The sequence below is a fragment of the Echiichthys vipera genome (assembly GCF_963691815.1).
Source record: "Echiichthys vipera genome assembly, chromosome: 23".
NCBI classification, from domain to species: Eukaryota; Metazoa; Chordata; class Actinopteri; order Perciformes; family Trachinidae; genus Echiichthys; species Echiichthys vipera.
The window spans coordinates 12,539,455-12,683,633 of NC_139848.1; the positions used below are offsets into that span (position 1 = coordinate 12,539,455).

At 41.2% G+C, this 144,179-nt stretch overlaps 6 protein-coding genes across 8 annotated transcripts in view; 3 read left to right on the top strand and 3 right to left on the bottom strand.

Moving 5' to 3' along the window:
• The window catches only part of ical1 (islet cell autoantigen 1-like), a 14,934-nt gene extending 14,232 nt beyond the window's left edge, over nucleotides 1–702 (bottom strand). For both annotated transcript variants that reach the window (XM_083937745.1, XM_083937744.1), the window contains exon 1: nucleotides 634–702. The gene's annotated coding sequence lies outside the window, so the exon portion shown is untranslated. The remainder of the gene's footprint in view (nucleotides 1–633) is intronic.
• Nucleotides 703–3,134: 2,432 nt separating this feature from the next.
• Nucleotides 3,135–13,476, bottom strand: wdr12 (WD repeat domain 12). Its single transcript, XM_083937666.1, has 13 exons — nucleotides 13,337–13,476; nucleotides 11,460–11,554; nucleotides 10,295–10,389; nucleotides 10,057–10,163; nucleotides 8,350–8,465; nucleotides 8,108–8,262; nucleotides 6,924–6,969; nucleotides 6,742–6,827; nucleotides 6,507–6,647; nucleotides 5,379–5,484; nucleotides 5,133–5,265; nucleotides 3,585–3,657; nucleotides 3,135–3,465 (listed from the first exon to the last, which is right to left on the bottom strand). The coding sequence occupies exons 1-13, from the start codon at nucleotides 13,375–13,377 to the stop codon at nucleotides 3,388–3,390; spliced, it is 1,272 nt and encodes a 423-aa protein (XP_083793792.1). The 5' UTR covers nucleotides 13,378–13,476; the 3' UTR covers nucleotides 3,135–3,387.
• A 2,923-nt stretch (nucleotides 13,477–16,399) lies between these two features.
• On the bottom strand, nucleotides 16,400–21,958 carry nop58 (NOP58 ribonucleoprotein homolog (yeast)). Of its 2 annotated transcripts, XM_083938281.1 has the most exons (17): nucleotides 21,804–21,958; nucleotides 20,501–20,577; nucleotides 20,346–20,398; nucleotides 19,932–20,056; nucleotides 19,700–19,836; nucleotides 19,443–19,507; nucleotides 19,116–19,250; nucleotides 18,851–18,996; nucleotides 18,484–18,610; nucleotides 18,129–18,292; nucleotides 17,898–18,032; nucleotides 17,722–17,783; nucleotides 17,476–17,630; nucleotides 17,268–17,386; nucleotides 17,079–17,165; nucleotides 16,876–16,962; nucleotides 16,400–16,770 (listed from the first exon to the last, which is right to left on the bottom strand). In XM_083938281.1, the coding sequence occupies exons 1-17, from the start codon at nucleotides 21,846–21,848 to the stop codon at nucleotides 16,705–16,707; spliced, it is 1,785 nt and encodes a 594-aa protein (XP_083794407.1). In that variant the 5' UTR covers nucleotides 21,849–21,958; the 3' UTR covers nucleotides 16,400–16,704. The 2 variants fall into 2 exon arrangements, with proteins under 2 accessions (XP_083794407.1, XP_083794408.1); XM_083938282.1 differs by lacking the exons at nucleotides 16,400–16,770; nucleotides 16,876–16,962; nucleotides 17,079–17,165 and having other exon boundaries at nucleotides 17,274–17,380; nucleotides 17,467–17,630.
• Nucleotides 21,959–26,934: 4,976 nt separating this feature from the next.
• nufip1 (nuclear FMR1 interacting protein 1) lies at nucleotides 26,935–31,484 on the top strand (the record flags this gene model as incomplete). The annotated part of the gene is made up of 10 exons (XM_083938028.1): nucleotides 26,935–27,187; nucleotides 27,987–28,060; nucleotides 28,182–28,286; nucleotides 28,390–28,452; nucleotides 28,545–28,621; nucleotides 29,037–29,129; nucleotides 29,293–29,480; nucleotides 29,699–29,833; nucleotides 30,667–30,914; nucleotides 31,035–31,484. 10 exons carry the CDS (start codon nucleotides 26,935–26,937, stop codon nucleotides 31,482–31,484), a joined length of 1,686 nt encoding a protein of 561 aa, XP_083794154.1.
• A 1,317-nt stretch (nucleotides 31,485–32,801) lies between these two features.
• LOC310964771 (cilia and flagella-associated protein 47-like) lies at nucleotides 32,802–95,814 on the top strand (the record flags this gene model as incomplete). The annotated part of the gene is made up of 66 exons (XM_083938029.1): nucleotides 32,802–32,945; nucleotides 34,090–34,247; nucleotides 34,331–34,446; nucleotides 34,995–35,133; nucleotides 36,341–36,425; nucleotides 36,512–36,652; nucleotides 36,872–37,041; nucleotides 37,859–37,965; nucleotides 38,129–38,358; nucleotides 38,451–38,661; nucleotides 39,042–39,270; nucleotides 39,734–39,886; nucleotides 39,998–40,205; nucleotides 40,314–40,401; nucleotides 40,533–40,749; nucleotides 40,843–41,087; nucleotides 41,527–41,657; nucleotides 43,142–43,264; nucleotides 44,032–44,163; nucleotides 44,258–44,335; nucleotides 47,541–47,724; nucleotides 47,853–47,932; nucleotides 49,682–49,880; nucleotides 51,152–51,237; nucleotides 51,508–51,724; nucleotides 52,574–52,799; nucleotides 53,456–53,573; nucleotides 54,851–54,963; nucleotides 55,325–55,425; nucleotides 56,386–56,505; nucleotides 56,645–56,870; nucleotides 56,956–57,027; nucleotides 57,457–57,594; nucleotides 58,169–58,250; nucleotides 58,394–58,489; nucleotides 58,996–59,182; nucleotides 61,277–61,382; nucleotides 61,851–61,959; nucleotides 63,428–63,562; nucleotides 64,102–64,214; nucleotides 66,066–66,216; nucleotides 67,109–67,197; nucleotides 67,388–67,474; nucleotides 69,192–69,253; nucleotides 70,818–70,954; nucleotides 73,107–73,212; nucleotides 73,575–73,801; nucleotides 73,933–74,074; nucleotides 75,470–75,597; nucleotides 75,722–75,787; nucleotides 76,057–76,200; nucleotides 77,561–77,734; nucleotides 78,300–78,411; nucleotides 78,843–78,896; nucleotides 78,988–79,085; nucleotides 80,978–81,153; nucleotides 81,378–81,485; nucleotides 82,417–82,528; nucleotides 83,365–83,469; nucleotides 84,472–84,628; nucleotides 86,634–86,781; nucleotides 87,097–87,281; nucleotides 90,237–90,411; nucleotides 94,050–94,211; nucleotides 94,363–94,528; nucleotides 95,623–95,814. The coding sequence occupies 66 exons, from the start codon at nucleotides 32,802–32,804 to the stop codon at nucleotides 95,812–95,814; spliced, it is 9,276 nt and encodes a 3,091-aa protein (XP_083794155.1).
• Nucleotides 95,815–124,105: 28,291 nt separating this feature from the next.
• LOC310964971 (transmembrane protein 47-like) overlaps nucleotides 124,106–144,179 on the top strand; it is a gene marked incomplete at both ends in the record, with an annotated part of 22,266 nt that continues 2,192 nt past the window's right edge. Inside the window, 2 exons of the mRNA XM_083938312.1 lie at nucleotides 124,106–124,334; nucleotides 139,153–139,293. Of these exons, the coding sequence (XP_083794438.1) occupies nucleotides 124,106–124,334; nucleotides 139,153–139,293 (370 nt within the window). The remainder of the gene's footprint in view (nucleotides 124,335–139,152; nucleotides 139,294–144,179) is intronic.

A 144,179-nucleotide genomic window follows, 5' to 3' on the forward strand; every position in this document is an offset into this window, starting at 1 on the left:
TGATAAAAACATGACCCCACCCATCCATAAACTAAGTCAAATATCATATATAATACATAACACTCTAGCCATGAATACAAATGAGAGAAAAACGAAATGCTGCTGGTTTGCCTGTTGAATGGAGACATAGAAGGCTGACAGCTGTTTCCCCCACTGGATTATACTCGGGTTATAAGCAGTAAACGTGTTTCTGTGGCTGTGGGACAACAGCATCGGTGCTAAAGGCTAAAAAAAAGAAGCTAATCTAATGTGGTTCTTGGACACCTGCGACCAAAGGAGTGAAGGTAACTCAGGGCAGCTGGCTGTGGAGCAGGTGTTCAGTTACAAGGAAGGCTTCCTGGGTGACACGGAAAATAAAACTAAGAATTAAATGTGTCTTTCTGGTATTTATAGGTACTGTAAATACACCTATGCCGATGAGTAAAAGTCGAAATAACGGTAAATTATTGAAGAAAACCTGCCGGGAAACGCTAGAGAAGGAGCTCGTGAGCTAGCAGCAGTTTAGCTCGTAGCAAGTGTCGTGGCAAAAACAGGGATGTCGTGAAAACATTTAGCTAAAGAGACGAGACACTTCAACGAGTCGGTGTTTTTCTGTCACGGTCAGGTAATTTAATAAGGTGAGTGTACCTTTACCTTGTTTTTTAGGTTTGTCCGAGCATCTTAGCAGCGCAGCTCGGGCTAGCCTCCTCCGGTGATAGCAGCAGTCATCTCTGAGTCAGAGGAACAGGATATGCAAAGTGTCGTTAGCGCCGCTCACACACAGGGGGCGCTGCTGCTGCTGCTCCGGCCGCACCGGGGGTCCGCTGCTGGACACATCACTCACAAGACCACTGGCTGCAACAGTGATGAACCCCGCTGATGTGCTGAACCAACTATAACTAAACAGGGAGGATATTCTGATGACCCCCCCAGGTGCTGAATGTGTGAAAAAAGATGGAACGAAATAATGAAATAAAAAGTCATAATTATAAAAGGTCTAAACAATGAGATTAAAGTCATAATTATGAGATAAAAAGGTCAAAATAATGAGATTAAAACGTCATAATTATGAAATAAAAAGCCATAATTTTGAGGTAAAAAGGCAAAATAATGAGATTAAAAACTCATACTTTTGAGATAAAAGGTCATAATGAGATAAAAAGTCAGAATTTTGAGATAAAAAGGCAAAATAACGAGACTAAAAAGTCATAATTATGAGATTAAAAGGTCAAAATAATGAGATCAAAAGGCATAATGAGATAAAAAGTCATGAAATAAAAAAGCCATAATAATGAGATAAAAGGTCGAAATTATGAGATAGTCATAATTATGAGATAAAAAGGTTAAAATAATGAGATAAAAAGGCATAATAACATAAAAAAAGCATAATAATGAGATAAAAGGTCAAAATAATGAGATAAAAAGGCAAAATAACGAGACTAAAAAGTCATGATTATGAGATAAAAAGTCATGAAATAAAAAAGCCATAATTATGAGATAAAAAGGTCGAAATAATTAGATAAAAAAAGCACAATAACGAGATAAAAGTCATGATTATGAGATAAACACTCAAAATAATGAGATAAAAAGGCATAATAATGAGATAAGCAAAATAATGAGATAAAAGGTCATAATGAGATTAAAAGGGCAAAAAAATGAGATATAAAAGCATAACAATGACGTTAATAATTATAAGATAAAAGGTCAAAATTAAGAGATAAATTCATAATTATGAGATAAAAAGGTCAAAATAATGAGATAAAAAGTTGAAATGAAGAGATAAAAAAAATAATGAGTCATAACCATGGCAATATTTCTTCGGTCAGTGGCGATAGTGGGCTTCCATATGAACGTGTATGAAATGAGTGCACTTTGCATTTACCATATTCTGACCAGAGGCGCCTTTGCCAGTAGGCATGTTTTTGTTCTGGTTTGATTGTTTTTCGTTTTTTTATTATTAATATGTTTGAATCGCAAGTTTTTTATAATCATATTTTGAAAATGACTGACTTTGAAAATAACTCAAATGTGCTCTTTTGAAATATATTTTTACACTTATATATTACACTCAGTGTCAGATTATAAAACAATGGCGATGGACACGGGTTTGAGGGGCTCCCTGGAAATTTAAACGAGGGTTGCCTCATACCGACATCCTCCTCCGTCCTGACTCCAAAGCCTGGTTATTGAATCCCTCTGGAGTTCAGAGTTGCAGTCGATGAGAACAACAAACAAAATGTCAAAATTTGAAGCAGAGTGAGACCTCTGTTGCAGCTCTCCCTCCTCTGTCCTGAGTCAATAGACCTTTTTAATGGAATTCCATTGCTAGGCAACAGCCCCGGTCCTTGTTAACTTCCTGTCAGCTGATGTTATTCACATTCACTGGAACAGGAAAGAAACTAGGACTGTCTGGGAATGTTTAGGTTAGGTTTCTTAAGCCTGAAAACAGCCAAGGTGAGGTGCAGGCGTCTAGTTTTCTCCGTTAACACTTGAATTATGATGAAATATTAGAATAGTATTTTTACCCAACAACAAGCACCAGACAGATTTGTGGGTTTTCAGTGCAGACTTTGGTCATCTGATATCTAATTCTCTCCTTATGGGTTAATCATTGTGACACTTCTTTGTTTTACCCAACAATCAGGCCTCGTTATCCACAATCATGTTTTTGTTTCCAGCTGGGAGGAGGTCACGGGGAAGACCCAGGACCAGGTGGAGAGATTATATCTCCACACTGGCCTGGGAACGCCTCAGGATCCCCCAGTTAGAGCTGGTTAATGTGACCCGGGAAAGGGAAGTTTGGGGTCCCCTGCTAAAGCTGCTGCCCCCGCGACCTGACCCCGGATAAGAGGTTTAAGATGAGATGAGATGTTTTTCTTTTCTTAATATCAATGGTTACTGAAACCCAATATAGTGGTATAACTACTGAACTCAATTAATCTGGAGTTAAAGGAATGACATCCAATAAAAATCTAATTCAGTACTTTAATACGATTGGAACATTTTATCATATTTTCATTGTCACTGTTGTGCTTTTTGAATCCTCATATTGCCTTCCACTTCCACTAATTGCCGTCCTCAAAATATTAAAAATATTAATTAAAATCTACCATAAAGCACTGATGCAAAACACAGAAGAGGCCGTTTTAGGAGACAAAATTAATTTATACTTTTCTTGGGTTACAGGAAAACAAAGACAATCCATAAGAAAATATGTGTAAAAATCGAGAGGGTGGCGTAAAAATTAACCTGGACAGCAAAAGAACAAAAGCGAGCAAAGTTTTGTTTTGTACAAAAAAATGTCAAAGCTGCTGCTTTTTTCCGTCTGCCTGTCACGACGCTGACACTGTCCGTCATTCCGTCCTCATTGTCGGGGGTGGATCTTTGGAGTCCGTGCCGGCGGGGAGCCTAAGCCCCTGCGTCCGTCTGACACGCTGAGTCTCTATACGTGTACAGCTTGTTATCCGCACCTCCACTCAACATCAGCTGAAGAGGAAAAGAAGAAGGAGAAGGACGGTTAACCCATTGGTTATACGCATGACCTTTGTGTAGAATTGCAATATTTAAAGACGCTGCATCTTCAATATATGGCAGAAAAGTCTTACCCCGCTTTCTGTCCAGTCCACACAAAATACTTTGTCTTCATGAGCTGCTAGGTCATACAGAGGAGCCTTACAGCTGGGGAGACATGACAGAAACATTTATGTGTTAACTTTATTTATGCCTTTAACGCAGAGGGTTCATTACACAAACCGTACCAAAAAGGCAGAGTCCAGCTGAGAGTTGAGATGTAATGGTATAGGTTGAAGAAACATTTTATAAACTGACCCAGTGTTTTTATTCTGACGGGATTAGTTTAATATGGGGACGTGGGGTAAGGTCAAGGTTTTAGTCCTGTCCGAATGTGCCATGTCGGTAAATTTTCCGGAGAATGTTGGTAAAAAAACAGTCCAGGAAAAATACCTTAGGTAAAACTAATCCCGTCCGAATACATCCCTCTGTAAAACCTTTTTTTTTTTCCACATTTTTTGTACAGAATTATGCAGACGCACAAGTGCACAAGAAAGAGTGCAACAGTTTTACAGCGTGTCTGCTTTAAGGTAGAAAAATAAATAAATACAGAAAACCCCAACATGAATGTTGCTATCCCTCCCAAAAACCCACGTCAGACACGGTGTAAAGCATATTTTGATATTTCGTCATATCCTGTTAATACATAGTGTTTTTTTTAATTATTATTTGGCGGTTTATCAAGTTTTTTATTATATACAGATAGACAGGAAATGGGGTGAGAGAGAGAGGGGGAGACATGCAGCAAAGTGCCGCAGGTCGGACTCGAAACCGCGGCCGCTGCCTCCAGGGACATTCAGCCTCTTTACATGGGGCGGCTGCTCTAACCAGCCTGTGTCCACATGTTTTTGAGCATGGAGGCGCTTGAAGAAGCACTCTTATCCCTTTTTCAGGTGATCGATTCTGTCCTTTAGCTTCGTGTTTAGTTAGTTTTGTGACATGAGGGAGCAACGTAGCACGCACACACGGCGTCAGGGAGATGACGTAGTGGATAAATCGAGTAACACAGGGATTTCTTAATCCCGTGCGAATTGGCCGTTTATATTACAGACGTCCTGAGGTAAAATTATTTTACCCCACGTCCCCACACTAAACTAATCCAGTCCCAATAGAGCTTTAGACAGGAAGCTTGTTTCAGACAGAAATGACCTCAGATATGTGGTATTAACAGGACGACCGGCAAAGTCAAGGTTTTTTTTTAACCTTTTCATGTAGTAAAAAAAACCCAGCCCTGTTTTCAGCTTTGTGATTTCTATGATTCAGTCTTTAAATGGTTCATTTAACTTGAGAAGACAGAAGAAAACACTTCATCGCAAATCAGATTTTTTTTAATGTTCTGTGCAGAGAGAAAGGTAGAACCAAATAACATGGTAACCATCGGTGCCATACCATTTCATTAATATCATATAATTAGGGTGATTACCGATTGATTTGTCAGCGGAGTCAAACTGTATCGAAAGATGGACTAACACAATGTTTTTGACGATAACAAAACTACAGAACATCCTTTAAGTCCTGACAGGAATCTGTTACGCGCTTCTGACTGGAACACATTTCCACAAACTATTCTGCGCTTCACTGACCTTCTGGTGTCCCACAGTTTGACCAGGTTGTCAAGGGAACCTGAGACCAGCTGGTGCTCGTTTGACGGCGCCCACTTTACGGCGGTGACCCAGCCGGTGTGGGAGGTCAGAGACAGCAGCACCAGCGACCCGTCTGGAGAGGAAAGGAGAGGAGGGGTTTGAAGGTATGCGAGGAAAGAGAGGATAACTGATAATAGAAACCATGCTGATTATGAGATGTCTGTGGTATCCAGAACTCAGGGGTACCTTTGGTGCGAGGGTCCCACAGTCTGATGTGTCTGTCGGTGCTGCCTGAGGCCAGCCGTCGACACAGAGGTGAGTAGGAAATGGAGTTAAACACTTTACTGCCCGTCTGTGGAAATGACAAAAACCTCAGTCAGTCAAATAAATACCGTCAAAAACAGTTTTACTTGGCATCAACCATCACGATGTGTTGTTTACATATGAGCATTATAAAACAACACTGGGGCTCTGTAATCCGCTACCAAGATGGCAAACTTTACGGCAGCGCACACCACTTTTTCCATTCTTACCCTTCACAATACTGTTTATCTGCCAGTAGCACTATTCTCAGATCGAGCGTTATTCGTCATGTCCCCGGTGTGTAATCTCATCTCATCTTCAGCCTCTTATTCGGGGTCGGGTCGCGGGGGCAGCAGCTTTAGCAGGGGACCCCAAACTTCCCTTTCCCGGGCCACATTAACCAGCTCTAACTGGGGGATCCCGAGGCATTCCCAGGCCAGTGTGGAGATAAAATCTCTCCGTCTGGTCCTTGGTCTTCCCTGAGGCCTCCTCCCAGCTGGACGTGCCTGGAACACCTCCCTAGGGAGGCGCCCAGGGTTCATCCTTACTAGATGATCCTGAACCACCTCAACTGGCTCCTTTCAACGCAAAGGAGCAGCAGCTCTACTCCGAGTTCCTCACGGATGGCTGAACTTCTCACCCTATCTCTAAGGGAGACTCCAGCCCCCCTCCCTAGGAAACACCTTCGGCCGCTTGTACCCGCGACCTCGTTCTTTCGGTCATGACCCAGCTTTCATGACCATAGGGGAGGGTAGGAACGAAGATTGACCGGTAGATCGAGAGCTTTGCCTTCCGGCTCAGCTCTCTTTTCGTCACAACGGTGCAGTAGAGCGACTGCAACACCGCCCCCCCCTGCTCCATTTCTCCCGCCAAACTCACGCTCCATCGTCCCCTCACTCGTGAACATGATCCCGGGGTACTTGAACTCCTTCACTTGGGGTAAGGACTTGTTCCCTACCTGGAGTAAGCAATCCACCGGTTTCCTGCTGAGAGCCCGGTGTAAATAAAGTACTAAACTCAACCGGTTTGACGTTTTGACCCAGTTTCTGCTCGTCAGTGTGCTTCTCTCACCAGCGTCGTCTTCATTCCTCCCGTCTCCACGTCCCAAACGCGGATGGTGTGGTCCCACGACGCGCTGCAAACTTCCTCGCTGTCGCACCACAGGACAGAAGACACCGCCTCGTTGTGTCCGGACAACGTCATCAGGGGAGTCTGTGTCCGGGCGACAAACACTGGAAGCTCATTCCTTCACATTCAGCGTGTTGACTAATACAACATACACATATAGCTCTCTTGGACCACTCACCCTGGTGAGGCCTAGCTGTTGGGTCTTCTGTTTCTTCCTCGGTCTGTCGGCGGGTTCTTCAACCTCGTCCGCCTCGTCCGTGGGCACTGACAGGAAGAAGAAAAAAAAAGGATGTAGCTTGTTGGGAGATTTGCTTTTGGTTCGGTAATGTTTTATAAGGAATCATGATTGTGTCAACCTACCTGCTGACCAAATCTTTAACATTTTGTCCCAGGAGCCACTGCAGAACTGTATGGGAGCGACGCAAATGCTTTACTGACAAACAACAAGTGTGAAACCCATTCAATTTGTCCACTGACATCCTCCGTCCTCTGCTTTTATTTAACCCATAAGAACCCAGAGCTATTTCCCCCTTAGAGATCTACAATGTGACACATATGTTGGGCATTTACTGTAATTCAGACCCAAAAAATATTATGTATTATTGTTTGATTCAATTTTTATTTCTAATATGTAAATAAAGTTAAAGCAGAAAACAAAAACAATACTAATAAAGCAAAAATTGTTTGATTGCTGGCAGATAAAAAAAAGTAAAAAAATAAAACTAAAAAGACATAAAAAAAATAATTTAAGCATTAAAAAAAATTAAATGCATGTATTCAAAAAGGAGTAGAAAGAAATAGGACTTATTTAATCCCATCCCTTCTCCATAATAAGTAGTATCTAATTATTTATATTATATATATAAAAATATAAGAATTTATAATATTAATCACCACTTATCTTTACTTTAAAAAAACGTATATTCATTTCAGCATAGTAATTTAAATTGTATATCATCCATAATATATTAATCATTAAATTATCAATTCATTTGACATGATGTTTTGTTTACATTTGGTTCAATATGCTTTAAATTGAATAATATAAAAAAAGATTAAACATAGAATCAGCTAAATTAACATCATTATCATTGTGATTTTTTTTATTGTGACACTACTATAAGGTATAAAACTACCTTATATGCATATAAGGAATTTGTTTTATATATGTTTTATAGGAATTTGTTCAGCAAATATGATCAGAACAGGTTAAACAGAATAAAGGACGTGTTATGTGAGCGTGATAATTGTTAATGACTTGAATCTCATCTTAAAAACAAAACATTTGCTTTTAAATATGAGCTTGTTCTGTCCCGTGTGTTGACCAGGCACACAGCCATCTTGAAGATGTTGTCATGGAAACACAAACTCAAAAATTGTCACCTTCTGCGCCCGGGATGTTCCGGCAGTGTCACTTAGGGACTTTGTGAGTTCAAAATCAAGGATAAAGCCAAATGAGGAACTTTCCAGAACATTTAAAAAAAGGGTTCTTATGGGTTAAAGTCATTTCTCCTCCTCTTTAACCACCATCCATCCCTCTTTACCTTTGAGCCGGTGGGGTCTGTTGCGACGCAGTCGACGCTCCCCGTGTGCCCCCGACAGCAGTGTTTGGCTTTCACCTTGTTCCTCTCAGAGTTCCACTCCCAAAGCAGCAGGGTTTGGTCCAGAGAGGCCGTGAGAAGCAGAGAGGTCAACCCATCTGCGCAGAAACGTCAACACGGATGTTTTTAAGAAAGGCTGCCGTTGTTACTAGCAGAGCGAATGTCTGCCACTCTGTCCCGCTCACCTCTTTTGACCCAGGCTACATCTTTGACCACGTCTGTGTGTCCGGCCACCGTCATCACCGCCTTGCCCTCCACGGACCAGATCCTGGCTGTCTTGTCGTAGGACCCGGTCAGGATCCTGCGAAAGAAATAGAAGTAAGCAACAACGAAAACATACATTACAAATGAAGACATATATTGTTAGCTCTTGTTGTAAATATACAAAAACGACACCAAAGATAAATTTTGGGGTCATTCGGAATCATAATTTATCCACCAGAGAGCATGGGCAGGGTTCTTTTAAGATGCGGGATGCGTTAGTTCTGTATGATGATTTGGCAATACAGAGAAAATCAAACGTCACAATATTTTTGACCAAATACCTCAATACTGCTGCGATATGGTAGGGTTGACTACTGGTTCAATTCAATTCAATTTTATTTATAGTGCCAAATCATAACAAAAGTTATCTCAGGACACTTTACAAACTAGGTAAAGACCGTGGTTGGTCTTGGTCTTGCTGGTGCTTTCACAAAGTATTTACACTGAGATTTTTCCCAAATAATGATCAGTGATGAGGATGAAACGACTAAGAACGGCTAGAACAGTAAGCAAGAATAAATAAATAAAACTAAAATCACACCACTAAACCGTTATGCAGGTTTGAAATCTAGAAAAGACAAGTATCTATGGTTACGACCTCTAGAATCTAAGACGAAATCTATTCTCATACCCAAATATTGATAAACCATATTTCCCGGACTATAAGTCGCATTTTTTCATGGTCTGGCTGGTCCTGCTACTTAAACTCAGGTGCGACTTATATATTAAAATACATATATTTATTTTCACACTGACAGCCGCGAGAGGGCGCTCTAGGCTTGCGTACCAGTATCTGCACCTCCTATTACTCCTGCACCACTGAAGATGAAAGCGGTAATCGAGCAGCAGAAAGAAAGTTTGGAGTGGTGAGAAACTTGTGAGGGACTGGCGAAAAGCGGACGATACTCAAAAAAGAACAAAAGAAGGGAGAAGGGAGCGCGTGCGTGTGATCGTGTGAGAGAGAAAGAACAAAAGAACATAATCGTGGGCTACAAGCTCGATGGCCACAGCTAGAGGAACAAGTTCACAAATGGATGCTTGGACGACGTGCTGCCGGGAGAGGCTTCTTAACGGTGCAGTTACGTCTCAACGCCCAGGTAGTTGCCAAGGCGATGAATATAAATGACTTTCTCCTTTGATGAAATGTCGGTTCTTGGTCTCTGATTTTATAAAACAAATTTCCCCACAAACATGCGACTTGTATATGTTTTTTTTTCCTTCATTATGCATTTTTTAGCTGGTGCGACTTATAGTCCGGACAATACGGTAATATAGATATATTTCCCCTCCCTATGTGTACCTGAGTGTCCTGAGAATCCTAATTAATTAAGAGCTACAATATGCTTTTCGCAAATATTTTGTGAGCTTTACTTGTTTTTCTTTGCCATCTTTTTTTATTCATAAACTATTTAGTTTCATTACCATCTTATTCATCTATTGTAATTATTTAAGACAGCAAATTAAAATTATTTACCCAGAAATCTTGCTTTGGAAGTCAAAATTGCATAATGTCTGCTAAAAAACGCAATTTCTTGAATGTTTGCTTTGAGGCCACCAGTTACAAAATGTAATGCTGTGACCACAGAGTACATGAGAAAATGTAAACGCGTCTGTGTCTATCATCTTACCATTCAGCATCTGCCTCTACGGCGCTAATCCAGTCATCGTGCATCATGCACTCCTCAGGCTCTGGGGCTGTGATCCGCTCTACATACTCTATCTCCACCACTTCTTCCTGCAACACGTGAGCAACAAGGCGTAAACATCAGAAAGGAGGTGTCCCACATTCGTTGCATTCATCTGCTGGTTTAGGCTCATTTCAAAGTCTAAGTCCACTTAATTGTCAGCGGCGAGGCTGGTTCGTACCGTTGATATGCCTTCTGTGTCCATGTGGGCGGCCAGCGACGTTCGCAGGAACTGACCCCTGACCAGGAAGTCAAAATCCACTTTACTGTGAGATGCTGTGGAAACAAAAACAAGAAGGGCTTTATAGCAAGTGCTGGGGGGTTTGTCTCATCTCTCATCTCATCTTCAACTGCTTATCCGGGGTCGGGTCGCGGGGGCAGCAGCTTTAGCAGGGGACCCCAAACTTCCCTTTCCCGGGCCACATTAACCAGCTCTAACTGGGGGATCCCGAGGCGTTCCCAGGCCAGTGTGGAGATATAATCTCTCCACCTGGTCCTGGGTCTTCCCCGAGGCCTCCTCCCAGCTGGACGTGCCGGGAACACCTCCCTAGGGAGGCGCCCAGGGTTCATCCTTACTAGATGATCCTGAACCACCTCAACTGGCTCCTTTCAAGACAAAGGAGCAGCGGCTCTACTCCGAGTAAAAACAAAATAAGCATCATGTTCAGTACCAGTCAACTGCTGACCATTTAAATAAATAAACGAAATAGCAGCATTACTAATTCACCGCGAGCATCCTTTTCTGCATTATATGTTCTGTAAAAATAATTAAATATCAGCGCATATCGAAAAACATATACGCCAATATCGACCAATAATATCGGCTGACTGATCTATCGGTCTGACTCTACCAGTGAGAGCTTCAGTTGTTAACAGTGGTAGAAAGTAACTAAGTACATTTACTCAAGTGCAATTTCGTGGCACTTGTACTTTACTTGAGTATTTTATGGTACTTTGTACTTCTGTTCCACTACATTTAGGAGGAAATATTGTACTTTTACGCCACTTCATTTATTTGGTAACTTCAGTTACTTCATAGATTCAGATAATTAATACTAAATAAACAAATGAAATTAAGCTACACAACAGTATATAAAGCAAATACAATTAGTCCCACCTTTTTTCAGCTGCAATATTAAAGTTAGATTTCCATTAATGTACCAATTGATATTATCTGATATTGCGAAATCATGAAATGTCCCACTCTGCATAATCAGCACGTACATTTTGATGCGATTACTTTTGTACTTTTACTTAAGTAACATTGTGAATGTATGACTTTTACTTTCTACAGTGTGGTATTAGTACTTTTTCCACCACTGTTTAGAGTAAAGTGAGGTTTTTACCATTTTTAGCCTCCAGCAGCTTGTTGATGACGTTGCTGAGGTCCTGCACGTCAGAGCCAGCAGGGATGGAGAATGGGACGTCATCTACGACATACCTGTAAAGAAATGTATGTTCTTAGTTCATACAAATGAAAAAACATATATTTAACATTAAATGTATTCGTTTTTCATACAAAATACTTTACTAATATGCAAATTAGTAAAGTAATCTAAAAGATGTTATTGCCAAGTGCAAAATACAATACAAATAAGCATATTCAAATGCAATTACAAAAGTTGTTGCTTTCAGAACTGAGCGTAGCATTTCTTACATTCAGAAGAATAAGATATGAACAGAACAATAACAGAAAGTAAAGCAATAGAAAAGAAGTATGGAAAAAAATATTCATAAGTTTATTTCATAAGTTTGAATGAATCTAAGTAAAGGTGCAGTTTTTTTTTTAAATGTTGAAACATGGGATAGTTTTTGAGAGTTTGTGTAGAAAGTATTTGGCGAGTATAATCAAGTTATTTATGTTATATTCTAGTTTTCTGTCCTCCATTATGAAACCAAATCTCACATTATTGTAAGTCGGGGGTGGCACATCCACATTATCATAAGTTATCCAATTTTTTGAAATCCTTCAAAAGCAATAGGATTGACTGCAAGAGACAATTGAATCTCAGCTCTTCGCTGCCCCACAAGCACTAATGTTGGAAAAACACATGTAGATGAAAGACTAGCAGGCCTTCTTATTGTATTTTTAAAGAACATTTGTACAACACGTAGACCCACCAGCCTGTTCTGGCATCTATTACCTACCAGTGTTCAACATGGTCATGATACCAGACTGGCCTTAGGTCATGGCTTTACCCTCCCTGCCTCTGCCCAGAAATAAAGCACTTAAAAAAATGGTAATGCATCGTGGAGATCAACCGTTTTGGCCGAGGCCGATACCAATTGGCCTTAGCCGATGACCGATATGGACTGCTGATTTTCTGGAGACGATATTTGGAGCTGATTCTACTTCTTTCCCCTCAACTTACATCATACAATTGACACAATGATGATAACAAACATTACGAGTCTCTGTTTTTAAACAAAGGAACATTTACTGAATTTACGTCTCCAGCAACATGGAGCCGCCTGTCTGTTAATGATGCTGGAAACAAAATATCGCCCAAAACACAAATATATATACTGTATCTCACTACGGCATAGAGCTGTAACATATTGGAACAGCCCCCACCAACATTTAATCCTAATAATAGGAAATATTTTAAGCTTCTGTTATTGTTTTGTGTTGTTTTCTTTTTGTTTTGTAGCATGATGAGTATGTCTCTGTGCCTTTAGTTATGTAGTGGCTAATATGCATTCATTATTCAGATATAACTATATTTGGTGCTTCATGATATTTGTTTGTATATGTTTTGTGTATGTCTTGTGTTGGACCCCAGGAAGAATAGTCCTCACTATGGTGATGATTAATGGGGATCCTTTATAAAACTTATACATGTTTCTACTTCTGTATAAACACTTAAACATATATTTATTTACAAAAGGCATATTCATTACAGTCCAAACTAAACTGAAGTCTAAGGATACATGTCATTTGTTGTTGTGAAAGTACCTCTTTTGCTTTAGGGGAGACAGGAAAGCTAGGAAATGTACATCTAATACTCTTGGCATCCAAGATGGAGTAGCTAGCTAACAACCAAAAACAAGCTAAAAGCAGCTACGAACCGTTAAAAGGCTAATAGTGCATTTACTGTACTGTACACATGCATAGGTAAACGTTATAATGTCGTACTGTCTGCTTCAGTTGCAGCATGTTAGCAGCCCGCTAGCCTGTGCTGTTTTCTAATGTTTGGTTAAAGGCAGTAAGAGCTCGGCTCACCTTTTGTCCTCTGTGAAGAACCTCGCCTGTAACTGCGACATCTTTACGTATGTGTGTGTCTCACAGGCCGCTTATTCGATCTAAGATATGGTTGAAAAGTTAATAAAGTGGTCCTTCACAACACATCTGAGTCCCATGCAGTCGGGCCATGTGGTACGGAAGCGAGGCATCTCAGCCGAGCACAGATGGCGCCGATCGATTATGCGGATCTGTGCTCCTCCAGTAATGCCTGCCTAGGTTACTCAATAAGAGAACAAGACTTTTTTTTAATCAACTTTATTATTGATTTACAAAATACACTAACAGTGCATCACATAAATAATAATTGGATAACACATAGGCGTAACAACAAAATACATACACACATAAATAGAGATAAAAAATAATGATCATTTTTAAATAAGGGAAAAAAGTAAAATAGACCAGGGGACATGAGCAATGGAAATTAAATGGAATCAAGAAGAAGAAGAAGAAGAAGAATTCCTTTATTAGTCCCGCGAATGGGGAAATTCAATTTTTTTCACTATTATTTTTTCATGTTACACACACAGGCCCGAAATACACACACATGCACAGACAGGACTTATATACATGCAACCAATGCAGAGATGTTAGAGCTAGGGGGCTGCCAGTGACCGGCGCCCTGAGCAGTTGGGGGTTCGGTGCCTTGCTCAACAGCACCTCAGCCCAGGAGATGAACTGGCACCTCTCCAGCCACCAGTCCACGCTCCATTCATGGTCCACACAAGGACTCGAACCAGCAACCCTCCGGTTCCCAGCCAAGTCACCTATGTTTGTTTGTTTTTTGTTTTCCTCCTCCTTGAATGACTTTATTTATTTTTCCTATATTTAATATATCCTATATATTATTTTTGTTTGTTTTTGTCTTCACCTTACCCATTTACTTATACGTGTATATATATATATATATATATATATACACATACATATATGTGTTATACATATGTTCTTTGGCTGCTTGGTTGGTTATTGTGACCGTGTCTGACATTCATGTTGGGTTTTTTTGTTTGTTTTTGTCACTGTTGTTTTTCACTTTAAAGCAGACATACTGTACGGCTGTCATGCTTTTTCTTGCAAAATGTTATAAAAAAAATTTGATTTGAAAGATATTAAAGTGGGAGCACAGATTTATAGTTTTGATAGCTTTCTAGGATATTGACTTGAAAGACAGCTCTATTTCTTTCATGAAAACACTTGTGGATGTAAAACTTTGCAAGAATTAAAACAAGATTAATTCAAAAGATATTCTTATTCAGCACAAAACTCCTCTTTTTTTACAAAGCCAAAAAGAGGAGCTCAAAATCACAGCAGATATGATTTAAAATTAATCTACAAATATCTTGCCACAGTCTACGGGTAAAGGTATATTCACATTTCCAAAACATGTGAATAACAGTCTCAGTCTGGGAGTCACAAAAGGCACACTTCAGATCTCAATCCACATATTTGAATTTGATAAAGGATTTAACCAGGTAACAGCCATGAATAGTTTTAAATGACACTTCTTTCACCTCATTAACCACAAAAAAGATTTGAGAGAGAGATCAGATTTTTCCCTACATAATTATTTACACGACTATTCCAGTAAAATGTTACAGGAGGAATGTCACACTGGAAAAGGGCACAGGTTTGACGATTGTTCTTCCAACCAGATGGGCTGAAGCAAACTTCAAACTACCAGCTGGAGAGTCAGTTACATCAGTAAAGGGAGCATCAAGCACAGAAACAGACCGAGTACTTGTGAATAACAGGAGGACACCAGATGGATTAGCATCAACAACTACGGCACACTGTTAAGGAGTTATAGGTATTCCATAATCTTGCAAAAAGTCCTCCTAACAAACTAAAACACCATTGCTGTTGAATAACTGTCTCACCCAAATACAAGAACAAGACTCACCCATGCTAAGTGATCAAAAATTAGTCTATTTGTGTACGTTTATGTATTTGTCTTGTAAATTTCCTTATCCGTCTTTTCTTGTTTGAACATGTTTGTATTGTCTTCAGTGTATTAACCTACTCTCCATGGGTTTTTTGGTTCCTACTGTGTTTTATCTAAGTATTCACCATAAAGAGATGCAGAAGAATGGACCCGATTGTTATGCTATTGTACAATATTGATAATACTATTAGGCTATATATCAAGTAGCATTGAATAGAGATACTCCGGTAAAGTACAAGTATCTTACATTGGTAGTAAAAGTAGTAAAATTCTTCACCCATTGGTCATCAAATGAAGATATGTTGCAGATAAGATTATGGTTATCCTTCATAATCATTTATTTTTCAAAACCAAAAGTACCCCCCCCCCCCTTTAAAGGTTTTAACAGGTATAATTATTTATGAGTGATCGAGCCTCATATTCCTATTTTTAGTTAACACTCGCCATTACAGACTGTAAATGCATTTCTATTTGCTCATTAAAATACCATTAGTAGAAAGGCTGAGGCGGCACAATGCCAAGTGTTTGAATTAAGGGAGGGCGCAAGGATGCTTACTATGGAGGACTGAACATGACTTTAGCCTCAATAAATGCATAATTAACAGTATAAATGAATGCATGAAACAGGAGCTCCAGCCTCAACATATGGACACAGAAACATATGTGAACAGAAATGTAAAAATAAATGTAAATCATTTATTTATTTCATAGATACATCCATGTGTCCTGCGATAGACTGGCGTCCTGTCCAGGGTGTACCCCGCCTCACACCCGATGTCAGCTGGGATCAACTCCAGCCGCCCGCGACCCCGACAGGGACAAGAGGTTGAAGATGAATGATTTCCGCGAGACTTAAGTCATGTTTAGTCCTCCGTAGATTACATTTTTGATCTTCAATTTTTAAGAGGAAGACTATTATCTCCAATTTTCCCATGATTTAATTTTCTTATACAGTGAAACAAAAGCAACTACCAGTGGTGACTAATTACTGATAGAAAGCAAAATTATCAGCCATTGCAGTTTGAGTCTTGCATTCAATAATCAACTCAATGACTATTTGTGATTCACACTGATGCAATGTGTACAACAAACAAAAACAATGACGGAAAGAAAGGTTTATTTCACCAGGGCAGCGTTCACAGTCTCAGACAACAAAAAGTTTGTCACAAGAGAACGGGGGAATGTGTCCTCAACTCATTGCTCTGCGCTGAATTGTCTGATACAGATGTGTTTACAAATAAAACTCATGGTTATAAAAGCAGATGCTGTGATGATTCTGTTCTTTAACGTGAACTCTTTTCCAAAAACAGGCGCTCAAGATTTGCCCTTTAGATATAAATGTATGACACAAAACTAAAAACGACATAAAAAATTAAAACAGAAAATATATACACGCGCCGCTGTTTCACTCATCGTCGTCTTCCTCCTGCTTGGCCTTCTTTTTTCTCTTCTTTTTCTTCTTTTCTGTCGACTGAAGAGAGAGCAGAAGTGAGCACGACAAATACAAACGATGGAACAAATGTCAAAGTCTTATTAGTCTGTGGACTTGGGTTCGAGTCTCCGAACAGATTCCTACCTCTGTTACGGCTACATCTTCCTCCTCCTCCATCGCTTCCTCGGGCACCTCTGCTTTCTTGTCCTTCTTTTTCTTCTTTCCCGATGACTGGGGAGAAAACAGCACAGCGTGTATTCAACCATGAACCAAACACTGGATAACTTTTACCATCTACTTATGAACATTCTGTAGACTTGGGTTCAAGTCTCTGAACCGATTCCTACCGGTGTTACAGCTACAGCTTCCTCCTCCTCCATCGCTTCCTCGGGCACCTCTGCTTTCTTGTCCTTCTTTTTCTTCTTTCCCGATGACTGGAGAGGAAACAGCACAATGTGTATTCAACGACAAACCAAACGCTGGATAGCTTTTTACAATCTACTTATGAACAGTCTTTAAACCAAGCAGATTCCTACCTCTGTTGATACCACTACTACTTCTTCCTCCTCCTTCGCTTCTTCAGGTTCCTCCGCTTTCTTGTCTTTTTTCTTCTTCTTTTTCTTGGGAGTTTCCTCTGCTGCTGCGGCTTCTTCTTCTACAAAACAGGCAGGAAAAAAACCCATCTTGAGCATCATCGTCACTTTATTGCTGGCACAAGATAAGGTTAATTCCCACTCTACCCACCTTCCGCTACTGGTTCCTTTTTGGCCTTTTTGGATTTGACCGCCGGTGTTTGGGGCTCTTCGGCTTCGTCTGCCTCCTCTACCTCCTCAAACTTCCTTTTCTTCGAGGTGGATGGAATAGTGGAATCGCCGGATGGATCGTACATTCTCACTTCACTGTGAAGAAACAAGTAGGCATTTAGCAACTTTCATATTTACATTTTGAAACATAGAATCTTTGGAAAGGCGCCATCTTGGGAGTATTTACCTCTTGTGCTGGTATTTGTCTGCCTTTGCCATTGCTTTGCCTGTTCCACTGATTCTTCGGATCTGAGAAGGGGGGGAAAAGATGAAGACAAGATCAGATGACCAGCAGAATTATACAATTTATGTGCATTTGAGTGGTGCCTATGATACCGTCCAAAAATGTCCCTTTGCACTTACTCCTTTCTCCTCCAGCTGGCGCAGCCTGGCCTCCAGTTTGGCACGGTTCTCTGCTCCCATTTCTGCATTTGTGTCCTCTCCCAGGGCGTCATAGCGAATGGCCAGGGATGCTTTAGCGGCAAGCATTCTGGAGATCTGGACAGATATCACAACAGAGCCCATGGATATTTTCGAAACCACAAGACTGGGATGATCATTACCTAGTCCTGTTACGGATCATTCTGGACGTACCTTGCCCTTATTCTTCGCCGTGGTCTGGCCCACTAATGAGGCGTGGTAGATGAGACCATACTTGGGTGTGTCTTTGCGAGTCTTCAGGGCCCGAAACAGAGCCTTCTCTGCTCCGAGGATCTGCACCGTGGAGGCCGGATGCTTTGCCAGATTCAGAAGGGATCCTTAATGACACGGCAGCAAGAAAGAGACGAGTAAATGTGATGTTCGTACCGCTATGCGCTCATTTGGCCTCTTATCACAAGCTCAGATGAGGTAGTGACTTAAAAGCATCAGTCTTTTTCAGGAAAGCGACAGAATGTCGTCATCATCACTGCTTGGCTTGTGTTCACGCGGCCCCTTCTCGGTGACTTACCCGCGTGTGAGATGAGACGGGCACCGACCAGCTCCCCCACCATTACTGTCAGGTTGGGGGCGATTGCCATCATACGGTTCTTCAGGTAGTCATAGAGCTGAGCACGGTATTCTGAAATCTCAATCACCTGTGGAAAAGAAGGAGATGTGATTTGAATTCCAGCTGCCAGTAGACAATAAAATAAAATAGAAGGGCAAAGCAGTTCTGTAGTTAAGAGCAGGAGCCATAGACTGTGACTGTTCAGATGAGGTAGTGACTGAAAACCCACATGTTTGTTTCAGGGTAAAGACAACTGTCGTCATCATCACGACTGTCACTTGAGCTCTTCGATGTACGCGACACATGTGGAGCAGAAAGAAAGACTAACCTGATCGCAAAGGTGCCAAATGTTGGTGATGTCGTGTTCCGACACTTCTGTTCCCATGGAGATCTCGGCGGCCAGTTTGACCTCGGCCTCAATTTCTTCGGGGAGGATGTCTGACAAATCTGAGCCGGCCACGTTTGTGCGATCACCTGCAGACACAGAGATACATTCGGCCACTTGAGAATCCATCCAACATCTCGCAAGCCTCCTAACTTTGCAGATATAAAATCACCAGTGTAACCCTTTAAATATATATATATATTTTTACCAATATGGCGGGCAGCTTTGCAGTAAGCCAAGTTGTCGGTGATGATCTTTCCCAGTTCAGGAAAGTGCCAGCCATACCACTCTCTGCAGCGCATGATGTAGTTGTTAAGCTCCTTATCTAGGTCATCCAAAAGAGCTGAAGAGACAGAGAAAAAACAAAACACTCAAAGTCAGACTGCATATTCAAATGCACGACAGTCGTCACTAAAGCGGATTGTAAAAGTAATTCTGAGGTGAGCTGACAATGAAAATACGTAGTTGCAGCCCTTTGCAGCCCAAACTATCCTTTAATGCTTTGCTTACATAATTAAAAACAAATACAACTTACAGATGGCCTGCACAATCATGGTGTCCACTTTGTCCGGGCTGAACTTCAGCTTGTAGCGGGATAAACTGGCGAGCACAGGCAAAAAGACGAGTTATATTACACAGCAAACTGTTTTGGACCTCTCTTTGCCTAGGGAGAGACTGCTGCCTCAGCGGTAGTGACGATTGCTGAGGAAAATCTACAGGAAGTTTCAGACAGCAAGGGTAATCATAGGCAGCGGCCGCGTTTATGCAACGCCGTATCTGTGCGCAATCTACCTGTGAGCTAAGCCGAGCGACATGGCGCTGATCTCCTTGGGAGGAAGTCCGGTGATGAGGCTCTCCATCTGGCTCCTGATGCATCTCATCAGTTCAGCCACAGCGGGGCTGTGGACACAGCTCAGATCCAGCTTTTCCTAAAGCAACAAAAACAAAAGAAACAGCCTGTTAGAGCCATAACAACACTAAGCTACTGAATAATAATGATGTACATGAATATTAGGCCACGTACTTTAATAACCCCGCCGAGTTTCGCGTCGCTGATAGCCAGCTGCTCGTGAGCTTCCTTGGCGACAACTTTCTTCAGCACTTTCTTCAAACTCTTGCCAATTTTTCCCTCTGTAAGGGCAGTCGCAGCTGGGTGGCAGAGGTTAAGAACACTGCGTTAAATCATAAACTGATGCATTAAACCAGAAAACAATCACTAATATGAGTGATGGGGAATCCAGTGGAAAATCTAATTCTGATCAATCCTTTACAAGCTTAGGAAAAAAAAGGGTCCAACTACCTTCCCTTACAATTGAAACTACCTGTTGAAAAAACTACGTGGTCTCATTGGTAGTGACGAAGACGGTGGAATACCTCATGTTTTAATCAGACAAACACATCACAGTGTGTATTAGTGTTTAAAGAAGTACGCCATTACCTGCCAAGGCCTCTGTTGTGTCCTGAAACTTCTCAAAGTGCTTCAGCTTCACACTGGCAGAGGGAAAAACAAAACGGTTTAGACATGTGTCTAATTCACATGATAACAACTAGCTGATTCCACGCTTTCATGGTTGGAAAACCCTAAATACTTACACTTTGTTTGCCTTTTCAGGAGTGTCAAACTCCTTATACAGGCTGTCGACCTGCTGCAGTTTGGATTCATCGAGTACCTGAAATACGACAGAAGCGCTCACTTTAATTGTCATGCATTGATAAAGGTCTGGGCAGCACACTCGAAGTATCTGAAACCACTAACATCATGATTTCTGCACAATTATGGGCCTGAAAGTATGGAGGGTAGAATTGAGTTGGATAAAAATGATTAAATGACAAACTAGTAATTGATAATCCATCATCAATGTGCCAAATATTAATTTGCTGGGACAGAAAACACACTTTAAAGCCATTTATTTTTTCCGTAGTTACTGCACTTAGGCTTCGTAGGGCAGTATAATAAACGCTAGTATGTAAATATCTTTAGATTAGTCAGCATTAACATTATATTCTCCTGTAATATGCATTCAAGATTTGGTCAGCAGCATGGATATGTACTTAAGATTCAATATGCAAGTTTATTTGTTGACGGCTTTATGTAAAATAAGCTCATATAGATACAAATAGTATACAGGGAACAGTGTACAGGGAGAATACAGAGAGTGCTAGGGGGGTGTTCATTATACAATAAGGTAACACATATTACATAATCAATGCTTTTAATAGAGTTTTTATTTTGTTGATTGTTGGATTAGTTTAAGGTAAAGTTGCATTTTTTTTAAACATCATGGAGATTTCTTAGAATAGATACTTTTGCAATAACTAAAAGCACACGTATTAAAAAGTACCATTTTCCTTCTTGCTTCGGGTGATCATGGAAACCAAAAACAACATTTTCCCAAAGTAAAATCAAATCTATAGTGAAAGAATCAGTAGTAAAGGTCTGCCCATAGTTTTTATGGTGTAAGAGCAAAGCCAAAGCAAATGAACAACTGTCTCTGGGTGTAAATTACAGAAAGAGCAGTTAATATTAATGTCTTTATATTATTTTGCATATGATGCCTGAATATGCAAGTGAACATTGTTGAGAAGTAAGTTAGAGACAGCCACGTGAGCCTCGCCAGGCACACGTGGTTACGGGGCCTTCTCTGCAAACTTGCGTTAGCTCTCGCGTTAACAAAATAAACCCGTGTAACCTTACAAACAAAACATTAAACTACCTCGTTCACATACACGAGCTCGAATTAAAACATAACTATGTCATGTTGCTCGCTATCAGTCACGTTGCATGCGCTGAAGCAACACGGGCTGTGGGTTACTAGCTGTGAGGCTAACCTAAGCTAACACACGTAGCTATAAATCCTCAATTCTTGAATTTTAAAGGGGGAAAACGTATACGTACTTTAAATATTGCATATCCAGCGGCGGTCTCAAATAACACGAGCATTTTGGCGACGGCTCAGTTACTTTGCAGAGTGTGTGCTCTCTGAGTTGAGAGCCTTCAGGGTTTTCCGGTCACCACGTTGCTGCTCACACTGAGTGAAACACGCGGCGAGAGGAGGCGAGAGGAGGCGACGGGAGGGGAGGGGAGGGAGCACCAGGAAGCGGCTGGGTTGCCAGGTCCGCTCATTCGATATCACCCGATATCAGAAATGGTTCTTCTTCTTCTTCTTTGTGGTTTTACGGCAGCCGGCAACCAAAAGTTGCATTGCTGCCACCTATGGGACTAGTATCTTAGTGCTCTATATTCTACTATACAGCCCAGTGTCTTTTAAGAATCTGAAAAAACTGCTTTTTCCCCTCCTGCTTGATCCCACTTCCAAAATACTTTTAAGAGAAACTTCATTTAATCCAATTTCTTGCAATTCTCTAAGAAGGTCTTGTCTCTGGCGATCATGTTTTCTGCAAGACATCAAAACATGTTGTACTGTTTCAGGTTCCAGACAGGAACACAAGCCACTCTGGTGTTTCCCTAAAATAAACAAGGTGCTGTTCAGATATGTGTGCCCAATTCTCAATCTAGAAATAGTAACCTGTTCCTTACGTCTTAACCCCCCTCTTTTGCAGATGTTAACTGAATCAGTTACCCTACTAGATAATGAGAACAGGTGCCTGCCTTTGTGTTCTTGCTCCCAGAGCTGCTGCCATTTTAAAATGGTTTCTTGCCAAACTATACTTTTACCCTCTGCCTTTGATAAATGTATGTTGATATCTACAGTTTCCTTAAGAGCAGCTTCCTTGGCCAACTTATCAACCTTTTCATTTGTCGCAATACCGACATGAGCTGGGACCCATAGAAACGATATTTCTACCCCTCTCCTTTTCACATCTCTTATGGCCAGAAGAATGTCATATACTAGGTCTTGCCGACTCTTTGACGATCCTCTCCCAACACTATTGATCGCTGACACAGAGTCACTGCATATCAACACCTTATGGTTCTGGATCTGCTCTGTCCATTGCACTGCCATCAGGATTGCGTATAATTCCACAGTGAACACGCTTAGGAAATTTGAGGTTCTCTTCAAAGCTTGAGCATTCCATCCCTGCACAATAAATGCTGCTCCTGTAACAATCAGAAATGGTTTATTACTGTATCGTTATTTCAGCTGATTTTGAAGCTGGTCTATATGTTTTGTTTTGTATAAATATAGAATATCACTTTAATGTAGTTTACGCTACCAATGCAAATATATATATGTTTAATCGGTGGTGTAGTTCAATTCAATTCAATTCAATTTTATTCATAGAGCCAAATCGTAACAAAAGTTATCTCAGGACACTTTACAAACTAGGAAAAAGACCACACTCTATGACTTATTTATGACACACTTCCAGTAGTTATAATAATATCTATATTAATGTGAATATGACTTATATGTTATGGCAGTTAATACAGCAGAATAGTAGAAACAAGCACAGCTAAGGTGATAGATTATAATAGCAGCAGGAAGCGTCATGCAGGACCCCGGCAGCAGACACCACCACGATCAGCAGAGACCTGCGAGACGACAAAACACAAACAACTCTGGGGAAGAAGTTGAATTAGTAACATGCTTCGATGAGACATAGATGATACAGACAGAGAGAAGAGAAGCTCAGAGTATCTGGAAAAGTATTATCCCCGGCAGACTAGGCCTATAGCAGCATCATTAAGCAGAGCAAACTTAGATAAAAAAACAACATTGCTAAGGGCTCGTAAGTCCTAGCTGTAAGCTTTATCAAAAAGGAAAGTTTTAAGTTTACTCTTAAATATATACACCCATAGTTGAGGGAATATATATAGTATACACCATACAGTTCATACACCTTTTTCAAGGTCAAATTCAAGCACTTTTCAAGCACTTTTAAGGTCTATTTTCAAGCTTTTCCAGTACCTTACAGTTGTGGTAAATTACAAATTTCTACGAATACATTGAAAATTATTATTTCACTTTTTTCCATTAAAATCACGTTAAAATATATGGTGTTATGTTATTAACAACTAAATTGTTTCATAACACCAGAAGGATAAGAGATTAAATTATATTTTTATTCTATAGCTATTTGTTGTGGAAGAAATGTGGATACAATTTCAAACATTTGCCCAAAATTCAAGCACTATTCAAACCTTGGAAATACACCATTAAAATTCAAGCATTTTCAAGGATCAAGCACCGGTACGAACCCTGAGTAAACCCACCTATCACCAAAAACACATTGGAATATATAGTGTCTTTAAAAAAAAAAATTGTCAGTAGTCGTGCTGGACATATTATTTTTGCATGACATAGTAATTAAGAAAAAAAGTAAGTTTACCCCCTCTTCATGGTTACATACTCAACTACCTAGCAGTACCCCCACCTCATAAACTACCACTTCACCACTTTGTTTAATGTAATAGTTAAGATAAAAGCATCACTGAGCTGGCTCATGAAAAGACTGAAATCCACCCATAGGTGCCGCCTAACTTGACACTACGTAGAAGTCTGTATTTAAAATTTTATTTATTTTATTTTATTTTATTTTTATTTATTTATTATTTAATTTAAATTATAAATTTTGGACACGCATCCCCGTCTATGGTACAAACATAAAACCGTGGTGGGATAATACTCGCTCTTTATTCCAGAGAGATGTCTCCAGTATCCCCAAAGTTATTCCCTATTGGTCTTCTTTTATTGATAACCTGAACTGGGGAAATATCAGGAATCTTCCTTATAAATACCTCCTCACGAACAAAGTACGAGAAGTCTCTTACAAAATCATACATAGGTATTACCCTGTTAAGCAATATCTCCTGAGGTTTAAGCCTGACATATGTGTAAAGTTATCCTCGAAGCAATTTCAGTCAAAAGCAACTGGACTTGGTTATTTGTCTAGGAAGACGTTTCACCTCTCATCCAAGAGGCTTCATCAGTTCATGTATGCATCTGACCAGGCTGGGACTGGACCAGGACCAGGACCAGGACCAGGACCAGGACCAGGACCAGGACCAGGACCAGGACCAGGCTGGGACTGGTCCAACTAACTGGTGTGAGATCCAGGTATTTAACCTCTCACAAGGCTTATGTGTGAAGTGTTCTTTCTGTGGAATATGTCCAGAAACCATGGTGCATCTGTTCTGGCAATGTCCCGACACCACCACTTTTTTGTAAAGATCTGTCCCAATACATTACTTATAAACTTGTCTCTCATTTTTTTTTTTTTTTTGGAAACATGGGCTGTTTGGTTTCCATGACAATAAAAGTAAAACAACAGAAAGAAATATACCTAATTATTGATATTATTATATAGATATACTATTGATCATTTTAGGAAAATATCACATTCACAAAGCCAAATTTAGAAATCCTAAACCCTCTGTTATTCCTTTTGGTAAGGAAACTGAACAGTACATCAAAACCATCTATGGCTCAGAAACAAGAAAGCTGCTAAAACCCTTCAGATGTGCTCTATGTTTGATATATTTATAGGAAGCCCATTTCAGAATCAGAATCAGAATCAGAAAACCTTTAATGTCCCGCAGACGGGGAAATTCTTTTGTCACAGCAGAAACAGAATATTACAAAATAAGGTAAAAAAATAGCAAAAATAAGCAATAAAGTTAAATTTAAAAAGGGAAGAAATAGAAATAGACATCTATACATATTCACATGATTTAGTGCAGTTGTTCTTGTTTGGTTTGTTTTGTAATAATATAGTATTGAATAAATTAATATGAGTAAATATGACCAAATAGTGCAAAAACAGAAGTGACCATAGTACAGGCATATGCCATGACAGTTCTGTCCCGGGACGCCCCCTCGACTCTGTGAAGGTGGTGGGAGAGAGCAGGAGGATGGCAAAGCTTTCATCCATGATGGAGAATGACTCCCACCCCCTGCAGGAAACTCTAACAGCACCGGAGAGCTCCTTCAGCGACAGGCTGCTTCACCCAAAGTGTGTGACGGAGCGTTAGCGCAGGTCTTTCCTTCCTGCACCTGTCAGACTGTACAACCAGCAAGGCTCCAGTTAGACCACACACACACACACACACACCAAAAACAATAATTATAAATAATGATAATTTCAATCATAATGTGCAATACTTTTATTTTTCTTCTGTGCCTTAGTGTACATTTCTAAAATTAAAATACTTAAAAATTCTGTTGTATATATTGTTCCTGTTATTCTTATATTTTTACATTTCCCTGTGTTTTTGTTGTTCATATTTTTTCTATATTTTTTCTTCAATTAATTGTTTCTTATTGATGCTTCCTCTAGGTGTGCTATCCACTTTGCTGCTGTGAATAAAAATGTTCCCTTTGTGGGACTAATAAAGGAATATCTTCTCTTATCTTTATTTGAAACTCTCCCTGGCTCTGCCCTTGAATATTATATTTATAAGTATTAATGAATATGTTTGTTGTTATTGTTTTGTATCAAAAGAAGTCAATAAATATTGAAAAATAAAATAATTAAATAAAACGTGTGGGGAAAATAAACTCCAACAGAACATTCTTTTTTTTTTAAATTTAATTTTTTCAGAAAGTGTCAAACACTTGAATATAAAACAACACGAGAAGTTTTCCACAGAAAAAACAATAAATAAACACAGCAAGGCTCTCATATTAAATCATAAATAATAAAAAAAATAATAATAAACAAACATTGTCATCTCAATACATAATTGACAAAACAAAACAGTCTTCTCAACCTGGCAACCCCATGAGATTACGTTTGTGCTAAATCTGGCGAGACGTTTTCGCAAATATACCGGCTTTCGGAAATAACACTTTTATTAAAAACATAGAAAACACACCGTTGCAGGGGAGCACGTGCATTTGCAACCACACTATCACAGCTACGGCTTTATGGCTCGTTAATATTTTTAATTTAGTTGGGTTTATGTTTTATGTACTTCCTGTTTTAGCGGAAGTGACGAAGTAAACTAGAGGAAAACCTCAGCTATCGGCAAAACATGCACACGTGAGAGCTGCGTGGTGAGAAACCCACATTTTCTTCAAAGATACTTCACTGTCAACGTGAAGAAAGACTTCGTGGTGGCGAGTATGACTGAACCGGGACACTACCCTCCGCCGGACTTCGGCTGTCCCCCTCCAAACTCCACCCAGCAGCAGCCCCACTCCAGCAGCTTCCACCCCAGCATGTGGAGCTGGGGCGAGACGTCCACCGAGCCCACCTGGGACTACAGCGGCCAGGCGGGGTGGTATAACGGGGCAGCGGCGGGGTGGTATAACGGGGCAGCGGCGGGGTTTGGTGACCCGCCAGCCCGTGGACACTATGGAGCTAAACGCCCACGCGGTGAGCAGCCTTACGGTATCTGTTAATTGGGACCAAACCACCAACAAACAATCACAATCGGCTTAAAAATGCTACTTTCATCCACAGCCTGAAAAAGAGTTATTTTTATAGCCACCAAATATGAAAAAAACAACAAATGTACATGTAAATAGCACATTTACCTCCCCATGTCTACCTTGAATTTACTTTATAATAATATTTGCCTATGGTGCATGCATTCCTGAAGTAACCCAACTAATACACTTTCCCCCAGTGTTTTTAAATGATTGGTTTCATCGGGACCAATATTGGCAGCTAATGATTTTTCTAAGACAAACCAATCATTGTGGAAAGTATTAAAGGGATACCTATACTAATAATTTAGTGTAAATAAATGCAGTCTCCAAGCGTGCGCTGGGATGACCCAGATGAAATCATCAGGGTTATTTCTCAGACTTGACAAAGTTCCTTCAGAGACACAAAAGACATTCATTCAACTGTGCTCACATGCTGAGGAGTAATACACTGAACTGGGTGTCCCTTTTTACTAGTAATAAAGAAAAGATGTTCACTTTTGGCAGGTTTTCAAGCCTTTTATTATGTAGGACAGACAGGAAATGGGGGATAGAGGGGGGGAGACATGCAGCAAAGGGCCACAGGTCAAACAAGCAACTGCTGCTTTGAGGACCTTCAGCCTCTTTACATGGGGCGACTGCTCTAACCACTCAGCCACCTGCCGCCCCGATTTTCACATTTTGATGATTGAGGTATTGACCTGTGCCTTGTTGTGTCAGTCCTCTAACTTCTGTCTCGCCTTCAGGTCAAAACTTTGATCGTGAATGGCATCGAGGTGGAAGACAGAGCTATGGAGCCCCCAACAATCATGGGAAAAAGGTACCTGTCTGTTGGACAACTTAAATCGTGACCTTAAGAGTGTTTGTCTCACAGCAGCAGCTCACTCCACACTGAGAATAAGCCCGGCTTCATGGTGAACTGATTTGTCTTTAATCCACAGCAAAAAATTAAGAAAGAACCGGAGTATCCCCACTTTTGTGACACCTGTGACCGGGGCTTCAAAAACCAGGAGAAGTACGATGAACATGTTTCACAACACGTCAAGGTAATTTGATGCATCTTTCAAGCACATTTTGCTTTATTTCACGTCTTTTATGGAACTCTGTGTTCAAGTGTCACTGACCGCATCCATCAAATCTTTTTCATAGTGTTCGGTGCCTGACTGCAGCTTCATGGCTCATGAAAAAATAGTCAGCATCCACTGGAAAAATGTAGGTGAAACAACTCTCTGTGTGTCTGAAACTTGTGTTCTCACTATTTTACTTTTGTTAATATCAGTTTTTTTTTTGCATGCCGACTGCAGAACCATGCACCGGGCGCTAAAAGAATCAAGCTGGACACGCCGGACGAGATTGCAAAATGGAGAGAGGAGAGGCGCAAGTCAGTATTCTCGTTCTGTGGGTGGGCCGGGGTTAGCTTACCAATTAGCAGGCCTCTGGTAACTCAGAGGGTTAATGCCTCGCTGGAGAAGTCACAGCAGTCACTGATCTTAAATCGCGTGATGGGCCAAGTCCGTTGTCTTACTTCAGTTTAGGTTTTTGTCGGATGGATCCTCAAAAACAATAACGTACGTGTCCGTGGGTTGAAGCTGTGGTGTGGTCGAATGTCATCTTCATCAGCGGGCCTCTGTGTGAGGCGTTCAAGTATTCATTTGAAACCGTCTCAGCCGTCTAATTTACCTTCAAACCATTAATGACATTCTACCATAAAGTATTTTCTATGGTGTATATACAGAGATTTCATCAGCAAAACATGATTGTTGTTGTTTAATTTGAGACTTAATTTGTTGGTCCAGAAACTACCCAACACTTCGGAATATTGACAAGAAGCAAAAAATGATGGAGGTGCGGGAAGAGACGGGAGCCGTTTTGGAGACAGCTCAGTTTGGGTAAATGTACAACATGCTACTTATTTTCTCTTTTATTGCAAACAGAAACAGAACTGTTTGTCTGTAACTTTGTTTTTTGACATGAGGTCGCAGCTACTCTTATCTAATTCTGAACTTTAATATTTTAATTGCTTAATTCTTAACTTTAACATTTTAATTGCAGACGAATGAGAGGCAGAGGACGAGGGCGGGGGCGGGGTCAAGGTCGTGGCCGGGGAAACAGGGGGTTCCATGGGCAACACCCTGGAGGCCCTCACCCATCAGGCAACGGTGCTGCACACAGACCTCCCCCCCTCACCCGGCCCTGCAGGGATGAGGATCCACTGGGAGCGCTGGTCAGCAGTGATCATGGTGAGTGACTCATCTGACACGGATGGGGCGCAGTATTTAAACAAGCCTGTAAACTATCACCTAAAATATGTCACTGTCACATCTGTGTTGTTTTTTAGTTTTAACTGGTTGTTTGTCAGGCGGTTTATGTCGTCTGTATTGTAGAAAGAATTGTAAAAAACCTACTGTTATGGTAACTGATATATTTTTATTTCAAAGTGTTTCTTACGTGCTTCCAGATTCTGACCGAGAGGACCCAGCCCCTGAGTCCAGGAATGGTGGCGTGGTTGTGGCCCCAAAACAGATGAGCTCAGCTCTGGGCTCCCTGATGGCTAACTATGGCTCCATGAGTGAAAGTGATGAGGAACCCGAGGGTGAGTTAGCCACCACCTTTAACATCTTCCGTAGCAGACTGGAAACTCTGTTCAGACTAGGGATGTCTGGATTAACATTTTTGCCTAGAACTGTAGAAGCTACGATATCTACAGTGTCTTGATTCCTGCATCGTTCCCCGCGTGAAAACGAATCTCACGTGTCACGTAATGCGTGCATGCTATTGGTGTAAGAGAGTCGTCGTGCCACTCACCTGAAGCCTAGTCTAGAAGAGCCGTGACAATGTCAGAGGGAACTGATATTCCAGCTTGATATACACCCAAAAGGCGCCTTAAATAGGCAGCATGGGAGCATTTTGGATATCCTACAAAATGACCAAGAAGTTGTTGTAGAAGATGGATATCCAATTTGCGATCCTTTTCATCTAAAAGTGACGTTCCGACAACTACAAGATAATTATAAAGTGTAAAAGCAAAAAAGTGTAGCTAGCAAATGCAGCATTACTAAGCTGTACCAGATGTGTTGCTGTTGACATTCTCAGTCTTGTGGAGATGTGTAGTATTTACCTGGATGTAACTCCAGTTCTATGAGTACATGCTGAGCCCTCGCTTGTCAATATAAAGTAGGCTGGCATGTTTTATGTGCAGGGCCAAAAGGATGCTTGTATGTCTTTTCCTTCCATCTTTGGTCATTATTATTTGTCTAAGCCTCAGATAATTAAGTAATTCAATTTGATCCACAAAAGGCTTTACTATAGGTAGGTAGGTTTTATTATGTTGACAGATTAGGGTTATACTGTATACTTTACATTGATAGACAAAATGCACATTGGGCTATGGCATCTCACTTCAAATGTGTTATTATTCTGTTTCAGCCGTCCCTATTAAGCGAGCCGAAGACCTTGTGCGAGAAAACCAGGCTCTTCTAAACACAACACCACTGAACTCTCAGGCCAGAGGAACCTCTAGAAGCCTGGAGACCTCTTCACAGGTTGCAGACCCTAACTGCGCCCTTCACACGCCGCACAACAGAAGAGGAAAAGGGGGCAGAAGAAGAGGAAGGGGTGGCAGAGGAGGAAACAAAGATACACCGCAGACACGTCGCGCTACTCTACTTGAGATGGTAAGCGTATACAAGTATTTATCACAGGATATTAAAGCAATAAAATAACATTTCAGTTTGTATTATCTATATAACGCATATTCAAAGCCCTCATGAGCATGACTTTTTTCACTCTTTTAGTTACTGGCCCCGGATATCCGCCATGAGAGGAATGTCCTCCTGCAGTGCGTGCGCTATGTCGTCCGAAACAACTTCTTCGGCCTAGAGAGCAGACCTCAGAACCAGGGGATAAAGGATAAAGTCACACCACCTATCCCAGCTAGAGAGTGCGAAAGGAGGCAGGAAAAGCCACCAGAGGAGGCCAGGGCTGGGTCGCGGTCTACTTCTCCGGTTGGTGGAGAGAGAAGTTCAGCAGACTCTAGTAACCAGGAGGATTCAGAACCATGTAAAGCTCCACATGTGGACTCAAGTGCTGGGGAGGTATCGGGGGTTTCCAACCAAAATGCTGAAGAGACAGCTGTAACGGACTGCCACAGCCTCTATGTGACAGGCACAGATGCAATCAGAGCTACCTCTAATATTTATGATGATGAAATATGGGAGAGTCCTGGTGCTGTTATGTCTCAGTAAATTACTAACATTGATTTTTCTTACTTTTTTCTTAATTTTTTTGTTTCAAAGACTCTTATTTTTTAAAATTTGATGTTAGTTGGACTAATCAGTTATTTTTTGTAACATGCTATTTACTGAAGAAAATTATGTTTTTGTCTTGTGAAATAAATCACAACTATAAATCATCTTACATTTGTATAAATGTTTATTTTTATTTTAAGCGTGAATCATGTGTGTATATACTGTATATACGCAAGGAAAGTAAATCCATGTTAATGATGTGTATTTGCAGCTCTTTATATCATATTTGTAGTAAAACAAATATAAGGATTGATTGAATATTAGATTGATTTAAGTATCCATGGAAAAACGCAGAGAAAGGACGGGGGATAAACTAAGAAAATACGTTTTTAGCCAGAAGACTTTTTGCATAATAATCTTTATTGAGATTGTCAAAAGCTGCCCCGTCCACCTGTAGTGCCCAAGGTGGTAACTCTGTTTGACATATTTAACATTCATTTGATATTCAGAATAAAAAACTCTTATGCATTTAAACCATTTCATTAAATTACGTCCAACCACTTGTGCAACATAAAGCCTAATATTCCTCTACTATTCCCCTTCCTAATATTGCTTTTCAATAATATATATATATATATATTTGCTAAACTTAAATCTATTTTTCTTATCAATACAATACAAATATTATAATGAAATACTGTAAATGGAAAAAAATTCAAATAAACATTTTTCTACCAACAGGAACCAAGACAAGAAATGAAGAAAGATCATGAGGTCATACTAAGAAAATGCATTTCCAAACATCAAAGGAATTGCAAAACAATGCTAAAAATAAAGAAGATATACATCAAAAACAAGCCTTGTGATATATAAGGACTACCAGTCTTTACGTTGCACAAGTCGTTTGACAGCTCCTGGTCAAAAGATAAGGGAGCATGATAGATTTTAGTTTAGCAAAAGAAATCATAGTGGTTTGACATAATTCATTGAAATGGTTTACATTCATAATAGTTTTTTATTCTGAATATCCAATGAACATCAAACTGACTTGATACTGGTCAAAACGAGCGCAGCTACATAATATTGTCCATTAAAGCTTCCATACATGAGTCGGATTCGTCGAGTCGTTGCCTAGAAACCACCTGAGGTAACCTCTGTTTAGTGTCTGGGTAGAAACAGGAAAGTTGACTGTCGGTATGCGACAAAGTTATAGCGAATAACTATTTTCCGTGTGACGTTAAATTGCGTTAATGAGAAGAACAATATATGTGTGGCTAATTAAATAGGTAGTGACGTTAACTACAAAGTCATATCATGGCTGGAAGGTGTGTTCGAGTTGACCCGCCGTTTGTCGAGTTCAGGGACGTCAACGTCGGACAGGTTTACAAGACCACAGTCACGGCAACAAATATTGGGAAGGCGTCGAAGAAAGTAACAATTGAAAAACCAGCGTCAAAGGTAAAAGAAACTTTAAGGTGTTTTGTATCAACTAATAAGCAGACAGTCTATCTACCTATCTAACGTTACCTATCTGTAACGTTATGTCTGTCTGTCGTCATCCATCCACGGGCACGTCCTAGATGGTACCATTTTGTGAAACATAAAGCGCTAATATGAATTTAATAATTATTTTAGTACATTTTTCTTTAAAAAAATATTTTAAGACAGCCTCAGTGTGTTAAAGTTACCCCTGCATTAACCCTCCGCCTTATCTACAGAGGCGATTCTAGAGTCTTTTAGGGCCCTGGGCAAATTATCACAGGGGGCCCCTCGAACCAGCCTTCATCACCATTATGTTATGAATAATCTGACACCATCAAAAAAATTGCATTTGCAAGTTATCTCATCTCATCTCATCTCATCTTCATCCGCTTATCCGGGGTTGGGTCGTGGGGGCAGCAGCTTTAGCAGGGGACCCCAAACTTCCCTTTCCCGGACCACATTAACCAGCTCTAACTGGGGGATCCCGAGGCGTTCCCAGACCAGTGTGGAGATATAATCCCTCCACCTAGTCCTGGGTCTTCCCCGAGGCAAGTTAGTTATTTTCAAATAAACTTGTAACTTGTAAAAACTGGCAAAAAAAAACCCAAACCAAAACAATAAAATTCCGCTTTTCAACAACTCCTCTGAATCAGTGAACAGCCTAAAAGCGGTTATAGCTGTTAACAGTGGAGTTTTAGTGAAAATCCCATGTATAACTTTACTTACATTCATAAAGAGAATGGCTGTTTACACTAAACAGCGATGTTGTAGTTGATGTTGCTTTATTGACTAACATTTTCCAGTTTGAATTAAGTCTCGCCTCTTCCGCTACGTAGACAAAATGGCAGCGATTGAGGGTGTTGAGTGTCCATCGATCCACCCTCAACGTTTCGGCCGTTTTTTAGGGCGTGACTGGATAAACGCAGTATATGGCATTGTATCAACTTTCAGTGTGAACGCACTTCCACTCTCATAAAAGTCAGCTTGAGGGTGGAAGTGCGCGATTTGAGACACAGCATATGTCTCTAAATGTTTGCTACTGTATCCAAATGTACCACCAAAGTGGTTCCTATGCGTTTAATGGATTCTTTTTTTTCTCTTGTTTCTTTTGTCGGTGTAGTTGTTCAAATTTACAGCGTCGAGCTCAGTAAAGGTGGTGGCTCCAGGTCTCTCTGTAAGCGGCTTGCTGGAGTTTACTCCAGAGGAGGAGGTTGAGGTCAGAGACAGCCTTCTGATTCACGTAGATGATGCAGAGACCATCAAAATCTCACTGATGGGGTAAGCAGGCTTAACATACGCATACATCTCGGCAAATGTTTTAATTGTATTTTAACTCTGTCTTTCTTTATGTGCTGCTCTAGGTTGCCCAGGGCTTGTTCCTTCCTAACGGACTCAGTACTAGACTTTGGGTGTATTGCGGCAAGCAGTCAGGTGATCAGCAAACATCACCAAATAACCAATCAGGGATCAGCATCAGGTAGATCCAGCGCGTATTTCTTGGCTCTGAGATACTGAATCTTAGTTGCTAACGTGGGTATATGTTAGGAGTTAGGTTATTTATCGTGCCAAATCATAACAAAAGTTATCTCAAGACACTTTACATATAGAGAAGGTCAAGACCACAGTCTACTCTCACACTGTGACTAATACATGATTTACAGAGACACAACAATTCCCCCATGAGCAGCAACGCGGCGCACGAGTCCTCTGTGATGATCTTTCTTTTCCATACTATTTGTCTTGTGGGGTGTCTCGTTGAGTGAGGAAACACTGTTGTGTGCAACTGATGTGCTGTTAATGTAAACTAGTGCTTACATTTTCTTAAATGCAGTAAGCTTTTTTATACTAGATGCCTTGCCCGTTGTTTGAGGAAGTAGGTTTTTCTACCACTGAACTGTCTCAAGGGAAGGTAGATGCCTCTGTTTGAAACCTTTACTGTTACTCTTATAGTATAATATAATATTTAGCAGTAAGGACTATGTACTAAATTAACTCCATGTGTATTTGTGTGTTTGTGCATTGAAGGTGTGTTCCAGGTGCAGTACAATGGAGACCCCTCAGTCAGAATCTCACCCTGCAGTGGAGTCATAGCAGCTGGCGCCACCCAGTGGCTGAAAGTGGAGCTGTGCACAGACAGACCTGGGCGAATTGATGAGAAGGCGCTGTAAGAAAGAAACTTCACAACACCAAAACAACTGAAAACAGACTGCATTGGTAGATAGCAGTATTGAAGGGATTGGAGTTTAAATGTTGGGGGCAGGGGAGTCAAACATATGGCCCGTGGGCTGGAACTGGCCCGCCAAAGGGTCCAATCTGGCCGGCGGGATGACTTTGCAAAGTGTAAAAATAAGGGAAGACATGGATTGCAATTTTTCAGCAAAAGTAACTATTTCAAATTTGTCTGCTGGGGGTCGCAAAAACCCTGTCAAGCAATGCTGTCAGGTCGACTTTAATTTATGAGGATCGACACACTAAACCAAACCACAGACTTTTTCTAATCCTAACCAAGTGGTTTTCATGTCTAACCCTAACCGTCACCTTTTGTAGGCTAACATCGGTCATGTAACAGTGCTTTTTGCTTGGTTTTGACTTTAAGCGGCCGACCTCTGGTCGTCACCAGTCTTTCGTCCGAGTTTTGTTCACCGATTATGATATTTTTGCATAGAAAACGTGCATCATCAAAACACAAACACTGTTATGAATAGCTCATGAATCTATTTAATATTAGGGGCCACAGTAAGCATTTAATTGAAGTAATAATATAGATGTTTAATTTGGGATGAAAAAAAAAGACAGGGACAATATACTAGCCTTGCAATAAACACCACCCATATGAGGCTTATATTGTTTACTTTATTGAGACGATCAAGTGTTAAGTCAAACTGAGACTATCTGGCCTTGTTTCACTTCCAGGAAGTTGTCAAATAAACTCAATAATAAGCATGAAAAAACAGTTTTTACATCTGATGCAAAAATCAGGTCTGACCATGTAGGAACCTGCATAGTTTTCTGTCCTAACGCAACTAAATGCCATATTAGAGACATTTAGGATTATGCTAGGTTCATAATTTTTGTTAAAAAGATAGTTAACTAAATGTGAATTTTCAGAATGTACTGTTCTACTTTTTTGCACTAAAACAAAAAGAAAAATCTGGGGTTGTCGTTATTTGTGGTTATTATGCTATGACTTTACTGGTCTGGCCCATTTGAGATCAAATTAGGCTGTAAGTGGCCCCTGAACTGAAAGAGGTTTGACACCCCGGGTTTAAGGGTTTCAGACTTTTATAAAATTTCCAAATAGCTATTAAATGATATTGACCAACAGCGGTGTACTTCCACTCTATCTTCACCTCACGCTCCTTTTGTCCCAGGTTGAAACTCCAGAATCGCTCAGCTGTAGTTCTCAGTATAAGGGCTGAGGTTGCGGACCAGCGCCTTGAGGTTTTTGACCTGCAGGTAATTCAGATGTCCAAGTGGAATTCATATAGTACTTAACGGTGATGCTCCGTTTATAAATAAAACATAACTGTGCTGTTTTACAGGGAGCTCCACTGTCCTGTCTATGGTTTGGACCTGTATACTTCGGGACATCCCGCATGGAGAATGTGGTTCTGAGAAACAATGCACCTAAGGCATGTGACTGGGTCTGCCTGCTCCAGGATACTGCTGCTGGGACTGAGGTGGTGAGTGATGCCCTGAGGGAAAGTAGGCTTAGCTACCAATCTGCATAGCTGCTATGCATGGTTGTGTTTAAGCAAGGTAATGTTAACGTTTAGATGGTACAGACAAAAAACATAGCTATTCAAGTTATTCATTTGCTTAGCTAGGTTGGTAGTTTGGTTGGAGGGCCAGTTGCACCGAACTGAAAATGAAACAAGGCTTTGACTGTGATGGCTGTGTAGGGAACAGACCTCCAGAAGAGCACAGACGCCGCCCTGCTGGAAAGAATGGAGAGGCGCAGCCAAGCAACCCAAGATGTCTCTCGGGTCTTAGTGTGTGTCCCCAAACAGGGTCGACTGGGACCGTATGACAAAACCACGGTGTCATTGTACTTTAGCCCCATCTGCAAGAGGTAAATGTGCCTGAAAACAAAACAAAAGAAAACGTTTCTGAATTTAACGCCAAAGAGTATAACATACAGCCTGGAAATCCAGACCCTCATCTATCCAGACGGAGGGTCTGGCGACGAGCAACAGACACCAACGCATGCAGGTCAAAATACCACTGCACGCAATCGGATAGCACTAAGACCAATCAGAACAATGAATAAGGTGAGGTATAGTTTCACTAAGCCCCAATTATTTAGCAACCAGTGGGGCTAACTGGTAAATTAAACTTTTGCCGTATCCGGTCAGCAAAACAGTAAATACATCTTCCTTGGAAAGTAAAGATTCTTTTTTTAAAGTCTTTTAAAGTTTTAAAGTCCAAGTCGTTTAGAGTCGAGGCCAAAGCCGTTTCCAACAACCCCTGTTCATCATCCGCAGCCATCTTTGTTGTTTACTATCAAGACTTCGATGTCTCATCGCTGTCATCATCAGTTATGTCCGCCCACAACAGATTTGCCATTGGATTGGTGAGTTAGGATGTTCTGAAATAATTAATGAATAGTTAATGAGCTCCAATGGAGAGTGCCCAGATCTAATGGCAGAGGAAATTTAAATTTGCTGGCGGAGGGTCTGGATTTCCAGATATCTAACATACCCAATGGCCTAAACATCAATATTAAACTTGGAAATTGAAATGCACTAATGTTTTATGAAAAAAGTGTACTGTAAAATGTCCTCAAGAAGCAATGTAAAGAGATAGGTGGTTGGGAAGAAAAGATGTTTCTCCCCGTCGGGGATACTTACCGCTAAACTAATGAGGAGCTGGCACCTTGTTCTTTTCAGCAATAGAGAAAAGAAGAAACGTGGTTACTCAGCCGGTCGGCAAGACTACTGTCTTTTCCTACAGTTTGAGTCAGTGGGAAGCAGATATGGCTTCACTCACCATAATGGTACACACAACACACACTGTTTTGAGCCAGCAGTTCAGTTCATATACCTCGATGAGTAGATTATTCATTGATTCATTCATTGATAATTATAAAATAAAGGTAGATCACACTGATTACAATCACTTTGATTAAAACAGTTTTTTTTTTTCCTTTTCTCTGTTAGGTAACAGCTGTGTGGAGCTGGCAGTGACAGGCTCTGGACTGCCTGTGTCACTGGTGCCTAGTCCCTCTCAAAGATTTGATTTCCTCACCTGTGTGACAGGCCAACGCGTGAACCTGCTGTGTGTGCTGCAGAACCTCTGCCCTCAACTTCCCGTCAACTTCCGCTTCCGCAAGTTAGCGCATTTCACCACCGAGCCCTCCACTGGCACAATCGACCCCGGGCAATGCCAGGTAAGGATGGTGGTTGACTCACTTATTGATTCATAAATCCGAGCAGGGCAGCAAATGCGGGAACTTTTTTCTTTTTCTGTTGCGTTCCTCAGGATGTAGTTTTGTCTTTTACCTCACGGCAGCAAGGGAGCTTCCAAGTGTGTCAGAAACTAGATGTCTTAGGTTATGCTGTTCAGAGGGGCGGCATCACTGAAGCTGAAGATGTTACTGGACTTGAGCTTCACAGCTTCCACACCATCACGCTGCACCTGTCTGCTGTCTGCCGCAGTGAGAGCACACACCCCGTGCTTAAACTAAATCCTGGTGAATACTGAATACTGATAAATCCCATGAAAAGACTGATTCCATACAACAGTGTTGATCATTGATAGTTGCCCTCTTTACATTGTGGCCCCTTTTGGGTATTGCAACACGGATCTCAAGTCCATAGATTTATATCTATGTGTGTCTCTTAAACTTTTTCTCGGATGATAATATCTTATATTGTATTGTATTGTTTTTCTTAAAGGAATATCGTCAATAGGGGAATTTCAATATAGCCCAACCCTTGGATACATTTATTATTGTTTTTTGTCTTCTCATGGGATTTGTTGTCAATAAGAAAAATGTGCCTATGAAAAGTCATCAGACTTAAGAAAGTTTTGATACAGGCACCTGTTCTGCTCTGATTGGCTGCTTCGCAGGCATCACTCCAACAGTGACCAATCCAACCGGATCACGGCCTCACGTTCGCTCCAGTGAACTGGCTCACTGTCGCGGGATGGCGCGTGCTGCTGTCCTCAGCGCAGGCAAAACACGACTCCACGAACATAGCAGGGAGCGGAGTCAAAACGCAGAGCGGGAGGAGTTCCTGGCTTTCCCTAATGACCGAGCCACGAGCATCAGGCCTGCTTCTGCAAACAGACAGTACAGGTAGATGTCAGAGAAACACACTCTTTCACAGGATCAGTGCAGACTTACAGCCAATTCGCAAAGACAACTAGGGTTGTAAAATTGAAAGTTTCTATGGGAATTACTACTCCCAATTTCCAGTTAATTCCCATAATAACCATGGAAAGTTTCCAATTTGGAAATTTCCAAAATTCCCCAGCTCAACGTCTCATGGAAAGTTTATGGAAAGTTTCCGGAAATTTGCAGGCAATTGTCTGCCCCTTTGCAACTCTAAAGACAACAAATCAAAATGTTCCCAAAAGTATGAAATAGACATAAGTGTGAATTTATTGTTGAAAACACTTAAAAACACAATATTATTTATCATTTTGCAACAGAAGAATATGTTTATAAGTTGAGTCAGTGGTTTGTAATACTAGATTTTAAATGTGCTAATTAATACAACAACAAATTGTCATTTTGTTCCTGCCTTTGTCATGATCAGGACCATTTTCACTGGTGTACAACGCTATCACTATGTGGACACCAACTATTCTTTCACGGAGGAAGAGGAGGAGCAGAGACGGCTGCATCGACAGATTTACACAGACTTCATTGAACGGCTCAGACAAACGCGCCTGCATAAGATCAAGGAGAGGTAGGCTTTCTTATAAATTTTCTGATCACTGACCTAAAGGCCCATCTCAACCCGTTTTCATCACACAGTAAGTGATATCGTGCAGTTTGACCTTTGTTTTTTGGTTGTTAGACAGCAGGAAAAAGTAGAGGACGATGTGGATATCGGGATTATTCCTTCTCAAGGGCTTGTTCCACCTACACTCAGCATCAGCGACCTGAAGAGTAGTAAGATCTCAGAGACCAAGCTAAACTACAGATCTGCTTCACTGGCAGCCAAACATAGCTCCCTCCATCAGACATCCATCACCCAGCAGGTATACAGTCAGGTCAGGTCGAAGGTGGTCAAAATTATGGTGATTATTACAGTTGAATTGTAAAATTGTGTAAAATTCAGGGGCAATTATGCTTTTTTAGCTGCCACTATCGATCTCTTGCATTCTCTCTAGGTAATGAGTGCAGTTCCCTCTACCAACCAGGAGGTGGCAGACTGCAACAGGACTCTGACAGCTCAGGAACTCTACCAAGTTGTCATAGGTTAGAGATTCAATTCAGAAGTGCAACAGGGACTGTTTCTAATAATAGCATGTGTGCAATCTGTTTAATAAGTAGTTGAGAAACTGTTTTTATTGTTGAAAAGAGTAAAAATCTCCCTATTTCCTCATTAGGTCCATCGTCAGTGGACTTTGGCGAGGTGTGTGTGCAGTCAGTGTGTGTTCAAAAGCTGGAGCTGATCAATCATCTGTCAGAGTTCGTCTGGGTGCAGCTGGAGGTGGACTGCCCTGAGCTGCAGGGCTCCTCACCCCTCTCCCACGTCTTGCCACCCCACTCCCTAAACACCCTACCGCTGATATTTCAAAGCAACAAGCTGGGTCACTTCTACAGGTTGGCGTAGGAAACAGCTCAACACACTTTTGTTCCATGTAAATTATTATTTCAGTTCAATGCGTGCAATGTAAATATACGTCTTTCCTCCAGAACTGTAACCTACTCTGTGAACCAGCAACACCCAGGTCAGATATTGGTCCAGGCCCAGGTCGTCCCCTTGGCTCTGGAGCTGTCCACCACCCTGCTGGTGCTCCGGCCCACCTCCACTCTGCTTGCCCAATCCGGGTACAGGAGCTCAGTTACCCTTCGAAACCAGCGAAACCACACCGCAGAATTCACGTGGAGACCAGTGGTCACAGAGAGTGGCATCCTGTTCTCCGTTCGACCAGCTACAGGTGTTAACATTCATTCATCCTGAACTGCTTGTCCCTGTCGGGGTCGCAGGGAGGGGGGAGGGGAGGTGGTGGGGGACTTCGGGCGTGGGGCTGGGTACACCCTCGACAGGACACCAGTCCATCACAGGGCACATAGAGACGAACAGAGACAGACAACCATTCACACCTACGGGCAATTTAGGGTCATCAATTAACCTAACACAAGCAAGTCTTTGGATGATGGGAGGAAACCGGGGAACTGTTAACAGTGCAGTTTTAATTTTAGTGTCCTCAGGGGATAATCACTTGGGTTAGCATTTTCAAGGCCTTAATATCGAGAATGTCACTTAGCATCTCCACCCCCCTGTTGTACTTGTTCCTTAATTGTTAATAAGCACGATTACCTATTTGAATCAGGGCTAATACAACAAATCTACCCCCCTAACCCCCTTCTCCCTAGGTACAGTCGAGCCATACAGGGAGTTGGACTGTGAGGTTGTGTGGCATCCCTCCTTCTCCTCCCCTTCAGAAGGAGACTTTGACCTGTGTGTGCATGAGGGCAACACACAGCGCCTGCACTGTGTTGCTAAGGTGCGGATGAGTGTGTTGTATGTGGGATTTGGGTCACATCCAGTGTTTGTGTATTCCATTTTTTCAAACATAAATTCTGTTTAAGTGTCAAAAAGTAAAATGTAAGATAGTAAATAAGTAAACATATAATATCACATATTAAGCTCATTGCTCGGTCAGCTCAGTTTTTATTGGGTAGATACATGTACCATAATAAACTGTGGATAATATCAGGAGAGAGGCAGAGGGAGAGGAAGCATGCAGGGTAGAACTGAATTGTTTTTGGAAATAATGTTATATAATTAAGAGACCTTATCTTTGCTGACTCTAAATATTATACTACAAGAGGAAAACAAATACAGAAATTACACGTTCCACTTAATGTGAAATGTGCGCCTGCTTCTTTAAAGCTAATTTGTCATAGCATGGAATAATTGATGGCAGCAACAGACGGAGGATTGTCTTTATTATCTGGTTCTTCTTATAGCCAGTCACTTCCCTACTTTAGTTGTTGTGGTTGCCAGAAAGAAAAGATTTCAATGTTGACAGTGAATGCAAATTGAAATGCTCCGTCATTCCTAATCATTCCAATTCCCAAGTATTCCAAATTCTGACTTTCGAGCTTAGTAGTTCAGGCTTGGCAAGTTCGACTCGGAAGTCCACCCTCCGGAGGACATGAGGACGGAGCGCAGCCGTTAATGTGAAACGCATTCTGGCTGTCTGAAGTCCACACAAGTCACCTCCGATGCATCGGCGACAAAATGAGCAGGGCTATTCACATCCGGGCATTTTGACCGTACTTGGCGAGATGCAGACTATTGAATTGGAAATGTACTTGGGCTGCGATTGATGGCTGTGTGTCGTCAGCTTGGATTCATGGAGGCTACAATGGATTCCAACTGTTGAAAAGTTTTCACAGCAGTTGTTTCAATTCATTTGTGCAACATTGTTGAAAATCAGGGATGTGATGTCACCTTGAGACGGCTGAAGAAGAAAAGATTTTCAACAATCTTAAACATCAGTTATTAATGAAATAAAATGAATGATAGATAAATAGAAATAGCCTTTTTGTTGGTTCGTTCAGTTTGTTTTGTTTTTGTTTTTTTACCAACAGTATTACAGAGCCCAAATCCATGAAAGAGGCAGATATTGATTTCTCCTCTGACAGCCTCAGTAGACCAGAACACAATTCCGCAACAAGAAATGTTGTGTTTTAAGTAAGGCTTGTGACTTTCATGCTTTTCTTCAATGGAAACACTCCCCCACTCATTTAGTTCTGCCATCACCATCATTGCTATTGCTCTCTTCAGTTCAGAGTCGTACACATGCTCCAAATACATTTGCTCTGGGGGCTGTCAAAAGTCTTTTTGTAAAATGTGGGAAATCACTTAGTAGAAAAGATTAGACAAGGCAGGTTGAGGGAGGTTGAGGGAGAGTGGGTAAACAACAAATGTAGAATATCGCCGATCAATGTATTATTTTTTTTCTTTCTGTCTGCCTCTCAGGTTGGGTCCACCAGTGTCCAGCTGGCAGAGAAACACGTCATATTTGGATCAGTGCCTCTCAACATGCCTTCTGTCAGAACTGCAGTCTTACACAACATTGGAAAGAACCATGCCTACTACCAGGTGCCCCTGAAATACACCAAAAATCATTACATTAAGCGACTTTTCAGATCTTCTTAGCAGCTTTATTTAGAAAAAGCGACTAACGACATATTTAGCAACTTATTCAGACCTTCAGGGGAGAAGAAATATATGGGAATTCATTGTCATTCAGCCTGCTCAGGGTAATCAAACTCCAAGGCTGCTGAGTCCCGTCTCTCCCACTCTCTTTTCTTGCGCAGCAGCACTGCGCAGCCGGGGGGCTTTCTTCTCTTAACAGAGAAGAAAGCAGTGTGACTCCATGTATCTGTATCTGTATCTGTTCAGACGACAACTCAAGGGTGGCATTCTGAGATTTATCCACTCTGGCTCCCGGTTTCATAACGTTTTCAGGCTCCCATAACATTGCATCCGTCTGGATGACCGGCCAAAACAATACAAAACCTTTGTGGTTACAGCAAAGCATGTCTCTGTGTGGATGGCCCCTTACATTAATTACTTGGAGACTTTCTCAAACCACAACAACTTCTTGCCTTAGCCTTACACAATCCGTAACCTATCATCTGACACAAAAATCTGTTTTCGGGGACACAGCTTTTGTCCTCAATTGGGCAAGCAGTCTCCAATTAACTGGTCTTTAGCTTTTATCCCTTAAAGTTAAGAACACACACACACACACACACACACACACACACACACACACACACACATACATATACATTTTTTTCACAGATACTTGGCAAACAAGAAAGATAGCCAGAATCTCTGCTCTCTGTGTTTTTTTGTCACAGGTGCAAGATGTGTGCCCTCTGCCAGGCTTGGTGGTGAGTCCATATGAGGGTGTTGTGCCAAGTGGGGGACAGGCTGTTCTCAAGATCCACTTCAACCCCAACTCCGTCATCAAGTACGACACCACAGTTGAGGTGAGAGAGAGATAAAAAAAAGAAGAGGAAAGCACTCTTTATTTATTATTGGGGAGAGGAATTGATGTTAACCAAGCATGTGTGTGTATTACAGATAGCTCTAAGGAACATGAAGTCCATTGAGCTTAGAGTGAGTGGATCAGTGGAGCCTCCAAATGTAAACATCAGTGTGGTGAGTTTCTATGTGTGTGTTTTGAGCAAAAGACTTAGTTAAAACATGAAAAATCAGCTGATAAAAATGATTGGAAGATCAACTACAATGATGCTTATATAATAGAAGGGTCTTATTTTCCAAAGCATGCTGTGCTTCTCAGCATGTGTAGGTGTAACATATTTCAGAATGAATTAATGTGTGTAAAGCAGCCATACAACTGGAAATATTCCAACTCTCTGAATAATGGTTTTCTGGCAATGTCGTGTATAGGTTTTTGGTCCAATTAATTGAACAAAGACTGAAAAAATGTGCCAGTAAATTTGAACAAGTGTTCAAGGAGTGTTAAGATTCGGGAGTTCCTAAAAAAGGTTTTATCCTCTTAGTATTGCGCCCTTTTTTAGGGCTTAGCTTGGGGATGCTCAGAGGTAGATAAAAGGTAACAGTCAATGCCACATATATTAAAACAGCAAGACCTGGAGGAACAATATAGGAAAATCCATGCTGTGACTTGGTATCAACTCTTTTGATATTTGCAAGAATTTCCTTTTTTAGCGATTGGATGGCCAACACTCCTGTTTGTGGAAACTGTTAAGAAACCCCCTTGTTGTCAATATACCTAGGAAAGCTACCCATCATCTGAATGCCCATGGTTTCTAGTTTGTGGTTGTAAAGTTGCATGAGGCTGTGATTAACCTAGAGGTCACTACAACTCATTTTATACAGTGAGGTGTAAGTTTCAAAAAAGGGTCCCCCTTCTCGCTAGCAAGTCCTGGTTTGTACCAATGGATTCCTTAGATAGTCTAGTTTCATATGATACCAACATCTTCACTCTACACCCACTAACAGCCTCTGAAAGATAAAAAGTCCAAAAATGATCAGCAGATTTGGTCTTGCGTACATAACTATGAGCTCTGTTTTGTTAGTGTTAAGTTAGAGCAAGTTTGATGTCATCCATTTTTAATTTTTTTATTGGCATGAAGGCAGTTGTTTTTATTCACCAGATGTCTTCTGCACCGTCGTCCAGAAGGCATTAACTGAAATTCAGGACATTTTTATTGTCATTACTAACAGCAGTATTACACAAAGCAGCCAAGTTTTTGTTGGTTGGTTTTGTTTCTATAAGGCTGCCACATTTTTTTCAAAATATGACTGCAAACAGTGTATGTTTTAGTAAAAACAAAAAAGTCACTGACTTGCTTTCTGACTCATGGTGTCAAAAATGTCTTTGTTTCAAAGGAGACACCTATATGATATGAATATCAACATTTCAACAAGGAGTAAGACCACACTTAAATGATAAACGCCCCCCTCCCCTGTAGAGCTTTCATGTATATCCTGAGCCATGTGTAGGTGGTCCATTTCTCTAAGAAGGAAAATGTATTCCTTTGATATATGAAGGACGTGGGAAACCTTCACACATACTGCGCTGCAGAACAACTTACCCCAACATTTATTTTACAGCTCAGGAATCCTGTTGTTGCACTTTGCACCACACTGGGTGTCTATGTGTATTGGCCTTTGCAGACAGGCATTTAGCTGTAAATACCAGCATCATGTAGGCCACAACTTAAATTGTTGTTGGGGCTGCCATAGAGGTCCAGTTTCTGTGCTCTTTTCTGAAGCCACGTTGTTGCAGGTTGATCTCAGTATGCATCTTCTTTGTAAAGCCCTTTGTCATGATTTTTCCAGGTTTTTGTGATCAATGCATTAGCGGTAGTATTTTTTCCCCATCTTGTCCCATGTTGCTTTTAAAGCAATGCCAAATATGTCATGGTTAAGGTACTTATCTTCATTCATCATTCATTCATCTTCAACGGCTTGTCCCGGTCGGGGTCGCGGGGGGCTTCAGCCGATCCCAGCTGACATCGGGCGTGAGTCGGGGTAGACCCTGGACAGGATGCCAGTCTATCGCAGGGCACATAGAGACGAACAGAGACAACCATTCACACCTACAGGTGATTTAGAGTCATCAATTAACCTAACACGTGCATGTCTGTGGACTGTGGGAGGAAACCGGAGAACCCGGAGAAAACCCACGCAGACACGGGGAGAACATGCAAACTTCCGCAAACTGGGAACCTTCTCACTGTGAGGCGACAGTGCTAACCACTACACCAACCAGCTTAATTTTTGTCACCAACATTTTGTTACTATTTCACACCAATGTCACAAAACGACACAGGCATATATTATTATCAATTGACTGACACAAAGATGAGAATAAAGTATAATAAAGAGAGAATGATATAGAAAAAGAGAAGAAACGATTATCTATAATAGCTGAAAGGTAATATATCCTTCAGGTTTGCCCTTGACAAAAACAGATGGTTTGATTTGTGATACACAACAATTATTATTATGAAAATGTAGCTTCCATATACACTGCCAGTAGTCTTATTAGTCATATTCATGTAATCATAATATGTTTTCATTGTTGGAGTGTAATGCATCTGTCTCTTGACTTTGATAAAAATCTTGTTCACACATTCAAGAGGGTATTGCACCTCAACATGCACAGTTTTGAATTTGTCGTGATGGATCCTGGGGTGCTCCAGTTTTAAGATCGACTCATTTCCATGGCTTTTATAATAACTAATCTCCATAGAGGTAATAATACCCTGGCTCATAGATGTGGAGAATAAAAGAAGATGGGGAAAGTCATTTTGTAAGGAGGAAGAAAAGACATCAGACTTTAAAGTGAGTAAAAGTGAGCGTGTATGTGTCTTTCTTTGGTAGACAGCAGGGGTTGCACCTTTGAAAGAAATGAATTGGAAGATATTCTGCTTTTGTGCGACGGGTGATGATGAAAGCACCTCTTTCATTCTCATATGCTGTAGATGTGCTTGAAATTCTTTGGCAGTGCGTCATTCTTAGGTTGCTCATTGAAACTTCAAGGATGGAGTTTGTAGATAACTTCTTTCGCTCATACTTGAAGGATAAAAGCAACTTTTTTAATCAACTTGAGTTTCTCAAAGCACAAGGAATGTCATACCTTTTATATATGTTATGTGTATCGTCTATTCTCTGCTGAAATGGTGAAATAATTGAATAGTAAAATCTCTTACCAATCCAGCGGCATTAGTTGATTTCATTCATCCTAAAATGCTGACAGTGCTGGTTTCAGGCCTCATAAGCAATTTGTCCAGGTTTTGAGATATCCAACTTTTGAGATGACTGTGTCTTTCCTAACTACTTGTCTTAATTTCTTCCTTGCTTGTTTCAGTCTCACTTCCAGTTTTACGGGGTCCATGCTGGTTCTCAGCGTGCAATACCGTTCACTCTGACAAACCGCTCATCAGCCACAGCCCGGGTTACCTTCGACCTGACAGAATACCCAGACTTCTCTTTGCACCTCCCTCAGCCTTCAGCAAGTATGAATTTACACACACAATGCAGCACATCACACAGTTGATATACTGCATAATGATGGGTGGTATTATATATCCTAAGAAGCAAATGTAATGTAAATATATAGAACATTGTCTTGGGTTCATCTTGGGCCTCTGTCTGCTTTTGTGATTATCTGTACGAGCAGAGAAGGAGCCGGGAGTGAGTTCTGTGGAGGTCCAGGGCCACCAGACAGTGGACTGTTCCCTTATCTTTGCCCCCACCCAGGTAAGAGTTTAACATCCCCCAGTATGATAACAGTATTATGGAGATTATGTTTAGATTTCCGACTGTTCTCTAAACCCCTCTTCTAAACAGTCCAATCCTATCTTAGTTACCGTTCATAGGCACAGGTCTGTCAAGCTTTGGATCTCTCCACTTGCTGAAGTAGTGCGGGACCCTAGTAGAAATACAGCGTACAGATTTTTTAGTGTTTTTTTCTTGCATTAGCTTGATCAAAAAGAAAAACTCTAGGTCAAAAGTATAATGGACAATGTGTTTATCTGCTAACGTTAGCTACGCCAGTTGGCATGTCCCGGGAACCGGCTTACCACCTACAGCAGTAACTGAGAGTTACTTCCAAGGCTAAGGATCATATCATTAACCAACTACGTTTATGGAATACCAATTTAGATAAAAAAAAAGAAGATATATCCCTACTATGTGGAAGCCAGGATGTCTGGGATTCTCTCAGAGTTTAGTTCAGTGAGTCTGGTAGGGTGCACGCTCTACCAATTGAGCTAGACGGCTCTCGACTAAGCTCAACTCATAGAGCGTGACTGAGTCTAAGAGCAAGTCTTCCCCTCTCTCTTATACATTTCCTCTCAACCTTGAGCTGTGCTGTCAAATGAAGATAAAAATGATAAAATAATATAAGAGTTTACGTAAGCATCAGTGTTTCAGTTGTGCTCTTCATAGGATTTGGGGTTTACACCCAGCCAAGAACGGTTTGATAAAAGTGCAGGTTTGATAGTCTTGATGAGAAAAGCATATCATTCAAATGCTGATAGTTGAATTATAGGCTTATTGAATCTTGAAACACACTCAACTCGGTATATTAAAACAAAATGAGAGAAGGAAGGAGCGATAACTAGATCTGAGGAAGAATGGACAACAATTTTGATGTGTTAATGGAAGTGAAGCAGTTACCAGAATCGGGGTAGTTGGAAAAGCCTGATAAGGTGTTTTGTTACATTATCTCAGAAATCCCACTATGATGGAAACTCCCCAGTTTGCTGGAGAAACTGTGGAAATTTAAATGCAAGTCATCATGTTTTCTGGGATTGCCCCGTTAGTCAAGATTTTTGGAGAAGGATATTTAATGCCTTAGAAAATATTTTTAGATACCATCCATGCCCAATTTTGATCCTGAAGGGCCACTGTCCTTAGAATTAGGTGTGTTTGCACGGAGAAACCTAAAATCATGCAGGACAGTGGCCCCTAAGGACCGGAATTATTACATTTTGATGTCCAAAAAGAGACAACCATTCAGAAAAGAAAAAATACAAATGAGTTAGCAGACAAACTACTCTGGATATCAAACCAACACACACTAAATGCAGTATAGGTGGCCACTATGAGCCTGAATTTCTAGCGGCTGATAATCAAACAGCAGCATGTGAATTTGTTGCTGGAGAAAACTTTAATTGAAACTTTTCACAGCTAAGAAGTGTTGGCAAGACGGCACAATGCCTTTTCCATTTATATGCAGACATAATAATCCTTGGTGCTGGTACACATGGAGTTTTGTTTATGTGCTGCTGAGAGCCCTTCATTTAAGGTGGCATAATGTGCTGTTTTATATGCAGCATTGAAATGGAGTGGAAATCTTGCCCAGCCGGCACAAACATTTGACAGGCATAGCATAGATCTTGGTCCCTCTCATCTTAATGTTTGCTTGTTGCTTGTTTGTTAAAGTGATTCATTAAAGATATTACAGAAGTAGAGATGAACGGTGAAGGAAATGTCTTCCTGCAGGCAGCCACTTATGACTTTGATCTGCCGTTGAGGGTGAATGGAGTGAGATGGCCCACTGCTTCTCTCCCTCCTAACCCCACTCCGTCCTCTTCTTCCACCTGCTCCTCACTGTCAGTGGGCAGCAGGAAGCATGTCGTCAAACCTCCTCCCCAGTCGGTTACCATGGAGACACAACGGCTACAGCGCATACAGGCCACAGGTGGGATCATTAATGTGGCGTTTGAGTTTTATGTGTATGTTTGTGAGTGGTATCTTTATTTTTTTTTTCTTCCGCTGGCATTGAACTTACACCTGAAATACTGTTGCATTGTATGTGCACTACGGATGTCAGAATCAGAATCAGAATCAGGAATACTTTAATAATCCCAGAGGGAAATTGTTTGAATGTGTTTAATTGTTTTAATAAAATAATGTAACGATACTCTGAACTTTGATACAGTTGTCAATACTGGGTTCACAATATAATTTCCCCACAATTTATATTAACAAAAAGAGATACAATAAAAGAAATACATTTTTTTCTTATATTTACTTTTTTGAATTAAAGAATTATTGTTTCTGAGGTAGAGTATATCCGCATTTCTTTTTTTTAAATAAAAAAACAAACAAAAAATAACCATTAGGCTTGGCTTGTGTTCCTAGTTTAGAATGTACATGTTTTTTAAGAGATATCAGCATATCTACATGTTCAGGCAGTATTTGTATTGTATATTTATTGTCTCACGCAATATCTTTACATTACGAATGTGTACAGAACAAGTGTTACACACACCTACGACTGCAGTAACCTGACTCGTCAGATGTTTTTTACAAAGAACCTTCTCAGAAGGTATCATTGGAAACTGAAGCGCAAACAGGGACAGGATCAGAAGCAAGACGATTCAACTCAGTCATTTTCTGTATCTGTGTCATGTGTTTTGTCACAGCCCCCGCCTCTTTTGGAGACTAGCAGCAGGTCCTGAGTATATTGATTCCAATGGGAGAAGTGAACGTGAACACAGAATATGACCTTTTCCCTGAGCCCCATAATCCCTGAAGTAAATATTGGACCCATTTTCCCCAAGCCACAAATCTCCTGAACATTCTGAAACCAAAATGAATTTTTCAGACGTCGGATCAGAAGAAAATCCTATTCTTTTTTTTCTGAGACCTGTTTCTGTCTTAAGAGATCTGGGAACACAGCTCAGCCACAACAATAAATATAAATAATAATAATAATAATAATACATATGTTTTGTAATACTAAATATGACCTTTAGCTGTGTAAATATTTAATGTAAGTAAAAAACCTTAAATGTGATATCTTTTGTAAAGATCTTTGGCATTACTTTTCGTGTGACATGTCGTGACTCTCACGTGATCTCGCGAAGTATCGTGTTATCGCGAGAATTCAGCAGTTGTACTACTGTAGGTTCACACAGCTAAATGTAATGTTTTTCTTTTCCCTTGCTGTTTTTAAAATATTTTTAGTGCTGTGCGCCCCACTGGAAATGTCCCCCTCCAGCCTAGAGTTCCATGTGCAACCCCTGGCACCACAGTCTAATGCTTACACTAAGGTATCAACAAGGGCCTATTTGCAGTCAATCATTTTCTTGCCTTCCTACATCCCCACTCTATTCTTCCCTTTTCAGTATTTCCCTCAACTTTCTTAATGGTTCTCCTCATTTCCACTTCTTTTCATCTTACAATATATACTGTTACTGAATTTTTTACCACCTTTCCGAACAAGTACAATATAGCTTGTTTCCTTTTTTCTTATCGTCTATGCTTCTACTGTCTATTATTTAAGTCCCATCCTGTCTCTCACTCTTGTCTCCCTTTCGCAGACAGTGGAGCTGAAAGCAGTGCGTGAAGAGAGTGTGTTTTGCCGTAGGCGTGTCAGGAAACATGTAAACTGGTGGTTTGACTGCGGAGCAATAGCGGTACCAACACAGCACAGAAGAGAGTGGGAGCTATGTATGGTGTCTCCATTATCAGGCAATCTGGGGCCCGGCCAGTCCATCTGCTTGACGATCAGCATCAGCCCTGAGGCTATCACAACAGGTGAGAAATGGCTGGAAACACACACAAACAAACATATTGTGATGGATTACTTTCTCTCTCTCTCTCTCTCTCTCTTTCTCTCTCTCTCTCTCTCTCTCTCTCTCTCTCTCTCACACACACACAAACACACACACACACACACACAAAAACACACACAGTCATGTCATTGTAAATATGAGTTTTCTCTTACAGGCGCACTCAAATCACAACATCACAATTTATCACAATTGACCCCTTTCTCCCCCCCCAACACACACAAGCCTGCAGAAAAACTAGATAATGCCAAGCATATGGCGTAGCTTAATAGAGTGTAACACCCCTCATTGCACACAGGGATAAAGTAAAACAATAACAATCTAAATTAAAATAATACACATTCAAATAATGCTCGTAAACGGCTTAGACTTTTAAATCATGGGGCCTTAATCATTTTTAGTGATGGATCCGATCCGGCTGTGCTTGTACTTATAGAACTAGAATTACATCCAGGTAATCTCTATTTAACCTTGTATCATTAATGAAAAGGAGACTACTTCCCTGCAGTCTGCGTATGTTCATTATATGTTTTATGTTCATTACTGTGAGAGTGTGATCATCGTGAGATGAGGCTTTGCACTGGAGATGTTTTTGTTTGAGGTATGTTACGGAAAAGAAAGAAATTTCCCAAGTCTTTCTTCAAGTTGCTTTATGTTTTTTATACAGCAACAACTGGCACTGGAAATGTGTTGGGGAAAAACATGAGCAGCCCGACCCCTCTCTGCCACTGTGGTGTTTTTGTGTGCTGGATGCATAATTATAAATTCCCCTTTAGTCTGCACTGACTGGCCTGTGTGCATTTTTTTCTCCTAGGGTTTGGCAGACTGACCAAACTGACCCTCCCTCTTTACTTGGGAGATGAGGGAGAGGAGGGGATGGGAGGAGAGAAGGGACATCAACCTTACAGAGAGCTGTCCATCACCATTACCCTCCACCTTCCCTGCATCACCATTTACCCCCCTCAAATCCTCCTTACACCAGTACCCCTGGAAAGCATTGCAACTGCTACAATCACCCTGCTGGCTGTCGGATATCCGAGGTTGGTTTATATACACACACACAGACACAGTGTTTTCTATTGACCTTGGGCCAAAAACGGTTCCATTCCATTCCCTTTTGATTATTTGGATCATGACACACAGACAGCTGCTTTGAGATCACAGTTGTAGCCTTCATCTTTTTGGATAATCTGATTAATGCCATTGATGGATTATTGTCTGGGTTATTTTTCTAGCCTGTAGCTATTTACCAACTGTGTTGAGCTGTTTGAGCTAAATGAATGCAGAGGAAACATTTGCCACACCATAAACTGACTACATTATTCATTTCAGCGGGATTTGTATCACGCATGCCAGGACTCATTAACTAACAGCTATGCAATCATGGTGAATCTTGCTTACATTGTGAGACAACTAGGAGTGGACAGCAATCTGGTTGCACTGTTAAGTTGTGACAGCATTTCTGACCCCAAATTTCTGTGATTGAATTGAGGAACATAGTGCATCTTTTCAAGTAAACACATCTAGGACGCTGTAATATCTTCAATCAACAATAAAAAAGAAATACTCTGTAGCCACAAGTAATATTGACAAAGTTGCTTTTAGTATTGTGGGGGACCAAAACGTCGAATGTTGTATCTAGTGATGTGTTTCTTCTTCTGTCCACCGTCTGTCCACCGTCTGTTCACCTTTGCAGTGGAACCGTGGTTTCAGCTGAATTGGATGAGGTGGAACTGGAGGAAGGGACAAAGATACAGCCTGTTTCCATCGTCTTTCCAGAGGGGAACAACATCCCCGCCCAAATTCAGGATCAGGTACAACCCTGTACTCAGACCAGTTTACACTATTGGGAAAAGTCCATCAGTTTTGTATCATGTGGTAAAGTAAAACATAATTAAAACTTAATTCAAAATAATACACGGTTAAATAATGCTCGTAAACAGCTTAGACTTTTAAATCATGGGTCCGTAGTAATTTTTAGTGACGGATCTGTTGTGATATTAAGTGATGGGGGGCTGTGCTTGTACTTATAGAACGAGAATTACATCCAGGTAATCGCTATTTAACCTTGTATTATTAATGAAAAGAAGACTACTTCCCTTTCTTGGGGAAAAACACAAGCAGCCTGACCTTGTGGTTTAAATGCTTTCTACAAGAATCTGCCATGTATTTGTTTTAATGGTGAGTTATGGAATCTGATAAGTTTCATCCCCAACAAGTAAATATTTTCTGGCCTTAATATTGCGATTAAACAAACAAGTTACCAACAAAATCAATACATAATTAAAATGTGCTCATATTGTGGGGTGATTCAATCTCAAAATAAAACACTTTTTGCTAGTGTTTATAGTGTTCCATAGAAATGTGATAAACTAGTCCGTGTTGAGTGAGTCAGACAGCCAGGCCACTTGAGCTAGCGTTAGCTTTGCAGAAATAGTTGTGTTTCCCAAACTGAATATAAAGTATACCACACATATAAACACAAGACTGCTTCGCTAGCTCATTCTGCTTGTAACTAAGGTATCTGCTAAAAGAAAAGGATTTTTCAATGGACGGATTAAGCTACTAAATCCGCCAACATGTAGGGTTAGTTTAAGCTTAAGATAGCGCTGATGTGATCCAAACATTTTCAAGAACAGACAGACTAACGATTCACTTTATATGAAAATGTAAAAGCTTCTGCAAATCCCCCTGTGTATAACAATAAATAGTATTGTTTGCTGCCAGATGACTGAATGTCATCTGTATTGATTTATTTTTCCCATGCTGTGTCTATTTCATTTTGCTGTTAACTTTATATTCACACACTGTCAAGATGCCATCATATCTATAGACATTTCAGTTACAACATGAGGCTCCCCAATCAGTTTTTGTAGATCTTGTAGCAGCTTGAGTAAAACGCCATTTAATGCATCCAGATCTGTCTCCAAATCCATCTGGTTAACAGTAGTATTTGACACAAATCGGGATTAATATGATGTATAAGTATAACTGATTTTCCTGGAGGGTACTTTAACAGAAATATTATCATGATCTCTGGAATTATCCCATTATCTCTGTTTATCTTCAACCACAGAGACATCCAGGGTGCATTCAGAACCAGGAGGCCACTGTGACCTCTCTGATCTGCAATGTGTCCTTCAGCTCCGTTGTTCCTCTGTCTCTCTGCACTACCATCACCTTCACCGACCACCTCCACAACAGGTAACAGGTTCTTCTGAAACACCACCCCTTACATCTCATTTTCTTGTCTCTTTCTCTTCTCCTGCTCTTTCCTTAATCCTGCTAACAAACCATCACAAAAAAGGTAAAATCCCCTTCTTATTTGTCCATTTTACTGTTGCAGCCTTCTGCTATTTTTCTATTCCTCCTCTTCCCCTCATATTTCTCACATATTTGTATTACGAATATACTATCTAGTGCAGTATCGTTATATTCCTAATGTGTACAAGCACTACTGCAATAACCTGACTCGTCAGATGGTCGTTAATCAGCATTATCATTTAGTTTATTCAGTCTACAAGCTTGTGTTTTTTTATGTTTTTTTCTTTATCTCGGCTGCCAGGTTTAAGGTTAAGCTGTGTGCTATCGCTGACAACTGTCTGTTGACCGTCTGGCCCTACATGGCCCTGCACCGCTCTGAGCAACAGATAGTTCTCAGGACTGGTACTGTATACAGACACAAACACACATCCATGACACAATGTACATTTATGGAGCACGGATAGACTGAAGGGGAAACTGATGAGTATAGATATTTTACAATGGAATTTCATTGCTTGGCAACATCTCGGGTCCTTGTTAACTGTGTTGCCTCCGAAATCACACACTATGCACTACATACTCAATATCCTTCCACATACTTTTGCGTAAATAAACAGTAGTATGTATCATTTGGGACACATTGAGCTGTAATTACAGAATCACTTCCTGAAAGCTGTAACCATAGTAACTAGTAAATTACTGGAAAAGGTAAGCAACTTGTCAAATGGTCACAGGTGTAAAAAATCACAGATTTTTTTGAATCAGTAAAATGTAAGTTAAAGCGTTATTGATGTTGCAAAGCTGCCTGGCTCTGCTGTCCTTTTGTCTGTTATGGGCTTTGTCATTACTACCATGTTGCATTGTGGGATATTTGTGCCCAGCGTAGTGTCTAGTGTTGCATACTGTAATATTTGATTGGAAATCGTATGTAAATCACACACTAAGGTTTCGGACACACAAAAAAATCTAACATAATTTTTTAGCATACTTAATAGCATGTTACTATGGAATTTCGGACGCAACCATACACTGCAACAAGGAAACTCTTTCAGAGTTTGCACTGCAGCAGGAAAACACCTGGGACACGCTTAGAATGACCCACATGAATTGTGTTTTAGAGTGTTATGGGTGTGTGATGGTGTAAAAAGAAAACAAAGAAGAAAGCTAGGATAGCGATTAGCTTCTGCTATTCATCAGATGGTGCTGTCTGCAAACTATTAAACCTTTCAGCCAATCGGACACGCTTATAACAGAGACCACTGCGATATCACCTTTTCCTTCCCACTTGAGTTTGCAGCCATGTATATTTATTCAACATTTTTCTGCATGCATCTAAATGGTTATTATGTGACCTCCATTTAGGGGCCACAGCTGTTGAGGCAATCCTTCAGCGCTATCACACACCAAGTCCTATCTCTGGTCCCACTTCATCCTCCTCCTCATTTGATCACAACAGCTCAACAAACAAGAACTCCACCTCAGGTCAGAAAAATTACATATACTATGTATGTATGTATGCGTTTTATTAGTAATAGTTGTAGGGTATCTCTTTATATTTGTGTAAGTCTGAGCAAGAGTGTATTTTATGTTACAGTGCTGTGTGTGAACCTGTCCTTGTTAGACTCCTTTCCAGACAGTGACAGCGTAAGCCTTCAAGCAAGCAGGAATACAGACGTCTCTCCTAACAGAGACACCCAAACCAATCTTGGCACCCCAGAATTCCCCGCTGCCGACTCAGAGGAGGGACAGTATTACCAGAATGCATTATTGGCCGTAGAAAGGTGGTTTAGCTTCTTTGGGTGGCCGAGTGGACCCCACCCTATATCTGTGCCACACACACTTAGAAGGTATACCCAGGACTGTTTTTTGTTGGATGATTTTCACTTTAAGGGACTTCTTCTATCATAATGTATACCCCCTCTCTCCCTCAAGGATTGTACCAAAAATTCAAATGAATCATTCCAGTGGACGGACTTATCGAGTTAGTCAAAATAAAGACACCAGGTGTGTATATGAGTGAAGCATGTTCAGCACACACCCTTTGAGCAGATAGATCAAATGTTTTTTTGGTGCATTCAGTATTGTAGTGAAGGCTGACACAGCTAACAGCATGCCAAGATAATATAGAAGTGGGCGTTTAAAACGTGGAACGTAGGTCATGAAAAGGGAATGAAAGTGTGCACCTTGAACGCATGTTGTGCCTCAATACTACTTTTATTTGGGGATATAGAGAATAAACAGAGGCTCTCATGTGCAAATGATTTGTTGTATACAATGTTTGTAGTAATTATTGATTATTTAGGGATTTTAAAATGGGTCAAAAAATAGTAAATGACACTGGAATTGAAGCTCTGGTGGGATTTATTTCATATCTGTGGGAATTGATCTGGCTCCAGATGCAATGGACATAACTGTAACTGTTGTTTTGTTCAGGTCTGTAGTGGATATGCTTCATCACCTGACAGGCAAACAGATTCCTGGTTTTCCTCGGTGTCAGACTTTTTCCACTGATATAGACCAGCGCACCAATCAGCTGCTTCTACAGCATGAAGCTATGCTTACTTTTCTCAGGTAGGCCTTATACACATACAGTAGATAGTATGCTACAATGTTTGACTCCTGACTCCTGTTGTTAGTTCACGTCTGTAATAATAGTAGGACAGCTGAGTGTCCGTGGTTAGTTAAAATGTCTGTAGTAACAGTAGGACATTCAAGTGTCTGTGGTTAGTTCACATGTCTGTAATAACAGTAGGACAGTCGAGTGTCTGTGGTTAGTTCACATGTCTGTAGTAACAGTAGGACAGTTGAGTGTCTGTGCTAGTACACATCTGTAATAACAGTAGAACACAAAAGTGGTGTATGGTGGATGTGAAGGGGATTTGTGTGATTTTCAAAAGTAACTGATAAATATCCGCCCCTCCCAGCTCAAAGGTTTTTTCCCATACAACTGGAATTTTAGAGTTCCTCCACCTGCAAAATTCCACTTTAACCCCTGCAAGTATGACTTAAATGCCGTCAACAGAACAAGGTTCAATTTGAACAGATAGATGAAGCCTGCAATGTTACATTTTCCATGTCTGAAAAAGGTTTAAGGAACATTTTGGAAACTTTTTGTGACTTTTGTTCATTGTAATTTTGTGTTCAGGGTGCAGGGAGCCTGCCTTTGTCACATCAGACCAGGGTACTTGCTAGACATGCAGGAGTTCAAACACTGGTGCTCCCTGCAGGTACAGACACTGTACACATTAGACCAACACCATTAAAATGAAATTCTATGTCCTCTATATCTATTTTTGGAGCTTTGGGAGTCATAAAACAATTGTTTAATGATGTATTGTGCCATATACATAATGATGTGAATTTCTCTCAGTCAAATGAGGAAGAACATGGACCTGACTACAGAAATGTTGACTATGAGTCTCTGAGCAAACGATCCTGGACTGACGTGCTGCTGCAAATATACAAGGTGAAAAAGTCTTTGTTTGTCTTCATTTACCCTCCATCTTGTGAGATTACATGTTTGTTCATGGATATGATTTCACCACGTCTTATGTCACTATGATTCTACTGAAGTGTACCGCACCGTAGCCCGTTTTTTACTTGAAAATACATTTATGTCACACCTAATTAGTAGAATGTAGCTGCAATTTCCCTCCGTGGTACCCCCGTACTTTTAATATTTTACCTTTCTGAATATTTATGCCCGTCTCTCCCTTCCAGGCAGTGGTTGTCAGAAATAATTATTTTTGATTGACTGATGGACAAATAAAGCTTAAATCAAAGGTTAAATTAAAACATTTGACATGACAAATGTTCGTGACGGCTAACAGCTAAATGGATGCCTGTGAACATTTCCGTAATTGGTAACAGCTTGTCAATGTGTCTAGCTGTGTGGATGTAAATTAGTGCTGAAAAAAACATCAATCTCATCCTGTTAAAATAAAGACCAGTGTTGAATATTCTTCTACTCAGGTGCTGGTTTTGTGTCGCGTGTCAGAGAGCGGTTTGGACATAACTCTGAACCGTGATGACATAGATGGAGTCCTCCCTGTTTGCTCACAGCCACTGGCCAGTAACATCTATTCAACCTGCGAGCTCCAGTTGCTCTCATGGCTTAACGTTCATTACCAGAGCATGAGGAAGACTGTGTGGGGAACAGGTAGGACACATAAACACGTAGCATGTTCAACTTTTGTTTAAGGTTCAAAGTTCAATTGTTGTTTATGTGTACCGTGCTCATACACAGGGAAATCATAATTGTTTTCACACATATTCTCAAAACTCTAAACACAGAACCCACAAATACAAAACTCTACAAATATCTAGCAAAACAAACACGGGCAGGGTTTTCCGCGCGTCCTGAAATGACAGTTGACCGTTTTACCAGTTATGGAAAAGCCATGGCAAATGGGAGGAAAAGTCAAATGTCCTGGAAAATCTTGTGTTGTCCTGGAAAATTACGATAACATTCTCGGATTTTCCTTTAGCTGGGAATGTACTACTAAGATATTAGAGCTCCCCAAAATAGATAACATTGTCCTCTTTAGTTATGTTCAGGATCATATTAACCTTCAAGGGGTTATTCATTCATTCATTCATTCATTCATTCATCTTCAACCGTTTATCCCTGTCGGGGTCGCGGGGTGGCTGGAGCCGATCCCAGCTAACATCGGGCGTGAGGCGGGGTACACCCTGGACAGGACGCCAGTATATCGCAGGGAACATAGAGACGAACAGAGACAGACAACCATTCAGACCTACGGGCAATTTTAGAGTCATCAATTAACCTAACATGTGCATGTCTTTGGATTGTGGGAGGAAACCGGAGAACCCGGAGAAAACCCACGCAGACACGGGGAGAACATGCAAACTCCACACAGAAAGGCCCGAGCCGGGTTGCGAACCTGGAACCTTGTTGCGTTAATTTATGGACAATAGTATCCCATAGACTGTGGAAACTTGCTCTGTCGGCTTAGTGTGACGCATGCTTTTTGGTTGATTTAAAAAAAACTAACAAAAAAAGCTCTTTCAATGAAAATAGGCATATAATGCGAAATTGATAGGCCTAGTCATAGATTCTAGTCTCGTTTAAGTTGTTTTTATTTGTTTGCTGTTTATTTACCATGCTGGTAATCTATTTGATGTGAACCGGGGGAAATGGCTCAGCTTTCATCAGTTTCTGTGATTGCTGGCCAGCCTGTATAAGTACACCGGGTCCCTTTTGTGAAAGTGTGAACATCCAGTTAAAATGAAATGAACTGTCTCATAATATGAGGCTGTGAGCGCGCTCTGATTGTTTTTGTGATCACCCTGCTGATGAAAGTCGTCACTGCTGCGCTGTTGTATTTTCCCAGTTGCCAAATATAGTGTGATCACTTTCATTTCATTTCATACTGCGTTGTGGCGTTCTGGCGGGAGATGTGAGAGCCTCTCTAATTACATCGACCACAAACGTTATTCCCGCATGAACTAATCTATAGTGTTTCATCGACTCACTGTCATTTAGCATTTGGACGATGTTTCTCCTACCTCTTTGTATTTCTATCATTCCCTCCTCTTCCCCACTCCTTATCACCTTTCGAACGCTCTTAAGGGTTAAGATGCTTTGTGAATAACTGTTATCTTTACCAGGATCTAATCTTAACTATAAGGGGAAGCACTTAGGAAAGGTGTTAGGAGGTGTGTGTGTGTGTGTGTGTGTGTGTGTGTGTGTGTGTGTGTGTGTGTGTGTGTGTGTGTGTGTGTACGTACCAATTTGGGATTGAAACAAGATATTTTGAATAAAAATAATGTCGCATAACAACAGTGTGCAATGTTTTGCAAGGAAGTGTGATTTAGACTTTGTTTAGGGTTTTGGTACATGAGGTTTTAGTGTGTAAAGAATAAATACAAATAAAAAAAACCAACAACTTAAAAATGCCTCATGTATATTGGCCCATCAAAGGCTGATTGTGTCTTTTCTGTGTTCTACTCTTTGGTCTGCTTCAGTGTGCTGGTGTCGTGGTGCTCTCTTTATACGACTGCGTGGCTTCACAGTACAGCATTTTTCTTGCATATGAGAGTAAAAATTAATAACACACTGGTTTTAGGTTTGGAAAGATGTCACTGAATCCACTTTGTGTGGTCAGTTTAGTTCAGTTTGACTCAAGCTATTAAGAAATGTGTCTTACCAATTTTAAAAACTTCATTCTGCGGTAAGATTTTTTTTTTAGGTTACCTTTGATTATCATTTCTGCATGTTAATGCTTCGAAGGTGGTGTCCCATCAGCACGCTGGATAGTGAATTTTGACCTGGACTTGACAGATGGACTGGTGCTAGCTGCTCTGCTTGCTGCCTACTGCCCCTATCTGGTCAGTGTGTGTGTGTGTGTGTGTGTGTGTGTGTGTGTGTGTGCGTGCGTGCGTGCGTGCGTGCGTGCGTGCGTGCGTGCGTGCGTGCGTGCGTGCGTGCGTGCGTGCGTGCGTGCGTGCGTGTGTGCGTGTGTGTGTGTCAGTGAGGGATGGTGGTTAATGTCTTTAAGTGGTACTGTGATTGATGTGATAAGGATGCAATTAGCCCTGAATAAGATTAGGGGAGCCTATTATCATGCCAAGTACCAGTTTGTGTGTGTGTGTGTGTGTGTGCGCGCGCGTGTCTGTGTGTGAGAGAGAAAGAGTGGTGTTTTACCTGCTATAATTTGACAGATGGGATTTGCTACTGAGCAATGGGTAACAGGCAAACAAGTGTCTATGAAAGTAAGAATCCAAATGAATCATGGAGTTACAAATACACTATGTTGGAGTCTTACATTTCCTCTTGCCTGCTCTGTTTCTAATTAGATCTGCAGCCACTTCCGGAGGATGTACACCACAACTTGCAGCCTGGAACAGATCCTTCACAACAACATCATAGTGGTCCAGGCCTTAACTGCTCTTTTTCTCAACCTAGATGTTCAGGTAGACACCAGATGGGACCAGTGGGGTGTTTCTTATGACAGGATTACCAGATAAACAAGTGGCCTGTTTTCACCTGGTTTTAACATCAAGGGAGGGATCAGATCACAAGTGGACAGCTCTCCGTACGTCTGTTCACACCGTCTCCACGTGCCTCTTCGGGGGCCACTTGTGATCTGATTTTTGTTATTGTTGTGTGTAAATCTCAGTCATTACTCAGAAACGTGAGATTACTTTCTAAACTTTGAGTTTGCTGCAGACATAGTAGCCTACACGGCATGCAGTGTATGTGTTGATCCTGATGCGCTGAAGTTCAACACGCAGTGTAAAACAAAACACTGGAGGTGTGAAACAAAACCAACTTTGTGGCTTTTTTCTCGTAGATACGCCACTTCAATCTCATACATTTTTTTTTCAAACTTAGCCCTAATACGAAAATGTGTTTGTGTACTGATGAACGTTACTTTTCTTTTAAATAGCAACAGCACACGTTACACAGAAACTACAGGAATATCTGCGGCAATGTATCCTACATATTTATGCACTCTGGTACATTTTATGAACCTAAAAATACGATTTCTGGGATTGCTGGCCAGCCTATATAAGACGCCTATGTAAGAACCAGCGGAAGAACTCCAGAGAGCTGGATAAGTATAGGGGAACAAACACTTACACATCGCAGACAGTATGATAATAACATCCAAAACACACAATACGTGGGTACCTGGTTTCTGAGACATGAGAAATACTTTCAAAATAAGGATGTTTAAGAAAAAAGGGCCACGGAGATACCTGAAGCGCCGACGTCATGGACAGTGAATGAGCACATGTTGAGTAAGCAGTCCTTCGGTGGGGTTCAGGATGCAAATTAATGTGGTCACATGCGGCTTAAGCCCCCTAGGAATATGGTTTGAGGGGTCAGATCTCAATGCGTCCTCAATTTTTCACACCTGTATTTAAGACTGTCCTCTTGTGATCTGATCACTCAGGACGGATGTATTAACAGAAACATGTCTAAACAGGGCCTAAGCTTAGATCTACTTAAATCAGGCTTATTTTCATAAAAAGGAGGTCTGAATTGCTCAGTTACCATGGAAACACATTCCTTCATAACAGCTTGGTCATGCTAGTTTTCAGGTTCAGCTCAGTCCAGCAGGAAGCCTGGTTTTAACCCTGACTTCACATAGTGGCCAAACCAACTGCTGTGGTGGTCAAAACATATGCATATACTATATATATAATGAGAGTATATACTTTAAGATATATTATGTTCATCAATACCATCCACATTTTAAGTGCAAGCTAATTACTTGACAGAGAATTATTAGCTTATTACTGTATTGATTGCCTTAATGAATGACCTATTTAGCAACTGAAGATGTTGAATATATCATGATAATGTCTGAGATTAGGCAGCACTTCATTTATCCCAGTGTGTTCCTGCGTTCCTGAGTGTGTGTGGTGTGTTTAGCCCACAGACTTGTCAGACCCCAATCCAGTGCAGATGTTAATTCTGTGTGTTCACCTGTTTGAGCGGCTGCCTCAGTACCTGCCACTGCGCACCATCACTCTGTCAGGAGGCCTGCACAGCACTTTCAGCAAGCAGGTAACACACACACAAACACACACACACACACACACACACACACACACACACACACACACACACACACACACACACACACACACACAGAGCAACGACTTTGTTCTTAGAAGACACCTGAATACAAATTTAACAGCATGCCCTCTAGATCAAATAAATAAGCAGTCGGAGACTGAAAATGGCTTAGATAATAAGCTCCTGGACAGATAATGTCACTCACAGACACACAATAACAGGATTAAAGACACACTAATGCATTGATAGGATTATAGGCACACACCCACTCACAGTTACAGAATTACGAACACACAGACAAATATCCATGTGGGTAATGAACCGTATTATCCGGTTAAGTCACATTACAAGCCTAACACAAATAGGTGTCAGTTTGTCTATGCTAAGGAAGATGGATTTCATCGATGTATTATTGTCTGGCAGCGGCATTTGTCTGTGTTTGTGTTTGTCCCCACCTGTGTTTGCATGTTTATGGACAAAGACTTTCTATGTGTTTCTGTGTGTCTTTGTGTGTTCTTGTGCTACAGGTGCGTCTGAAAAGCCCATCCTCTCAGACGATAAAATACCAAGTCTTGCTTGTAGGAGAGGATGCCCATCTCTTCTCCCTCCCTGATGGATCTACTGTCACCATACCTCCAAAGTATGTTTTTTTACCTAGATAATAAAAATGACAATACATTTTTTACAGTACACATTGGTACAAAAAATGCAAGTATCTTACATCATTGGGAATTTTGTAAATTAATTCCAGTTTTGTTCCTAATGCATTTTCCTTCAAAAACCTCTCAGAGTCAAAACTCACTTATTCAGCGTGATTTAAACTTTCCAGCAATATCAATATCTCAATATACTGTGTGTGTATATATATATATATATATATATATATATATATATATAAAATATATATACATATAAAATGGGACAGTATAGCCCACAGTATACAGTAGCTCACAGTATAGCCCAAACCTAACTCACTGACGACATATACCTCCTGCGTCACCCCTCAAAACAGTATAAATCTGTAGTTCCAAAATGTACATTAATTAATAGTAATATTCCAAATAGAAGTAAAGGAAAAACTAATTTAATTCAGCAAACGTTTGACATTACTGAGGCTCAGGATGCCCTGTCAACATGGTTAGTGTTGGACATGCAAGTTATTTAGATCGAAGACCTTTATCAGAAATAGAAAGACTGTGCAAACACTGTCATAGGACGTAAATGTTAATTATGTTTATGTTGTACAATTCCCAGTTTTTTACAGTACACATTTTTACAAAAGTTGCAAGGTTTTGTTTGTAAAGTATCTTACATCATAGAGAATTGTTTTAATTAATTCCAGTTTAGTTCCTAATGCAGAGGTTTTTGAAGGAAAATGCATTAGGAACTAGACTTGAATTAAATTATAAAATTCTTGTACAGCATAAACATAATTAACATTAACGTCCTATGACAGTTTGTATAACAGGGTGTTTGCGAACTCTTTGTAATCTAATTTATTGCATTTTGAAACCTGTTTAAGACCCCAACAAGCCAATTATCAGTCCCCTGTCAATCATTTGATAACTTTACTTTCTGGCTTTCTTTTGTATTCCTAAAATGCTTCTAATATGTGTATGGCATACTTAAAATAAACCCACCAGGTGTTAAAACTCATCAATATTCAATTCTCATACATTTCTGATAAAGGTCTTTTATTCGATCTGAATAACATTATTTGCCGAGCTTCCTTCCTGTTATCCCTCGCTCCGTTTCAGTTGTGTTGCACATGCTGCATTCCAGTGCCATGGGAAGTCGGAAGTTTCTGACCTCCAACTAGGCAAAGTGCACTGGAAGGCCTGTCAAAGCGGAACTTTCCATGGCACCGGAACGCAGCATTTCTCTCTCAGCGCACGTGTCAGGCGGAGGGAGCGTCAGAGGTCAAAGAAACATACAGTACATCTTACTCTTATACTTGAGCAGTAGTATAGTACTGTACTTCATTATGCATATAGCTGCAATGGGATCCTGAATGAAATTGCCTTGCCTTGTGTGTTTACAGGCATATTTTTTCTGGTTAAAGCATGAATAATCCTGAAAAAAAAGAAAGAGTCTTGTGCAATTAATTATGAAACATGGTGTATGCCTTTGTAGTGTACATCAACAATTAAGACTTGAGCGAAGAAGTGCTGTCTCTGCATCTGTACTTCCAAAATAGCTTGTTTTGGGTGAAAGCCCCCTCCTCAGCCAAAGTTGAGTCAAAGTGGTTTTGACTTGAGACTGTGGCTCATTAAAATGTACAAGTCCCATTTTGAATCCCTAGCTTTTTTCTCAGAAATGACAATGCCATTATGCAGAAACGGTATTCAAATTCTGCTGATTCATTAGTGTCATTACCTAAGAAGTGTAGGTTGTACAATAAAATGATTGAGTTGTACACGTACTGCGGAGGGCACTCTGGTTCTTGTAGAACAGATCATTTTTTTGTGGCTTTCTGTGGTGCTTTTCACAGGGGGAGCACTGAACTGACTGTCCACTTCAGCTGCTCCATTATGCAGCCCGTGGAGGCGGTCCTTCTGCTCATCGCCAGCTCTCCTTTTGGCCTGTGCGGCACCACTCTTGCCTTCAATCTGAAGACCCACGTCAGTCACATCACGCCCACAGTGAGTGAATGAATTTAAAGGGTTGGACTCACTGCCATGCTACATTTACACTTACATAAAGGCGTTTTCTCATTTGAACTCCGGACAATGTCAGGAGAATCAGGTGCGGACATCGTCCAGGGTTTCCCCAGAGACACTGCTTGCCAGCAGGCAAGGCTGGCAACTGCTTAGGGACTCCAGGCCAGTAGGGGCCTCCCGAGGAAAAATAACTAACTTTGAAAGCAAAGTTATTGATGTATAAAAATGTTTTTTGTTGATGTCAGATTATTTATAACATAATGGTGTTGAATGCTCGTTCGAGGGGCCCCCTGTGAATTTTTGCCCAAGGCCCCAAAAGACTCTAGAATCGCCTCTGTGATTCTCCTTCACACATGATTACTTACTGGTAAGTTACTAGAGCGGGCATGTGGCCAGAGATGACCCGGCTTACACTGCAATCACTGAGTTGGTTTGTAATTTGGTCATAAACAATGTTGCGGTCTTTATGTAAATCACCCTTCTTCTTCACCCTCTGATGTTTGTTTCCTTCCACGTTCAGACCCATCACAGTGAATTCTCCGCGCAATGAGCAGCACTTTTCACACATGGGTTCAATCATAGTTTACAGTGTAATCTAGTACAAAGTCAGTGAAATGATTACACTGACTTTGTACTAGAAAGCTGGCAGGGTACACGCGGATGATGTCCGTTCTAACTGATTCCAGTTGGCTTGAAAACCTCACTTACTGATTTGTTAATAGCCTGCTAGCCGTGTCCTTCTCACTGACTCACTTACATGCTATGTCTATCACACATCGCATATACCGCAGTGCAGTGTGTTTCTCAGAGAGGCTACTGCTAACGACTGGTGGCAACTAGATATCAGAATGTCTTCTTTCTATTGTCTCACTAGAACACTGTCAAGTGCAAGTCTCCATGCTACCAGCTGCAAGTGATCCAAGTGCCCATAACTAACCCTTTCAACAAAGAAGCTATGTTCAGGTGGGTATCTGTGCCCACTCCCACACGCACATACTCAATTTGGGACCGTTAAGAATCACCATTTGACACTAAGGTGAAAGTTTCAAAGGGTCTATGCACTTAAATAAAAAAAAAAAACAGAATCCAGATAATAAGGGGTTCATTTACACAGGTTTCTGCTTTGTGTGTGTGTATTTGCTTATGTGTTTAGGGTGGTGCTGGTGGAGTCCCCGTTCGACCCACTGGAGCCTGAAAAGAAAATGGACAGCTTCCTTCAAAAGGCCTCCTCTAATGCCAAGTAATACATGCACTGTTTACAACACTAGCGCACGCACACACGCACACACGCACACACGCACACACACACACTCACACACACACACACACACACACACACACACACACACACACACACACACTTAAAGGAATAATTTGACATTGAATTGCTTGACAGCTCTCAGCTTTCTTGCTGAAAGTTAGATGAGACAATATTTGCCGCTCTCATATGTATCAAATATGAAGCTACAGCCAGCAGACAGTTAGATTCAATTAGCGTAATCTCTTAACGTTCTCCTATTAAAAGCCTGCCAACCTTTTTTGTCTTTCAGAAGCTGTAGTGGGCTTAGTTTTAAGGCTATAGTGAATAACAAAGTAGCACGTCATGGTATCTTGTCGGGAAGGGAGCTAAATAACACTCCAAAGCTAGGGTGAATTTTGTTGAGGGAAAAACCATATTCATAGAGGTCCCTTGACCTCTCACAGGTAAAATCAATATAAGTATAACGATCCGAACATAGACTGGACAACGCGGCTCCACTTCCTCCATGCATCATTTTACAACCGGATTCTGTGGTTGTGGAAGTGACGTCCATACAATTTTATTAAAACTAAACGTACAAGAAAAACAAACACTTGAACAAACATGAGCGTGTTAAAAAATACCTACATTGACAGAAACAATTTATTATACCAACATTTATTTTTAGTGTACTTTGAGTTTTTAGTTTGGCGCGTGTACCATCCGCAAATGTGGAGAGGGTGGGACTTATGACCTATACTGCAACCAGGGGGGAGATGGAGATGCTTTGGCTTTTTCCTTTTCCTTTTTTTTTTTAAATAGATAAGAAGAAGAATAAACAAACAGTTGGTCACCTATACATTCACCCTGTTATTACACCTAATACATCTAATACTGGCTTAGACAACAGCTCGGGAGGTCGGCTTTTTCCTTTTCATCCTTTTTTGAAACCTGACACTTTATAAAATGACTTGTTGTGACCTCTAGGATAATCACATGGCCGGCCGGCTGGTTGGCGGTGCTGGATTTTGGCTCAACTTATTCACAAGCGTTCTCATTTTACAGCTACCACTACACTAAAATATGTTTCTGAAAACACTTCCTGCGAGAAATAGGCAGTGCAGTAACAGAATCTTGATTTGATTTGATCTGCGCTGCCTAGTTTCACAGTTTAATCAGAGTGCAGAGCAGTCATTGACACTGCGTCAGAGACTACTCCGCTCTCATAGGTTATCTTAGGACCGTTGCAGTGGAAACTAGTAGATCCTAGAGCTACGTGATTGTTTCACAGAATGTCAGGATACAGTGACAGTTTCAGCAAAATGAAAAAAAGTTATCGACTACTCATTAAAGCTGAATTACTTATGAAATCAGTTGTTTTAGAATAGCTTAATCAAAAGAGCTTATTTGGCCAAAAGGGTGTTCCTCCTTTTCCTCCACTGCTTCAGAAAGTAGGCAAAGGTAAAGAGAGGCTGGTTGTTCTTCAGGAGAGTACTGGGTTGTCATCAAGAATAGCTATTAAGTATGTATCTCTCACCACATGAGACATCTTCAAAGCCAAACATACCAGCACCTCCTGCTAATCAGGAGTCGACTATGAGGATTTGAAGTAGGACTGAGGTCATTTATGGTGCAGCTGAATCAGGTTGTGTAGTATAATATCCATATTCTATGTATACTTAGGATATTCCCCCTCCCCTCCTTCTCCCTCTTTCAGTATAAAGAAGATGACATCAGACAAGAGCTGTGGGGAGATGGAAGGGAAGTGCTCAGTTGTCAGTAAGTACGGCCGCACAAATGCACGTCTTTACACCTAGGGCATGTTTTCTTGTGATTGAAGTTGTCATCTGTAAGATTTCCATCTAGTTAATTGGCTGTTAAGTTACAATCTATCAAAGGGTGACTTAAAGAGCGAGTCTTTGGCGACATTTCCTTCCTAGATGTAAAGCAGTGGTGGCTGCTGGTCTTTCAAGGAGGGGAAGCTGATTTTTCCGGCCTACATCATAAATGTGTTTGTTTATTTATATGTAAATTCTACCCTTCGTTCCTTTTCAACAAAATGATCTGTGACCTTGTCGTACCAACTAGGCGTCTTTTCCAGGGTCTTGACCAGTGTCCTCTCAATGGCAGCAGAGCTAGGCTGCTTAAACGGCCTTGGACCAACAATAAATACTTTATTAAAGCTGGTATTGTTAGCGAAGAAGTGCTGTCTTTGCATCTGTACTTCCAAAATAACTTGTTTTGGGTGAAAGCACCACAGCCCACTGTCCCATAGACACCCAGAGACGCTGATCACCGATGGGCGGGACAAAGCCCTGCATTTATCCAATGACAGACTAGTTTGGCTGCAGTGGAACAACCTGCTCTATGCTTCCCCTTTGAAGTCAGTAGAAGCTGAGTGTCTGACTGTGTGCAGCGCTGTGGGGATGTATGAGAAGGAAGTTGCTCCGGTTACCTGTGATAAGGAGCTGATTCTGAACAAAAGATGAAGCTTTCTAGCGCGTATTTAGTCAATAAAATATACACACAGCAGTACATATTTCACCACTTTTGGTCTGCTGTTGGTCTGCCGGCCGAGCTTGTCACTAACGTTTATCTGTCAGGCTTGTAGTAAGTGCAGAAGTATAATAGGAACATGTGTGTGTGTGGTTTAAAAAAAAAAAGTCAACCACATAGCAACCATGACAAGATGGAGGGCTCTGAAAGAACAGGCTCTCCTGCAGTTACATCTTACCGTCAAAGAGACCCCTAGAAACAACGTATCTTTAATCTAAGGGAAAAAATGTTTGTGATTTGTTTGGAAGAGATTGCTCAAAGTTTTGAGAAGATATACACTTTATCTATCAAGGATAAATCACATTGTCACAATCAAGATTCAATTAAGTGTCATTGCCAGGTCATGTTGAGAGAGGTAGTGTGAGAGGAGAAGAGGTAAAAAATATTTTATTCCAACTTAATGGGCAACAGTGTTTATATATTTTTATTCTTTATTTTTTCTTTTGTTTCAAACTGCTATTTTTGTCATGAGTACTTTCACATAAGAGATAGATTTTCTGGGATTTTGCACCACAAAGTGAAGGCATGAGGATTATAAATCAACAACATGGAGCTGGAGCTCGCAGAGACACCAGAGACAGCAGAGACAGTAGAGACAGCCAAGTTTACTCCTTTCAACCTTGACAAAGGTTCAAAGATCCACTCCGTATTCAGTATGAATATTTGCAGAGGGTGTCACATTTTGGCGCTGTTCATCATACCCAGTGCGTAAAGGCCTTAAGTACTGTTTATTCTTGTGTGTGAGTATATTACCTTTATTCATGTGTTTATTTTTGTGTGTGCCCAGATGGTGAAGGCAGTGAGTTCCTGAGTGCAGTGAGGAGTATTTGTCTAAAATCAGGCCAAGCAGACACTCTGAACATCCACTACCTGCCCTTCTTCCCAGGCACCAAGTACTGCTCTGTACTGCTAGTTTGCCAGAAGGTCAGTATGTGTGTGTGTGTGTGTGTGTGTGTGTGTGTGTCTCAATTCCATATCAGTTAGATTTTTTTTTTTAAATAATTGAATATGAACTTGAATTTTTAAATTTCCAAGAGCTTTGAACACTTACTGAAGAGAGGTTTATATCTTTTCCATCCAAAAAATGTGTGTCTGTGTGTGTGTGTGTGTGTGTCACGAACGGTTACCGGGAAACGCTGAGAACTGGGACCCAAATGCAGACACGAACACAGAGTCAGGTTTAAGAATTTTAATAAGTAAAACTCGCTTCACAAAGTGCACAGTCAATAATCTCCGAAGGTCCATTCCTCCACGTGGTGATGGCGTCCTCCAGGTTCCAAACAATTAATGAGCTGGAGATGATGGCCACAGGGAGAGCACAAGCGGGTGGAAGGCAGGCAGGCAGACAGGTCGACAGGATAACGGGTGACTGAAGCAAAAAGCACAGAAGCAATTACTAATAGTTATTTCTACACTTCTCCGTGAATCTGAGTACATAAGGAGCCTAGGTTCACAATACACTACCGCTCTGCTGATGAAACAATCTGGTAACAAATGAGTCTCAGGTCCGTCTTAATAAACAGGAAAGGAGGTGATTAGTGCCCGTGAGTTCCACTTGGATCAGCCTGCCCGGAAAACCACGCCTCCAGCTCAAAACAGACAAACACAGAGAGGGGAGATATACAGGGAAACACAGACAGAGGGAGACAAAACACAGAAACAAAAGGGAAGAGAAGGGCTGCCATGATGGAATCATGACAGTGTGCTTCTATATACGCTTGTTGTCAGTTCAATTTTGTTTTCATCACAGCAGAGTACAAAAGGGGAAATGGTTGGAGCCAATCAGAGCCAATACTCAAATACCACTTGCTAATTCCGCACGCACACAGACTATAATAAAACAAAGTGTTATTATTATTGTGTCAGAATTACGTACCTATATACATAGATAATTTGACTTATAGTGCAACACCTGCACATATTGTGCTTTCATTACATTGTTTACACATTAGGATCAGGATTGTGCCTATCATATATTAACAACGATACTGTTATAAAGGTGATAACATTTGTCCTATCTTGATATTAACAATATTGCAACCTGTTAATATTTAGATGTCATGGCTACGCACAGCAGCAAATAATGACTTTGATAATGTGGGAGTGGTTTGATAAGTCAGAGAACCATATTAAAGGTCTGACAGTTGACTTTTCCACCTGGGTGTGAGAGAATTTTTCAAAAATTTAGATGTGTAACTGCATCCAGCTTTTCTCTGCCAGGGTTCTGCCCACTATTTGAGTGCATGTAAACATGTTCAGTACAATTGTGCACTGCAGTGGCTCCTCCTGTGGGGCCACTGCAGTGCACAATTAACAGTACTAAGGCAGGGACACGCCAAGCCGATAGTCACCCCAAGTCGGATCGCCATCAGAGCCTGCTGGTGTGGAGAGTTATTTCCTCTTCATACCAGCGCAGAACCTACATGCTAGTTGGCTGTCAGCGGCAGTCTTTGTGGTGGGTTCAAGTGCCATTTTTTTGGACGAGACACAGGCAGTAGGAGGTGACGCAACACCATTGTCACCACTTTGAAGTCGGTTGGTGTGTCGCTGCCTTTCGAGCGGGGAATTTCCCACAGAGTAACTGAAGCGTGGTAGAGTGTGACTGCTTCTGCTGCTACAACTTATCTCCCTGCATTGTTGCATCGGACACTATTTGTCCTTGAGCATTTTTGTATTTTTTGCACTTTTTGGATATTATAAGAAGAATAAAACTGTTGTTCTTCGATCTCCTGAAAAATACATTTAAAAAAGGAATCAATATATCTAATATAGCTATAAGCTTAAGTAGCTAGCACTACGATTCAGCATTTCTAGCTATTGTGGCTTTACATTATGCCTATGTTTTGTGTATTAGGTATTTTCTGACTGCTGCTTTTGTTGCACTTTTACACAAATTGTGATACCTAATTAAATATCATAGAACAGTTCTGCCTTGTGTTTATTGGAGGACTTCACAATCCTAGCGTAATTGCAAATCCTTGTGAGGACAGTAAAACTAGATAGTAAAGTCAGAGTTAATATTTAACCAAGTGGGCCTGATTCTTTCACAACCATGTTTGTCTCTGTGTCCTTCTAGGTGGGAGACATGGTCTACATGATAAAAGCCAGAGCAGAGTTGCCTCTTCCTTCCCCTCTCACTGCCAGGCCCAGTTCTAACATAGACTCCATCCCCAACAACTCCGGTAGGAAGCCTTTCACCCAGATGATGCTTGTAAAGTGTATGAGGGCCTCACAACACAATCTGGGCAAAACAAATGTTATTTATTGGAGCTGTTTTGCGTTCAACTTATTTTTATGTGCATCACTCACCATTGCAGGACACCAACATAAGTTATCATTAAATCGTTAAACATTTAAATACAAATATCTTCCAAAATCGATCCTGATGCAAAGCCAAAAACATGAACATTATGTTCTTATAATTTTTGACTGCCTCCAGTAGTAATGTTTTCTCTTTATCTGCATCACCTAAATATGAAGAAGTGTATTCATGTGAATTGGGAATCAAATAATGTCAACCTTGATGGGTTTTTTTCACCAGTAGACCCAGCTGTGTGTGTATCACTACTAAGCCTACACTGCAAGGTGGGGCAGGTGTGTGATGAGTTGATGCGTGTGCCGCTGGTCAATATGGCCTGGGAGCAAGCGCTGGCCTTCTGGGGACAGCAAAGCATGAGCACCGACGAACACAGGAGGCGTATGCTGACGCACACTTTACATAGCAGCACTGTGAGGGCGACCACAGCTGTGTGCAAGCTCTTCAAACAACAGGTAGACACAAACTCACTCTGGAATGCAGATGTTTGGCTTTACAGTAGGAAGATGTGTATGGCACATCAGTATTATGAAATGTTCTCCCTGTTGTCCATATTTTACTTGCTTCTTCTCTTGTCTCTTACCAGGCCAAACTGTTGAGAGGTGGTCACCACAATAAACAGATAGAGTACAGTGTGGAGGTTTCTTTGCCACAGTACTTTACTTTACCCAGTACGGTTGCAATACCGATAAAGGAAGACACCAACATACCATGGGAGAATCCTGCAGGTACATATTTAAATACCTGAAGTATTCACTATTGCGTGAATGTTGAGTATACCTGTTTTGTCAGTCTGGTGGCCTATGAGGACAATCTTCGTGTGCTACAGCAGATTCTTTTTGTTGCGTCTGTGAGTGGTTACTGGGACAAATTGGCAGCAAGCCTGAATGATGTTGTCTCTGTCTTGTCCAGCTTTCGTTATACATCCATAATTTGTACTAGTATCCAGTAGCTGCTGGGTCCGTCTTTGACTTTTCACCAATGTTCAGTATTACAAACTCCACCTTTGACAGGTATCCTTGGACAAGGGACACTTTTTTACACCTTGAAGCCTTAAAGGAAACATGGCTTGAAATAGTAAAAATGTATATACAGTATGGTACAAAGTTGAGTATCTCATTAAGCATCTACAAAAATCAAATGGAAATACATTTTCATAACTATTGAAAAAACATGTTTCAAATATCAGCTCAATTTGCTGTTTAGAGCAGTTCTCATGACTGTTTGGGCGTGGCAGATCAGTATCACCTTTTGATTGACAGTTCCCTCATTTTGATTGACATCGCCAGTGACAACCAGCACATACAACAGGTGCTTAGATGTAGCGCCCATAGCCTTTTGGGGGAAATTGTTGAACCGGTCTTGGGGAGAAATGAGTGGTGCATATACGGGAGTCCACCGCGGCTCACCAAAATTGAGGTCCACTGTTTCTCAATGTCCACCATAAATTTAGGTTTTGTCACGTCGTACAAATGACGAAAGATTTTTTTTATGATTGGTTCATGGAATTTATTGATTTATTTACGTAATAAATCTAAAACATAGCCACATCCACTTCAAACCCAGTACCAGTATGAATTGAGATACATTTTTTCTGGCGGCCTCTTTGGCGGGCCTGATTTACGATTACAAGTGAATGCAGCATAACCATTAGTGACGATCTGGACCAACTGCTGTCAGCAGCGTCACTTACATGGCGTAATTACATCTAGCAAGGGCATGTCGCCACAGACACTCAGATTGGAATACTCAGCAAAAAGGCAAGTAGAGGTTTTTTTATTAGCGGGTCATATGATCAATCACCATCGTTTTAACTCACGCTTTGATACATTGTAACTTAAAAGACAATTAAATAGATGACATCTTACGGACTACAACTTTAACAAAAACGTACGATATTTCAAATTTCAAAGAGTTTGTAGTGTATGTACTTAAGATCCTACTTCCCTGGTTTTCATTCTTTTCTCTCAAAGGTCCTTGATCCCCTGGACAAGGTCGTGCGACTGAACTGCCCTAACAGTTTCACTTATGTTCATGTAATATATATCCGCCACTGTCAACACTTATCCTTAGATTGACCACCTCCTCCCATTCCTAAGTCTCCTCTTCCCTCTGTTTGATAGATTGTGGCTGTGTGGACATCCCATTACGGTTCCAGGCGGACTCAGTTGGGCAATTTACATGTCAGGTGGTCCTGAGGTCCTGGTGCGATATTAGGGTCTATGTGCTAGAGGCTCTGGTTACGTCACAGGTAGATATCATATCGGATAATGGAGCTTAGTAAACCTGTGAATGGTATATTAGATGCTGGATTGCTTGTTGCTTTTCGTGTTTTATGGCTAATGTTACTAAAACTATCTAATTTGTGACCACAGGGAGGATCCGTCCATTTGGACTTCAGTTCGCCTGCTCATCGTTCAGTCACGCAAGACATACCACTGGTGAATTAATTATGAATCATTTTAGATATGACTTTCATATGAGAAACTGCTTTGTTGGAAGAGAGTGGTAATCCTGAATAGACAGCAGCCAAAAAGCATGGTTGAAATTTATCTTTGACTAATTATATCACTTGACTGAAAGTAACGTATTCAAAGTTCTAGGTTTGAAAATTAGATGATGTAATGGTTTTGTAAAATTGCTTTTATCGTGTTGCCAAATTGTTTAAGAATGATCGGCTCAAGTTAGCGGTTATATTTTTCTCTCACAGCACAATGAGACCCACCAAGACTGGAAAATGCAAGCTGAGGTGTATGGTGAAGGATTCTCGGGCCCAAAGGTGTTGCATGTGCCTGCAGGGACAAGAGCCTGCTACCCCCTCACCTTTCACCCTTCGGCACAATGCATTGTCACGGTAATACCTTTTTTTTCTTCCTGTGTGGTTTCAGTCAGTGCGTTTAGATGCAGTTTAAAAAACCAATTGTATCCGGGTTAAGTGCATACTCCGGTTTCTCAAACGCCATGTAAACACCGTACCCCTGGTAAAATGGGAGTTCTCATACCCCTGGTCAACAGATCTGGATAACTCCTTCAGTACCCCAATTATTAGTGCATGAAACAGCCTTCCCTGATTAACATCCCCACTCTGCAGTGGTTAATAAAACAGGAAGCAACGGCGCTGACAAACACAAAACAATAGAGCGTGTACCTTTAAACAAAAGGATGGACTTCGCCACAGCAAGTTTCTGTCGTAATTCTATCCAAAAGTCGTCCATTTTTCCTACGCTTGTATTTTTGATAAAGGTCAACCGGAAAAAAACAGCCATATTCCGACCAGCTGTATGTTGGCAGAGCGCCACCTACTGTACCGGAGGTCCAGTTACTCCCGTCATTTTCCCATTTCCAACCTTTCATCTATACACGGGGAAAGTTCAAATATCCGATTATTAGTTAGTTAATAGTTAATCCTAACTGGGGAAAGACCATTTTCGGGTTACTGATATGCATGGAAACGCACTGACTGTTTGTGTTTTACTTGCTTGTTTTCTGTCTTCATTTGCCAAATTCTTGCTATATAACTTCCTTGCTTAGACACTTTATAATAGGCTGTGAAATCTTTATAGTGCAGTGCCATTGAGTTAGTGTGTATTCGGCATAATTCAAGCAGCAACACTGAGGACAAAGCTCACTTTGAAATCCCCTGTCAACAATGCTCATCCACCAAGTCCTCATACTTGGCCTTCCTTCTCATTAGCATCCTCTTAGGGAACAGTCAGCTCAAGTATGAGCACTTATCTAGATACCTCCAACAGCAGCACATTGTCTGGCCTGTTGATGGTATCTGGGATTCTAAGGGCGCACTCACACTGTCTCCTCTGAGGCCAGCATCATCTTCCAGTGCATCTTCTTTTTTTGTAATCGAGCTTTCTTTCTTTTCTTTTTTTTTTGAGAAACAGTCTTTTGATACTGTAAGTGTTCTGCAATTTAGTTAGTTGATCCCTCACGGTGATGAATGATTACCTCACTACTTTCACAAACACTTCTAAGAACGATTTTTCCTTTTCAGAGTGGTTCATTTGTTTAACCGTCATAGGACTAGAAGTTAAAAAAGATCTTTATTTTATGAGAGAGGTAAAAATAGAAGAATTCATTTTCAAACAACTTAAATGTATAGATTATAGATTTTTAAATTTATCTTACACATCTATATTTCATTTGGGTGAAATTAGTTTGTTTGTGTTTGACTGCCTGGACTTCCTCCCTACCGCCAACAGGGCAAGCTGTCCTTGCATAATGACTGTGATGGTACTGAGCACGTGTTCACCCTCAGAGGAGAGGGAGAGCACCCCCTGCCTGTGGACCATTTGGTATTACAGTGCTCCGTGGGTCAAACCACACACACGCAGATTGACGTCCCAAACTACAGCCAGAACAAACTCACTCTCAAGGTATAAGCACACATGCAAATAACTTCCACACATACTGTTACTTACTGACAAGGTACTGGAGCGATCCTTACAGCGTCTGGTTTATTTTTTTAGCGAGGTTTGTTTTCCTTTGGTATTGATACTATGAAAAGCAATAATTCAATTTAATTCAATTTTATTTATAGTGCCAAATCATAACAAATGTCATCCCCAGACACATTACATATAGAGTAGGTAAACACCACACTCTATGACTTATTACGATTAACAGAGACCCAATAATTCCCCCATGAGCAGCAACAACTTGTTGCTTGATAAAAGATATATTGATGGACCATGAACATTTTGGGCCTTGTATCATAATTAATATATAATTTGAAAAACTATATTTGTAGAATACTAAATAGAATGGTAGAATAATGAATTTCCATGTGGTTTGACGGACGGCGTTGCTTCGATTGTGTCACTTTGCATCTGTTTGAATGCGTGCCTTCTAGACTGGCATGTATTCTCCTTTTTTCCTCCGTATTCATGCTTCTTCTCCGTCTCGTGTGTTTGTGCTACATGCGTATGCACATGCACATAGGTGGTGACAGATCTAGCTGTTATAAGTGGCACCTCCTCCCTGGAGATTAAACCTGGTCACTGCGCTCCATACACCCTTGCTGTGTCAGCGTGGAAACGAGGAAAACAGACCGGTGATTTTTTATTCTTCCCCTGGCTGCATGTTTCTGATTGTTGGGGTTTGTTTGTATGTGACGTGGAAGGCTTACTTTGTTTATCTAATTCTATTACATATGCTGACACACACAGAATAATACACTCTTGTTGTTGTTTGTTTCTATGCCTGTTTTAACACCTACATTGGAATGCTTTGGTTTTACTATTTACAGTAATTTTGGGGTGTTTTTGTTGCATGTTTTTAGGTCAATTTGTATAAACAGGACATCTACAGTATGCTTGCATAGGCATGTTAGGATAAGGGTTAGTTTACATGTGTGAGTGTACAAAATTCTCATGGTGTGCAACATTAGTTGTAGAAATTAGATAAAGCTAATATAACTAGACACATAAATACATTCATTAAAAAAAAATAAACCTGAACCTTTATCCACAATTTTTCCTGCAGGCTGTTTGTCATTTGTCGAAAGTGATGACATGCAGGAGGGAGACAAGCACAAAGGTAAGCTCTACCGTACCATAAACTGTACAGTGTGTGTACATTTATACGTTTACATTTATACCCGATTTGTACTTCTGCACCTCTCATCCAGGAAATGACCGCGGATGCTATGAGGTGCATTTCTCGCTAGAGATCATTTGTGAGCCAGCAGCGCCCGTCAAGTCCATAGATGTACAGTGTGCTGCTCAGGTACGTTCTACAAACACACCTGCAATCTTAAGTGGATTGCCTGTTGAAACTTACCTTCAGGGAACTAAAAATTAGCATCTTCATATTTCTCGGTTCAGGGGAGTGTTTTCAGAGACTACAGATGTAAAGAAATCATTTTTATTGAGGTTTGCTGAATACTGATTGAAGAAAAGACACTTACGGATACAGATTGTACTCTTGCCTGTTAAAGGGAAGGATTTCGTCACCACTGTGTGCACAAGATTGCTGGATTAATACTGTATAATAACTATAATTATAATATTTTTATTATAGTGTAACTTGTCTCTGTCCATGGGGGAGTTGTTGTGTCTGTAAATCATGAATAAGTCATAGTGTGGTCTAGGTCTACTCTAAATGTAAAGTGTCTTGAGATAGCTTTTTTTATGATTTGGCACTGTAAATAAAATTGAATTGAATTGAATTACTTGTTTTTTACTCGGTTTCATGTAGTGTTTACCTGTTGGAGGTTGTGTAGCTGTGTCCAGAGGTTGAATGTTACCCTTGTTACTGCTTCAGTCGGATGTAATGGATGCGTTTGCGGGGTTTGGCCATTGACGGTGAATTCATCTTTCAAGAGGAAGTTTATATACGAGAAAATATGATATGACCTAACAGTGTCAATACAATAAAAATATCAGTGATTGCACAAGTTGTGGTAAAAAATAATTTTGGTAGATTTCGGTAAAACGGCATTTCGAAAACGTTGAAATTCAGACTCTTTCCTCAACTGCATTTATCACTCTGCAGTGATAAAATCAATCAGTTACAAAGTGCATGTGTTTTTCTTCCATTTCCTCCCATATCTTGCACCTCTGATCTTTTGTGTGGTGCTGCTTTTTTCCCATTTTTACTGTTCAACACCTAAAAAAAATGACAGAAAATCCTTAAATATCCCCCTGAGGCCTGTCATTTTATGGCTGAAATTGCTGCATTTTGGAAAAGAACTGTTGCGCGAAGCAAATACAGTCTGCTTTCAAAAACCCTTCAAGTGTGATGACTTGTACTTCTTTCAATTTCATTTAATCTGGTGAAAATGCAAATGCAGATCGCAATACAGCTTATAATTAAGGCAGAAATGATAACGAAACACCATTTATTGTACGACACACGATAGTTGTAGACTAATTGCACAAATATTGGTGTCCTCTATGATAACTTTAATTTGAAACAAACAAACAAGAATTTAAAGTCCGGCTCCGATAAAAATTGTGTTTTGAAGTTGCGTATGGCTCGATTTTTGACACTACAAGTTGTTTGGAATATTCAGCGTACACAAGTGTGATGGGGAAAGTTGAAACCTCCAGTGCACAAACACAGAAAATGGGCTTCACAGTGCATTATGAGACATCTTGTGTCAGGTAATTAAACTTGTGAAATGAAAAAAAATTGCATATTCCTATATTGAGAAATTTTAAATGAGGTAGAAGGAATATTTGAATGTGTTAATTATATATTTAATGTCTGAAGATAACATTTCACACAGATATACGTATGTGTAGAGGGGATCTTTAAGTGTCTGAAACACATCATTAAATTGTAATAGTGTGATGGTTTAGTAGTCAGATATTAGAGGAGAGAAGCCATCTGTAAGTTGGCAAGATAATAGACACTGTATTCATACTGAGACTAATGTTCTGTAGGTGCCTATTTGATTTATACTGAAAGAAGGTGGAAAGAGTTAACTCATTTCATGGTTATTATTATTTTTAGTATTATTATATTTCTAACATGCAGACCCAAAAGTAGTGTTTCTGCTGCAGGCCATTGTTACAGGAAAATGTAATCTTCCTTATACGCTTTGATCAAAAGTCTATCAGAACATCACAGAGGGGGGAAAAACAGTTGTCATCTTTGAAACGCTGTGTTCTCAGGGCTCAGTAGCCATAGAGATCCCTGTGAGAAACCCACGAGGAGAACCTCTGATGCTGGATGTGTACCTGGAAGGCGACGACCTGAGTGGCGCCAACTGGGTTTCGATTCCCCCACGGGAGACTCTCACCTACAAAGCTACATTCTCCCCTGGCAGAGTCGGGAAGAGCACTGGCAGGTATGACTCACAGCACTGTAGCTGGCCAACTTTTTTTCCTTTTTTTTTAATATTATCTAAAAAGACATATTTGCCTGGAATTTGAGACCATATTGCAACCATGACCATTCATTGTTTTTGGAATACAATTTTACAGACCTCAACATGTGCTTGATAATAAAATAATCCCATCAATTCTGTACATATAAAGTATTTGCATAGGTTTAGTGTCTGTTCTCTGCCAGTGTGGTGTTCCAGTCAGAGCTGGTGGGGGAGTTCTGGTATCAGCTTGAGCTTTATGCTCTTCCTCCTCCGGTCGTCACGCTACCACAGGTCTGCTGTCAGCTGGGCAAGTAGGTGCATACACACACACACACACACACACACACACACACACACACACACACACACACACACACACACACACACACACCAAGACACTCAGTATCTCTATGTAGGGTTATTGGCTGGGACTTTGTGCACACATGCTGTACGATACACAGGAATAGTGCAAAAGTGAAGAAATGGATATCGTTAAAAGGCAAAATAAAAGCAAGATTTTTGACTTTGCTGTGTATTTTTCACAATCTTGGAAATATATAGTACCCTATCGGCTTTCCGATTGGGATTTCAGGTGTGGAAGAAGGTGGGACAGGAATCCCAAGGGTTCACCAAAGCAATTCCAGTCAAAAGCAACGGGGCTTGGTTATTTGTCTAGGTCCAGTTGTTTTTGACTGAAATCGCTTTGGGGATAACGATGACCTGGACAAATGAGAACATTCACAGGCTCAATCACGAGGGTTGTATGTGGATGAATGAATGTGAGGTTCAAAATACATGTTCCTTAAATTGAGTAGTTGAGTTATTGATTATTTAAATGTTTCTGTAAAGGTTCCTCTTCTTTGATGAATGTGTGGGGAATTGCCATTATTGGGATAAAGTGACTTGACTGGTTAATTGACAGCACTTTACTACGGTCTTTGCTCTGACCGTAACATTAATTTGACAGCTGCCCACAAAAAGTAACAGCTCAAATCTGCATTTATTTGTTTAAATTCAAACACAAATTTATTCTGCAACTGTTAGTACTGAACACCCTTATTAAAAAAAAACCTATACAATCATTACTACACTTTACATTTCACTGCCTGACTTTTTATATTTGTATATTCCTGCTGTATTAAACGTTCTACTACAGCTTCCTAATCTTTTCGTCTTGTATGATTTTACTGTGTTTTCACCTTGCTGAATACAAATTTGTGTGCATGTGTTTGTGTGTGTCAGATGGACCAGCCAGACCATTCCTCTGGTTAACCCAACAGCTGAGACTCTGGAGCTGATTGCAGCCAACAGTAACCCCAGAAACTACACACTGGAAATGCATTCAGGAAGTACTGTTAGTACTCACAGTCACACTTACCTTTGTGCCTCATCCTTACTTGCATCAGCTCAGTATTCCATCCCGTTATTTCAGAATAAAGCGTCATTTTTCACAGCACGCATCTTAAGTTACCTTTATATTGCCCCTGGGGAAATTGATTTATCTTTGTCTGTGATATTCTTTGTACTTCAATGGATGTATGACTGAATTTGCTTTGGAATTCATCTCTTAAAGAACCACAGAGAACGATGTATCTTTTGATCATTATTATTTATTTAGAAATAATTATTTATTTATGGATTCTCTTTCATGAATGCTATTCAGATAGCTTAAATTTATTAGATAGATAATATTAAAATACAGAGTAAAAGTAAAGTTATTTCCATCCATGATTTCATTTATCACCGTTATGGGTTGTTCAACATTAAGACCACAAGGGGGCGTTCTGTTTGTTTTCATGTCCGTTTAGAAGAGATCAAAGTTCGAACTGTAGAAGAGGAAAAGTATCAGTTGGTAATCGTTGGAGGAAGTTACCTTGTTATTTTCTGTTAGTCGTCATTTTTATCGTACTGTGTCTTTTTCGTCAGTAAAAAAAAACAGAAAAGACAATGAGAAGTCCTGCTTGGTTTTAGAAGCTGCTGCTAGTTCCCACACAGTATACTTAGACACTTGATAACACAGTTGTTGTCTTTTTACCAAGAGTTGTCAGCCGTTGTGAGTTGAAAAGGAAAAATACTTGCTGTATATCCGTGGATTGCCTAGCAGTGTGATTTAAATGATTTGAGCATGAGTGTGTTTATCCTCCATAACTGTCCCCGTGAAAGCTATTCCCATGTGTGTGTGTGTTCCAGGTTATTGTGGAGCCCCACTCCTCCACCGAGCTTGGTGTCCGTTTTAGTCCCTCATCCATCGGAGAGGGGAACCACATGGCAAAGATCACTTTCACGTGCCCTCAGGTGTATACGCGCACAAACACAGAGAGAAAATGGATAAGATAAATCACTGTCTCCCGCCTTCACGCGCACACAAGAATACATATGGACAAGAAATCACTTATTTTTTATCAGTCTCAATCATCCATCCGAAACGTGGAGAGATCAGAGAACATCATAAAGCTTTTTCATTGGCAAATTGCACAGTTTATTTAAGGCAAAGGAGGCTGTTCACTAGCGCCGGGTGATAAAAACAATACAAACAGTGACTAGACAAATAGATGAGTCTTCCTTCTGAATAAACATCAAGGATCAGCTCTGAGAAGAACAGGTTTACTTTCACATGAATACAAATGTTTGAACTACCCTCCCCCCACCCTTCTCAACTGCTAGTGTACAAAGGTCTATACAATCGGTGTAACGGTGGGGCATGGGACAGCTCCCTTCGATAGCTCAGTTGGTAGAGCGGAGGACTGTAGTGGCTGATTCAGGAATCCTTAGGTCGCTGGTTCAAATCCGGCTCGAAGGAGCCACTTTTTCGGTGAGCGTTTTTAACGACACAATGACAATAAAGGCATTCTAATCAACACAATGCTTGCTTTTAACATGTTAAGATATACACAATGTAAATCAATCTTTAATGTGAATGAACTCCCCTTTTAATTTTTACTGTTACAGGTTTTATGTATTATGTATTTATTGTGTTTTTAACTTTAAATGCAATATACAGCGGTGTAATTTTAATTTTAACCTGCAATCAATTCAATTATTCATTTATTTATTCTTCTATGAATAGCAACAGTGTAGTCATACATAATAGTAAATCATCTCAAGCATCCAAGTTCACAAAATGTTTCCCAAAAATAATGATTTGCGATAGTAGATAACTATAAATAATATCAATAAATAGTCAGTCCTACTAAAAGCGTGCAATGTATGCAGATGTCGCTGGATTAGCTCAGATACAACCATAAGAACAGCTCTCCCACTTGTGTCATGTGCTAATCTGTTTCTCTCTTTCTGTAGTTGCAGGAATGGTGTGTGTTGTTGAGTGGGCGCGGCCTTATTCCAGAGTGCGAGGAGCCTCTGAGCATCTCGTCCCTGGTTGACTCCAGTGCCTCCATCACCATACCCTTCACAAACCCCACTGATCTCTCAGCCGTGCTCAATATCACACTCACAGGTCCCAGGCACTGTCTTCTCGTCACTCATTCGTTCTTGTCGCATGCATGTGACACACTCAAACGTGTGCGTTATACTGTTTGTATTTCTTCTCAGATGACGAGCCGAGTGGGGCTCCCAACTGCCATCAAGTCTCTACCGACAAGGAGGTCTTTTCTATCCCTCTGAACCACACTGAAGGTGTATTAACGATTTTCTGTGTTTTTATGGTCCGATTTTCTGTTGTTGTATTACGAGAAAATGTCCACTATGCTCCCAACTAACAGTTCCCGCACACTGTGCTTGACGTCATTTCTTTGGATCGAAATGAAAACAAAACTGACCTTTAAAGCTGCTCCAATCAATATTGTCTACACTGTATATTTTTAATGGATCAAATCAGGATGTGTAATGTAAAATGGTTGATTTGTAGTGAAAAACTCACAAAGAATGATCAATTTTCTTCATTCTTTTGGCTCGCTCTCATCAGTCTTTTTACAGCAGCAGCAGGCAGCTTTTTGAAGCGAAAAATCCAAATACGGTATATTAAATATATTAAATACCATATATTTTGCTCATGAGTCAGCGGAATATCTATAAAATATTGACGTAGTCTCTGTGACAACCATAGGTTTATGAGGCAGCCTGGCTTGAAGCTTCCAGACTAGCAAAGGCTAACATGCTATGCTAAGAAGCTAGCTAGACTACTTCATCAGGAAGGGCAGAGAGGTGGTAGCCTGAAGACGAAGTTAGCGGCTGTATCAACTTAAATTTTGGCAGCGCCGGCCGCAGCAGCATAGGTCACAGCAAGCTGGAGGCCAGCAGCAGCCCTGGGTCTAACCTGTACATGGCAGCAACCAGTGCGAGTAGTCTGTGAGCAAGAGTCCAACCCTGACACTGTGGACCCAACTGAAGGTCTCCCTCTCCCCAGTCAGAGAACACAAATAATAAATAAATACAATAAAATATATATATGAAAACAAATAAAATCAAATTCTGTCAGAAACGCTGTACTTAATTAGGGCTGAAATTAAAAAATAATGCCTGCAATTAAACGGAAAGCAGCAGGGACTCAGCAGTCCACAAAGTTGTTGCCCTCGCTACACATATTAGCTACTCTGTTTAAACAATGTTAGGCTTGAAAAACATGCACACATGCGGAAATTCAGTCCGCTAGGTGCTAGGCTCAGTTCCACAGTGTGAACCCTGAAACACTGCAGCACTGTGCCGTCCGCCTCAACCGAGAGTGGCGAAATGCAGGATGAGTAGCAAATAACTGCGCAGTCTGATGTGTGTAATCTGTGTGGTTATACAGTAGCAGCCTGATGTTGTTTTTTATTGCGATTTAATGAAGGTAAACACAAAGGATAACAATGCACTCGTTGCGCTGGCTCCCAAAACTGTTTTGTGGATGCTAAAGCAGGGCTGAAAGACAGTGAATATTGGTCTTGCATTCATCAGGAGGACACAAACACAACTCCAGATGAATGCTAATGTTGTTCTCTCATTGCTGGATGTGTAAATAGGCACGTATACGAAGTAAGAACTTTCTCAAATATAGTTTTTTTTTCCTGTTGCCCCTACTGACTACAGAAAAACAATTAATGCGGCCATAACATTTTTTCAAACCTGTAAATGTAAGTTGGCTGTGTTTAAGTGAGACAAAATCCTTTCAATTGGCAACAAAACAGATCAAAAAATATCCAGCAGATGTTCAGTGTGTTTTCAGATTTTAAAGAAAGTATGATAAATGTTCTGTTACCGACAGTGGGAATGTGGAGGACTTTTAGTCTTCATCAGCTTCTAAATAAATCTACCTGGGACGTTCCAGCAAAGATAGCTTTCGTAGAAGTTTGTTTCCTTTAACTTGAAATCAGCCTCCATGGTTTTGCAGATGTCCACATGTGAACCAATTGCCATGTATGTTTTATTAGCTGTGGTTACCAGAGTGAATGTTTTTCTCATTTGGTTCCTGGACAGAGAGCATTTAAAAACACGTTGATGACTGTCCTCCGTCTTGGCTGCAGGTATACAGATCTGTGAAGGGGGGACTTTTGATGTGCCTGTAATGTTTACGCCTAACTCCATGGAGCCACAACAGGCCTGGCTCTGCATCGCTATGAAGCCATGCAGCAGCCCAGGCAACAACAGTACCTTCAGGACGGATGACGAGAGGTGTGTATGTCTTATCGTCTGCATAAGAAGCTATGCCTGGTCTCTAGAGATTCATTTCTTTTCTCTACCATACCAATACATTCAGTCCTCAGTTTAATGTAGAAGCAAGTATCCTTAGCTCTGTGAATAAGAAAAAAGAAAATTGGATTTCTTACATGCTGTACACCGCTGTTGGTCTGGTATTAGATTTTGTCCTGCCACAGGTACCCTTCATTAGTAAGATGCCTGGCATGTATTCAAATTCAGTACTGGTTCATTGCTAAACCTAAATACTGTGTAAATACTGTGTACTCAATATCAAAATCCGTATTCTAGGTCAGAGTCGGAATTGTCAACCATCTGTTGGATTTACCTTCTCTGTGGGATTCCCGTGGAGGAGCCTGTTGAGAACTGTCCACTTGGCGTGGTCCACTGTGAAGCAGGCTGCCAGCTGGAAAGGAAGGTGGATGTACTGCTCACCGGATGTGTTCCGGGAAATCAAGACGGGAAAGGACATGAAGGTGTGTGCCAGTTTGTGATCTTTACTCTTTGTTTTTTTAGAGTCCAGGTGGTCTTGCGATATCAGAAAAACACTTTTGAGGATCGTTTTTTAAACCTTTTCAGGGTCATAAATTCTGACATTGTTGGAAATTGTCCTCACAGTCGGGGATATAGTACTGTCTAGTACTGTACTACTCCAAAAGCAGACAGAGGGATATGTTTTTTGAAAGATTACCAAATGATTACAGCATCTTTTCGCAAAAATGTAGTAAAAAACTGTCCGAACTCACATCTATCATCTAAAACTGCACTTTCTGTAGACCTTGCAAAAGAGACCACACTGTTAAATTAAATCATATAGTTCAACACAATAATGTCATATTAATTGTCATATTAATTGTTACTAACAGAATACCAGATGTAAAATATTTTGAGGGAATATCATTTAAAGATTACGGTTTTGTTTTTGCCTACTCAAGAATTCTGCTCATAGGAGTACCACAGTGTAATTAAACCAAACTATTGTCTGATTACTCAGTAATTGTGTGCCTGTGTGTATAACGAGTCAGTGTATAGCTAAAATCAAAATGTTTGTCTCTTGAAACTGTAAAATTCATTTTGCACTAAAGTTCTCAATTCCGTACTCAGGACTTTTCATTTATCATTATTCAATTCACACAGGGGTTTACAAAAATAAGCGTAATCATGTGGTTGTTTCATAGACTATTTATTCATTAAATCACCAGAAAACACGCTAGATCCTGATATATATTGAATTTTTGAGATACATATCGAGAGACATGAGACATATCTCCCAGCCTTAGATAGACCTAGACCAAAATGTTTGTAAATAGTAATGCATCCATTTGAACTTTTTAATTCTAATATTGATTCTGATACCAAAACTGAGTCCCCCTGCCAATACTAATTACTAATCTAATACCTCTGCTCTCTCTCTCCGAATTTAAAATGTGTATTACATTTCCTGGCTGCACTAAAGTCATTGGGATCATTCTTATGTGAGTTAACATGAGGCTGTACAAATAAGCAGTGGAGAACCACATGACACAGCAATGGCTGTGTATTTAATGAATGGGGAAATTGTTTTAACTGTCACCTAGTGACTACATTGATTATGTGATGAGATGTGCCAGGATCTGTCGGATTCAGCTCAGCATGTGATTGATTGATGATTACGTATAATTGCTTGACAGTAATTAATTAAAGCACCACACATTCGAAACAAAGAACACGTCGGGCCGTAATCAGGTGGGGATGTAAGAGAAAAATGACTTAATGCATTGTAGTTTTTTTTACCCTGCAGAGTCTGCATGGAGATGAAGTTAGTTCATATTCAACCTCTGAAAAATAAGACCTTAAACCGACTGGAGAGCGCAAACAGGATCATGTTCAATCTTTCTGATGCATGTAACACACTGTTACAGCGGTAGAATTACTGGTGCTGTAAGCAAATAAAAACCTAACAAACTGCATCATGCTGCTGTGAGTTGATGCTGCACTCTCTGTCCTGTGAGTGAGTCAGATTTTTTTGATGCCACAAAGGCCACAAGATATAAAAAAACAACAGGATTTTGATTCAACTGCAATAGACAATTCCATTTCTAAAAGCATGAATTAGCATGAATTAATAAACATTGTAAAACTTAAACAAATAAAAAAACACTTTTTAGAATTCATATTATAAGAAGGTTTAGCCCATAAGGACTTGTCTATATTAATTAATTCAACGTGTTGATATCTTATGGTTGCGGTCTGATGAGATTTGATATGAGTATATATTATGACTTATATTAACATAACATCCGTAAGCATATAATGTGGGATACAGACATATACACTTTTAGTTTACATCATATCAGATTTATGTATGGGATTGTTCCCTATGGAGAAGTAGTCCATAACATACATTAATGTCAAAATAACACTTATAATTCAACATTTTAAGTACAGTTTTTTTTTCAGAGCTGATGATGGAATTAACTAACCAGTGAGTCACCCCGCTTCATTCCCATCTTTGTCAAGAAATGGTCTCCCTTGTAAAAAAAAAAAAATGGGACAAACGTGGTTAAATAAAGGCAAAATAAAAAAGTGCACATACGCAGTACAGACGTAGCGTTTCCCCCTCATCTCTGTTGAGAGTTGCACACGCAGTTTCGATCGTGTAGCGATTCCGTAAGAAACAAAACGAGAGCTCTGTCATATTTTTTGACTGTCACATCACACGTGTTGATTACATTACTGTCGACAAATCAAGTAAACCCACATTAATGTTCCATTGCCGGGGCCAACCGACAACAAACAAATCCCACGCTGCTACACAGCAATGCAAGTTTCCTCACACAAAAATAATGGTACCGTGTATTTCAAGATAACGAGACATCCCTATTGTGAAGCACTGGCAGGATGTGGAGAGTGAAAACAGGAGCTTGACGCATTGAAATTTGTTCACATATGAACAGAGCTGAAAAGCATTATACGTCTGACCGATACCCGTTATACATTTATAACCATAATAAGGTCAATACACGGACATATATCGATCTGAAGTCTTGGATGGGTCACCAGATGTACAGAGCCTGGGTAAAATAATAGAATAGAATACAATAGAATGGGAATCGACTACAAATAGAAATAGAAGACACAAAATAGACATCACAAGACAAAAAAAAAGCCTCCACAACCAAGATAGGTAAAGTAAAAATAAGTTTAATATAGCACTATAATAAATGAAAACCATTTGATGGATGTGGATGTGATTATTGCACTGGAATAAAAGTACATAGTGGTACAAATTAAATGTTAACTTTACGCTGTTTAGGATGTAGTTATTGCACTAGAATAAAGAATATACATGAAACTTATAGAAAAGTACTATACTGGTGAATGTAGTCTTTTTTTCTGGTGGTCATTGCACCAGCCCAGTTACCTTCTTCCCACTTCTTACTTTCTAACAGTTTCCCGGGTGATGGCGGAAGACTTCCTGTGCGCAGTTCGTTCAGACAGCGAAACGGAGCACTCGGAGGCCAAGGACTGTCTCTCTGTCTCTGCAGAGGCAGCGAGGAGGGACCCTGAGACTGGCATCGTAACACTCACCCTTAATCTAGTCTACGCTCCCCTCAGGCCGTGCAGGTACATACACACGGAGAAACATGTTCAGTTAGTAATGTTTTTTTGCAGAGATTCAGTAGCTTTTCAGTTAAATCATACATTTCACTCCACGGGCTAAAGCAAACAATCATCTTGCACATTCAAGAGAAAACATTATGAATGCACATAGAAAAAAAAGAAACCATGCAGGCTCATTTTGAGGCACACAAACCAGAGAGACACACCACATTAATCGCCAAAAGACCAGAGAAAGTTTCATTCACAAACACTCGTTACCAGAGAGAACCAAACGCGCACGCACACACACACACACACACATACATTCAAACACAAACACAAACGTGCTGTGAGAGAATTATGCAGATTCTGACAGAGGCACAAAAACCCCTAAAAAGTTAAAAAGCACACGAACACACACACACACACACACACACACACAAGCACAAAATATGCACACCCCCTTTGTGGGGGAAAAAAACAAAAGGATGCTAATAATACGAAAAACAAAACAAGCACATACAGCCCTGCACGTTCTCGCTCTCTCGCACACACACTCACAGACACACACACACACACACACACACACACACACACACACACACACACACACACACACACACACACACACACACACAACAGGAAAGAAGGCATACTCCCTCTCTACAGATAACACACTTGCATTGAACGTCGTGAGTAAACACTGCATTCATTTATCTCTTTCTCTCTCTCTCTCTCTCTCTCTCTCTCTCAGGTGGGTGTGGCCTCTGCATTCATTTATTACTAACTGTCTACATGTGCTGAGTCTTAATGTTTTGAACTAAAGATTGTGGTGCTCTCTCAGAGGTAAAAGGGGGATGCCAGCTCATTAGCCACCTCTACTTAAAGTGTAATTCCGGCGCCAAATCATCCCATGGTCTTTTTCGGCAGTTAGATACGTCAGAAAATCCATCGAGACAGATTTTTTTTGTGTAACAACTATTACCGGAGACTGATAAGCTCGGGGCATTACGGTGTGTCCACAGAATTGAAATGGGGCGTTTTGATGACGTGAGGTGAATGTGTGTCAAAAGAGTTTAGAAAAGAGCAAAAAAAAAAAAAAAAAAGTAAACACGCTAAGCAACCGTGAACATGACTAAATCGAGGGCTTCGAAAGAACAGACTCGCCTGCAATTACATCTTACGGCCAAAGAAACAACGTGTCTCAAATCTCACGGGTTACAACTTAAAGGGAGTTAAAAGTGCATCAGACAGATACATCAGACATAAGCCACTCAGTAAAGGAGTGTTGTTTATACCAGTATACTTATTCTTTCACCACAGTTTATTTCAGTTTGGAGTTCTGTTTCACCGCAGCTTAAAGGAGCCCTGTGGAGTTTTCTCATAAACAGACAAAAGGTGTATTGACATTCAGTGTTAGTTGTTTAGGTTTCCGTCCTCAACATTAACAAAGCAGATTCTACGTACCTATCTCTCTATTGTCCTCCGTACTGTACATTTTATGCAACATCCTGCTGAGTGAAGAGGACGGTCATTTATCAGCTCCCGTCTTCATCTACGGAGTCCATTAATGAGCCATGCCCTGGTAGAATCAATACCTCCGAGAGCTAATGAGTTCTCCATGAGGAAATGACGGGGGGTGTGGTGTCGCTAATAGGCTCTTCCATTATCTGCATGTTATTTCTCTGCTGTGGGTGGTGAGATTAGGAGACCAGGTATCGCAGACTGACAGCGGGAATATCAAAGGCCGTTTTAGTGAATCGTGTTTCTTGAGACAAATAGGAATGCTCAAACTTTTCCAGATGGATTGGTTGAGGAATGACTTGAAGAAAACACACAAGTGGAACACACACTAAATTGGAGCTGCAAACTGCATCCAGGTTTTATATTTCCAGTGAAAGCCTAATGCAGCTTCTCTCACTCATCATTTATCTTTCATCTTGACTGCAGAATTTACCATTGTTTTACTTGTGGTATTTCACAGTAGGGCCAAAATCTTCTATCCCGGTATAGATCATTTCATATATCAAACGAGGTGAACCCCATGAAATTTACCCTCATATGAAGAATAAATGCGTCACTCGTATTTCTGTGTTTTCGCCTTGCATTGTTTGATCGCTTGTTGTTGTTACTGTGTTTGTTGGTCATAGGAATGGTTTATATGAGCGTGTAGAAGAGATTCTTAGCTTTCTGTTGGTATGCAGCATGTGTGTCTGTATGCAAGCTACATGTTGCTGCAGAGGGGGATGTTGTTATACTACCTGTACACCCTACACCTATCGGGGTTATTCTTTAAAACAACTGACGAGGGGTTCAAGTATTTGGGGGTGTTTATTACCAGCTCCTTAAGGGAACTTTTTTAAAAGAACTTCCAGCCGCTATTGGATAAATGCAAGTACGTCTAAATGGGCAGGCCTTCCCCTGAAAAAATGTAAACGGAGATGTATAAAGAGAAGAATACAGACTACAGACTTGAATTAATAACGGTAAATTTAAAAAGAAAAAATCACTTTATCATTCAATAAATGCCCACATTTATTTTTATTATCCTTTTTAATACATACATGGCATATTTATTTATTTATCAAGTCATTTATTTATTCATGTACTTTTTTTATTTTTGATACATTTAATGGCATATTTCATTTATTTATTTATCAAGTTATTTATTAATTTATGTATTTATTTTGGCAGGTTCAGTCCTCAATACATTCTCAGAGCGTGAGCAGTGCCGAGGGTGTGGCTTAGTCTCTTTTTGAATCATGTTTTTATAAATACAAAGTACAAATTGTTTCCGGTTGGCCATCTATGATTTAGTAGTGTTTCATACGATTCATGCTTTTCCATCTATGATCGTTGAACCTTGAGAAAGAAAGCGAATAATGGGATGTGTGTCTGAATGAAGCGGTGACAGAGTGTCATAAATATGCCGAGCCATACAGGCAAGTAAAGCGAGAGCCTCATCAAACGGTTACGAACTGGTTATTTTGAGCGGGTTATTTGATTTGCGTACATGTGCGGACCATGTTATGGCCCTAAGGTATGCTGAGAGGCTCTGCAGTACCAAAAGCGTTCTATTTATATTTTATATGGTGAAACAGGACAGCAGAGGATATTAATAATCTTGTGACACACACTCATATTCAGCAGTGGTGGTGTGCTTACATATCACTGCAGAAGAAGGGCACAAAGTTTCTTTAGAAAGCCCAAATATTGTGATGGAGTTAATAAACAAGGTGAAAACATGGGGGATTGATGCGGTGGAGGATGAATGACGAGCCGGTAATACTGATAACGTACATTTTTGGCAGCCGTTTCTTTAATGGCCTCTGCTGTCAAAGCAGAAAAAATCTTCTGTTTTGTTTGGTGTTAATGAAAAGTGATAGCACAGTTGATGCCTCGTATATTTTCTCCCCGTGGCCTTTAAATGCCTCATCTATGAGCTTGTTCTGTGGTCTAGAAAACACCAGTGTGGGACGTGACAGGAAACAGAAATGACAGAGACTGAAAATATCAATGACCTTAAAGATGGTGCTGGGATGAATAGGGTTTTTACGACCATGTTCATCAAAATGACGTAGTCACAATTGTAAGTTACAATTGACTTATAATGTTACCAACCAAAAAACAAAACAAAACTGTGTGTTTGTGTGTGTGTCCAGGTGCTCAGTGGTCCTAGCTGTGCGGCGTGTATCTGGCAGGATCTGGGAGTTCCCCATCACTCTTGTCGCCATAGAGCCTCAAGTGGATGATGTCATCCTCACTGAAGCCACTGAACTGGGCAAGACTTCAGCTGTGGGCTTCCGTCTCACCAGCACCACCAGGTGTGTGTGTTTAGTCGCTCTTATTCCATCCAAGTTTACTTAAAATTGAATTCTACCTGCAGTTCACTACACCTCTAATCTTAAGTGTAGCCAAACCATTTCAGGAGCTTGAACCGTAGGGGCTGAAAAGTTTCTTACAATCCCACTCCAGGAGGCCAGAGCCGTTCACAGCTGCATTCCTGCCAGGCAGTAGCAATGCGTTCACATTGACTCCAGCCTCAGGGATGTTACCTCCTGTTGGTTCTACTGGAGCCCTCATCACTGTGTCCTTCACACCTACTATGTGCAGCAAGCACAGAGCAAGACTAACCATCCAGGTATTTATTATTATTATTATATTACTTTTAAGCAGTGCTGTTCAATTACAGTTTCTGTTATTCTTAAAAAACGTCTGCTGAAAAAACAAAAAAATGTTCAGTACTGGTCAAAGTTAAAGATATAATCTGTAAGATTTTCATCTAGTAAATTCAATCAATCAAATAGTGAGTTAAAACAATGGTGATTGATCATATGACCCACTAATGAAAGCACTTGTACTCGCCTTTTTGTCGAGTATTCCAATCTGTGTGGCTGTGGAGACATTCCCTCCCTAAATGCAAATACGCCGCCATGTTAGTGAAGCTGCTGACAGCCGTTGGTCTGCCATGTGGAGTTTATCACTGCCGGTTATGCTGCGTTTCTTTGTAATCGGAAATTGGGAACTTCCAACTTCTGAGTCAGACTCGTAGTAAGGGCAGAAGTGCAATAAGAACACGTGTGTTTGTGTATGGATTCAAAGTTGTACTCCATTGGATATTTATCTATTTAATTGTCTTTTAAGTCACTATCTATTAAAGAGGTGACAAGATGGAGGGCTCTGAAAGAACAGACACGCCTGCAATTTAATCTTACCGGCAAAGAGGCCGCTAGAAACAAGGTATCTCAAATCTTAGAGATTATGACGTTAAAACCATGCATATGCAAAATTACATTTTCACTCAATTCAGTTCGATTCAATTTTATTGACAGTGCCAAATCATGACACAAGTCTTACATATAGAGAGGGTAAAGACCACACTCAATGACTTATTTATAATTTACAGAGACCCAACAATTCCCCCATGAGCAGCAACACTCAATGTTGACCTATTCACTAAGTAAGCGTGATAAACTGTATTGCCTAGTGAAACAGAATATTTGAACGGTAGAAGTCAGCATGTACCGCCTACCTTTGGAGTCATGGAGTCGACCTCCCTGAAAGTTGTTTTGGAAATGAAAATGTGTGCTACATACTGTAACCCCAGATTCTATGAATATAATTTTAGGTGTTTTTGCCCATCGATATCCAGACATCTCTTCCCATCGCTTTCCATAATGCTAGTATGACAATTTTCAGAGTTGCATGATTGACAGCTTACTTCTAATATTACAGGCAGCAGACATGCAGTGGACCTATGAGGTGAGAGGAAAAACCCCTCATGACTCCCCACCCATCTGCACCATATCCACCAATGGCAGCTCTTCCCTGCCCCGTCCAGCCAATGAACGGTTGCAGAACTTTGTGGCTCGAAACCTTCGACTTCCCGCCCTGGCTAACTCGTCCCCTCTCAAAGCCCGCAGATAAAGGACATCCTCACACTCTCATGCAGCTAAGGAATCGTCATTTTTGTCTCATTTCTTTTTCAACATTTATAGCCATGGTTTTAGGACATACATTTATACTTTTTCTTTTTTTTTTACACTGACACATGATGTTGATGGTCTTCATCATTTGTCATTTTTCCTCTTTAAAATGGCTCATTAGCCGCCTTACTCGTTTTTAACAGCAGTTCTAATGAACTACTTCTTCTGCCAATACAGAGATGTTTTTGTCTACACTGTAGTATGTGAAGGAACATTTGAATTAAAATGAAAATGAGGATTGTTTTTGAAAACTTGAACGTGAAACTGAAAAAAAAAGTATTGTAATTAACCTCGTCTTTATGCCTTTATTTAAACAATGCTCTCCAAAGTCATCATACATGTCGTAACACATGGATGATGGATGTACCGTATTTAACACTTTAGTTGGCATAAAACCTTCTGTGGCTGCTTCTCCTTATCTCCTTGCCATTCTTTATGATTGGTATAAAATTGATAAGGGATAATGGCGTTTCCTGGGTTCAGCTCATCAGTGTACTTTATGAAAAGAGCCAGCGTCCCTGAAGTTTTACACATTCAGCAGAAATCAAATGTATGATGAGCAATAAATGCTAGTAACGGTTATGGTGTCCCTATTATGCCTCAGAGTCCCTTTCAGGTAAAATGTTACCAACTTTATTCATCCCTTTCCTTATGATTAGACAGATATTGCCACCCCACATTATATTTCACTAACCAGGACGACCTTGAAATATACTGCAACCTTTCTGAAAATCTCCGTATCTTCCATTTAATAAATCAAACCACATGAGCCTTAACAGGTTGCCTAGTGTGTGGGCCCGTGTGCATACCAATACATCCTACACAGCACACACGGCTGTCAGGCTCTACCGTGGATCCTTGCATCTGTAGCTGCATTTTCAGCCAAGAATCTTTTAACAAGTCTCACCGGATATTTCAGATGTCAGTTCAATTTCCTCAATATTTAAATATCGCACGCCGTGTCTATGAAGCAAAACTTCACTCTCCATGGAAGATCTCACGTTGTATTGTTTTACAACACTGAATCAAAGTAAATTTATTACGGTGTGGACACTGGATTTCAGCAAAATATCTTTTAATGTTCATGTAAAAACAGAACTACAATCTGATCTGAAATAATAACCAATGCTAACTATAAACAAACATCTGCATTCTCATTCACTGGCTTTGTCTACAACATCTGAGTCAAATTTGGACTTTTTTTGTATTTTTAACATTATTATTTGGAAAGTATTTCTCATGTCTTAGAAACCACATAGAGTGTGTGTTTAAGATGTTACTGTAAACTGTCAGTGATGTGTCAGTGTTTGTCATGCACTTAGCCAGCTCTCTGGATCTCGTTGGTTGTCTTTAAAAGGCAGTCCACTGACCGCCAGTGGATAATAACCTTATTTTTATGTTTATAAAATGTACCAGAATTCATGAATATGTAGGATATGTTGCTACAGATATCCCTGTTCTTTCTTTGTAAATCTGCCATTGCTATTTTTCAAGTCGGAGCCTCTGTAAAACGGATAAATACAGCGTCAGCAGTGTCACCAATATGGCGGCGTATTTACATCTAGCCTATGGATCGCCATAGACACGGATATTGGAATATTCAGCAAGTGCTTTCCTTGGTCAATCACCATTGTTTTAACTCACTATTTGATAGATATAGATTTAAAAGGCAATTAAAGTACAACTTTAAATAATAATAATAATAATGTATGTGTTTCTTTTAATGCATAGGTGTAAAAAGATTTATATATATATATATATATATATATATATATATATATATATATATATATAGGATTGATGCTCCTAATCGGCTATTTCCCAAGTTAAGGAATCGGTATCAGGAAGGAAAAAATGGTATTGCAACCTTAAAGTTAGTTTGAAATTTGGTTGATATGTTAAAAGGGTTAAATTCTGTAGTGTGTGCGTGTGTGTGTGTGTGTGTGTGTGTGTGTGTGTGTGTGTGTGTGTGTGTGTGTGTGTGTATGTGTGTGAGCTTACCTTTTTGTGCGTCCACATATGGAGCTGTCCTATGGCTCACCTTGTGCCCGTGGAATTATTCACGAGGCAGTTACGCTCAGTTATGCGTCCATTAAGCACCATCTGCAGCCTGCTGGGGCAAGAATGGAGGGAGAGAGAGAGAGAGAGGGAGAGAGAGAGGTAGCCTCACAGGGAGGGAGAGGGGAAAGATGGAGGAATGAAGCAAAAGATAGAAGCTAGAGAGAAAGGAAGAAAGGACATTGGGGGGGCGCAAAGGATACGGTTGAAGAAATAGATGATGGAAGGAGCAAAAGGGGGAGGGGGAGCAAGAAAAGATGAGAGCAGCACATAAAGGGAACAGTAAAAGGCAGGTGTTAGGTCGAGGATGAAGGGAATATACGCATGTATTTTGCATATCATCTGCAAGATTAAGGGGTGTGTATGGCGTGCGGTTGTTGAGCTTACCTGTGGAAATGAGCTAGGCTTCCTCTGTGGTGCGTTGCCCCAGCAACAGATGAGCCAAGCCAACAGAAAGTGGTGGAGGGGTCCGTTCTGTTGCCTGTAGTAAGAAGATATCCCACTGAAGTCAGACTCACAATGATGAAATCATGATGAAAAGTGCTGACACACCAAGTTCGAACAAATTACCATATTCCAATATGTTATTTCTATTGTCTCCATAGACAATGAATGGGAGGTGTATTTTTACTATTGTAGTGTCCTCAGTTCTCAAAACACATATACATATTCACTTTCTGTGGAGCAGTTTCTAGACTTTAAATGTGACATCAAACACTCTTTTTTGGGGGGATTTTGTAAGAGTTGTTCATGTTTACTAAAATTATAAGTCTGTCTTAGACCATTACATGTATGACTTTTTTAATCTTCCTTTTAGAAAACTTTAAGGCCTTAGTTTGAATTCTGACAGCTGTGCAGTGAAAAAAAAGACATTTCACTGGCTTCTGTTGGCTGGTCCGTGCAGGTCTGGGTAAGAGGATGTTTGTGACAAAGGTACAGCACCCTTTATTCATCAAGTACCTGAGAATCTCTCAGGAATGACGCTGAAAGTACTAAAACACTCCTACCTCAGAGTAGAACTGACCTGCAATGTATTTATGTATTTTTTACGACAGTAACGAGCTCATATCATCTAGAAATGCTGAAACAGGACCACATTTTATTTGTATAACCACATAATCTATGTAACTCAGCTATCTTAGCTAAAAATGCAAATATATGATGACTAGTGTTAGAGGATATCTAACCACAAAGCTTTTTGCATAGTAAGCACTAAGTTAAAATTGGCAAGCCACTTGTGTTTGTGCGTCATGAAGTAAATATACATACATTAGTGCCAAAAGTAATGCTGCATCTTGCATATATTGTGTAATATTGCAGGTGTATCAATGTAGGATGTTGCAAACCCTCTACGGACTGTTGAGCACCCTTTGAATAAGGACTATGGAACAGTCTCTTCCGCGGTTCAATGCCGTGATCTGTCCACATCTGCACAGCCACTATGCTGTTGTAGGCGTATTTGATGATACAAAAAGAACTACCGCACTCCGCGGTGTCTGCAACTGTACTTGTACGCATCAGTTTGGGAGCAATTTCCGAACACATCGACTGTCTGTCTGATGAGAATTTTGTCTCCGGGTGCTGCGGCTAATATTTCCGGCTTGGACTTCCTCTTCTGTATGGCGGCATTTACAATTTTCAACAGCAAAAAAAACACAAGTTTAAAACCATACACATACACGACGATGAAGTGTGAAAATGAATATTGCTATTATCTAAAAGTAAGATAAAAATATAAAAGTATAAAACTGTTATTTTGTTTTTTGTTAAAACCCTGGTAGCCGCATTTGAATGGTCCGTAGTTTAGTAATGGCTGCCTTTGGTAGGTCCAGAGGCACCGCTTGCCAGCGAGCAGTCAGGCTTAGGGCCCAGGCCCCGTGACTCCACCCAAGTTTTATTGTTCTGTTTTTTATGTTTATAATCATATTTTGTCCAGGGCCCCAACAAACTCTAGAATCGCCTCTGGGTAAGCCTGTATATAGAGCGAGAGGACTAGAAACAAAGGCACGAACACTCTTTGAACAGGCTTCTCAGCATCTTGCTGGCTCAGTGGCTCAGTAGCAGTCTTCCCTTCGCTATATTGTGCAAGTGATAAAAAGCAGTTTTGGTCAATGAATTAAAATGAGATTTAAAATTGAGGTCAGACACTAAAATGACGCTGAAGTTTTCTTGTGTCCCAGTAATGCAAGAACACATACCCTCTTGGCTTCACAGAAACATATAGAATATAGATAGTCCAAGTAAATGTATTTATTATGTATTTATATTTATATTGATATTATTAATAGATGGAGGCGGTGTTGCAGTCGCTCTACTGCACCGCTGTGACGAAAAGAGAGCTGAGGAAGACAAAGCTCTCGATCTACCGGTCAATCTTCGTTCCTACGCTCACCTGTGGTCATGAAAGCTGGGTCATGACCGAAAGAACGAGGTCGCGTGTACAAGCGGCCGTAATGGGTTTTCTCAGGAGGGGGGCTGGAGTCTCCCTTAGAGATAGGGTGAGAAGTTCAGCCATCCGTGAGGAACTCGGAGTAGAGCCGCTGCTCCTTTGCGTTGAAAGGAGCCAGTTGAGGTGGTTCAGGATCATCTAGTAAGGATGCCCCCTGGGCGCCTCCTTAGGGAGGTGTTCCAGGCACGTCCAGCTGGGAGGAGGCCTCGGGAAGACCCAGGACCAGGTGGAGAGATTATATCTCCACACTGGCCTGGGAACGCCTCAGGATCCCCCAGTTAGAGCTGGTTAATGTGGCCCGGGAAAGGGAAGTTTGGGGTCCCCTGCTAAAGCTGCTGCCCCCGCGACCCGACCCCGGATAAGCGGATGAAGATGAGATGAGATGAGATATTAATAGCTGTTGTGAATGGCCACACTGGAAGGCGTCATAGAGAGCGGGAGGAGACGGATTTCACTGAACATTTTCAGACATTCGTAGTGTTGCACTTGGTTGTTCACATGAAAACTGACAGAAAGGTTTATGTGAAGAATGAAAAAAGAAAACGTGAGAGAGAAGTTCAATCCCTGACTCCTGTCTCACCTCCACGGAGCTATTACTGTCCAAATTTGAAATCAGATCAAATGTTCCACTCCTAGTCTTTGAACCACATTTTCCTCACTATGGGAATTTTTGGCCACTTATTTCCAACTCTGAGAGGCTTGATGAATACGCTATGTACTAAGTAAGCCAATTACAACTGCAAACCCTGTTTGGTGGGAAATAGTGTGTGTTTGACTGCAGTACCTCTCTGTCATTCAGTTTCTCTGTGTGCTGCTGTTTTTCCGACCTCTGTGAGGAGCCAGTTGTTTCTTTTTGCTTTGAAAAGTCACAGGAAAGTGCTATTCATCACTCCTCTGTGACAGCTAACGAACACTGCTAATTGGCATTCACCCTTACATGACCCACCTTTCTAGCCCTTTCTGCATCTGCGATTAGAACCCTTCTTGGGTAAGAATAATCTTTAATGAGATGTTTACAATAGAAGCTATTCATCCAACAACAACAACTGTATTCCGTTTTTTTCCTTTTAAGTCAAAGATGTGTACACTAGGTTCAGCTCAGGTAAAATGTAACATCTGATGAAAGTAAGCTGAGCACAACAGACAGACAGAGAGAGAGAGAGAGAGAGATATTCTCAGATGTGCCTGGGGCATGTTTGTTTAGTTTGTCAGAGACTTAAGCATTCTGTTAAAACATAAAAAACTGAGACTGAGAATAAAAACATTTTACATTTCTAACGACTCTGATGTCTTCTGACAGGCGAGCCATATGGCGCGGCATTAACTAATCCTTGCCGTTTCCCAGACATTCCTAAATGGATTATCTACATGGCTGCTTAATACTATTTCATTTTCATTCTGTCACAGAGAGTCCTATCCCCATACATCACTCACACTGGGATTCAATTAGCATGGCGGTAATTAAGCAGGGGCAGTTTCTCCCTGAAATGCACACAAAATGATTTGACAGCCTGCCAGTAGAAGGTAGTCTGAGTTCTGAGTTCTTGTGTGTGTGTGTGTGTGTGTGTGTGTGTGTGTGTGTGTGTGTGTGTGTGTGTGTGTGTGTGTGTGTGTGTGTGTGTGTGTGTGTGTGTGTGTGTGCAAGCATGTCATTTTGACAGAGAGTGGGTGATGAAACAATGTAAGAGGAGGATGGAGCTCCGTCAGATGTTGTCAGTTTGTCTAATATCATCCTCACTTGTCACTACATAACATACATTAATTGTGTCGACCAACATATACACACACACTCACACACAGCTGTAAAGTTCGCTGTTACATTGGCCACGTTAAAGGATTTAATACATGCAAATATAAAAAATACATCAAACAGAGCTCACCTTAAAGAGGAACTCCGGCAATTTGATATTAGACCTCCCAAAAGACATCTTGATAGTTCTCTTCACCAAGTAACAGTAACTCCGGTTCGTAACAGAAGCTTTCTTCTAATGTTAAGCAGCACCAGATTAAGTGGCTGATGGTATGTGGTTTTTGTTTTAGTGGCATATGCCAATTCCGAGCGGCATGTCACTGTCGATTATTGGTATGTCACTGCTGTTATACGGGCCTAAGGCACTGATGGTATAAACATTATGTCACTCCTGTCCACTTTTCACCGGCATGTGCCACAGATTATGATATGTTGCTTCTGTTTGCCACTTGAAAACAGCTTGTCTGTTCTATTGACACATGGACACGTACTAGTGGTGTACCATTATGGGCAAACTGTGTCCAATGCTACGCTTGCTATTATGGTTGTGAAGGGTTAATATGTATCTTTAGCTACTGCTTTCATATAGAGCAGCAGCAATGCAACATGCTATTCACATATGGCCATTACAACAAAGTGTCATACCCAGCAATGCAGTGCAGTCTCTGCAATGCAATGCAAAAAGGTCGTTTTCCCCATTTGTTTTTCCTCTCCTTCTTTTCTCTTCTTCTCTTCTGGGACCCAGACTTCTCTTTCTTGAAGGAAGACATTACAAAGTCACTGGTTAGTAGATTAGCTGACAGATTGTCATGCTGAGTCGAATGGGCAGACTATTCACTTCAATTTAATTTTATTAATAGTGCCAAATCATAACAAAAGTTATCTTAAGACACTTTACATATAGAGTAGGTCAAGACTTATTCATAATTTACAGAGACCCAAGAATCCCCCCATGAGCCTGATCTTTAAGAATAATAATAATTATTATTATAGTTATTATATACAGTACTAATCTAGCAATCTTGAGCACACAGTGATGACGAAAGCCTTCCCTTTAACAGGCAGGAACGTTGAAACAGACCCAGCTCTATGGAGGACGGACATCTGTCTTGACCCGTAGGGGAGAAAGAAAAAGAGTGAGAAAGAGACAGACAGACAGCCTCCAGCGCTACAAATACATTACACTTGTTACATTTAGCATTATCACTAAAGCAGGCAGAAGAGTAGCTAAACATAAGACACTCCGAGCAAGAGAGAGCGAGGGAAGCCATCAACAGCTGTGAGGCTAACTGCTAAGCTAAAGTGGCAAAAAGGAAGCAAAAACAGCTGAGTCTAGCTGGAGCAGCAAACAGTGAAACTACCTGTCACCAACAAGAGAAGCACCGGAAATGACACAACACGTTCACCGTGAGCACGTCAGGTCCTCTCTAAATCATTTTGCGCCTTTCGTAAGGGGGCCCCTCAGAAAACCTCCACTAATACACAGTTCAGTCTCTCAACCAATGGATTCAGCCACTTATTAATTTATGTTGTGACACAAGTTACTTTGAAACTACTCATTAAAAAAATACAACAACTTTTAATTCCAGCACACCCACCCTTGGGCCCTCGGTAGTCCCCCCCTGTGCTACGCCCATGGTCATACCATCAGTCTTGACTGTTCTGAACTGGCTTGTCAGTCAAATATTCACAAACATGCACAGAGATGCACAAGGATACACAGCCCATCCTGCAGTATTACAAAAGTGGAGAATGGTCCGGTTTCCTGGAGCACCCACAGTCCCTCACCGGCTAGTTTGAGTAGCCAATCACACGCAAGCCCCGTCTCCCACTGAAACAACTGCGTGGTTCTTTTGAAGTGAAATCTAATTATTGTTGCGGCACAGTGTCTATACTTATGCCTCTGAGTCTTTGCGTGTCTGTGTGTGTGTGTGTGTGTGTGTGTGTGTGTGTGTGTGTTTCTGTGTGTGCGTACACCTATCAGAACTCCCTCTGGTGAACATGACAGAAGAGACAGGGAGAAAGAACAAGCTGCTCAACCCTGCTTTCATCTTCTTCCCCTTTTACGCTGCCTGAAACAGCTCTGACATAAAAAAAACCTCACGTACGTGTGTGTGAGAGACATTGTTACATATTTCATGCTGCTGACGATTGTAGGAGTTACTCTGTTTGCTTCTGAGTGTTTGACAAAGCAGCACTTGTGTGTGAAGGACAGCTGGCGTGTGTTTGTTTGGTTTGATTGAATGCTGTGTGACACATTTGGAAGCGGCTTCGGTGACTTGACAGATTGAATGCGAGTGTATGACATGCCGGTGCGTCTGCTTTCATTTAAATGTGTGATTACACTCGTACACCGGTGTTTGGCTGTGTGCTTATCTTGGTGAATGATGAGCCAGCATTTGTATGTGCATTACAGTGTGTGTTGTGTTCTCATGAAGCTTTCCTCAGCAAGCATCCAGCACCTGTGTCTTGTCTCTGCCGCAGATCGAGACGGATAGAGAGCTGAAAACACTCGGCGGCAGAATATGAAATATGCTAATGAACCGACATAATAATAACCCATCATCACACACACAGCAGAAAGAAGATGGAAAACTTTGCAGAGGATTTTGTCTGTTTTCGACCTTGTTTTGCAACAAAATTGTAATTGTCTTGTACTCACTGGGGGGTACATTTTCTGGTTTCAAGAATAATATTCATAACGGGATAGTCCAAGCTACATTAAGATATCAATCATAATGGAAACAAAGTAATTCCCTTTTATTTATGGAAACACACCAGACATCATGCGTTGCTTACAAAGTATTTCACTGGCATTAGCTGTTTATTCCCTGCAGTGCACACATTTAGCAAGTGTACATTAAAAAAAACACCCCGCCTCACACAGCAGGGGAATATGCAAATAGTGAACATTTCCGGTTAATACTTAGTGGCCTGAGGAGGCAGATCAAATTGATTTCAGGAGGCTAAAATGTTTAAATCATTGTATTTCAAAATATATCCTTAAAAACAGGCTTCAGGAAAAGAGCAACATTCACCTCCCCGAGTGTTTGTTTGAGCATCCCACGTTAACGCCCCCTTCCAAGAAAAACGGCTAGCAAGCTGTTACTTGTAGCCAGTGTTCATTTGAATAATGAACACTCTTTGAGACAGATTCATTATTATATGTTGTATACCATGTGTACATATTGCAATGCCCCTGTAATCATATTCTGAAACTTACATACTGTGCACTCTTCCATCTAGTTAACTTAGTAGCAAATTAATTAAAGGGACTTGAAGCATTTTGTTAAGGACCCTAAAAGAGCCATTTCTCTTCTATCCGGATTTATAATTGATGCTCACCAGGCGCTACGCTTAAAAACACTGTAGTGCTCCTTCATCATCTAATTGCAAATAATATCTAATTGAAAACAGCAGGGTGGAATTTGAATAACGAAAACAACTCACACTTGCTGCGTGTCGTATTTTTGTTTTTCAAGTTTAAAACAAGTGTCAGGATTTGTTCATTCTCTGTGGTGATTATTGCTATGCACAGAAATGAGAACTGAGTGCATGAGATTACCAAAGAAACAAGCACAAACCACAACCACGCCAAACAACAGTGATAAAAGGTACCCAAGTAGTAGGCCTGTGAATGTTCTCGTTTGTCCAGGTCGTCGTCATCCTCAAAGCAATTTCAGTCAAAAGCAACTGGACTTGGTTATTTGTCTAGGAAGATGTTTCACCTCTCATCCAAGAGGCTTCATCAGTTCACGTACACATCTGACCAGTTAGGCATTTCTTGTACATATAACAACTAACGAAAATAGTTCCTGTTGCCGTTCCTGGACGTACTACGCCAAACCACAACCTTTTTTTCTAATCCTAACCAAGTCGTTTTCATGCCTAACCCTTAGCCGTCACATTTGGCAGGTTAAAACTGGTCACTTAATGATAGTTTTGGTGCCTAAACTTACTTAACGAACACCGAAAGCAACCCTTGCGGCCCACTTCCAGTCCCTCGCCACCTCGTGATCCACTTCCAGTCCCTGTTTCGTAAGATTTCATGCAAATGTTTGGGCAAAACTTTTCGTTCGATATCCTATGAACCCGTTGATGAGAATATGTTTCTCTAATGCATACAGTAAATCTGACAACTGGAGTTACTGGTTATTTTGCAGATTTAGGTTTTACATAAAAATATAAAGATAAGCTCATAAAAAAAATACATTGTTAAAGATTTAAGCAGTGGTTCTGAACCTTATGACCTGTATGAAAACCAGAGATACTTGATGCGTGTTATCCATGTTTCAGATCCACATGTATTGCACATTTAAACAAAATGAATGTGCTTTTCTATGCACTATTTCCTGTTTCCCTGTAAACTTCAGCCTACTAATGCAATATTCGTGTACACGTATATTGTAGGCTGTTTTTTTCAGTCCCTTTGAGAGACAAGAATGCCTTTAATGCCTTTATATTGTAAATTAGTTAATTTCCATGTTTGACAAAGCACATGCAAATCATCTGAGGCGATTGACATACCTCACATGCCACGAGTGTAAAGAAATAGCGGTAGTCTGTGGTAGACTACAGTTAATCATTGAGGTTTCTGGAAGTATGCTGAGGGCCAATGACCTGCAAAGATGTTTACTGTGATCTGTATTGATATGACCATCAAATGACTAAAATAATAGAAGTGAAGAAGTAATTTATTAGACCTATGTACTTCAGTTATCTATGTGAGGAGTTTGATTTGTCCTGTATTCAAGACTGTTAATCCAACCATTTGCCTTATTCTAAAACATCACATGGCACTTCCTGTTTCTTGGTTGCATAGTAAAAAAAATGCATATGTTTGTATTTGAACTTCAGGCCAAGCTAAGTGTATGGCAGTGTATAGACATTACAGTTCACACGTAGACCTGCACTCAACGTTTCAAATGCTCTCACAATTTCGGTTCATTTCAATGGCCTTTATTGGCTTTTTTTTATTACTCTCAACACATTTAACACATGCAACACTACTAGTCAAATTAATATATTATTTCAGTCAACCACAATGGACGACAAATGTCCAAACTGCAAATAAAAAATAAATACCAGCAACCAAAGAAACATGATGGGTTGAAATATCCATCAAACAAAATGAAGAACTTCACACTCACTTCACTTGTTCCTGTCTGATTGCTGACTGAAGATCTGTGCAAACGAGTTTCACACACGCTGATTAGAGATTTGTAATTATGGAAGTAATTTCCATCAGTTGTGAATAAATTCATTGATTTCGTATAACATGATGAATCCAGTAAATGTCGGGGTCTTTCTATGAGATATGTGCTAAGTCAGGGGTGTCAAAGTGATCCAGTAAAGGGCCGTGTGGCTGCAGTTTTTCATTTTAACCAAGCAAGAACACACACATACACACGGCCTTTACTGGATCAGTTTGACACCCCTGTGCTAAGTGATTTGAAAAAGGGTGTAAAAAGTGAGTTTCAGTTGAAATGTGTCAGCCAAAACTCTGATTTTGCTCTATTTCCCCCATCGTTTCATCATGCAAATACTTCATTGCATTTTAATATCAGCCATCCATCCAATACTTTGTTGCTTATTCGAGTAAGACTTGTATAAGATAAAACTAATTCATATAAATAAATATTAAGTAAATATGTGAGTGGACAGACTAGTGAATCTATGAAACAGATGTTTAGAGGACAATGAAAACACTTCAGTGACTTTAGTGAAGACTATTAAAACTAGAAAACTGTAAATCTTGGTGAATATTACAATTATCTCTGAGCCTGGCATCACGAGACAAATTCAAAAATGCATACTAGTCTGGAACCTCTCAGCTAATTTTTCGATTTACAAGCAGTGTAGACCAAAATGCCACTGGACACATTTGAACCTGCAACCAATCACAGCAATGAAATGACACAGTGCTGTGCAACGCATGCAAGAAGGGCAGGTGTTTGTTCCGTTTTGAAGCAGGAAACCCATGGTGGCTGATGGTGTCACAAACTTTCTCAAACGACAGCTAAACAGTACACTATAATGTGTTTCAGAATATTTTTTTAGCTGATAAATAGGCAGAACAGAGTCATTGATTTATATTCCTGGTATTCATATTCCAAAATATCCCGGATACGGGCGCCGCCATGTTGTAATTTTGCAACCAGAGTCTGCGCAGTAGGGATCAGTCGGTAGAGTCACGTCATCTTACCTCCATCGCGAGTCGATCCTGGTTGTCAATCGTGACGTTTCACCCCGTTTATAGCAATCGAATAACTTATTAAAACCTCTTGAGCAAACATCAGCGTTCCAGTACCCACATTGACAGAAACCATCTTTGGGAAAAAAGGATTTGAGGCGTACATTATATACACTCAACAAAAATATAGACGCCAACTGTTATGGTATGGTATGGGCAGGCATCTGTTATGGACGAAGAACACAGGTGCATTTTATTGATGGGATGAGATCCTGAGGCCCATTGTTGTGCCATACATCCATGAACATCATTTCATGTTTCAGCAAGATAATGCACAGCCCCATGTTGCAAGGATCTGTACACAATTCTTGGAAGCTGAAAATGTCCCAGTTCTTGCATGGCCAGCATACTCACTGGACATGTCACGCATTGAGCATGTTTGGGATGCTCTTGACCGACGTAAACGACAGCGCGTACCAGTTCCCACTAATATCCAGCAACTTCGCACAGCCATTGAAAGGGAGTGGACCAATATTCCACAGGCCACAATTGACAATCTGATAAACTCTATGCGAAGGAGATGTGTTGCACTGCATAAGGCAAATGGTGGTCACACCAGATACTGACTGGTTCTGAGTCCCCAGACCCCCAATAAAGAAAAAAATGCACTGCACATTTCAGGGTGGCCTTTTATTGTGGACAGTCTAAGGCACACCTGTGCACTAATCATGATGTCAGATCAGCATCAGGATGTGGCACACCTGTGAGGTGGGATGGATTATCTCAGCAAAGCACAAGTGCTCACTATCACACATTTAGACAGATTTGTGAACAATGTTTGAGAGAAATGGTAATATTGTGTATCTGGAATGAATTTTAGATCTTTAAGTCCATCTCATGAAAAATGGGAGCAAAAACAAAAGTGTTGCGTTTATATTTTTGTTGAGTGTATGATAGGATTGGGACAAGTAAATATTCTTTTCCATATATTCTTTCCCACAGAATGAATGTGATTTACAGATTTACATGTATTTGCATACACAGGATTCAGTGTAGTGGAGTTATTTGAATATGACCTCTAAACTCATCCATTTGAGGCTTAATAGTAAATCTCGCTTTTTTTCCTGCGACTGCCAACACTACACTATGTATATAGATTCCCCTAAAGAGTATATTTTACGACCTCTTAAGTAGAAGTAAACATTTACAATCTTCAGAAGACTGTGTTAGAAGTTCTGCCTGTTCATTCACTTTTTGTTGTTTTGAGTCCTCGTCACAGAATAACAATTGTGACCATTTGTATCGTAACTCAACCTTCACGATGCACTAAAGATTTTTTCATCCTCACTGCGGTTCTGTCCGTCCTTGAGAAGTGCATCAAAAGCTCCTAATTCAATTTTATTTCTTCTTCTTCTTTTCCTTGAGAACACACATAACAATTTGTCAGCAGCAGCTTTCCTCCATTGATTGTCGGAAATAAAAATAAAAAAACAGCCCGACTGTTTTTCACTGAAAATCCATAAAGTCAGACTAGTTGTTATGGTGCAGTCTATTGTGATGGACCCCATGGACCCCTATGACATATGAGTTAGGGACGGGACTGTGGAGCTCGGGGGGAAGAGAGCATAGCAGCATTTGAGCAATACAATTGAATGACTACATTGGATTATATCATTGTAGTTGTAAAATGTAAAAAAACAAAGGTGTTGCGTTATCACATGTTTTAATAAGGTATTGATTCGATACTTTAGAAGAAGAAGAAGAATTTCTTTATTTGTCCCGCAATGGGGAAATTAAATTTTCACTCTATAATTATTTTTTATTTTACACACAGGCCCAAAATACACACACACATGCACAGACAGGAACTATATACATGCAACCAATGGAGAGATGTTAGAGCGAGCCAATGGCCGGCGTCCTGAGCAGTTTGGGGTTTGGTGCCTTGCTCAACAGCACCAGGGCAGTGCCCAGGAGATGAACTGGCACCTCTCCAGCCACCAGTGCACGCTCCATCCATGATCCACACAGGGAACTTAAACCAGTGACCCTCCAGTTCCCAGCCAAGTCACCTATGGACTGAGCTACTGACGCCCCAGAGTGTAAGGATAACATGAACCAAATGGTGGAAAGTTTGTAATTATATAATCCTTTTCACTTTAAGGTGATTTCTTGCAGTTACGGCTCCTCTTGGCAATGATTGTACACGTTGTGTTACACGTTTGTTAGGGTTGTCCGTACTGTTGTGAGTAGAACTGCATTTCTCAGTCATTTCTACTGCTGCTATACTTTGCTGCTCAAACTTCTTAATAATGGAATACATGGTTCATTTTGTATCAGTAGTGTTAAAGTATAAGGGCTGCGGATCTACCATTCTTCTGTTACGTACGTTCAAACGTTCAGATTCTTAGCTGTATCCTTATGTTGGTTTTTGCTGAAACAGCCTTCATTTCTCATTTGAAGGTCAGTTCACCCAAATCCTGAAAACTGATAACAATGGTAACATGTCTTTGTAGAAACAATGTCCCTGAAGGATTTCACTTTATTTTTGCCCTTGGAACTAAACATTTTTCTGTTGCTAGAAAGCCGAAAGTACTCTTGAGTTTACTGGATAAAACGAGAGTAGGGCGCAATGGCGGAGCCAACAGGGGGGCAGGGGGGGTAGAGGTCACGGCCATTCCGGGCCCAGATTGTACAGAGGCCCAGCGCCAGACTAAGGACGGACCAAAAAAATAAATAGTGGCAAAGTCGGACTCTGGCTATTGTTTTTGTAGGGATAAATGTGTTAAAGTAAACAATATATATATATGGTATATACACACACATAAATCCATATCGGAACAAAATCTCTATACAGTATGTCTGCCTGTTGTGCCTTGACAGTGACGTGTACAGCAGGTGCTTGGTCATTGTAGTAATGACAGGACACTGCTTGTACATGGTCTGTTTTCTTGTCTGGGTTGATGATGTGTGACTGGATGGTGCAGACTATTAAATTTCAGTAAATTAAGATACGTTTAAACCTTTGCCTGACCCAGGCTTTAGCAGATTATTGGTAAAGTCCATGACTGAAATAGCCTATTGGCAGTTGTGGTGCTGAAATATCAGTTAAATGAGGAATCCATGGCGCTGAATGAACACATCTCATATTCACATTCTCTCTGTTCCGCCCTTTTGATCGATCATAGTTTCACTACAGGCTATGACTGTACAGTGTCTAATCCCAATTTAGCCAATAGGATATAAGGGCCCACTAGAGGTCCCCACCACCTCTGTAATGAGCCACTGGCTCCACACCTAGTAGGGAGCCTGCTGGCCAGAGGCGCCGCTTGCCAGTAGGCAACTGCCGGGGGCCCCAGGCCGTAGGGGGCTCCACCTGACTCCACCCAAGTTGTTATTTGTTGTTCCGTTTTTTCCTCCATTTTTTAATTGTTTTTTATATAAATATGTTAATTTAAAGGTTTTTTTTTTTTTTAACGTTTCCTTTAAAGTAAGTAACTTAAATAACTAAAATGGTAACTTTTGAGGTAAAAAAAAAATTGTTGATATTTTTGTTGGTGATTATCTATAACATGGGGATGAAGGCTGGTTTGAGGGGCCCCCTGTGAATTTTTGCTTTGGGCCCAACAGACTCTAGAACCGCCTCCGCTGCTGGCGAACTTTTGCAACAGTTATTTTAGCTAAAGGAGGTTTATTTCAGGGAGATATTAAGGTGATACCATTCTCAGATTATTAAATATAATAAGGCATTTACTGACCAGTTCTAATACTCGGAGGGATTTCAAATAGAAACTAATATCTAGATCCTTCCTGACTAAATAGATGAGTGAGTGGAGCCTGGCCAGTTTAGACAAGTGCTGGAGAAAATGTGATTTTTAAAAAATATACATGTTTATTTTTGGCATTTCGACCTTTATATGACAAATGACCGTGTAGTAAATGGGGGGAAGAGAGGGGTGTGACATGCAACAAATGCCCCGAGGCTGGAATCGAACGAGAGATGTTGGCACACTGTAACCCCTTGGCTTCCAAAGCGCTCTGATGGAGAAAATGTGGACTCCAAACTGGCAACCACACATATTTCCAGCATGCCCAGAGTTAAGAAATGTCAGGAAGGATGACTTTGGTGCCCTTAAAGAAGTCCGTTATGATATTCCCAAAGTTCCAAAGGTTTTTGTTCTTCATATAAGTCTTTGAGGGAAGGGCTAAATTTATTTGTTGCTAATCCTTTCAGGGGCTGCCATCTTACAATTAGGTGGTTGGAACTGGATCCTCCATCATACAACGTTTAGATTAAAAAAGTATGGGTACTTTATAAGATGGAGCAAATCACATATGCATTAAGGCTTCAAGGGCCAACGTTTATTAAGAGGTGGAGCCCCGTAATGGCCCCATTATTCTATTTCATACTAATTCAAACTATTCGCATGCTATCCATTCAGGCATTCCTTCTCTCTCACCAGACACCAACATAGATCTCCCCACATACTTTATATTTTAGACATCTGTTTATTTCCCTCCCTTCCTTTTGAGGTCTCGGTGTTACTCGTTGTATTTGTATCTTTGTTTGTTCGTTTTTATAATAAACATTTGTACTTAAAACTGGATAACTGTCAAAGCAGCTGGAATATGGATAAAGAAATATATCACCAACAGATATGAAGCTTACATAGTGAATAATGCCAAGATCCTCATTGGGAAGTCCCTAAAAACAATTGCAACAACAGCCCAAGGTAATCCTAGAGAATATTATAATTATGGTTTAACCACACATGGGAATTTCTGATCACCAATTTACTGCATGATCTTCTGTTAATGAATATCTGTACTTGAATGTAGCATACGGACGTTTCTCCAGGATGTCGCTGGAAACTAGAAAAACGAATGTGTTTTTTTCCCCCTGACAATAATCGTAATGTCAAAATCCCATATCGCGACGTCCGTAATCAACAGTAACATTCAGAATTTGCTCATTCTAGTTTATTTTATTTTTAAATTCTGAATTAATTTATATTTTGGATACTTAAATATATCAGTAAGGTGACACAGTGGTGTGGAGTTTGCATGTTCTCCCCGTGGCTGCGTGGGTTTTCTCCGGGTTCTCCGGTTTCCTCCCACAATCCAAAGACATGCATGTGTTCGGTTCATTGATGACTCTAAAATTGCCCGTAGGTGTGAATGGTTGTCTGTCTCTGTGCGTCTCTATGTGTCCTGTGATAGACTGGCGTCCTGTCCAGGGTCGACCCCGCCTCACGCCTGATGTCAGCTGGGATCAGCTCCAGCCCCCCGTGACCGCGACAGGGACAAGCGGTTGAAGATGAATGAATGAAAATATATCAATAACTTTTTTTTTTTATTAAATTAAATAAATTTGCAAGAAATTATAATATATGTTTGATAGGAAGATATGATAAATAAATTGTATTTTGTAAGATATATGTTAAGTAATGTTAAAAAAAAATGCTGGTTGAGTTTTTTTAAAAAAGTATGAATTGCGGAGAAGGGTCGGGATTAAATAAATGTATCCTTCTTCCCGCTCCTTTTCACCCAAAAAAAGTATTGTTATTCATGTATCTCTATGCTTTCTAGTTTATAATATTATTATTTTCTGTATGACCTCTTCTGTTTTCTTCTTTAACATTCAATCAAACAAATCAAATACGGATTAAGCGCCGCCCCAACTTAGCGCTACACTGTTTCATTGCTCTGATTGGCTGTAGGTCTATACCAGGGCTGCCCAATCCTGCTCCTGGGGGGCCACTGTCCTGCATGTTTTAGGTTTCTCTCTGATCCAACACACTTCCAACAAAAACCTGTGTGTTGTGATTCTGGACAGTCTCGGCCTTCTCCTCGTTTTTTTTGTCTCCCCCTGTCGGTGTTTTTCTGTATGTGCTTTTCTTTTTCTGGTGTTGAGTTTGTTTTCCTGCCAGGTGATCCCTGTTAGCATTGATCACCTGCCAGTCTGTATATAATCCGGTACTGAGCCTCACTCAGTGCCGGATCATACCTTCTACCTACCCTGATGTCTCCCTGTGTACCTGTTCCTCTTGTGTCCATTCTCCGTGTGAGTTAGTATCTAGTTCTTTGTGTTTTTTCCTTTGTGTTAGTGCACCTTTTTGTAAAATAAGTTTTATTAAATTTGTTTATACCGTCTCCTGAGTTCCGTGTCTGCATTTGGGTCTCCTCCGTGTATTCTCCGTCTCCAGTCATGACACTTTGACACACTTCAGCGAGCACATCATTAGGTTCAGGTGTGTTGGAGCAGAGAGAAACCCAAAACATGCAGGACAGTGGGCCTCCAGGAGCCGGGTTGGGCAGCACTGGTATAGACCTACAGCCCTGGTCCATACAGTTGCATCCAGAGGCATTTTGGTCAGAACTGTTGATAACGCTCCTTGGAAATCGAAAAGTCGGGAGTGGAGCGTCTCCCTTTCCAGATGAGAAGGTAGATGAGATGAGATTTCATCAGTCAGTGCAAGTCTGTGGGGATGGTGCTGATTGATGGATCCTTTAGCAGTCCTTATTATTAATTCTGTTTAGTACAACCAGGGTCTTAAAATAGTTTTATAGTTCTGGCCATCATTCCCAGCTGCAATAATTAGAATGTATTTGACAAAACAATCTCACCACAAGGTCCCATTAGGAGCCGTTCTGGAGCTTTCAATCATATTACAAGACCGTCCCCAGTAGACGCAGTTGTCATGAGTTGTGGGTTGATGGTGCACATGCTGAGAACTCAAAATGTAGCATCAGACAGTCTGCTTTTTATTAAACTGGATAAAAGAATGTCTTTAGCATGTTGTGAAATATTCTGCTACATAACATGCATAGATAAAATGTCATTCCCCTAGGTCTTGAGAGGAAAGCAGTCGATCAAACTGTGGGCGCCATGATTTCAGTGAAGAAAAACACTGTTGTTTTTAAACAGATTTATTCATTAGTTTAATTTCTCTTATATAGGGAAACAGGGAGAAATACTCCTATGGTGAAATCAGCAAAACGGGGGACTTGATTGATCATTACAGACACTGTTAATAAGTTCACAACATATAAACAGCAGGAGATTTGTGGGATTTGAACGGCGGTGTTGAGAATATGCCTCACTAAGCTCGCCAGAGAAATGAAACTGACTGAGTGCAATCACTGACTTTTGTGGTGTGCGTACTTTTCAATTTAACTGGAGGTCTACTGGCATTGTGTGAGTTGGAAGCGTACGGAGGTCAGTCAATCAAAGCTTTTCATTTAAAAAATATCTGTGTTTCTCAACAGATGTGTGATTTGAAACTCAGTTAGGCGGTTAGTCTTTGTGTTGTGCCAGAAATCTGTAATAAAAATACAGCGTTTCGTTCTGTCCGACCTTGATCGGGTTTAATGAGCAGCTTCAAGACGTTTCCTTGCTGCATCAATCAACCAATCATCCACTGGGAGGACTTTGGAGCTTGGTTTGACAAGTGATTCAATAAAGAAGTTAGAAAAGTACAAAGTACCGTATTTTCCGCACTATAAGGCGCACCACATTATAAGGCGCACCCCATTATAAGGCGCATAGAATAGACGCTACAGTCGAGGCTGGGGTTACGTTCTGCATCCATTAGATGGAACTGTGCTAAAGGGAATGTCAACAAAACAGTCAGGGGAGGTCGTCTTGTTGCTTCCTCCACTTCCGACCATTGATTGGTTCATGTTAAACTCTCTGGCTGCTGCTCTATTCCCGTGTTCTACTGCGTGACTAATGGCCTTGAGTTGAAACTCTGCGTCGTAAGCGTGTCTCTTAATAGGAGCCATTTTGGGCTCTTTACACAAACACACAAATGAAACTGATATATGTCATATATCTCAACATGCACCGCGCGTTACTTCTTCTACGGGGGAAAATAGAGTCGGCGGCTGCTCACTGTAGTTGAGACCTGTTGTTTCTCAATATTGGTCCATATATAAGGCCGTCGGATTATAAGGCGCACTGTCGGCTTTTAAAGGCATTTGAAGGTTTTTAGGTGCGCCTTATAGTGCGGAAAATACATGATACCAAAGACTGAAACGCCATATTATTGTTAAAGATTGTTATTGTTAAAGATTTTTAGCTGTCAGCGGGCAGAGTTTTTCTCACACTTTTCAGGATTACACCTTTCTCTGACGCAGCTGACACATATTCAGGTGTGCAACGATTTTCTTTAAATGAGTATGTAAGTCAAAATGATGACGTGTAAAAATTTGACTTTCCCAAAATTAGAATAGAATAGAATAACTTTAATGATCCCAGAATGGGGAATTATTTTGTAACAGCAGTAGTGGGTCAGATAAACACTTTGTACATAACATAAATAGAATCCAATATATACATAGTGTATATATACAGTGCACAGTGTGCTATAAACAATAAACAATAATAATATATACAACAAAATAGTAGAGAGAGCAGAGTTCTCTGTCAGGCAGAGGTGAGAGAGTTATTATATACAAGATTTCCTGTATCTGTTGCTACGACAGCGAAGCTGAAGCAACCTTCTGGAGAAGGTGCTCCGCTGTCTGACCAGTGTGAGTTGGAGAGGGTGGAGAGGATCATCCATGATGGAGAACAGTTTTTTCAGTGTCCTCCTCTCCACCACAGCCTCCAGAGGGTCCTCCTCTCCACCACAGCCTCCAGAGTGTCCTCCTCTCCACCACAGCCTCCAGAGTGCCCTCCTCTCCACCACAGCCTCCAGAGGGTCCTCTCCACCACAGCCTCCAGAGGGTCCTCTCCACCACAGCCTCCAGAGGGTCCTCTCCACCACAGCCTCCAGAGGGTCCTCTCCACCACAGCCTCCAGAGCGTCCTCCTCTCCACCACAGCCTCCAGAGCGTCCTCCTCTCCACCACAGCCACCAGAGTGCCCTCCTCTCCACCACAGCCTCCAGAGCGTCCTCCTCTCCATCACAGCCTCCAGAGTGCCCTCCTCTCCACCACAGCCTCCAGAGCGTCCTCCTCTCCACCACAGCCTCCAGAGCGTCCTCCTCTCCACCACAGCCTCCAGAGTGTCCTCCTCTCCACCACGGCCCCCAGAGCGTCCTCCTCTCCACCACAGCCTCCAGAGCGTCCTCCTCTCCACCACAGCCTCCAGAGCGTCCTCCTCTCCACCACAGCCTCCAGAGCGTCCTCCTTTCCACCACAGCCTCTAGAGTGTCCTCCTCTCCACCACAGCCTCCAGAGTGTCCTCCTCTCCACCACAGCCTCCAGAGCGTCCTCCTCTCCACCACAGCCTCCAGAGTGTCCTCTCCACCACAGCCTCCAGAGTGTCCTCCTCTCCACCACAGCCTCCAGAGCGTCCTCCTCTCCACCACAGCCTCCAGAGTGTCCTCTCCACCACAGCCTCCAGAGGGTCCTCCTCTCCACCACAGCCTCCAGAGCGTCCTCCTCTCCACCAAAGCCTCTAGAGTGTCCTCCTCTCCACCACAGCCTCCAGAGCGTCCTCCTCTCCACCACAGCATCCAGAGCGTCCTCCTCTCCACTACAGCCTCCAGAGCGTCCTCCTCTCCACCACAGCCTCCAGAGCGTCCTCCTCTCCACTACGGCCTCCAGAGCGTCCTCCTCTCCACTACGGCCTCCAGAGTGTCCTCCTCTCCACACAGCCTCCAGAGCGTCATCCTCTCCACCACAGCCTCCAGAGCGTCCTCCTCTCCACCACAGCCTCCAGAGCGTCCTCCTCTCCACCACAGCCTCCAGAGTGTCCTCCTCTCCACCACGGCCTCCAGAGCGTCCTCCTCTCCACCACGGCCTCCAGAGCGTCCTCCTCTCCACCACAGCCTCTAGAGTGTCCTCCTCTCCACCACAGCCTCTAGAGTGTCCTCCTCTCCACCACAGCCTCTAGAGTGTCCTTTTTGCAGCCAATCACAGAGCCAGCCTTCCTGATCACTTTGTTGAGTCTGTTGGTGTCGCTGGCTCCGATGCTAGTTCCCCAACAAACCACAGCAAAGAAAAGTATTATGACCCAATCCCCAATGCATTTTCTATCAACCATTAGCTGTTGTTACAAATAAAGGCATGAAGAATTATATTATAGAACGTCATAGTGCTATCTCACACAAATAAAGTGGAAATTATGAGACACTACGTCAAAATTTTGACTATTTTTCATTTTATTATGCTCAACATTTCATGATTTATTTATTTTCCTGCCAGCTTCCATAAGCATCACATGTTGAACAGCCATTTTATGTGAACGGTAAAAAGAGAGTAAAGTAATCTGGGATTTTTTGTTCGGGCACATCCAAAAGTGTTGTATACATTTGGCGTTAGATATCCACATTTAACAAACACACTTAACTAGAATATTGTGGTACTCTCTCCCCCACTGCGTTCCTCTAACACTTTTATAAGATGTATTTCATGGCACAGCATTGGGCAGGGCTGCACAGTTAATCACGTGGTGTTGTTTTTACCACCTTTGTTGACCCATGTAAGATCTACTGAGCAACTTGTTCTGTTTAAGCAGCTCCTTGCTTCTGCAATCACACACCGGCGTACACATTTACACCTGGACACTGCCAGGTGTAACAACAAGCTGCCACTGTTTACCTCTGAGCAACTACGCTGCCGGGCGTACAAGAGAACACGGTAAGTAGTTGTTAGAGAGTGAGGAGGTTTTTATTTTTTCCACATTTTGTCCAGAGATCCTAACACCTCAGCAATGTTTTTATGACACCTTCTGGAGTTACAAATATTTTAAATAATTTTGTTTCGGACGGATGAAAAAAGAACATGAACCCATAGTGTTTGCGCCGCCGCTATTCTTCCATCATCAAGGATAATTCACTCTCATTAGTTTGATATCATTTATAACACCGCTGTACCAACAGACAACCATCTGGCATGTTAACAACTGGCCATTAAAGGGGCAATAGCAATCAAACAAAAGTCACAGTCAATAAACTCAGATTGACAAAGTGCCATATTACTTGGAAGGACTCACCTCTGCAAGGGAATGTCTGCTTTATTTTATAGTTTCCACTGTTGTTGCTGCTGCATTCACATCTGTTTTTATTTACAGGATTCCATCCTGTAAAGGCCCAATCCCACGTCTCATCTGTCTCAAGAGACAATGAGAAATAATAGTTGATATTAATAAATGACTTGTAGGCCACCAAATGAACTCTTTACATGTATTGGAAATGAAATAGAGAAAAGCCTTCAGTGTTGTTCTTTGTTCTTCTTTCTATATATGAAGAGCTCTTTTCCGAAACGAGTGTGTCATGCCACTTTGCTGTATACAGAACCTTTTTACTGCTTCATCAGTGTTTCTGCCAAATCTCTATATTTCCTTGTTTAAAATGGTCCTCAAGATGCAGTTCCTTTCCAAACCGCGACCAGCGCCAAACCTATTTTTAGCCTAAATGCGATATGTCCTCTCGACCAATCAGAATCCAGTGAGCGTTCTGTGCGATCCAACATGGCGGCGCTCTGAAGCGGGAGAGTTTTTTGTTTCGTCTGTCCGTTCAACATGTTCAGACTGAGCCATAAAAACCATTTTGACAAGATGCATTGAATATTAACCAAATGTGTGGGTCTGGGTAAAAAATGTAATTCTCCTGAAAACTATTAAAATGGATTTATAGCGTTTTGGAAAAGAGCTCCTTATATAGAAGGATATATAACTGATATTTAACATATATAGATATAAGTGATGCTATTGGCCTATGAGGAGGAGTTCTGTTTTATCACTGTTGAATTTGTTATCCTGTTCTTTATTGCTGACGAGCAGGAGTCGATATGGGATACCTTGGTGTTCCACAACAGGTACCAAGTAGCAATAGTGGCTGTTTTGGCCATGGGTGATGATGGGAAGGAGTGTTCTTGCTACTCACAGTTTTAGTAAACACAAATTATCCGAATTCGATCCCGCGATCTAATTAGCGCCATGAATATTTGCTCTGCGGCTGGTGTGAACGCAGCATTACAGTTAAATATCGTGATCTTCCACCCCTTCTATCTCTCTATCTCTATCTGTGTGTGTCTTCGCAGGTAATTTGAATAAGATGACAAGAGAGTGGAGTTCCTCAGCAGACCAGACCATAAACACAGGGATCGCCATGTAGAGAATACGAATAATAAGAATACGCATGATCTACGGGTTCCTCGCAAATTAGCCAGCTGACTAGTTGATATTGCAGAAGGCGGCTTTCTCTGAATGTCAAGAGAAGTCGCTGTTGTTTACAGGTGTTCAAAATGTCAACATTTATCTCATAATGCAGACAAAACACAGATTCGTCACATGCCTTTTCTTTGCTGTGGCGTAGCACAAGTAAGCTGTGCTTTACTCTTATTTGTGAGTATACAATAAGCAAAAGTAAAGAGGAGTATTCGTACTTTTTATTTCAGGTTTGAGGTAATTGTGTTGCCTACAGTGCAGTTTTCCCCAGAAAAACCAAGGTAAGCTTTTTCTATAGCTTGAGGACTGGACACATTCAGGTTGAATATTAGAATGAGAACTCCACTGAACATCTTTGACTGTCCCTGGAGTTTTTTCATCCAGCTGCAATCAGCAGAAGAACATGCTGCATGTACGCCCCCGCTGAGCCCTTATAAAGTGGATCTGTCAGCTCATAAAGAACAAAAACACAATTTGTCGAGCAGCTTCATTATTCGTCTACTGGACGTCAATGAAGGACTGGAAAAACAAGTAAATGCTTTACTTTACTTCACTCTATTATTATTCATGTTACACACACACACAGGCCCGAAATACACACACTTGCACAGACAGGACCTATATACATGCAATAAATGGAGAGGTGTCAGAGCGAGGGGGCTGCATGTAAACAGCGGTCCGACCATTTGGGGGTTCGGTGCCTTGCTCAACGGCACCTCGGCTGGGCCCAGGAGATGAACTGGCACCTCTCCAGCCACCAGTCCACGCTCCATTCATGGTCCACATAGGGATTTGGACCAGCGACCCTACGGTTCCCAGCCAAGTCACCTATGGACTGATCTACTGCCGCCCAGTATATTAACACTTGTTTATACAATGAACAAAGTAAATATTACTATGTGCGACGTTGCTGCCTGTTAAAAGGAGGGTTTTCGTCGCAACTGTGCGCACAAGTTTACTCGATAATTAATGTATAAAAATGTTGTTATTAATTTTAAAGGTAGTGCGACTTGTTGCTGCTCATGGGGGAATTGTTGGGTCTCTGTAAATCATGAATAAGTCATAGGGTGTGGTCTAGGTCTACTCTATCTGTGAAGCATCCTGAGATAACTTTTGTTAGGATTAGGACTGTAAATTAAATAAAATAAAATTGAACTGCTGTCTAGCAACAAAATCAACACATCCCTTCATTGTACAGTAATAGACCACCACTTCCTTTTATCCAACTGTGATTTAATCGATAAAAACAAGCGTTTAGAGGATGTTTTTGTCTGTGTCAAAGATAAAAAAGTGCCTGGGGCTATTTTCTGTGAATAACTGATATGGATCAACACTAAGTATATTCATTAAGACCTCTATCTACCCTCTATCTTTAGCTTCCATCCCTCCGTCTCTTTCACCTCTATCTGTTGCCCTTCTCTTCCCCTCTCTTCCCCTCTGCTCTCTGCTTTGCTCCCGTGTCTCTCCCTCATCATCGCTCATTATTGTCCTGATGGAGAGTAAACAAGGCCATCGTTTCCTCCCATCAGTCTCTCCATCCCTCCTTTCTTTCCGGCTGACTAAACATATGGATGGCTCTTCCTCCCTAAACCTGCTCACCTCTGCTACACCCCCCCCCCCCCCCCCCCATCCCTCCTCTGGCTCTCTCTGTCTCTTCTGTCTCATCTCTGGCTGTTTCATTAGTATGCAGAAGAAACAATAATATCCTTCATGTGCCTCCCACTTTCTCCGGCTCCATCATTGTGTCTGCTCTCTGTGTCTCGTCTGCTCCTTCTCTCTCCCTCTAATGCGAGTCCTTAATATTTAATCGAACAATGAATATGAAGATTCAGATTTTTTTTCTGAAGTCGCAAATAAATAGAGAGATGATTTGGATCATTTCCAACAATCATCCTCCAAACTCAGTGGGGATTTATTTCTTTTTTTTGTAATGACAGAGTCATCCTGCGTATTTAACTGTTTCAGTGGCACGCAAATGGCATTCAAAGCAAGAACTTTTGAATGAAGTAATAACATGTTATTTCACATGTGAATACAGGAATAACATGTTTAAATTATAACTTAAGCAATATAACATTAACCTGACTCCTGACGCCAGATGGATTGATTCACATTTGCTCTGCAGATCCATCTGGGAACTCTGGTTTGGAGATCTTTTGGGAAGGGGCGAAAATACTGGTTGCTGATTGGATAAACCATCTGTCTATCGCCAACAAACGGGCCAAATCAACCAATCAGATCAACGAAGCGTAAGAGGTGCTAACAGCGTCAGCTCAGAAAGTAAACACCATGTCGGTAAAGGATATTTTCCGTGTGTGTGACGCAAATGTACGTGTAAAAGGCCCAATTTCAGGTGCCCGGTCCATATTCAACAGAAGGATCCAAGAGATAAAAGAGTTAGCGAGCAGCTTGCTAATGTCATTCGTGGGAGACGCCATGCTGAACAGTCACTTCTCATTCCGTCACACTTCAATCCCCCTCAAAACCAACACTGATTGGTTCCGTCGCTTGCCAAACTTCTCCAAATGTTCTCCGCCACATGTTACCAGACTGATCGGAGAGTAAAATACAATGTCAAATGGCAGTGGATATACAAGCATGGTATGTAGAGTATCAATTACAGTATAATAATAATAGAAATATGACTTATCCTTGTATCAGTAAGTATAATTATATCAATAATTGCAGTTATGATTGAATACTATATTGTTACTATAATACTGTGCATCTTCTGATTCATTTTTTGAGTTTCCTGAGTCCCAAAGTGCCATCCTGCCTTCCAAACTCAAAGAAAGCCTATTCAATTGAAATGGGAGACTAAGAAAAACAGTAAATATGTACATTCAAGAAGCTCATTACTTTTGTATTTACATAATGATTTAAATGTGCTATAATGGATATTTTTTATAATAGCAATTAATCAAACTATTTTAATGGTGTTGAAAATGTGATTCTGAATTTGTGTGTGTGCGTGTGTGTGTGTGTGTGTGTGTGCTTGTGTGTGTGTGTGTGTGTGTGTGTGTGTGTGTGTGTGTGTGTGTGTGTGTGTGTGTGTGTGTGTGTGCCAGCTTTAGGCAGAAACAACAAAAACTAAAGAAACTGGAGAAAAAAGAGATGGAAACATGAACAGTGTGCTTTAAATCAGAGCTGAGGCTCTAAAGTAGGGATAGGCTGTATGGAATTTACTGAACATATAATTAATTGCACTGCAATAGGGCAAGTCTTTATTAAATACTGACAGAATTGTACAGAATTTAGTTGGTGGCGGGTCAAAGTGTCCTTGCGTTCCTTTTCTCCTCTCTCTCTCTCTCTCTCTCTCTCTCTCTCTCTCTCTCTCTCTCTCTCTCTCTCTCTCTCTCTCTCTCTCTCTCTCTAGGACCCTGTAGCACCTGCTGATCCCTCCGAGCCTTGACGTCAGCGCTGTAAACGGTGGAGATCTCCGGTGCGCGGCGGCAGCGGTGCCCATAGGCACAGCGTCCGTCCAGCGCGCAACGCAGGCGGCTGCGGCGGCAACACTCAGCCTTCCCCGCCCGACTTAAGCATACATCCACACACCTTCTGGAATACATACATCCACACACACACACTCACACACACATTCACAGGCAACCTCGCCGAGTTTTGAATCGGTCCCCCTTCTCCTCGCCTCCCCAGCCCGCGCCATGTCGTCTGCTGTCACCGAGACGGAGGAGTCGGCGCGCAGCTCCCCGCTGACGCCGCTGAAGCTGGTCGGGCTGGTGTGCGTCTTCCTGGCGCTCTGCCTGGACGTGGGAGCCGTGATGAGCCCGGCGTGGGTGACCGCCGACGACCAGTACTACCTGTCCCTGTGGGAGTCCTGCTGGAAGCCGGCGAGCACCGAGAACTGGCAGTGCAGCAGCACGCTGGGATCAGGTAACAAGAGGGGAGGAAAGTCACATCATGGGGCATAAACAAACCATAATAGCCGCTTTATCGAACCTGTCCCGCACGCACCGGATTGTGTATTAAGAGGAGCTCCTTTTTCTTTTTCTTCTTTTTAAGTTAGAGAGCAAAGAGTTAAATGACAATATGGCAAAGACTGTTGACTCCACGAGCCGAGGCAGGTAGACAATTGTTACACTCCACTGCTTTTATCCATCCAAGCCTCACAGTGACAGTCCCTGACAATGGGACTCTGGGATATCCAGATTAACTATTGTGGAGGTGAAATGAAGGGATTTTGCCAAGCTGGGGTGCATTCAAACTATATATTTTTTAAATGATTTAATTCAGCTTTGAAAACTGAAAGAAAACTACATTATGAATTGCAGTTTGTTATATACCTCCCGACAATGACATCCCCCTCACATTGCTTCTCAGCCCTCCTCTTTTGCTTTTCTTTTCCCAAGATGCAGGCGTGACATTTTGGAAACACAAATGTGTGGTAAATACCAACCCTGATGTTAATGTCAGCACAAGTGGCCGACTGTCACAGGTATTTCAGGGGGGTATCTGAGGAGAAACAGAGGTGGGTTACCATCGGCTGGTAACATTTTATTTGTACATGCTTAAAAGCCAGAGGCGATTCTAAAGTCTGTTGGGGCTCTGGGCAAACATTTACAGGGGGGCCCCCTCGAACCAGCGTACTAACAAAACATTGTGAAATGTGTAAGTTGTTTTCAGAATATGAATATAAACATAAATAAACTTAATTAATTAAATTACAAATAGATGCAAAGCCACCACAAATAGAAGCAAAATGAATGAAATTGAATACAAAACAGTAACAGGGATGCAAAATGACCACAAAGAGACACAACATGAACATAAAGTGTCAAGTTTTTAAAAATAGATGCAAAATGACCACAAAAAGGCACACAATTTCAAAAAAGGGATGCAAAATTAATACAGACACAAAATGACCAGAAATAGAAGCAAAATGACCGTAAAGCAGCTTAAAACTTCTAAAAACAGATGGAAAATCACCACTTAGAAGCAAAGTAACAGGGATGCAAAATGACCACAATACGACCGAAAGAAGATACAAAATGACGACAAAGAGACACTAAACGACCACAGAGAAGCTTCAAACTTCAAAAAAAGAAATAGATGCAAAATTACCACAAAAAGGCCCACAATTTATACTTAGGGATGCAAAATGAATAGACCAGAAATGACCAGAAATAGATCCAAAACAATCACAAGAACATACAAAACAACCGCAAAGAAGCATAAAATGTCTAAAAATAGATGCAAAATGACCACAAATACAAATTCAATTTCAAACATATTAATATGAAGAACAATAAAAAACAGGTGGGGTCCCCTTAGGGTGGTCAGGGCTCCTGTGATTCAAACTATGCATCGTCCCTGCCGTAGATTGAAGTTTGTCAGCCCTCGGGGGCCCCCTCCTGGCCTGGGGCCCCAAGCGCCTCTGACTATAGCTGAAACAATTCATTGATCATTCAGACAGAAACACTTCTGATGAGCTATTGATCACATTAATACGTTTTTTAATTTAAAAAATGCAGTGGTTCCAACTTCTAAAATGTAAATATTTCTTGGCTAGCATGTTGAAGAATTGAGTTTTGGGCTGATGGTCAAACAAAACAAGTAATTTCTATTCGTGTCAACCTGGACTTAAAAAATATTTAGCAGATTATACTCAATATGAAAATTCAGAAAAAGTGAGTTGCAGGCCTAAAATGCAAGTTTAGTTTATTTTAAAATGTAATGGTGAAAAACCCCCTGTGTTATTATGCCTGATAAAGGATGATAATGCTTTTCCCCAAATTGAGAGACTAAACAGTGTTCATCTCTGTGGAAAATTCAAATAAATGCTGCTCAGGAGCCATAACGCCATGCTTATTCAGACGGATTTTGTTCTTTCACAGTCATCACCATATAGGTTATTAATGTAGCATAGCTGCCAACACCTCCATGGTAAAGCACATCAACTCTCCTGGGTGTTGCCACTTACCTGCGCCTAATCCATTCATTAATCAAACAGGAGAAGGGAAGGAGGGAGATGACATAGACCTCACCCTGTCTCACTCAGAATTCTTTATTTTCTATTATCCTCCCCCTTCTTTTGTTGTCTGGAAAATGGCCTTGTTGTTGCACCCAGGAGAGGTCTTGCAGTTTTGGGCAAGAGAGGAGGGGATGATGTTGGATTGGTTTCCAGGGGAACACAAATTCACGAGCGTTACTATAACTGAGGCGAAAGTGGCTTTTCTTTACTACCGCTGTGGCACTTGGAACTGACTGCTGCTAATTACACTTGGGGGCATTAAAAAGGAATCATTTAAAAGGTCTTTAAACTGTCAGAGTGTGACAGAAACTATCTATCTATCTATCTATCTATCTGGCTTTCTATCACACACTCTACAGACCTGCAGAGCTGATATGTGACCAATCCATAAGTCTCTGCTGCTCTCTCTGTGGGTGTGTGCGTATGTGTGTGTGTGTGTGCGTGCGTGCGTACGTGCATGCGTGTGTGCCAATAAGAGGCATGTTGAGCTGACCTATTTCTGGACAGTCTCCTCTGAAGCCCAGCTGAATATTTTATGTCACACTCTGATTTCTCTGTTGTTGCATCTCCGCACCTCCTCTCTTAAGACACACACCCGCACATGCACACACACACACACACACACACACACACTTTGTGACCACAGCTTTCAGCAGTTCCTCCCCTTCCTTCCTGCACACATAAAGTAGTCTCCATACATATCCAGACTCCAGACTATGACTCTCTAATTAGATGTCTCGGTGCGACAGGTGTGTATCAGAAATGTGTGTGAGCCTTAGCAACACACACTCACACACATTGATCTTGTGTCGGTTTCCTTGGCTTGCTCCAGCACCTGAAACAGAGAGCTTCTTTTAGCTCATTCTTTTAATTCATTGTGACAATTTTCTTTTTGTAATAATGCGAGACTGAATTGATCACCACAGGAACATTTTCACCTACTGTAGCAGAGCCCCTGCTGAAGTTGGCATTCATTCATTGGCTTGCTCATGGGCACTTCAGCATAGGAATGTTTGAACCTGGTGGGCCACCATGGTGTTCTGTATTTTGAATGAAAGACCAATTGGTAGCCATCTTTTGTTCTCAGTTATTTATCGTGCTTCTGTTGGTGTTGCATTTGCAGATATGTGTGTTTACTAGATTGAGCATTAAAAGTGCAATGTAACATTTGCAACCTGGACCTTTTTTAACCCTATTTTTTGTGCCTAAGTCACTAATCTGGACAAAAATTTTAGTCCAGTATAGAGTGTGCCTGGCATCTGCGAAACGGGTTGTAATCGCCCGACCCAACTGACCCTTCGCACCTTGGTTACTGTTGCTAGGACTGTCAAGCTTTAATTTCAATATGACAAATTCAGTGATATCAGTGAGAAATATTCCAAAGGAAATAACAGCAGTTTTCTGTAGTAATAGATGTGAACTACCAGAGAATGGCATACGGAAAGGATTACAATATTAATTTACGAGCTACATTCACAATATAATGTTTATTTGTCGGCAGAGTAATGTGAATGAAGAGTCCCATACATACATATACAATCTCTAGTCCCAATGCAAGCATCAGGCCCCCCAAGGCTTGACAATTTAGGTGAAGGACAGGAACAACAATATTCTTGTAGGCCTACAGACAAGGTCAATATATTATGATTATTTAGTTATGACTCCGCCAGAAACTTCTAGCTGTATGCTGAAATCAACATGTGCTGAGGTTAGCACAAGTTAGCGACCTAGCGGGAGAGTCAATCACACAAGTGCAAATAAAAAGGCAGAGCTGAAAGCCTCTGGGGAAGTTTGGTTGAATGGGAACATAATCTCTAGGAGACCAGGCAGGCTGATGGTGTGTCAACATTGCTCCACCATTGAGAGAGATGTGACTAGAAACACATCCAACATGCTAACGCACATTTGACAACCTCACCCGATGTGCTGATCAACGGGATGAGGTAAAAACAACCCGGAGCCTAACTCCTTATCCCCGCTGCTTTCTAGCAGCCTTTAAAATGCTGTCGGACTTGCAGGTTCACACGCACGCGGCCACCTTGCTTTGACAGCTTGACAGGCCTCCCATGCCCAGTTACAGTTGCTAGCATAGGGTTGGACGGTGGCCATTCTAGGAAGTGGACTTTTTTGCCACTGACTGGCCCAGATTTTTATTTTAAGTGTCTGAGAACATTATGGAAAGGACCCTCTAACAAAAGAAAACATTCTTCTTTACCTGATCCATTCTGTTCAGTACCTAGCTGCTATTATCTCCTACCTGTTTACCATGACAACATTCATTAGCTTTTAAAATACACTATGGTGTTTCAGAGAAAACTTCTTTTCCTTTTTTTTGACAATTTGACACCAGAAAAATCAGAAATAGGGAGCTGCAGCTTAGGGCTAATTGAACAATAAGGGATTTGTCAAGTTACTATGGTCCCCCAGGCCTCTTAAGAACCATGGTATGCATGCATGGCTTAAATTGGCAAGTGAACACCCAACAGCTCCACGCAACAAGCCAAATACAGTAATGTATGCAGAGACAGATTGCCTCAATCAGTGTAAGAAATCTTTAATTCACAACATACACAGCATAGTTTCCAACTAATTGGACTGCGATGGAAAAACAAAGGCATAAAGGATCTCACTTTGCAAAATAGAACAGACCTATTGAGTAAAGACCAGCTGTGCAGTAGTTATTGCATTATGTGTTCCCTTGTTAACTGAAACTGGTACAATTATAGTTTGTATTGTTATCTGAAGCCCCTTTCAGACATGTACCAATACGCAATGTATGATGGCAGTCAGAAACATTTATGAATAAGAGGCTGAGAGTCAAAGTCACATCAGTAATCTCACCAGGTCAGACATAGAGATGACAGGAAAGCAAGGAAGATGGGAACAAATGCAACAATGGTTTCCAGCCAAACGTGAATCCCATGCTCACATCAAGTGGAATGTGTGTGAGTGTTGGTCTTGAGAGGGTTAAATTAAATCTAATTGCATTGAACAACAGACTTTGGCTGACATGATGCATCCATGTGTGGCTGGTTTTCAGACATTTCTCTATTATTAATTGCCAAGTCTGATATTTTGAAGCTTTCACAAGAACCTGAGTTTCCCAATAGTAATCACAATTTGGATGTTGGCATGAATGCTATTTTACAAGATGAATAACTCCAATATGACATGAACATGGCACAAACTCAAGGACACTGGGGCACCATCATTTTCGGTTGTTGAGATTCTTCTCATGTCAGGACAGTCTTTTCTTAAAAATAATTAATAAGTTCAGACCAGCACTCAAATCAGAATTAAATGATAGGTATAACTTAAAGATATTATAATCAATATTATCAGCTTACTCTGAATTCCCCAGTAGTGTGTATATATAGTCAAAAGTTTGAACTGTTTTGTACTGTGTATCTACAGTATGTTGTATGTTTAAACATGACAACAAAGCATAAACAACAAAATGAAAAGGAGATAACTGTCTGTATGAAATGTATAACTGTGTGTCATCAGCATATGAAGGGTAGGATATATTCTGGTTCTTCATGGTAATACCAAGTGGGAGCATGTACAGATGGAAGAGCAATGGCCCAAGGATTGGCCCTTGTGGAACCCCGGAGAAGATCTTCTTTTAAGTAGGTTTCAAATGTCCAATAAAAGCTCCTATCCTTTAAAAAAGGATGAAAACCAGTTACGTTTTTCCGAGTCAGTGTTGATCCTAAGGTCATTGATGACTCTTACGAGGGCTGTTTCTGTTCTATAGCTGCCTCTGAAACCTGACTGGTAGATTGGTAGTTTAACACTCTTGTTAATTTAACACTCACGCTTTAGCAGAGCCGTTTGCACATGTACGAGCACGAGCCTGCGCACATGTACGAGCACGAGCATGAGCCCTACGGCGGTAGCGATATGTGCGCCTGTTCGGACATAGAAAATAGAAGGAAGGACCATGCGCGGACATTTAACAACAACAACAATTGCGGTGAAAGGTTCACGTTGGTGTGATGCGGAGGTGGAGTGTTTACTGCAGATTTGGGCGGATGAAAATATTCGAAAACAGTCGACAAGACGCACAAAAACTCCGAGGTCTATGATAGATTTGTAAACAAAGCCACACACACGCGATCAATGCGTGTGACGTGTTACGGCGTGATGACGTATGGACAGCAAGAAGCATTGGCCGAGGCCCTGGCAGTGCGAGTACAAACGGGGCTGGGGCGCGGGGGGAGAGGGAGGGGGGACAAGTACCCTAAAGCCCTGGTCGCGGTGCGGAAGGACAGTGTGAGTGCGCCCTGAGTAGCCAAACACTCCAGCCCTAATGCTCCACGTACAGCAGTTTTAAACGCGTTTTGATTTCAACCAAAACTATGGTTAGGTTTAGGAAAGAGTGTGGTTTGGGTTTAAATAAGTACGTTTGAAGAACGTAAGTAAAAAGATGTAAAAGTTGACTTCGGTTTTCACGCAGGACAGGAACGAAGAGCACTCCTTGGTAAAAGTGTTTGTTTGACCCATCCATCCACCCAATTGAAATCCACCAGATTTTTTTGCTCTTTATATGAAATAATCTTATAGAGCTGCAGCTGAGCAGTTGCTCTGAGCTTCTAATGTTTCCTTGGATGAGTAAGTTGAAAGCCTGATTTGTCTCATACGGATGTGAAAGGCACCTCCTGCGTCAGGCACAGTAACAGTTGATGACCTGGGAATGATAAAGGTGTGGGCAGCCAAGCTACTTTCTTCCTGTCTTTATTTAGTCACTTCTTTTCTTCCCCCTTCACTCCCTCCTGTCCGGCTTAACCACCTCCTCTTCTCCTACGTTCATTCATCCCTGCTCTTCTTCTTCCTCCATTTTTCATGCTCTTCCCCTACCCCACTCGTTTCCCTTCCCTCTTTTCCTTTGTTCTCTTACTCGGATTTCAAGCTCAATCTAGTAAACAAACACATTTGTTTCAGATCAAATATGCAACATGCAAATGAAACAGACGCACAATAAATGACTGAGAACAAAAGATGAGCTATTGCTACCAGTAGGTGTGTCATTCACCTGACCTTGACAGATTTCCCAGGCTTGCTGTTGGATTTGGTTACAGCCTGAGAAACCATTACTAAAAGCAAGGAAACCATACCATTTTTTCTGTCTTATGTTTAGAATTATGAAAATTGATGAGTCTTATCAGCTTATTAGTCAATTGTGCATGCGATATTTACTCATATTTAGGTATAAATCCCAAAAGACGTACTAAAGTTTGTAGACGGGAGGGATTATAAACCCATTTGGTGAAAAGCAGTGTCATTTTTGACCCGTGTTCACCAGTCTTTGTTGTCACAGATTTGAGACCAGTCACCACTGAGGACCTAAAAACCTCCATAAATGCTGCCTCCTCGCTCTCTGCCCTTCTCATCTTTCTCTATCAGTCTATCGATCCACCCGTTGCTTATACTCCCCCGGCCTTTTCCGTCCATACCCTTAAATTAATTGTCTTTTTCTCAATACTCAACCCTCTTCCCATCTCCTTTTTGTTTTTCTATCATTCCCTTTCTTCCTCTCTTCCCTTCCTGTCCCTCTCTCCTCCCCAAGGGCTTCATTGTTACATTTCTAATGTTAATCATTTTCCCTTTGTAATTTCACCATCCTCCTTCTCCTCAGACCTCTCCATCTCCATCTCCATGTCCCCTTTCCTTTTTCTCCAGGGTCAAGTTTCTCCCCCCGTGTCCTTCTCTCCCTCTTCTCCCGTCTTACCTCCTCCTCTCCTCTGAATCCATCTCTCCTCTCAGTGAGCGGAGCCCCCAGAGACACGCGTTCTATTTGTAGCGGCTGAATGAGGAATGGGAAATGATGTGGCATTCAGTTCTGTGTCAGACAGGCAGACAGGGGAACCAGGAACCTACAGCTCCCACTTGCCATTCACAAAACAAACACACACACACGCACACACACACACACACACACACACGAGTTACATACACCGAGTGTGTGCGTGTTGGTGAGTTTGAGTGAGAGAGAGCGGAAGAGGGAGGATTGATATGGTACACATGGCAAATTTAACGGTTGCTATATGTGTCCATGATGCAATTTACATTCAAACGGGCCATGTGTGTGAGATAGACAGAGAAAAAAGGCAGTGCATATTGTATGTGTATTAAAGATAAAACAGTTTTACAGTGAAAGCCATATTGTGTGTGTGTGTGTGTGTGTGTGTGTGTGTGTGTGTGTGTGTGTGTGTGTGTGTGTGTGTGTGTGTATGTATGTGTGTGTGAGATGTGATTCCCACCGAACTATTCCTTCTTTATGTCTTATTTCGAAAATGTACAGTAACATAAAAAGACAAAAACACTAAAATGAAATGAAGGATAAACCTTTACACAAACAATGAATACAATTCTCATATATGAGTAAGAAGAAGTATATATATAAATAATTATGTATCCAAGTATATAATTGATTCCTACCCTTTCTGTGGCGATGGCTGCTGACAGATGTTTTAACTTCTGATTGGTTATCTGATACCTCTCGCTTCCATGCTGACTTGTGTTTGGCTGGAGCTGCTTCTACGGCTTTGAGGGAAGTTAAACCTGGGGTAGGCAGTTTATTTTTATCCATAGTAATCTTTCATTATATTGTAATTCAAGTGTTCTGAGAGAAAACTAGATTTCTACACCAAATAATGTTCCTACTGGCTCAGGACAGAGAGGGGAGAGGGAGAGCTGCAAGAAGAGGTCTTACTCTGCTTCAGATTTTGGCATTTTTGTTGTTGTTGTTGTTGCTTTTTACCTCCTGCAACTTTAATATGAAAGAATGATAAACTACCTGAGCCTCTTAAGCTAAGATCACTTTTTTGCTGCCACACCGGTGAACTTCACCTGTTACACAAGCTCAAAGCAACTCAAGTCAAAAAACAGAGGAAAAAGAAGTGATGAGAGATAAATAAAAATTAAATAAGATATAAAAACAAGACAAATGATAATGCTGTGTAATAAAAGCTGTGTGCACTCTGTATACACCTTTCACTTATACAGATAAGTCCCATTACAGGCTAATTGCACAGGACACAGGCAGGAAATTGCACAGGATTATCCGTCGTGCTGTAAGTGGTCGGTGACGGTGACTGAGACAACGTCAGCATTACATTATATAATGCTCCTTCTTACACTTCTGGGTGTCGCAGTCTGTTACTGAAGGAGCTGCTTGAAGCCCCAGCAGTCCCATGCAAGGGGGTGAGAGGTGCTGTCCACGATTGACGTCAGTTCTCACCCACCACCTCTGTGGAATCAAGAGGGAAGTCCAACACTGAGCTACCCCTCTTCACCAGTTCATTGAGTCTTTTACTGTCCATCTCTGTGCTTCCATTTCCCCAGCAGACCACTGCGTAGAAGACTGCACATGCCACAGTGTCATTAGATGTTCCTAACAGTGTCCTACACACTCCAAAGGACCTCAGTCTGCTCAGCAAATGAAGACGACTTTGGCCCTTTTTTTGGACCATCTCTTTAGTCTTTCTGGCAGTTAGGTGAAAGTGGCTGGGTTCACATCAGACCATCATGCCCTCGATGACCATCCTGTTTTCCTTTTTGTTCCCTTCTGATACGCATCCAATGATGGCTATATCATCAGAGAACGTTTGTAGGTGACAGTTGTTTACATGCACTGTTTGTACATATAACTATGAAAAGTCATGTATTATATTATGTGTAATCCCCATCTATTACCGTAGAAATTACGTGCGGAGCAAAGCAGGGAAATCAGGGCCGCTAAACTGTGTAGGGGGGAGGGTGGGCGTGGTGTATGGGTCCCAAAACACGGGATACTAGTATTCATGTCCCAGTGGTGTTTGTGTCCCAGAAGTACGAAGCCAAACAATTGTTTTCTAATCCTACCCAAGTGATTTTGACGCCTAAACCTAACCATCACCCTTTGTTGCCTAAACTTAACTGTTGCGGTCCACTTCCGGTCGCTGTTTCGAAAGGGAGAGAGCGCCGTACTCTGTGGGTTAATGCTAGTTCCATTGCTTACACAAGGCAACGTTTTGGGCAACTCTCACGGGACAAGAGAATAGCCTCAGTGTCGTTGCTTTTGTTGAACTCATCCGCTCAAATATGAAGCAAACGTGCAGCGTCAAAGCACGGAAAACAAAAATTAGGGCACGCTGCCAGGAAACATTTTAACACAACTGAATAGATGTTTGTCCGTACATTGATCTAATCAAACTGAATATTCTTGGTTTCTCTGCTTTTGTAATACATGGTGCTTCTTTCTTTCGTCTTTCTTTCCGATCTGTTTCTTTCTATTTTCTTTCCTTCACACTTTCTCATCTCTATAATCTTTCATTTCCGTCTTCCCTCTGTGCCTCTCACTATCCACCTCTGCATCTCATCTTTCACCTCCATCTCTGTCTCTTCCCCTCCCTCTGCCTCTAAATCTCTCCTTTACCCTTATCTCTCCCCTCCACCATCAATCTTTCATAAGCTTTTTTACCACACTTGAGCAGCAGATTTAGGCGTCACCCGTATTTACGCATTAATAGCTGTAAAATAAAAAACTAAATTCACTTTAATAGCCCTGCAGTAAACAGTCGATGCAAACTGCTGTGCATTGGCTTTGCAACTGAATTGACGGCAACATTTCTATCATTGATGTTCCCCCCTGATCTTTCAGTTTGAAGTGTAGCTTTTAAGAGCTATTCCACAAGGAGCACAGAATATTTTATTTATTAACACATTTTGTCATATAGCACATAGTTTAGCCGTGTAGTACAGGGATAGGTTCTACAGCATCTTACATGAGTGAGGCCAATTTGAAAGCATCCCATCTGATCACAGTGTGAAAGCAGACAGGTGGAATAAAAGGTTAGAGAAATGGTCACATCTCTTATCCCCCTCTGAGATAGATTAAATGATGAAATCTGTGTGCGTGTGTGTTTCCAGACCTAAATGACAGCATGTAGAATAGATACATTTCTCTTTTAAAGTTTTCTTTATGTATGTGTGTCGGTACATTCATTTAAAACATTGAATCAGTCCATAGCCCCATCCCTTCACCACAGCACACAAACACACATCAGCATCCTCTCAGCTTGACATTAATACCGACAGTTCATAGCTTTTGTTAATGCAAAAAATACACTTTTCTTTAGAGATAACTATCAAAGTTGTCATATTTCCTAGGCTGCCCTTTTTTCTTGGGTGCAATAAAACAGTAGTTCTTGGGTGCTTTTGATTTCAAGTTAATTAATATAGCCTTATCTCTTTGCTTCTCTCATTATTAATAATATTCATTAAACTCTTTGCAAGCTCGACTCAACTTTCACATAACTGAATGAGGTGCCATCTTTTAACACATTATTATTGTTTTTTATATTGAGACTGACGACAGCACTCTTATGTTTCCAGCTGGCTAGCTTGTAAACATTTAACTCACCAGCTACAACTAGTTTACCAATGTAGGAATTTTACACACAATACTTTAGGCAAATCAGAAGGACCTCACAGAGTATGTATTACATAATTCAGATTCTACAGGAGGCTTTCTGGAGTCAGCAGAGTCGTTGGTAGTTTAGTGCGCCAGCAGGCATTTATTAGCAGGAGGACATCGGAATGATACAGACGTCTGGAGAAATGTTCTATTCTCTATCTAGAGTACCCGTGATCAGAGGCAAGAAGTTCTGATATGTATTCTAAAAACTCCAGCATATAAACTTGTAACAAAGGCGTGGTTATGTGTCCGCTTGTGCGTGCATATGTGTATTTTTGAAACAGCCGTCAGGACGCCTCCATCTCCAGCCTCCATTTCCAACACCCACGCGTAGGGGTTCCCTCTGTGTCCACAGGAGTCTTCTTCTTTATCTGTGAAGGAAACCCAACACGGACAGCAATTCTCCTAACTCTTACGCTATCTGCCAGATGCCTGTGTGAGAGCTGACTAGTTCTTTGTCTTTGTGACCTTGACTTGTTCCTGTGCAGAGAAAGCAGATAAAGATTGAGTCAAAAGTTTGTGTGCTTTTAGAAACAGAAAAGTTTGAGCTTGGACTAATAATCACTATCACACTTTTAAATGCTCATACCTAATAATCACGCTTATCACATTCTTATTAATCATTACTAATACACACGCTAACACATGATTATTAATTCTTCAATCATTGATTATCACACTCTTATTAATCATTACTAATACACACACTAACACATGATTATTAATTCTTCACCAACTAGCCCCGCAAGTAGTCGCTACATCATCAAGCTTCTAGAAAGTGATGTTATTTGTTTTTTGTTCTGATCACAAGTTCGAATGCTGGACGATTTGTGCAGTCCATTTATCTGCCCCAAACAGCCTTGGTCCCCACTGTACAGATATTAGCTTTGAGCTAGCTAGCAGGGTATCCTCAGATCGTCTTTGTAGATGCTACTTTTGGGGACACAATTCAGACACAGTAAGGATGGACAAAGCCTCTGGGTCTGAGAAGTCAAGCCAATGCGGAAGTGCCTTAAACCTGCATTCTTTCTAATTTCCGAAAAAGGGGGCGATTGGTTGCAAAAAAAAACCTGTGTGTATCGTCATGGGACAATGACCTAGACTACTTCTCAGTAAACATTTTCCTAATGGGTTTATGGACACACTTGCTATTTTCTTCTTCAGTACAGCACAATGTTAATTTTGTGTTAATCCCATTATGGTCCCATGTATTAGCAGGTATGCTTAGGGCGTGGCTACAGGTCGTCATGCTAGTGACAGGGTAGAAGTTTAGCAATACAATCAGTATAGGCTACACGACACTGTGTACATTAAAATAGCTGGGAACTTGTTTTTGGGTGTCGGATGAGGACTCATGTTGTGTTTTCACCTAAAAGTTCATTTTAACATCACGGTCGCCTCAAACTGTCTTGATCCTGTGCGGTTGCACCTTACTAAGAAAGCTTACGTTTGCTCGCTAGCGCTAACGTTAGCTGGTCACTTAAGGGAAACTGGCAAGCTCTCACCTCACCCACTGGCAACAGTCCAACAGATGACTCACGTCAGCCAGTTTAAAAAGCGTGAAAAAGGGTTTAGCTTGGTGCAGTGCCTCATAAACTATAGATCTAAACAGCCTGAGGCTACTTAGTGCTCCTCCCCAGTGTGTAGGTGAGGGTTAAGGTAAGGGTAAGAGTAGGCAAGCAGTGGTTAGGGTTGGGGTAAGTCTCAAGAAAATGAATATAAGCCTTCGTAATGCCTTCAAAAGTGTGTGCGTGCGTGCGTGCGTGCGTCCGTGCGTGCGTGCGTGCGTGTGTGTGTGTGCGTGTGTGTGTGTGTGTGTGTGTGTGTGCGTGTGTGTGTGTGTGCGTGTGTGCATCAAGTCGCAGTGCTCTCTCTATATAAATGTGGACAGATTTTTGATAAAATGCCAGTAAAGCTTTTTAGCCGAGGCTTTTTGTCAGCTCAGGTATAGTAAGTGCTCTCTCTCTCTCTCTCTCTCTCTCTCTCTCTCTCTCTCTCTCTCTCTCTCTCTCTCTCTCTCTCTCTCTCTCTCTCTCTCTCTCTCTTCATTACTTTCACTCAGCGCTGCTCTGTCCCCAGCCCCTTAATGCCCTCCTCACCTCCTCCCCCCTCCTCTACCTTCACCACCACCACCACCACCACCATTTCCATGTTGCCCTCCCTCTGTCCTTGTAACATTATGCCGGTGCCTCTCCACTTGCATGTTTCTCCTCTTTAACGTCCATCATCCTCTTGGAGACGCTCACCGCCTTCTTCATCTTACTTTCACTTGCCCCCCCCCCAGTTCCCCCTTTGTTCCTCGATTCCCTTTGTTTTTTGCACTTCATACACACTCATGTCCTCCCTTTCTCCTTTCGCCACTGTTTTCATTTACATTCCATCCTTTCTTTCTTCCATCTGCCTGTCTTAATGTTCTTTTTTCCTCCCACTATTCTTTCCTAACCGCATTTCCCCCTTGCTTCCTTCTCCCCGCCCCTTTTCTTTCCTACCTGCTCTCTTACTCTCTTCTGTTTCCTTAATGACATCACTTTTCTCCACATTTCTTCCACTTTTCCTCGTAAATTTGTCCCTTCTTTTCCTCCCATCCGACCTTTTATCATTTTTTCATATGCTTTCCTTACTTTTCTCCCCCCTTGCTTCCTTCTTTTTCCTTCACTCTCTTATACAGTGTGTGTTCATTCATTATTTCAACATCGTTCTTCCTCATTGTGTCTTTCCTACCCTCCTTTCTTTGTTTCCCTCTTCTCTTCCATTCTTCCTTCCACTTTCCATCCCTTTTTTCTTCTATGTATGTGTGCTCTCCGTCTTCCTCTCCTCCTTCTTTCACTTGATTTCTCCCTAAACTCATTTGTATGTCATTGTTCAGTCCTTAATTATTCATGCCTTTCTTACTTCCCCACCTCCTTCCTTGTTCTCCCTCTAATCAACAGACTTGACGGTGACAAAGGTAGTAATATAAAATGTCAAATAAAATAATATGTCTCTTGCGGCTCTGTCTGTCCTCCCAGGCCACCGCCAAAGTTACATTTTTGGCTCTGTTATGCTTTCACAGTGTTGCATTTATTCATGAATGTTCTCTAAATGTTGATTTTTACGTGTTGCTTCTTTGTGACCACTCACTTTTGTCACTTTTTTCTTCTCTTGACCACTTTCTCTGTCCACCCTCCACCATCACTCCAACCCTTGGTCTTCATCCCTCATTACTTCTTCTTCTTCTTCCTCTTTTTCTCCCCCCACCTCTTTCCCACCCTCCTTTCCAGACTGGCAGGTTGCTACGCTGGCCCTGTTGCTAGGGGGCGGGGCCCTGGTACTGATGTCATTCCTGGTTGCTCTGGTTGCCGTGTGCATCGGCACGAGGCGGCGATTCTACGCACCTGTCGCCTTCATGCTCTTTTCTGCAGGTCAGTACACATACACACATTAGTAGTACCCCAGTCCTGGGTCGAATGCCACACACTCAGTATGCGCTTAAACACACACGCTCACACACAAACACACTTAATTAGCCAATTTAGACAAGGTAACTGGAAGGTTGCAGGGTAATCACATTGGAAACTGACATGCATTTAAATGATAATCCTTACTTACCCATTAAATAGGCACATACACACACACAGACACACACACAATTCCTCTCTCCCTCAAACTCATCTAGAGAAAATCCTATTTTTATGAGTCGGGCTCAGTCTGGTCGGAGCAGACTGTCACGCCTGTCCCTTTAATTTCCCCAGCCAGCCCAAATCTCAAGTTGGACAATTGTCAAGTTCCCCTATTTCCCACATTCTAATCTTCTGGAATAATTGGAAAATTTCTTTTTTTTTTTTAGGCATGAAATGTTTCATTTCACCAAGCTGTATCTCTTGCCTTCTTAATCATACTTGTGAGATACAGCACTAAGGGGGAAATCTTATTTAAAGGTATGGTGTAGAGATTTACACAAGCTATGAGATTTCTCACGGTGTGGGAGTCTCCTTATCCTGCGAAACACTTTCAAAGCATATTATAAATGAAAATGCATAAATGAATTGTAATTAAACCTTTTTTTGTTTGGATTGCCTGCTCAGTCAAATAGAATCATTTTGCATGCTGTCATGAGTTTTAGAAGCTTTTCTGTCTTCAGCCTCAGCAGAGAAAACAGACATTTCCAGCTTAAAACATATAGAATGAAATAAGAACTATGTTTACTCAGTGTTAATTCAACATTTTCCTTTAGGATAATTCCAGGGCAAAATCATCCCATGGACTTTTTTGGTACTTACTTACATCAAATAAGCCAGCCAAATATCCAGACAGTTTTTTCGCTAACAGCAGGACGTGGCTAACACTGATTAGCTCGGGGCAGTACGGTGAAGGCATTCAAACGTCTTTTTTAACCACTAATATTGCTCAAAATAACAGCAAACCTCTGCAGCAGCATGAAATGAGTCCCTACACATAAAACAAAGCACCAACAACGTAGTTAGTGAACCCAGAGTTTATTAAAAGAGTGTTTTAGGGCGCACTCAAACTGTCCTTCCGTACCTAGCTAAAGCCTAGTGCGTTTGAGCAGTGTGAGTGCACCCGCTTTGCACATAACTGGGGACAGAGAGAGGTGGGCTTTTGTAGAGCCCGTTTGCACATGTACGGGCACGAGCGTGCGCACGTGTACAAGCACGAGCACGATGCCTACGGCGGTTCTGACTTCATTTATGTGCGCCTGTTCGGACATAGAAATTAGAAGGACAGACCATGCGCGGACATTTAACAACAACAACAATGGTGGCGAAAGGTTCACGTTGGTGTGATGCGGACGTGGAGTGTTTACTGCAGATTTGGTCGATGAAAATATTCAAAAACAGTCGACAAGACGCACAAAAACTCTGAGGTCTATGGAAAGATTTGTAAACAAAGCGACGCATCGCGATGATGTCATCAATGCGTGTTACGTCGTGATGACGTATGGACAGCGAGAAGCATTTGCGTGAGGCCCAGGCAGTGTGAGTACAAACGGGCCTGGGGCGCGGGAGGAGAGGGAGGGGGGACAAGTACCTTAAAGCCTGGGGCGCGGTGCGGAAGGACAGTGTGAGTGCGCCCTTAAAGACTTACCTACTGGCCCCTGTACCAGCTCCTCTCATAGTAAAGTCCATTCAAGTCGATTACCAAAGTCCATCCAAAAACAAGGAGCCCACTGGTGCTTCGTTTTGTGCATTGGTGTGTATAGATAGCTATGATTAGCCCCATCAGTCAACCCCTCGTTTATAACTAGTCAAGAACATCCATAAGACACTTGAACTTATAAAACATTGGGCTCTATCTTGCACCTGGTGTTTAGTTTCAGACTACTCGTGCCCACCTGTGTGCCCATGGTTTTGTTGGTCTTGAAATGAGGTGTGGTCAGGCAGATTGTTGGTGCATTGCTATCTGGGGACAGCAGAAAGCATTTGTGCCATTCGATTTTTTTTAAGCAACAGCCTACAGGGCTGGTGAATCATGAGTCATTCATTCATGGGTAGCAGCTGGATGATTTATTGATATTAGTGGATTTGGATGGCATCAGAGACTGACACACACAGACGCACAGTCCTTTTTCTCCTCCTCCTCTCACCCAGTTAAATACGTGATCAGTGCATGTGCTCATACAAATGATACGCAGGCCTTTTACTAATATAGCGCCTTTTGACCACAGCTACTGTTACGCTACTTGCCACATTCACCCATTCACACACCTACTTTCCCCATTTTTTAGTCATTTCGTCATCTTTTTGTGGTGTTTTGCCTCTATTTTTAGTCATCTTGCACCTCCTTGTGGTTGTGTTTATAGTTGTTTTGCATCTCTGTGACTGTTTTGCAACTATTTTATAAGTTTTGTTTGCGTCTGTTTTTTGTAGTCATTGTGTGTATGTTTTTTTTAATCATTTAGCATCTTTGTAGTCGTTTTGGGTCGTTTCTAGTTGTTTTGTGGGTGTGGTTGTTCCCGGTCATTTAGCAGCTTTTTGGGATTGCTTGTGTGTTTTTTTCAGCGACACTTTGCGACTGAGGGCTCATGACCCTATGGGCCCCTGGGCCTGTTCCCGGTAGCCCTGTTCAGTAATCCATCCATGCCTCTAAATAGCAAAAGTGGAGTTGAACACGCCCCGAACACACCATTCGCCCCGGACACACCATTCACCCCGAACACACCATTCGCCCGAACACACCATTTAACCCGAACACACCATTCAACCCGAACACACCATTCGCCCCGAACACACCATCGCCCCGAACACACCATTCGCCCCGAACTCACCATTCAACCCGAACACACCATTCGCCCCGAACACACCATTCGCCCCGAACACACCATTAACCCCGAACACACCATTCACCCCGAACACACCATTCGCCCCGAACACACCATTCGTCCCGAACACACCATTCACCCCGAACACACCATTGGCCCCGAACACACAATTCACCCCGAACACACAATTCAATCCGAACACACCATTCGCCCCGAACACACCATTAACCCCGAACACACCATTCACCCCGAACACACCATTCACCCAGAACACACCATTTAACCCGAACACACCATTCACCCCGAACACACCATTTAACCCGAACACACCATTCGCCCCGAACACACCATTCGCCCCGAACACACCATTAACCCCGAACACACCATTCGCCCCGAACACACCATTTAACCCAAACACACCATTAACCCCGAACACACCATTCGACCCGAACACACCATTCACCCCAAACACACCATTCGCCCCGAACACACCATTTGCCCCGAACACACCATTAACCCCGAACACACCATTCACCCCGAACACACCATTCGCCCCGAACACACCATTCGTCCCGAACACACCATTCACCCCGAACACACCATTGGCCCCGAACACACAATTCACCCCGAACACACAATTCAATCCGAACACACCATTCGCCCCGAACACACCATTAACCCCGAACACACCATTCACCCAGAACACACCATTCACCCCGAACACACCATTCACCTCGAACATACCATTGGCCCCGAACACACCATTCACCCAGAACACACCATTTAACCCGAACACACCATTCACCCCGAACACACCATTTAACCCGAACACACCATTCGCCCCGAACACACCATTCGCCCCGAACACACCATTAACCCCGAACACACCATTCGCCCCGAACACACCATTTAACCCAAACACACCATTAACCCCGAACACACCATTTAACCCAAACACACCATTCACCCCGAACACACCATTCATCCCGAACACACCATTTAACCCAAACACACCATTAACCCCGAACACACCATTTAACCCAAACACACCATTCGCCCCGAACACACCATTTAACCCAAACACACCATTCGTCCCAAACACACCATTCGCCCCGAACACACCATTCGCCCCGAACACACCATTCGCCCCAGACACACCATTCACCCCGAACACACCATTCACCCCAGACAAACCATTCACCCCGAACACACCATTCGCCCCGGACAAACCATTCACCCCGAACACACCATTCGCCCTGAACACATCATTCGCCCTGAACACACCATTCGTCTAAATAGGGTCCAGTATAAGTCACATCTATAATGTTTTATGACTGTTACTATAGTTCATCAGAAAGCGTTATCTATGTTCATAAGTGTAGTTATAACACATTATAATTCACTATGAATGCTCTTTAGATGTGGTCTCTGGACAAAATTGAGAATAAAGAAGATTACTTAGGGATAGTGGCTTTAAAATATTAGCAACTCAAGTGCCTTTAAAAGGTCATTCTACCATAAAGAAATTTGAAAAAGTTGTTAAAACTGAATTATGTTGTCTGTCATTTTTAACACCATGTAATAGAACCCGGACAAAATGTTCCTACACTCATTGAACTTTAGAAAATTTCGCTTTGCTTACAAAAAATACTCTGCTTTGCATCAATAATAGTCAATACTAATCAAAAATAATTATACATCCTTTTAGATCTAGGAAAGGAATCTGAATACTTACAGTAACATACAAACAAACGAAAACACCAGCTGTCGAAATCAATGTAGTTGCTTCTGCCATGATATACGATATAGGGACCCCTCAATGAAAGATAGATCGCATACATTCAGCTGGAGGATTTTTTCTGTGGTGTTTTCTGGTGCAAGAAAGTGCCAGAGCTTGTTCCCACAGGATGAATTCCCTTTGAAGAAATAACGATTGATGTTTTCTCCTTTGTTCTACTGCCATCCATCTCTCTCCCGTCTCCCTTTTTAAACACCTATCCCCCGTCCCTCATCTCCCTTTCCCCTCAT

Bases quoted from the DNA above. Each gene is read 5' to 3' on its own strand.
- wdr12 (XM_083937666.1), bottom strand. From the start codon at position 13,377: ATGTCGCAGTTACAGGCGAGGTTCTTCACAGAGGACAAAAG. The intron at 6,648-6,741 runs GTGAGTGGTCCA...GCCCGGACACAG, and splicing joins AACAGCTAGGCCTCACCAGG to ACTCCCCTGATGACGTTGTC. The intron at 5,266-5,378 runs GTACCCCTGAGT...TTTCCTCTCCAG, and splicing joins GTGGGACCCTCGCACCAAAG to ACGGGTCGCTGGTGCTGCTG.
- nop58 (XM_083938281.1), bottom strand. From the start codon at position 21,848: ATGCTCGTGTTATTTGAGACCGCCGCTGGATATGCAATATTTAAA. The intron at 20,057-20,345 runs GTAATGGCGTAC...TCTGCCACCCAG, and splicing joins CACAACAGAGGCCTTGGCAG to CTGCGACTGCCCTTACAGAG. The intron at 19,251-19,442 runs GTAAGTTGTATT...CTGTCTCTTCAG, and splicing joins CATGATTGTGCAGGCCATCT to CTCTTTTGGATGACCTAGAT.